Source organism: Pongo abelii, chromosome 1 (genome assembly GCF_028885655.2).
Source record: "Pongo abelii isolate AG06213 chromosome 1, NHGRI_mPonAbe1-v2.0_pri, whole genome shotgun sequence".
Taxonomy (NCBI): Eukaryota; Metazoa; Chordata; class Mammalia; order Primates; family Hominidae; genus Pongo; species Pongo abelii.
In genome coordinates, this window is record NC_071985.2 from 210,075,872 (window position 1) to 210,217,082 (window position 141,211).

A 141,211-nucleotide genomic window follows, 5' to 3' on the forward strand; every position below is an offset into this window, starting at 1 on the left:
TGTGAGAACTGCTGCCCTATGCTGCGGTGGGCTCCATGCTCCAGGTGCCCACACTTAGATGGGAACGACCCCCAACTGGTACATACACAAACAACTCCCGTCAAGACACATTCCATAATAGCAACAGTGGAGGGAGACTCATTCTGGGGGTTCTGAAAAGGTTTCATGGAAGAGGCAACATTTGAACCTGATCATAATCAATGGAAGGACTTTCAAGATCATAAATGGAAGAAAAGGGCTTTCAGGTAGAGTGGAAGCAAGGAAGCCAGAAAGTACCTGTTCATAAAATGGGAATATAGGTCAATTCATGACATGCTTTGCTTGCTAGGCTGAGAGATCTTGCCCTTATCCTGGAGGCAGTGGGGATCCCTGATCCCTGGTAGCTTTTTTTTTTTTTTTTTGAGACGGGGTCTCGCTCTGTTGCCCAGGCTGGAGTGCACTGGCGCAATCTGGGCTCACTGCAAGCTCCGCCTCGCAGGTTTACGCCATTCTCCTGCCTCAGCCTCCGGAGTAGCTGGGACTATAGGCGCCCGCCATCATGCCCGGCTAATTTTTTTTGTATTTTTAGTAGAGATGGGGTTTCACCGTGTTAGCCAGGATGGTCTCGATCTCCTGACCTCATGATCCGCCCACCTCGGCCTCCCAAAGTGCTGAGATTACAGGCGTGAGCCACCGCGCCTGGTCCCCTGGTAGCTTTTTGAGCACAGGTGTACTCATAGCTCAAAGTCCCTATATGTCATTGCCCAACAACAGTGTTTTTTTATCGTTTTGTTTTTTTGTTTTTTTGAGACTGAGTCTCGCTCTGTTGTCTAGGCTGGAGTGCAGTGGCACGATCTCAGCTCACTGCAACTTCTGCCTCCTGGCTTCAAGCAATTCTCTGCCTCAGCCTCCTGAGTAGCTGGAATTACAGGTGCCTGTCATCACGCTTGGCTAATTTTTTTGTATTTTTAATAGAGACAGGTCTTCACCATCTTGGCCAGGCTGGTCTTGAACTCCTGACCTGGTGATCCACCCGCCTCAGCCTCCCGAAGTGCTGGGATTACAGGCATGAGCCACTGCACCTGGCCAACAGTGTTTTCTTACTTACCCATCATAGTAGGCAGAATAATGCCCCACTCCCAAAAGATATCCAATGTCCTAATCCCCCGAACCTGTGAATATGTGATATTACATGGCAAGGGAAAATTAAGATTACAGGTGATAAGATTGCTAATCAGCTGACCCTGAGATGGGTGATTATCTTGGATTATCTAGGTAGACCTAACATAATCATAGTCCTGACTGGTCACAGTGACTCATGCCTGTAATCTTAGCATTTTGGGAGGCTGAGGCAGGCGGATCATCTGAGGCTAGGAGTTCGAGACCAGCCTGACCAACATGGCGAAACCCGGTCCCTACTAAAAATGCAAAAAAATTTAGCCGAGCATGGTGGTGTGCACCTGTAATTCCAGCCACTCAGGAGGCTGAGGCAAGAGAATTGCGTCAGCCTGGGAGGTGGAGGTTGCAGTGAGCCAAGATCACACCACTGCACTCCAGCCTGGGTGACAATTTGAGACTCTATCTCAAATAATAATAATAATAATAGTCTTTTTGTTTTTTGAGACAGGATCTCATTCTGTCGCCCAGGCTGGAGTGCAGTGGTGCGGTCACAGTTCATTGCAGCCTCAACCTGCCTTGGCCCAGGTGATCCTCCTGCCTCAGCCTCCCGAGTAGTTGGGACTACAGGTGTGTGCCACCACACCCAGCAATTTTTTTATAGAGATGGAGTTTTGCCACGTTGCCCAGGCTGATCTTGAACTTCTGGGCTCAGGTGATTTGCCTGCCTCAGCATCCCAAAGTTCTGGGATTACAGGCGTGAGCTACCACACCTGGCTGATCGCAGTTTAAATTGGGTGGTCAGGATAAGCCTCCCTGAGATGGTGGCATTTGGGCTAAGACTTGGCAGAAAGAAGTGAGAACATTGGCCATGTGGATATCTGTGGGAGGAGCATGCCAGGCAGGAGGAGCAGCCAGTACAAAGGTCCTGGGCACAAGTATGCCAAGTGTATTCAAGGAACACTAAGGAAGTCAATGTGACTGGAGCAGGGGAGGAGAGGGAGAGTGAGAAGGGATGAGGTCAGAGGAAGGCAGATTAGGTAAGACCTTCAGGCCATGCAAGGCTTGGCTTTTGGCTTGAGTGAGAGGCATTAGAGGGTTTTGCAGAGTGCAATGACATGATGTGGTATCAGAGTCACCTGCTGCTCAGTTGAGAATAGGCTGTAGGCCGGGCATGGTGGCTCACACCTGTAATCCTAGCACTCTGAGAGGCCAAGATGGGTGGATCACTTGAGGTCAGGAGTTCAAGACCAGCCTGGCCAACATGGTGAAGCCCCATCTCTGCTAAAAATACAAAAATTAGCTGGGCATGGTGGCACATGCCTGTAATTCCAGCTATTTGGGAGGATGAGGCATGAGAATTGCTTGAAGCTGGGAGGTTGCAGTGAGCCAAGATTGTGCCATTGCACTCCAACTTGGGCAACAGAGCGAGACCCTCTCTCTCTCAAAAAAAAAAAAAAAAAAAAAAAAAAGAATAGGCTGTAGAGCAGCCAGGGTGGAATCAGAGAGCACAATGAAGACTCCTGCAGTGATCCAGGCAAGAGATCACGATGGCTTGGACCAGGCCACTAGCGGTGGAATGATGAGGAGTGGGGTTCTAGATATATTTTAGGGCTGGAGCCAATGGATTTCATGATGTGGGGTGTGAGAGAAAGAGAAGAGTCAAGAATGTTCATCCTGAACGCTAGAAAATGGAAGTTGCGGGCCGGGCGCAGTGGCTCACACCTGTAATCCCAGCACTTTGGGAGGCCGAGGCTGGCGGATCATGAAGTCAGAAGTTCAAGACCAGCATGACCAACATGGTGAAACCCTGTCTCTACTAAAAAATACAAAGATTAGCTGGGCATGGTGGTGCACACCTGTAATCCCAGCTACTCAGGAGGCTGAGGCAGGAGAATCGCTTGAACCCAGGAGGCAGAGGTTGCAGTGAGCCGAGATTATGCCATTGCACTCCAGCATGGGCAACAAGAGCGAGACTCCATCTCAAAAAAAAAAAAAAAAGAAGAAAATGGAAGTTGCCACCAGTTTAGATGAGGAAGAGGTGTGTGCATGTGCACGTGTGTGCATGTGTGTGTGTGTGCATGTGTGTGTGCATAGGTACTTTGGGTAGGGAAGCCAGGAATTCAGCTTTGCATAGGTTAAGTTCAAGATGGCCCCCTAGACTTCTAGGCAGACGTGTCTGGAGGCAGTTGGATATAGTAATCTGCAGGTCAAGGGAGAGGGTCCAGGCTGGAGTTACAAGTTGGGAATCATCAGGATCTAGATGATATTTAAAGCCATGGGACAGGAGAGTGGAGAGGAGTCCTCAGTGCTGAGAAATCAGAAAAAAGAGGAGGAACAAATCAAGGAGTTCAAGAAGGAGCCACCAGTAAGAGGGGAAGAAAATCAAAGCAGTGTGGTGTCTTGAGGCCAAGTAAAGAAATGGGGGAGACATTAGGCAGCTGCTGGAGGGGCTGCAGGATGAGGACTGAGCACTGACCTCTGGGTTCAGCGGGTGGAGGGTCACTGGTGGCCTTGATGAGAGCAGTTCAGTGGCTGGTGGGCGCAAAATTCTGATCAGGTGGAGTTTAAGAGAATATCGCAAGGCCAGGCATGGTGGCAAGCACCTGTAGTCGCAATGACTCTGGAGGTTGAGGCAGGAGGATCGGTCAAGGTTACAGAGCCATGATCATGCCACTGTGCTCCAGCCTGGGTGACAGAGTGAGACCCTGTCTCCAACCAGTGGCGTGATCAAAGCTGTGTATAGCCTCACACTCCTGGGCTCAAGCAATCCTCCCACCTCAGCCTCCCGAGTAGCAGAATGTAGCAGGACTACAGACACATGCCATCACACCTGACTACTTTTTAAATTTTTTGTAGAAGTGACGTCTCACTATGTTGCCCAGGTTGGTCTGAAACTCCTGGGCTCAAGTGAGCCTTACACCTCAGCCTCCCAAAGGCATGAGCCATTGTGCCCAACCCCTTGATGGTTTGATTTTATCTGGAAAAAAACTTGCTCCAGAGAGCAAGCATCCCAGGACCTCTCTGAGCTCATTTCTTACCCTCCCCACTGCTTCACCCCAGAGGACTCTCCTCTTGGCACGTGGCAGTTTGCCAGTGAACCAAAATCAAGCACAAGAATCTAATAATACCATCAGAGGTGTTTAAACTCGAGTGACTCCATCTTGAATAGGGTCTGGGTAAAATAAGGCTGAGACCTACTGGCTTGCATTCCCAGAAAGCTGGGCATTCTAAGTCACAGGATGAGATACAGGTCACAAAGACGTTGCTGATAAAACAGGCTGCGGTAAAAAAGCCAGCCAAAATCCACCAAAACCAAGATAGCTGCAAAGTGACCTCTGGTCATCCTCACTGCTCATTATATGCTAATGATAATACAGTAGCATGCTAAGAGACACTCCCACCAGTGCCATGACAGTTTACAAAAGCCATGGCAACATCAGGAAGTTACCCTATAGGGTCTAAAAAGGGGAGGAACCCCCAGTTCTGAGCACCCCTTTCCGGGAAAACTCATGAATAATTCACCCCTTGTTTAGCATATAATCAAGAAATGACCATAAAAATGTGCAACCAGCAGCCCGTGGGGACAGCTTTGCCTATAGGTTATCCATTCTGTATTCCTTTACTTTCCTAATAAACTTGCTTTCACTTTATGGACTTTGTGCGAGATCCAAGAACCCTCTCTTGGGGTCTGGACCCCTTTCTGGTAACGGTACCAGCAGAAGACTGTTCAAGCAGTTGCTCTTGACTCTGTATTTATTGATTGTATGCAGAAATGAGGAGAAGCTATCTTGAGAGGTTCTATTTTAAAAATTATGGCACTGAAAGTACAGTATTTGCATTAGGTACATCAAACACTTGGAATCCTTACAGTTTTCTCTCCTTCTCTATTTTGATCCAATATAAACATAGTCGGGCATGACATAATATCAAACACCTGTAGATTACTTAAAGATTACCCTAAACCTGGAGGTTCAGAAAAAATTTCACTGTAATTGAATTGTTCACATAATATTTAAGTAAAAACAAAAAGTTATTTTACTTAAAAAGAGAGACAGAGAGAATGGCCAGGCTCAGTGGCTTAGACCTATAATTCCAGCACTTTGGGAGGCTGAGGAAGGAGGATCGCTTGAGCTCAAGAGTTCGAGACCAGCCTGGGCAAAGTGAGACCCCTGCCCCCTGACCTCTATATAAAAATTAAAAAGTGGCCGGGCGCAGTGGCTCACGCCTGTAATCTCAACACTTTGGGAGGCCAAGGCGGGCGGATCACGAGGTCAGGAGATCAAGACCATCCTGGCTAACAGGGTGAAACCCCGTCTCTACTAAAAATACAAAAAATTAGCTGGGCGTGGTGGTGGGCGCCTGTAGTCCCAGCAACTCGGGAGGCTGAGGCAGGAGAATGATGTGAACCCGGGAGGCGGAGCTTGCAGTGAGCCGAGATTGAGCCACTGCACTCCAGCCTGGGTGACAGAGCAAGACTCCATCTCAAAAAAAAAAAAAAAAAAATTAAAAGTTAGCCCAGTGTGGTGGCACACATCTGTGGTCCCAGGTACTTGGGAGGCTGAGATGGGAGGATCCCTTGAGCCCAGGAGGTATAGACTATAGTGAGCCATGATCATGCCACTGCACTCCAGCCCGGGTGAAAAAGTGAGACCCTGTCTCAAAATAATAACAATAAAACAAAACAAAGAAGGCTTTAAAGTCATGTAGACCTGGGTTGGAATCCTGGTTATATTACTTGTTCATTCTGAATTTATACAAATTAATCTCTCTGAGCTTTAATTTCAGTGAGATGGGAAGCATAACGTCACGTACCTCATAGGGTTGCTGTGAGTATTGAATGGGTATTGAGTGAGCTATTGCTTGTATAGCCGGGCCTGTGACTGTACATAGTAAATAAATAAATAGGTGGGCCAGAGCCCCAGACCAGAAAACAGATTATTATAGTCCACAGTGGTAATTGCTGTGGTGGGGGATACTGGGTCCCGTAGGAGTCCAGAGTAAGTACATCAAGGAAGGGTTCTTGGAGGAATTGACATCTAAGTTGGCCGGCTGAAAGGACGCGGGAGAGCATTACAGACAGAGGGGAGAACAGTGAAGGGGCTCAATCACAGTGGGGACAGAGAGGCGAGAGATCAGCCTGTGAATGGCAGGAGCAGCAAGACCATGCAGGGCTAGACATTCATGAAAAGAAGTTTGGCTTTTATTCAGAGAGCAATGCAGGGGGCACTGAAGAGTTCTAAGTAGAGGAGCAACGGAACAGATATGCAAGATTAGGGGCAGGGGGACCAGCGAGGAAGTGAGAGGTGGCAGTGGTCTGGACTGGGGTTGGCCTGCAGATGGAGAAGATGGTCTCATTGGTGAGACTAGTGACAAGACTTGTTTGAGGGGAGGTTGGTAGAAGAAGGGAGGAGAGGATGACTCTGAGGTGGTGCATGGTAATGCCTTCCATCAAGACAGGGACAGAAAACAATCTGGTGTAAGAGGTGGGCATACGAGATGGTGAGTTCAGTTTTGGACCTGTAGAGTTTAAGGTGTCTGTCTGTGAGACAGTGAAATGAAACTGTCTCATAGGTGGCTGGATACATAGATCTTGAACTAGAGAAGAGTCCAGGCTGGAAACACAGCCTTGGAAGATGTGATTGGCTCAGTAATGGCTCCCAAAGATATACAGGTCCTAATCCATGGAACCTGTAAATGGCACTTATATAGCAAAAGAGATTTTGCAGGTGTGATTAAATTAAGGATTTTGAGATGGGGAGATTATCCTGGATTATCTGGATAGGCCCTAAATGTAATCACAAATGTCCTTATAAGAGGGAGGCTGAGCACTTTGAGAGGTCCAGGTGGGCGGACCACTTGAGGTCAGGAGTTCGAGACCAGTCTGGCCAACATGATGAAACCCTGTCTGTACTAAAAATACAAAAAATAAAAATATAAATAAATAAAAAATAAAAATAAAAAATTAGCCAGGTGTGGTGGCATGGGCCTGTAATTCCAGCTACTCAGGAGGCTGAGGCACAAAAATCCCTTGAACCTGCAAAGCAGAGGTTGCAGTGAGCTGAGATCACACTACTGCACTCCAGCCTGGGCGACAGAGAGGCATCATGTCTCAAAAAAAAAAAAAAAAAAGAGAGAGAGGTTGAACTAGCCGGGTGTGGTGTCATGCACCTGCAGTCCCAGCTACTTGGGAGGCTGAGGTGGGAGGATCGCAAAAGCCCGGGAGGTTGAGACTTCAGGGAGCTGTGATCACTCCACTGCTTGGAGTGACAGAATGAGACCCTTCCTCAAAAAAAAAAAAAAAAAAAAAAAAAAGAGGGGGCCGGGCGCCGTGGCTCATGCCTGTAATCCCAGAACTTTGGGAGGCTGAGGCGGGTGGATCTCCCAAGGTCAGGAGTTCGAGGACCAACATTGAGAAACCCCATCTCTACTAAACATACAAAATTAGCTGGGCATAGTGGCGCATGCCTGTAATTCCAGCTACTCTGGAGGCTGAGGCAGGAGAATCACTGGAACCCGGGAGGCGGAGGTTGTGGTGAGCTGAGATCGCACCATTGCACTTTAACCTGGGCAACAAGAGAGAAACTCCGTCTCAAAAAAAAAAGAAGAGGGGCGGGGAGGCTGGGAGAAATTTGACCACAGGGAAGAAGGCAAGTAAGATGCTTGAAGATGCTGCTGCCCTTGAAGGTGGAAGGTGCCCTAAGCCAAAGAATGCAAAAACTACAGCTCTCAAAGCTGCAAAAGCAAGAAAACAGATGCTCCCTTATAGCATCCAGAGGAAGTACAGCCCCACTGATACCTTGATTTTAGCCCAGTGAAAGTTATTGCAGACTTGTGACCTCCAGACATGTAAAAGAATAAATGTGGCCAGGCGCGGTGGCTCATGCCTGTAATCCCAGCACTCTGGGAGGCCGAGGTGGGCAGATCACCCGAGGTCAGAAGTTCAAGACCAGCCTGGCCAACAGGCCGAAACCCCATCTCTACTAAAAAATACAAAAATTAGCTGGGTGTGGCGGCACATGCCTGTAATCCCAGCTACTTGGGAGGCTGAGGGAAGTTATTGGTGATTTGTTATAGCAGCAACAGGAAACTAGTACAGAAGACATCAACATTACCGTTGGGATTGGATGAAGAAATCCAGGAAGGCTGATAGAGTGAGACATGCAGAGGATTTAGCAGAGAGCTCCCAACGACTCCAGCATTTAAGATCCCTGTGGAGGAAGTGCATCTCAGAAAAGGCTCTTGGAGCAGCCAGAGGGAGGAGGGCCACCAAGGAAAATAGTTCTCCTAGGATTCAGGGGCAAGGGTGTTTCAAGGAGAAGGGGGTGGTTAACATTGTCAGATGCTCCTAGAAGTCAAGCAAGAAAAGTGCCTAAGCTCAGGAGTTTGAGGCTGCCCTAAGCTATGATGATTGCACTGCACTTCAGCCTGGGCAACAGCGTGAGACCTCGTCTCTAAAAATAAATAACAAGAAAAGTGCCTATTTGGTTTCAAGAGGAGAAGCTGACCTTGAAAGAACTCTTGGAATAGTTGTCTTCTCTATCAGATGGTACACATTTTTTTCAACTTTTAATTCTTTTTTCTTTTTCTTTCTTTCCTGTTTTTTTTTTTTTTTTTTTTGAAACAGGGTCTCACTTTGTCACCCAGGCTGGAGTGCAATGGCAGGATCTCAGCTCACTGCAAACTTGACCTCCCAGGTTTAAGCCATTTTCCTGCCTCAGCCCACCAAGCAGATGGGACTACAGGTAAGAGCCACCACGCCGGGCTAATTTTTGTGTATTTTGTAGAGACAAGTTTTCGCCATGTTGCTCAGGTTGGCCTTGAACTCCTGAACGATCCGCTCACCTCGGCTTCCCAAAGTGCTAAGATTACAGGCATGAGCCATCGCGCCCGTCAACTTTTAATTCTATTACACAGTAGTATATGGTCATTGTATAAAAGTTAGGATATACAGATTCACCAAAGGAAAAGAAAATTACTCATAATGTCTTCAGCTAGTAACATTTTAGTGCATATCTTTCCGGGTTTTTTTTTTTTCTTTTCTTTTCTGTGCGAGAAAAGAAAAGATTCTCTCAATCGCCGCCCTGTGGGGTAAAATACCATGAGGCCATTTTAAGAGGGGAAAATTCAGGCTTAGAGAAGCAAGCAATTTATCCAAAGTAACCAAGATTGGAATCTAGGTTCCTCTGACTCCAAAACCAATGTTCCTTGCCGCGGTACTTTCCTAGCTTTTTACTTGGAGAACTTTTCCCCAGAGGACCTCAGGCTTCAGAACTAAACCTAAGTGGATTTCTATCCTGAACCCCATCCCTCATCCGCCCCAAAGGATGGTGAGCCAGATTAAGGGGTGAAAGGCAGAAGCAGGAAGAGTAAAGGCGTGGGTGCGATCTATGGTCGGATAAGAGGGAACTAGTACACGCACGTGTTCGGATCTTCGCAACTTCAAAATCAAGTGGGCATCAGGCTTCCCACTGCACAGATAAGGAAACTGAGGTTCCAGGAAGAGAAGTAATTTTCCCCAAGTCACACAGCTAGCCAGGGGCTCCGAGCCACACATCCCCGGGGCGGGGGGGGGTTATCAGGAGGGAGTCCCCGGATGCCTGCAGAGCTGAGGTTGAGAGCTGGGCGTACGCAGAAAGGGAGGGGTGGGGCGATTCGGGGCGGAGCGAGGCAAGGAGATTGGGCGGGACTGGGGAGAGAGGAGTGAAGGGTGGCGGGGGGGTGGTAGGGCAGAAGGGGCGAGGTCATGGGGAACTCGGAACGAATCAGCAGAGGAGGGAGGAAGAGGCAGGGGGCTCTAAGACTGGGCGCGGAGATAGAGCAGCCTGGGCCGTGCAAGGGAAGAGGATTTGGAAGACCCAGAGCGGGATGAAACGGGACAGAGCCCTGGAGGGGCAGGGATGGGGCAAGGCGGAGGAGTTTCGACTGAGGCCAGGGGCGGGGCATCGAGCCAGGGGGCGGGGTCTGAGGCGGTGAGGGGGCTGGGGGCGTGGCCGAGGGGGCCGGCGAGGGGCCGGGGAAGCGGCCTGAGGCGGCGCGGGGCCGGGACCGGGGCCGGAGCGTGGACCGTGGTGGTGGTGGACGGCGAGGAGCCGGGGGCGGGGCCGTCCCAGCTGAGGAGCGGAGAGCGGCTGGAGGGTCGGGGGCGGGGCGTGCGGAGGGGCGGGGCGTGCGGAAGCCGGGACGGCGCCCCCGGCCGGCGGTGAGGCCGGCTCAGCGCGGAGCAGCTCAGTGCCCCCCGCGCCCCGCTCCGGCAGCCCCACGCTCGCGCCCGCCATGCCGGAGCAGTTCAGCGTAGCCGAGTTCCTGGCCGTCACCGCGGAGGACCTCAGCTCCCCGGCTGGGGCCGCCGCCTTCGCCGCCAAGATGCCCCGGTACCGGGGGGCGGCGCTGGCGCGGGAGGAGGTGAGGGGGCCGAGGCGGGAGGGGTCGGGGGTCGGCGCCGGGCCTGGCCTTGACCTCCACAGGCGTGTCGCACCCGAGCTGCGACGGCCCTTCACCGCGCCCCGAAACCTGCCCCCTCCCTAGGTCTGGGAGGACCGAGCGCATCTCCCACAGCTGCGTCCTCACCGTCCAAGCGGGGGGAGGCCCGAGGGACCGTTCTGGGGGGCCTCGAGGTCACTTCGATGACAAATTCCACAGGTCGGGGGACGTACCCCAAGTGCCCCGCGTGACCGCGTCATCACATATGTGTTTGCCTAGCGCCTTCCAGCCTCAGTTTGCGTTTTCATCTTCGGAGCCCCACAAGTGTGCCCCCGCGAGTCACTCCCCTTCTGAGAGGCAGGCTTCCCGCCTCAGTCCTGAACTTTCTTCCCCCCGGCTGCAGAGAGGCCCCCCCTCCCCCTTGCGGCTGGTTCGGAGATTTGGCCCGCGTTTGTGGAATGAATGCGGATGGGAAGGCGCCAGGAGCCGGGGTTCACCTTGGCTAGGCTGTTGGCAAGTTTATCGTCTCCTTTCCCCTCCCCTCTCCTCTTTGTCTTTCCCAGCAAAGCGTCCCAGGCCTTTTCTTTCGGTCTTGCAGTCTGCCCCACCCCATTCCCATGCTCTTCGGAGTTCCTTCCATTCCTCTTCTCCGAACCTGCTGCAGCTTTCCCCAGCTCCTCTGCAAGGAATATTCTAGGACAGACACCCCGTGGCCTTGGTCCAACGGAGAATAATGTGTTTTTGCAGCTCCCCATCCAAAGAATGCCCTCAATTTGGGTGGCATTTTGGACCTCAGCAACGGCTCTAGCTTTCCACCCTTCACCCTAAGTGTACTAGGCACCCACTGCGCGGCAGATACAAAGCTCAGTAGTTTATAACACCCTGCGCCAGTGTCAGGAAATCTCTCCTTCTCTCTTGGCAGGCTGACCCTCCATCTCGGAGTCTGTTTGTATCACTTTGTAAGGGTGATAGAGGATTGTGGAAGGAGTATCGACTTTGGGGAAGGCAGACCTTTTTTCTTTCTTTCTTTTTTTTTTTTTTTTTTTTGAGACGGAGTCTCGCTGTGTCGCCCAGGCTGGAGTGCAGTGGCGTGATCTTGGCTCAATGCAAACTCCGCCTCCCAGGTTCACACCATTCTCCTGCCTTAGCCTCCCGAGTAGCTGGGACTACAGGCGTCCCCCACCACGCCCGGCTAATTTTTTTTTTTTTTTTTTTTTGTATTTTTAGTAGAGACGGGGTTTCACCGTGTTAGCCAGGATGGTCTGGATCTCCTGACCTCCTGATCCGCCCGTCTCGGCCTCCCAAAGTGCTGGGATTACAGGCGTGAGCCACCGTGCCCGGCCAAGGCAGACCTTTTTCAAACGCTGGCTCTGCAGTTTGTCATTTGGGTGAACGTGGGCATGTGACCTGTTCTGTCATCTGTGGAATGGGGGTAATAATGTGTACCTCACATGAGACAATGCATATAAAGCATGCATCTTTTTTTTGGAGACAAGAGTCTTGCTCTGTCTCCCAGGCTGGAGTACAGTGGTGTGATCTCCGCTGACTGCAATCTCTGCCTCCCGGGTTCAAGCAATTCTCATTCCTCAGCCTCCCAAGCAGCTGGAATTACAGGCATGGGCCACCACATCCGGCTAATATTCGTATTTTTAGTAGAGACAGGGTTTCACCATGTTGGTCAGGCTGTTCTTGAACTCCTGAGCTCAGGCAATCTATCCGCCTTGGCCTCTCAAAGTGCTAGGATTATAGGCGTGAGCCGCTGCGCTGGCCCATGCCTCTTGATAAATGGAATGATTATCATCAGGTTAATCGGCAGCTCTCTTTAGACAGTGATTGGGTCTCTTTTGTCTTCATTTGTCTCACAGAGCCTCGCCTTGTATCATTTGTCTCACAGAGCCTAGCCTACTACTTTGCACATAGTAGGGGTACATGTTTTATTAAAATAAGAAGCAGCTGGTCAGGTTTGGCTTCCTTCCTTGGGCAGAACCAGTAGCTTGGAGTCCACTGCCTGTGGATGTGGGTTATATTTTACTGTGGGGCTCACAGGGAAACACTGCTGTCCAGCCCATCCTTTGGAGAGCTTCCTGAGATTTGTCTTCATAGCCTTACATTTCATGACCCAGAATAGCTCAGTGCCATCCACAGTCTTAGGGATTTCATGGTTCATCCTCCTCCCCAGGTTGTTCGTTAGAATCTTAGAGCAGGAGAAGGGGCTCCAATATGCACCTTATCCATGGACAGAAATGCCCATTTATGCCCATACATCTGGCCTTGCCTGGCTGTGTAAGTGTAAGCACTGTGTGTTGGGGGAGGGGCCCTTAGAATGGGTCTGGAGGCCGCAGCAGGCTCTGTTCAGGGCTCAGCTTTGCCCCAGTTCAGGCAAGACAAAACCCATCCTCCTTTGCCTTCAGATTTTTGGTTTGGTGCATGTAGAGGTTCATTGTTACAACAGAAATGCTCGTGGCACCCAAACACAGCTTTTCTCTTCAGCATTTCAGGGCCCAAAAAGTTAGAGTCTGAATTTTGGATTAGACTTCCCTGAGGTTTCCTGTTTGGTTTTGCATTTGCATTTATATTTTGCGATTACATTGTGTTTACATGTAGTTTGATGCTGCAATTTTTTCCCCCAGCTCTGGGCTTGACTAACCCACCCCCAGGCTTGTAGCTCTATTTGACTGAATCAAAATGCAACTGATTCTTAAGTCAAGTCTTCCAGTTCTGACTGGTTTCCTGGAAGTAACTAGGGACCCTGTCCTGGGACTCGCAGCCCTTTTGTACAGTCCTGCTGGGAAGGACCCTGGGCAGATCACAGGAAACTAGAATGTCAGGGCTGAGGGACCCTTTTAAGATAGAGACCAGCTAGAAACTCTCTCAGATAAGATGGAGAAACTGATGTCCAGAGAGGCCAAGAGACTTGTCCAAGCTCCTGCGGCTGGATAGTGGGAAAGTTAGCATTTCTACCCACGTGTTCTACCCCTGGTCCTGTTCTCTTTCCTTTTAAAGTCCATCTGTCTGTCCTCCCTACGTAATTTCTCTGAACTTCGTTATTTTATCCTTAAAATGGATCTCTTAATCACTCCCTGCTTACCCTACTGGGTTGTTAAAGTTTTTTGTGTTCAATTATGAAGTACCATGCAAATGTGAGGGAGTATATTAAGATAGTCATTACGTCAACCAGCCTCTTCCTGTCTTGGGCCCCTTTGTGCCCATCATCTCATTGATATTCACAACAACAGGTGAAACTGGGCCTAGGGCAGTGGAGGCAGCTGCCATGTGTCACATAGTGGGTCTCTCTGACTCTGCTGTGCTCTGCCTGGGCTCTGTCCAGCTCTCTGTGCCATCTCTATGGACATAAAGGACGCTAAGGACATAAAGATGCTACTTTGATTTGCTGACTGACTAGGGAGAAGTAGGCTGTTACAGGGAGATCAGTAAGAACCCCAGGAGTTTGTCCTGAGTCCCCAGAGAAAGGTACAGTCAATGCCATAAGAGGCAAGTGGAGCAGGAGAAGGAGAGAGCAGTAAGGACTGGTGCAATGAGGGAGAAGTTCCTGGAGGAGGTGACACTTCCAGGTGGAAGGATAGATGAACCCCATTTATCGGAGAGGACAAGGGAGTCAATTCAGAGACTCGTGGGAAGAGAGCATATTGGGAACCAAGTAAGCCATTTTGACCAGAGCCAAGAATTCACACTATATTGTGTGCCTCAAACTGCTAGTGGACACACCCCCTCCAGTAGGTCTCAGATGAAGCAGTCTGCCACAAATAGGAGGTCTCCAAAGGCTTGTTTTGTATATATTTTTGAAATTTTAAAAGAAAGTTTTAATTGGACAAGTGGCATAATTTATTATTATTTTATTTTTTGAGACAGGATCTCACTCTGTCACCCAGGCTAGAGTACAGTGGCACAATCATGGCTCACCACAGCCTCAACCTCCTGGGCTCAGGTGATTTTCCCACCTCAGCCTCCTGAGTAGCTAGGATTACTGGTGCCAGGTTAATTTTTGTATTTTTTGTAGGGTTGGGGTTTCACTATGTTGCCCGGCTGGTCTTGAACTCCTGGGCTCAAGTGATCTGCCCACCTCATCCTCCAAAAATGTTAGGATTACAGGCGTGAGCCACTATGCTCGGCCGGGGCATAATTTGTAATAAGTAATTTAAAACATAACAGAAAAGGCCTGTGAACAACTATCTCAATCCCTGTATTCTCCCCAGAGGTAATTGCTTTGGAAATGTACATGCTTCCCAATGTATGTCCTCACGGAAAATATATTATCAGTGGGGTAATGGGAGTGGCTGGGGGAATGTTTACCTGAATTGGTATCAGGTCTTATAATGCACAGTTTAAATTGTTTTGGAGTTACATTTTTCTTTTCCTTTGTGACTTTTGCTTTTTTGAATCTTGTTTTAGAAAGGATTTCCTTCTTGATTTTTAATATTCTTGTGAATTTTACAGTTTGCTTTGTAAAATGTATTTTAGTGTTAAAATTGTGTAATCTTAGAGATTGTTTGCAAGAAACATAAACCCTGTCAAGCTTGTTTCTGTTGGAGGGAAATTTGTTTGTTTGTTTTTTGATCGTCAGAGAAGAAGATTGAGGGAAATTGGCTTTAAAGAATTAGAGGTGCCTCATGGGACTGAAGAGCCGGAGGTAAAAGTACACCTCTCCAGGGCCTGGAACTGGAGGCTGGGAAGTTGTCAGGAACTAAGGCAGCTGCTTCGTCATTCTTGTTCTCTCCTGCCTCTGCTTCTCTCTGCACATCTGATCAGTGCTTTCGCTCATTCATCATCACACACGCCCCAAAGCACAGCCCCCATGCTCACGTGACCTCACTGGGCCAGTGTCTAAAGGTAACCGGACACAAGATTGAGCCAGTCTCATGTCCCACTTCCAAGTTCCTGGCAGAGGTTGACAGCCCGGCCCAGCTTCTGGACTGGTTCCAGTAGCTGGGTCTCCACCCCTGGTTTCATCAGCAGAGGTCATGGAGGGAAAGTAACAGGCAGGGTAAACATGGCCATTGAGACCTATGGTGTGGGAGGGGGCGCTTCTCAGAGAAGAGGGGCAGGGCCTGGAAAATCCCCTCAGAAGTATCTATGGCGATTCCTCTTTGTTTCACACAGTCCAGGTTCCAGGGAGAGGTGCTGTGCCCATCCTGTTCTGTACCTCCCTGGTTTAGATCATTTATGCATACTCTCAGGTATAGAAGAACCCGTTTAGAAAACTCAGGTATAGGAGTTTTTTTATTTTTTATTTTTTAATTTTTTTTTGAGACAGAGTCTTGCTCTGTCATGCAGGCTGGAGTGCAGTGGCACGATCTCAGCTCACTGTGACCTCCACCTCCTGGGTTCACGCCATTCTTCTGCCTCAATTTCCCGAGTAGCTGGGACTACAGGTGCCCACCATCACGCCCGGATAATTTTTTGTATTTCTAGTAGAGACAGGGTTTCACCGTGTTAGCCAGGATGGTCTTGTTCTCCTGACCTCGTGATCCGCCTGCCTCGTCCTCTCAAAGTGCTGGCATTACAGGCGTGAGCCATTGCACCTGGCTGGATTTTTTTTTTTTTCTTTTTTAAGATGGAGTTTCACTCTTGTCACCCAGGCTGGAGTGCAACGGCACGATCTGGGCTCACTGCAACCTCCACCTCCCAGGTTCAAGCGATTCTCCTTCCTCAGCCTCCTGAGTAGCTGGGATTACAGGCGCCCGCCACCATGCCTGGCTAATTTTTGTATTTTCAGTAGAGACGGGGTTTTGCCATGTTGGCCGGGCTTGTCTCAAACTCCTGACCTCAGGTGATCCGCCCACCTCGGCCTCCCAAAGTGCTGGGATTACAGGTGTGAGCCACTGCGCCCAGCCAGTTATAAGAGTTTAAAAGATTTAAAAGATGAGATTAGAATGCTAAGGGGGTGCAGCAAGACTTGGAGGGTTTTGAATGCCAATTGAGCATTCTGACTTTTTGTTGGGCAGTGTGGACCAGTGGACCCAATCATGTTGCTCAAGGAATGGATGAGGTTGGCCCTGCCAGCATAGTGCCTGGGGGACTGCCCCATGCCAGGCCCTGTATGAGGCACTGGGCAGATGCATCGCTCAGTTAGAGATGCAGTCCCTGCCCTGTGGAGCTTACAGTCTTCTGGCAAAGCCCAACAGTAAGCAGGTAAACAAATAAGTCACAGCCGGGTGCAGTGGCTTATGCCTGTAATGTCAGCACTTTGGGAGGCCGAGGTGAGAGGATCACTTGAGCCCGGAGGTTGAGGCTGCAGTGAACTCTGATGGTGCCACTGCATGCTAGCCTAGGTGATAGAGCAAGACCCTGTCTCCAAAACAAAACAAAACAAACAGAAAGAACAAATAAGTCAGAAGTTGCTCATTGTACTAAGTGGCACAAAGACTCATCCTTCTTGTCAAGGCCTTCTTTGAGGTTTGTTCTGGGTCCTCATCTCTTCAGGGAATCTTGTCCACACGTGTGGCCTTAGTTACCTCCCATCTCCAGGTGACTCACATATTTGTACCTGTAGCCTAGATCCTCATGTCCCAGTGCATACTTGACCACACTCCTAACTTCCCCCAGGCTCCCTTCCAGAGCTGTTTTCACAATGAGTGGTGCGACCTCTCACCTCCACGTGTGCCCCTCATCACCAAGGATCATCATCTTTTTTTTTTTTTTTTTGAGATGGAGTCTCGCTCTGTTGCCCAGGCTGGAGTGCAGTAGTGTGATCTCGGCTCACTGCAACCTCCGTCTCCTGGGTTCAAGTGATTCTCCTGCCTCAGCCTCCCAGAGGCAGATTGATCACCGGAGGTCAGGAGTTCGAGACCAGCCTGGCCAACATGGTGAAACCTTGTCTGTCCTAAAAATACAAAAATTAGCCGGGTGTGGTGGCACGTGCCTGTAATCCCAGCTACTCAGGAGGCTGAGGCACGAGAATTGCTTGAACCCAGGAGGTGGAGGTTGCAGTGAGCCCAGGTCACGCCATTGTACTCCAGCCTGGGCGACAGAGCAAGACTCTGTCCCACTGACAAAATATTATTTTATTAATTAGATTAATTTTATTAATCTAATTTGTCAATAGATTTCGACTTCTATGAGAATAGAAACTAATCTCACTGTTGTGTCTCTAGTATTTACCATAGAACTGTTTTCAGAAAATATTGGTTGAATAACAAATAAATGAAAGAAAAAAAAAACTAAAAAAGAGCATTCATAGAGAATAACGGTATGGGGATGCTCCAGATGGAGGGGACATCTTAGGCAAAGGCCCTGAGGCAGTAAAGAAGCTGAAGTATATGTGACCCTGAAAGGGGGCCCAAGGGGCAAAAGCACTGAGATGGGCAAAGGGGGAAGAGTGGCACCTGCTGAGTTCGGGTGGTGGTGGCGAGGCCATATTCAAGTTTGATGGCCCTGGTAGTGAGTTTAAGTTTTATTTAGTATACAGGCAAGCAACATAATCCAGTTTATATTTTAGAAAGATCATATCAGTTGCTGTGTGGAAACTAGATTGGAAGGGTCAGGAGAGGACCCAAGGAGGCCATGCTGTTATTTAGGGAAGAGATGATGGTGGTGTGGATAGGGTTGTGGTTGGTGGAGGAGGACAGAAGTGCACATATTGTAGAAGTGTTTTATAAGCAGTCAAGATTTGTTGATGGAGTACATGTGGGCAGTGCTCAAGATTGGGTCCCACATTTCTTTTTCTTTTTTTTTTTTTTTTTTGTTTGATTGGGATGGAGTCTTACTGTATTGCCCAGGCTGGAGTTCAGTGGCACCATCTCAGCTTACTGCAACCTCTACCTCCCGGGTTCAAGTGATTCTCATGCCTCAGCCTCCCAAGTACCTGGGGCTACAGGCGCCCGCTACCACACCCAGCTAATTTTTGTATTTTTAATAGACATGAGGTTTCACCATGTTGGCCAGGCTGTTCTCAGACTCTCCTGACCTCAAATGATCTGCCCGCCTCAGCTTCCCAAAGTGCTGAGATTACAAGTGTGAGCCACTGTGCCCGGCCTTAAATTTCTGATGGAAGGGTGCCATATACCGAGAAGGGGAAATCTGGCAGGGGAACAGGTTTGGGGAGAAATCAAGAATTCTAATTTTTTTTTTAAATTTTTTGTTTTTTAGAGACAGGGTCTCCTTCTTTTGCCCAGGCTGGAATGCAGTGGTGCAATCATAGCCCACCACAGCCTTGAATTCCTGGGCTTAAGCAATCCTCCTGCTTCCACAGTCACATGCCACCACATCCATGCTAATTTGTTTCTTCTTTTGGTAAAGATGAGGTCTTACTGTGTTGCCTAGGCTGGTCTCAAACTCTTGGGCTTAAGTGATCCTCTTGCCTTGGCCTCCCAAAGTGTTAGGGTTACGAGCTTGAGCAACTTGCGCCTGGCCAGGAATTCTATCTGTATATGTTTATAGGTCTTGAGACATCCAAGTGGAGATGTCAAGAAGGCAGTATGTGAGTTTGGAATTCAAAGGAGCGGGCTGGAGATACACATTTGAGAGCTGTCAGCATCAAGACAGTGGGTTTCAAACCTTTATCTGTGTCAGAATCACCTGGCATCATTCCCAGAGAGTATGATTCATTGGAGGTATCTTAGGCTTTTTATGGCAAGCAAGAGAAACCATCCTGAGCTGATTTAAGCAGAAAAGGGCTGCACTGAAAGGGAATGTTCAGTAGCTCACAGAATTTCTGGGAAGTTGGAAAACTGGGGCTGGGCAGCAGGCAGGATCTCAGCCAAAATCATGCCACCGAGCCAGTTTGGCAGGACACTGCTGCCACACACTAAATGCCATTGCTGTGTCACTGTCCCCTGGACACTAGACACCACTGCAGTGGTTGCCACCAGCATTGGAATGGATCTTCCACTGTGCTCCTGATTCAAAGTCTGTAGTGAGGGCTTCTGATTGGTTGAGCTTAGGTGTAAGGGAGGCTGGAAAAGCAAGAATTTGTTGTTTTCAGCTTTCATAGGAGGTGAACTCTGCCAAGACTTGTACAGTGAGGAAGTCCCCAGACATAGGAAGGAGGTCAGGTGCCAGACTGGCACACAATGACAGATGTACTTGACAGCAGGTTTGCCAGCTTGTGGGAGTGTCTGGGAATCTGCATTTAAACCAGCACCCTGGAAATTCCCATGCAGGTGCTGCCTGAACCACATTTGCATCCATTGCTTGAACTGGTACTTAAAGCTGTGGGAGCTGGGCACGGTGGCCCACATCCGTAATCCCAGCACTTTGGGAGGCTGAGGCAGGGGGACCACTTGAGGTCAGGAGTTTGAGACTAGCCTGGCCAACATGGCAAAACCCTGTCTCACTAAAAATGCAAAAAATTAGCCGGGCGTGGTGGCATGCACCTGTAATCCCAGCTATTCGGAGGCTGAGGCAGGAGAATCGCTTGAAGCCGGGAGGTGGAGGTTGCAGTGAACTGAGATTGCGCCACTGCACTCCAGCCTGGGTGAAAGGGCAAAACTGTGTCTCAAAAAAATAAAAAAAAATTAAATAAAGCTGTGGAATGGACAAGATCACCTAGAGAGAGGAATGAAGAAGGCCCAGGCCCAAGCCCTGGGGACCCTCGGTATCAAAAGATTGGGATAGGAGGAGGAATTAATAAAGGAGACCAAGAACGGGCTGTCAGTGGGGAAGGAAGAAAATAAGACAGTGTTGTGCCTCAGAAGCCAGGAGAGAAGTGTTCCGAGGAGAAAGGGTGCTCGGCTCTGTTAGATGCTGCCCAGATGCCCAGAGGTAAAATAAGACAATGACAGAGACACAGCCTCTGGCTTTGGCAACATGGAGGTCATTGGGAACCTTAAGAACAGATTTATGGCTCACGCCTGTAATCCCAGCACTCTGGGGGACTGAGGCGGGTGGATCACCTGAGGTCAGGAGTTCCAGACCAGCCTGGCCAACATGGCAAAACCCCATCTCTACTAAAAATACAAAAATTAGCCAGGCATGCTGGCGGGCACCTGTAATCCCAGCTACTCAGGAGGCTGAGGCAGGAGAATTGCTTGAACCCGGGAGATGGATGTTTCAGCGAGCCGAGATTGTGCTACTGCAGACACAGCAAGGCTCCATCTCAAAAAAAAAAAAAAAAAAGAAAGAGTAGACTTAATGCCATTTTCGCCTCCACACCATCCTGGACTGATTTGAGGAGGGAGCAGATGAGAAGTTCTCCCTAGAAGGTGAGCAGAGACATAGGTTGTGGCTAGGGCCCTGGGATCAACAGGGTTTTCTAGGATGGACTGGGGACCCAACTCCACTGAACCGCCTCCTCCCTACCAACAGCCTCTGCACAGGGGGCCGAGGGTCTTCCCAGAGTTGTCAACCTTGAGCCTGTCTCTCAAAGTCTCCTTCTCTCCCCAAATTTGTCTTTTTTTGTGCTCACTTCCTTGCCTAGTGTTCAGCTGTTTCTGGCCACTGAGGTGCAAGGAGACAGATGACTCAGGCAGATTTGGAGGCAGAAACTAACTTTAGGTCAGATCAGAAGGAACATGCTCTCCCTGAAGGCAATTTGATCATATCATTCTCAGACAAGATGCTGCTAGAAGGTCCCTTCGATGGGCCTAGAACTTGTGCCCAGGGCAGATGAGGGAGTGAGACCCACAGGGGCACAGTGAGTGGCTTCTGTGACTCTAGGGCAGGGCCCTGGGAAAACTGATTCCACCTCACCAACGTCACAGGAGGTGCTTTGGAGGGCATGGGAGGCTGAGCTGGGAACAGCTGCTGAAGGTTCTCTAACTTGACTGGTTTTAGACCTTGAAAGAGCTTTTAAGAATCTCAGCTGCTGCGGGCTACACCCAGACCCACTGAATCAGAATCTCCCGGGGGCGAGGCCTGGGCAAGTGTGCAGTTCAGAAGTTCCCAGGTAACTGATGAGCAGTCGGGGTGAAAACTGTTGTGGTAAGCTATTGCATGCCCACTGAAGGTTAATAATCCATTAAGCCATATTTACTGAACGCCTGTGGTGTACAAAGGCAGGCTCTGAGGGCGTGGAGAGAACTAGACAAGGTCTCCTTCTGGGTGGGAGGACTCTGCCAATGAAAAGTTGATTGACAACCTGTAGCATACAGGGATGTGGCTGAGGTCTGTGGCGAGAGTCCAGTAACTAAAGTCAGACAGGCTTGGGTTTGAATTCCTACTGGCTGTATGACTTTGGGCAAATGACTTAACCTTTCTGAATCTCGGTTTTCTGATCTGTGAATTAGGGATGATGATAACTGTCTTATGGGTTTGTTTGAGGGGATAACATAAAAAATCTAGCAAGCATAAACCTAGCACGTGACAGGTACTTAGTAATTTTTTAAAATTCCCTCTTACTGTAAACACAAGTACACCTGCACACGGGGTAGTTAAAAAGATCAGGAAACATACAGAGAAAAGAGAAAAGTAATTGCAATAGGGATGAGGTAATTACCATGAGTGAGTGTTGAGATTATCTGTGCGGTCCTGGCACCAGAGCAAAAAGGGAAACCTTGTGTACCTTGGAGGTTTTGGGGAATGAACAGCTAAGCCTGATTTTGGACAAGGCAGGGTCTTCCCTCAGCTCTGCCCTTTGCTCTCTGCCTCCTGTTCATTTCTTTGTCAAACATTTGCTGAGGCCAGTGTGGTGGCTCATACCCATAATCCCAGCACCGTGGGACGCCAAGGTGGGAGGATCACTTGAAGCCAGGAGTTTGAGACCACCCTGGAATCAAACAACAAAGCAAGACCCTGTCTCTACGAAAACAAAACAAAACATTTGATGAGAGGCTGCCTAGCAGTTCTCAGTCCTGGCTGCACCCTACAATCCCTTAGGTTGCTTTTAGGTAGATTTCTTCTCATTCAGGTAAAATTCACATAACATAAAACTCACCATTTTAAAATGTACAATTCAGTGGCCTTAAGTATATTCACAGTGTTGTGTAGTCATCACCACTATGTAATTCCAGAACATTTCCATTATCCCAAAAAGAAACCCTGTATTGATTAGTAGTTACTCTCCACTCCTTTTCCCGGCCCCCGACAACTTTCCATCTCTATGGCTTTACCTATTCTGGACAGTTCATGTGAATGAAATCCTACTACATGTGGCCTTTTGTGTCTGATCTCATTCAGTTGCATAATGTTTTCAAGGTTCATCCATGTTGTCTGGGTTGTGTTAAAAAGCAATAAAAATAGGAAAAACAAACACACCAGGCAGTGTTGTAAGCATTTTTCAGATATTAGCACATCATAACACAGGGCTTGTCCAGTTATTTGGATACAGAGAAGGTGTCTGCTGGGCAGGAATAGCTACCGTGAAGCCCTTTCTGTGTGTATTATGCTGGGCCATGTGCTTAAATGCCTGACTGAGTTCAGTCTGATTAGATAGATGCTGTTATTATGCCATTTGACAGATGGGGAACATCTATCAGAGAAGCTGTGTCACTTGCCTCAACTAAGAGGACTGGAACCAGAATTTGGACTTTAGGACAGTATGACTTGAAAGCTGGAGTCCTTAACCCTTGCTCTCTTTTCTGTATTGCCACTGGGTCTTGCTAATATGTATTCATACATTTAATCATTCATTCATTCATTCATTCATTCCACACATGCTTATTAACACCTCCATCCTGAGCCTTGTGTTGAGTGCTGCAGATACAAAGGTAAATGAGCCATTCCCTGCCTTTCTGGAGTTTTCAGCCCCGTAGAGATCAGACATGTATGGCAAATAAGGGCCAGGATGCTCTAATGAAAGCCTGTAGCGGGCCCAGGATGGAATACAGGTAGGCAGGATCAGTTCTGTTGTGGTGGGGAGGGGGTGACCTGTAAGTTGAGTCGGGAAAGATGAAGTGTTTACTAGGCAGAATGGGGCAAGGCCCTCCAGGCAGAGGGAGCAGCATGAGCAAAGGTCTGATGGCTGGAAACAGTTTGGCATATTGAGGAAATTGCCAAGAGTTCGATAGGGATGGTTTTAAGGGACCAGTGATGGATAGCAAGCCCAAGTGGGGGGCAGGGAGGGATTCATCCTGGCCAACAAGGGAACCCAGAAGGTGGGAAGTACTGTTTGCTGCTCTGTCCAAGAGGGCAGGCCAGGTTCTTCCCCAGTGTTGGGTGGAATTCAGGGCTTGAGGCCAGGGGTCGGGTAGGAACCTTCGGCGGTTAGTCCAGCAAAGTTCTTGTTCTCTTAGCTCATCACCGCCAAGCAATCTCCTGAGGAAAATCCCAGCCAGGAAACTTGGGGTTTGCAGAGGCCTCAGCATACATCGAGGGTGTGGCTCCCTTCTTGCAACCCCTCTTCCTCCCTGCTTCCCACCACCCCACAAGGGACAGCCGGTACGGCTGAGCTGGTGAGGCTGGACAAGTGCCCAGGCTGGGAAGACGTCTGCAGAGGCCTGACCAAGGGGTGCACAGCCAGTCACAGGCTCCAGCAGTGCAGGAAGGAAAACAGCAAGAGGCCAGAGGATCCTGAAATAATAAATGTCAGAGCAGACAGGAGCCTTCCCTGTCACCACCCAAACCCTTCATTCCAGAAGAGGAGTCAGAGGCTCAGGGTGGGAAGGAGACTGGCCAGGTCACACCACAGGACAGGGGCAGGGCTGAGGCTGGCCCTGGGTCCTGGCTCCCAGGCCTTGCAGTGTAGCCACCGCAGGGGCTGTAGGGTGGCAAGCAGGGCCAAGGGCCACCTTGGTATGGATGAGGCAGAGGGATAGCTGGGAAGAGCACTGCCCTCCTCTGGCACCCCCTTCTGCCCCAGCCTGGACTCTCAGGTGCTGGGGGTGGGGGCTGATCCAAAGGAAAACCATTTGGAGTCTTTCCCTCGCTCCTGCTGGTGGCTGAGGTTGGAGCAGCCTTGTAGGGTATGACTAACCTCAACTGTGTCCTAGCGCTTTGGCCTGGAAGGGGATTTAGAGCTCACGTCTGTTAGCTCAAAAATGGACAGATGAGGAAACTGAGGCATAGAAGGAGGAAGGAACTTACTGAGAGGCACACCGAGGGCTTAATGGCAGGAACAACCCTAAAATTCAGCACTTTCCAGTTCAGGGCTCTTGGTCTCATGGCCTTGTTCTATATGCAGTAGAAGGCCATTCTCTCAGAATGTTTCTGCGGTGCCTCTGAAGATGCCTGGCATCCACCATTAGAAAAAATGTTACCTCAATTTCTTTTCACAGCAATCCTTACAGAGATAACTGGGGCTCAGAGAGAGAGGATTTAGCTCATAGTCTGCTTTAGTGTGATAGCAAGAAAGGGCTCTGGAGGCAGAGGTCTCTGCGCTTCTTAGAACTTCCTACATGACCTTGAGCAAACTGCCTAACCTACCCCAGCCTCAGTTTCTTCATCTGTAAGATGGGGAGGATAATAACTACCTCACAGAGTTGTTGGGAGGAATAGGCCAGGTAACAAACATAAAGTGCCTGCCCCAAAGTGAGCAGTCAGTTAGTGGGGCAGTAGGTAGTTGAATTCATGCTAATAATAGACTCAAGCTGGGAGCTTGGAATGGGAGTCCTTCCTGTTGGGTGATCTGCTCCGGGTCAGGGCCTGGCTGTGTTCCCATCACCCTGTCATGCCTGGGGGACAAGGCTGAACTCTCTTTGTCCCGCTTGAACATGGATCTGCAGCTGAGCCCTGGAGTTAAACTTTTTATGTTGAGAATTACCAAGTAACTGCCCTGTTCAGAACCCTTCAGGAGCACCCCATCATTTATAGAATAAAACCTAGAGGTTTGGTTAAAAGCATGGACTCTGGAACCCAATTGCCTGGGTTTGAGTTTATTTTATTTATTTATTATTATTATTATTATTTTTGAGATAGAGTCTCGCTCTGTTGCTCAGGCTGGAGTGCAGTGGTGCAATCAGAGCTCACTGCAGCCTTGACCTCCTGGGCTCAAGTGATACCCTACCTTAGCTTCCCAAGTGGCTGGGACTACAGGTGTGTGCCACCACACCTGGCAAATTGTTTTGTATTTTTTGTAGAGACAGTGTTTCGCCATGTTGCCCAGGCTGGTCTCAAACTCCTGGGCTCAAGCAGTCCGCCCACTTGGGCCTCCCAAAGTGCTGGGATTACAGGCAGGAGCCACAACACCTGACCTGCATTTTCTGTAAATTGGTAATTGGATCTAGAAGTGAGAAGCCCTGGGTTTTTTTTTTTCTTTTTCTTTTTTTTTTTTTGTACTTTATCATTTTGTTAAATATTTTAAGTGTAACTTGGTTTGCTCATTAAGGTATTGTATTTTTTTTTTTTTTTTTTTTGAGATGGAGTCTCACTCCGTCACCCAGGCTGGAGTACAGTGGTGTGATCTCGACTCACTACAACCTCCACCTCCCTGTTTCAAGCGATTCTCCTGCCTCAGCCTCCCGAGTCGCTGGGACTACAAAAATTAGCCACCACACCTGGCTAATTTTTGTATTTTTAGTAGAGACAGGGTTCCACCATGTTGGCTAGGATGGTCTCAAACTCCTGACCTCGTGATCCGCCCGCCTCAGCCTCCCAAAGTGCTGGGATTACAGGCGTGAGCCACTGCACCCAGCCAAACGTTATATTTTTAGGATCATGTTTAATATGTAGTACATATAATTTAATCATCTTTGTGGACACTGGAGTCAAAGACCAAAGAGCCAGGATTCAGCCACCCCACAAGAAAACTCCTTTTTAGCGTTGGAGTTTCATTGATCTTCCCACATCACTTACATTGTTAGTATTGATTGATTGAAAAATACGGGAAAGAACAAATGAATTCAAGAATGCTTTTAAAGAGTTCTGTGTCTTATTGATCATAGAGTTGCACATATTTGGAATGTGGTCAGACTAATTTGTGAAACATTTTTATACTCGTCAGTAGTGCTTATGATAAGTGTGGCTTCACAGGGTCCTGCTAGTAACACCACGGACCTCCAGGGTCTGGGTCCATTGCCTGGAAATGAACAAGGGAGTTAGAGTCTTAACAGTTCAGTTCCCAGGTCCACATTTTGGCTGTGTGAGCTCAGGCAATGATCTTCACTGTTCTGTGCCTCGCTGACTCATCAGCTAGATGGGAACAAAAACGATGACTGCCCCATTAAGATGCTGTGTGTCTGAAATGGTGGGTGTCAAACTCCCTTACAAACTGTAAAGCTCTATACAAGTTTTAGGTTGTATTTTTTCCCCCTTTTTTTTTTTTTTTTTTTTGAGACGGAGTGTCACTCTGTCACCCAGGCTGGAGTGCAGTGGTGTGATCTCGGCTCACTGCAACCTCTGCCTTCTGGGTTTAAGCAATTCTCTGCCTCAGCCTCCTGAGTAGCCGGGACTACAGGCACCTGCCACCACACTCAGCTATTTTTTTTGTATTTTTAGTAGAGACGGAGTTTCACCATCTTGACCAGGGTGGTCTTGAACTCCTGACCTTGTGATCCACCTGCCTCTGCCTCCCAAAGTGCTGGTATTACAGGCATGAGCCACCATGCTGGCCTAGTTTGTATTTGTTTCTTAGTTTGTTTGCATTTCCAGTGAAACCTGGGGCAAGAAACTCACCTGAACCTTTATTTTGCAGTCTGTAAAATGAGGAGGTAATGTTAGATAATCTCTAATATTCTGTGACTTCGTCTCTTGAGGAACAACACCATAGTCCAAAGCAAATATAGAAAATGTTTTTCATCTCCTGTACCAACTCTAGTTTAATTGGTAGAGGCTACCATCATATCTTAACAGAATGATGAACCAAACCCACAGTTAGTGGGGAAAACACTGTTATCTATTAATAATGGCTATAATGGGCCAGGCGCGGTGGCTCACGCCTGTAATCCCAGCACTTTGGGAGGCTGAGGTGGGCGGATCACGAGGTCAGGAGATCGAGACCATCCTGGCTAACATGGTGAAACCCCATCTCTACTAAAAATACAAAAAAAATTAACCAGGCGTGGTGGTGGGCACCTGTAGTCCCAGCTACTTGGGAGGCTGAGGCAGGAGAATGGCATGAACCCGGGAGGCGGAGCTTGCAGTGAGCTTGCACGCCACTGCACTTCAGCCTGGGCGACAGAGCAAGACTCCATCTCAAAAACAGTAATAATAATAATAATAATAATAATAATAATGGCTGTAATGGGCCGGGTGAGGTGGCTCACACATGTAGTCCTAGCACTTTGGGAGGCCGAGGCGGGCGGATTACCTGAGGTCAGGAGTTCAAGACCAGCCTGGCCAACATGGTGAAACCCCCGTCTCTACTACAGAAAATTAGCCGGGTGCAGTGGTGCACGCCTGTAATCCCAGCTACTCTGGAGGCTGAGGTAGGATAATTGCTTGAACCTGGGAGGTGGAGGTTGTGGTGAACTGAGATCACGCCACTGCACTCCAGCCTGGGCTACAGAGCGAGATTTCATCTCAAAATAATAATAATAATAATAATAATAATAATAATGGCTGTAATGGTCATGGGATGACACAGAAGTGATACCTATGCACTATATTATAATGGTCCAAAGGAATGAATGTCTAATGGTGAAATGTAATCTATATCTCCCAAGGCCTTAGCTCTAGCAGCTTTGCCCCCTTGGCTGAGTTGCCTTGGTAACCACAGCTGGCTCTGAGAAACCATGGGAATGAAGAATGGGTCCTATTGATGAATCCTGACCCAGGAGGGGCATGCAGAAGGCCCTTCTAGGCAGGGCAGCTGGGCATGGCCTAGTGCTGCCATCTGTGGTCTTTTGCCTGCAGAAAACACAAACCAGAGAGCCAGAGCATGGTGTGTATTTGTGTGTGTTGGGATCAGGGTAGGGGACACAAAAGGCAGTGCCAGCAGCTGGAATTTAGGCCTTGTCTAGGGCCAGCCAGGGTAGGCTGCCCAAAGGACTCCAGTGGGCTTTCCAAGCTCAGACATGTTTCTTAAACTAAGCCGTGTTTCAGCCACCTTTGCCCAGTGCCTGCCAGGCTCTTGCATGGATCCATTGACTCTTAGCTTTGAATGAAATCTAAATAGCTCTCCATTCTAATCCAAAATCCGGTGTCTGAATCACTCTCTAGCACCTAAAGTATTTGAATGCTTCAAGTGACAGGGAGCTCACTGCCTTCAGGGGTGGCCTATTCTTCCTTAGGAAAGTCCCCTGTTTGAGCTGAAATCTGTTTCTGCCTCCCTAACTTCCACCGCTCAGTCCTGGGAATCCTCTCTGAGGCCAGCCTGAACAAATCCATTTTCTTTTCAGTAAGACGTCCTTTACATTGTTTGTATTCGGGGCCTCACCATTGCTGTCAACCTTGTTTTCCTTGGACAGATCTCCCTCTGTGCCCTGCCTTCTCCCTCTCCTAAGCCTGAGGGAATGGTGAGGGAATATGGTAGAGGTGGTGGAATTGGGATTTAGGTGTGGAGGCAGATCCAGTCCCAGGATCAAATAAGCTGTGCCCCCTAACCTTTGTGGGGCAGCTTAGAGCTGGGGAAAGAACATTGGCCCTGGATTTGGATAGTCCTGTGTTTAAATTATAACTCTGGGCCAGGTGCGGTGGCTCATGCCTGTAATCCCAGCACTTTGGGAGGCCGAGGTGGGCAGATTATCTGAGATCGGGAGTTTGAGACCAGCCTGGCCAAGATGGTGAAACCCTGTCTCTACTAAAAATACAAAAATTAGCTGGGCATGGTGGCACACGCCTGTAAACCCAGCTACTCAGGAGGCTGAGGCAGGAGGATCGCTTGAACCCAGGAGGCAGAGGTGGCAGTGAGCTGAGATCATGTGTCTGCAGTCTAGCCTGGGCGAGAGTGAGACTCTATCTCAAAAAAAAAAAAAAAAGAAAAAAGAAAAAAAAGAAAAGAAAAAGTTACAGCTCTGCCACTGTTCATCACTGTGTGACTTGGACATGTTCCTCCTCCTGACAGCTTCATCTTTAAAATGGGAATGGCAATGCCTTCCTCAAAGAGTGGCCAGGATAGTGACAAGTAATGAGGCTGCACAGAGCAGGCGCTCAGGACATGCTGCTTGCACTCTCCCTGCCCAGCGGCAGGGGTCTGCTGTGGTCCCTCTCCACCTGTGCTTCCCCACAGCTTGCTGACGAGGATCAACGTGGAGTTGGGGGTGTGGGGAGATATGTTTAATTAATTCAATGAAAGTTGAGAAATTCCTAAATCAAATTCAATTTAATTTTGAAGTAGATAACATTTTTAGTTATCAAATAGTGGACAGTATTCTAAGCACTTTACCTATAGAATTTACTTAATCTCCCCAATAACCTTATGTGGTATGCAATATTATCATCTTCATTTTGTGAATGGGGAAATTGAGGGACTGAGAGGTCACATCAGGTACCTGGTGGAGCTGGAATTGAAATCCAGGTAGTTTGGGGACAGTCCCATACTTTTAGCAATGATGATGTACTGCATCTCTGAAGAGAATTAGAACAGTAATTCCCAAACTTTAGCATGCATTAGAATCACCTGGAGGGCTTGTTAAACCACAGATTGCTGGACCTCACCCCCAGATTTTCTGATTCAGCTGGAGAATTTGCTTTTCTAACAAGTTCCTGGATGATGCCTGCTGCTGGTTGAGGGCCCCCACCTTGAGAATCTCTGACTATCAGGGATTAAATGGGCCCACCTGAACCCAGAGGCTGATTTTTTTTTTTTTTTTTTTTTTTTTTTTTTTAAAGACAGGGTCTCATTCTGTCACTCAGGCTGGAGTGCAGTGGCATGATTATAGCTTACTGCACCCTCAAACTCCTGGGCTCAAGGGATCCTCTCACCCCAGCCTCCCAAATAGCTGGGACTACAGGTGTGTGTCACAGCACTTGGCTAATTTTTTTTTTTTAATTTTTTGTAGATGGTCGGGTGCAGTGCCTCATGCCTGTAATCCCAGCACTTTGGGAGGCCAAGACAGGAGGATCACTTGAGGTCAGGAGTTTGAAACCAGCTTGGCCAACATGGCGAAACCCCATCTCTACTAAAAATACTAAAATTAGCTGGGCATGGTGGCGGGCACCTGTAGTCCCAACTACTTAGGAGGCTGAGGCAGTAGTATCGATTGAACCTGGGAAGTGGAGGTTGCAGTGAGCTGAGATCACACCACTGCACTCCAACCTGGGCAACAGAGAGAGACTCTGCCTCAAAAAAAAAAAATTTTTTTTTTTTTGGTATAGATGGGGGTCTCACTTTGTTGCTGAGGCTGGTCTTGAACTCCTGGGCTCAAGCGATCCTCTCACCTTGGCCTCCCAAAGTGCTGGGATGATAGGAGGGAGCCGCCACACCTGGCTTTTCCTTAATCTATCCAGTTTCATGGGGAATGAGGGCTGATCTCACACAGAGGCAGAAAACAAACCACAGTAAGAACCATACTCATGTTTTCCAAATGCCTCAAACCTTGCCACATGCTGCCATGTTTGTGATCTCATTAAGCCTCACAGTAATTCTGTGAGTTAAGCAGAGAATGGATTTTTCTGCCTGTAATCCCAGCACTTTGGGAGGCCTAGGCAGGCGGATCACGAGGTCAGGAGTTTGAGACCAGCCTGGCCAACATGGTGAAACCCCGTCTCTACTAAAGATACAAAAAATTAGCCGGGCATGGTGGTGGGCACCTGTAATCCTAGCTACTCGGGAGGCTGAGGCAGGAGAATCATTTGAACCTGGGAGGCGGAGGTTGCAGTGAGCCGAGATTGCGCCATTGCACTCCAGGCTGGGCAACAGGGCGAGATTCCGTCTCAAAAATAAAAAAATAAAAATCTATTTTAAAGGAGAGGAAGTTTAGAAAACTAGCTGGGCCAGTATCACCCAAGGAGATAATTTTGGAGATGCTGGGGCTAGAATCTTAGCTACTGACTCATCACAGCATTCTGGAAACCTCTCTGCCTTTCCCCAAAATACCTTCCTTTCCCCAGGCTACTATGAGAATTGTCTCCTTAAAACTAAATTTTTTTATCAGTGTATGGATGAGTGGATTAAAAAAAAAAAACCTGCATTCCTTTGGCTTAAATCTTTGAGCCCTATTATACCATGGGATAGATGTTATCAGTCATTTATACCCCAGTGTGAATGATTTTCAGATATTTTCTTGAGAAAGGAGTAATTAGAACTTTTCCCTTTTCATGCTCTCTTTGGGCACTTGCATGTTCTTAAGTCTGTGGGTCTCTTGAAGGAAGGGGCCATGTCTTATGTGTCCCCACCATCTGGCACCATGCCTGGCTGAAACAGTCACCAAGAAATGCTTGTTGAAATGAATGAATGAATGGAGAACTATGTTCCTGTCCTTGTCCATTATTCCCAGAGCACGCCTCCCTTCCTGGCAGTCCTACCATTTATACCAAGCGTTCCCTCACCTCTACCTCATAGTGCAGTCTCTTTAGTCTCTTTTCTGTTTGTCCAGGTGCCAGAGTTAAGCAACACAGCTTAAGGGACGCCTTCCCCATTCCTTCAAAGTAGACATGGCTCTGTTTTCCCTGGACTCCCAGGAACCTTCCATCATAGCCCTCATCACATTGCATAAGTGTCTGCTTATAATGGCTTTTTCTTCCCTTCAGTGATGATGTCCTTGAAAGCTGAGATTGTGTCTTTTTTGTTTGTTTGTTTTTTGAGACGGAGTCTCGCACTGCCCCCTGGCTGGGGTGCAATGGCGCGATCTTGGCTCACTGCAGCCTCCGCCTCCCAGGTTCAAGCGATTCTCCTGCCTCCGCCTCCCGAGTAGCTGGGACTACAGGCACATGCCACCATGCCTGGCTAATTTTTTGTATTTTTAGTAGAGACGTGTTAGCCAGGATGGTCTCGATCTCTTGACTTCGTGATCTGCCAGCCTCAGCCTCCCAAAGTGCTGGGATTACAGGCTTGAGCCACCGTGCCCGGCTGAGATTGTGTCTTTTTTACACAGGGTGTAGTGGGCACTGAATAACTAGTTGAATGAATAAACAGCCATGTGAACTTGGCTGCCAAGAGCAGTAGGGACGGGAATGGTGTCTGGCTGGGAGGCCGTTTCCTGATAGATGTCTGACAAAGGCATCAAAAAACAGTCTGTGGCTGGGCACGGTGGCTCATGCCTGTAATCCCAGCACTTTGGGAGGCCGAGGCAGGCGGATCATGAGGTCAGGAGATCGAGACCATCCTGGCTAACACGGTGAAACCCCGTCTCTACTAAAAAATACAAAAAATCAGCCGGGCGTGGTGGCGGGCACCTATAGTCCCAGCTACTCGGGAGGCTGAGTCAGGAGAATGGCGTGAACCCAGGAGGCGGAGCTTGCAGTGAGCCGAGATCGTGCCACTGCACTCCAGCCTGGGCAACAAAGTGAGACTCCATCTCAAAAAAAAAAAAAAGAAAAGAAAAACAGTCTGTGAGTGATTCGGGTGACTTGTCTCCCTTTACCAGTTAGAGCTAGTTTCAGCCACAAGTGGCAGAATACCCAGTATAACAGTGGCTCAAATAAGAGATTTCTCTTTCATATTAAAGAAGTCCACAGATAAGTAGACTGGGGCTGCTAGGGTAGTTTCCTAATCACTAGGGACAAGGCTGATATCTTGTTGCTCCGCCATCCATAACAAATGGCTTCTACTTCATGGTCCAGGATTGCTGCCTGAGCTCTAGACATTGCAAGCACATTGTAGCCAGAAGAAAGGGGTGACAGAGGGTACCCTTGCATTCCTCTTTCTTCTTTTGGTTTTTTTTTGGGGGGGGGGTTGAGACAGGGTCTTGCTCTGTTGCCCAGGCTGGAATGCAGTGGCATGATCACAGCTCACTGTAGCCTCAACTTCCTGGGGTCAAACAGTCCTCCCACCTCAGCCTCCTGAGTAGCTGGAATTATAGGCCCATGCCCCATGCCTGGTTTTTAATTTTTTGTAGACACAGAATCTCACTATGTTGCCCAGGCTGGCCTTGAACTCCTAGGCTCAAGCGATCCTCCCGCCCCAGCTTCCCAAAATGTGGGATTATAGCCATGAGCCACCACACCCCAGCCCCTTTTTTTCTTAATTAAAAAAAAATTGACTTTATTTTTTAGAGCAGTTTTAGGTTCATAGCAAAATTGGGCAGGAAGTACATAGAGTTCCCATATACACACAGCCTCCCCCTCTGTCAACAGCTCTTACTGGAGTGTTACATTTGTTTCAATGACCATACATTGACATATCATCACCAAAAATCCATAGTTTACATTAGGGTTCACTCTTAGTGTTGTGCATTCTGTGGGATTGGACAAGTGTATAATTCCATGTATCCACCATTATAGCATCATACAGAAATGTTTCCCTGCCCTAAAAACCCTCTGTGCTTCACCTGTTCCTCCTCTCTACTCCCATCCCTGGCCACCACTGATCTTTTTACTGTCTCCATAGTTTTGCCTTTTCCAGAATATCATATAGTTGAAATCACATAGTAGCCTTTTCAAATTGGCTTCTTTCACATAGTGATATGCATATAACTTTCCTCTGCATCTTTTCATGGTTTGATAGCTCATTTCTTTTCAGTGCTGAATAATATTTCACTCTCTAGATGTATGACAATTTCTTTATCCATTCACCTACTGAAGGACATCTTGGTTGTTTCCAAATTTTGGTAATTATGAATAAAGCTGATGTAAACATCCTTGTGCAGGTATGCATACGTTTTCAACTTATTGAGAAAATATGAAGGAGTATGATTGCTGACTCAGTTGGCAGGAGTACGTTTAGTTAAGAAACTGTCAAACTGTCTTCCAAAGTGGCTGTGCCATTTTGCATTCCCACCAACAATGAGAGTTTCTGTTGCTCCACATCTTTGCCAGTATTTGTGTTTTCGGGTTATTTATTTATTTATTTGTGTGTCTGTGTGTGTGTGTGTGTGTGTGTGTGTGTTTTGAGATGGAGTATTGCTCTGTCACCCGGGCTGGAGTGCAGTGGCACTATCTCGGCTGACTGCAACCTCTGCCTCCCAGGTTCAAGTGATTCTCCTGCCTTAGCCTCCCGAGTAGCTGAAACTACAGGGATGAGCCACCACACCTGGCTAATTTTTGTATTTTTAGTAGAGACAGGGTTTCACCATGTTTGCCAGGCTGGTCTCGAACTCCTGGCCTCAAGTGATCCACCAGCCTCAGCCTCCCAAAGTGCTGGGATTATAGGCGTGAGCCACCGTGCCTGGCCTCCCTTGCCAGTATTTGGTGTTGTCAGTGTTTTGGATTTTGGCCATTCTAACAGGTGTGTAGTCCCTCCCTTCCTTTTTATTTTTTATTTTTTTAAAGCCACTTTATTGAGGTAGGATTGATATGTAAAAAGCTGTACATAGTCAGTGTATACAACTTGATGAGTTTGGGGGTTATCTCCCTTCTTTGTAAGATACTTTTTGGAAGTTAGCAATTAAAATATTGCATTCCATGCCCAGGACTTAGCCCCATGACCACAGATAGCTGCAAGGTAGGGAATGTAGTCTTTATTCTAGGTCGCCAAGTGGCCATCTGAAAAGTCAGGTTTCTTTTGAAGGAAGAAGAGAGAACGGACACTGGGAGCCACCCAGTGATCTCTGCCACACTACAGGGAAGGGAGATCTTCTCAAACTTGCTTAAAGGAACTTCGTTGGGTGGGTTCAGTGATATTTCGTGGAATTTCACCAAAGACATAATGTGTGGAGGTTGCCTCTGAAGAGGCAGCTTCTGGAAAGTTGCCAGAAACCAGCACTTCTTCCTCTTCTGCCTTGCTGTGGCAGTATGGGGCTTGTTCATTTCTTTCTACACATCTGCTCTGTTCTTTTCTCTCTGCACGTGGCAGGAAGGACATCCCAGCTTTAGCATTTCAGTCAGTCAACTAGCTTTCCAGTGCCCAATTCCAAAGTCCTTGGAGAGAGAATCTGATTGGTCCAGCTTGGGTCAGGTGGGAGAGAGAATCTGATTGGTTTAGCTTGAACCAGGTGTCTGTCGACTCTGGCTAGAACAAACAAGGCTGCAGGGGCCCACCTCCAGAGGAACGGAAGGCAGTTTTCAGAAAATGGGTGTTATGGGATGGGAAGACTCCTCAAAATGTATCTAGAGCATGAACATACTCCTCTCAGGTCCATGTCCCAGGACTTTGCAAACCATCATTCATTTAAGTAAACATTTATTGAGCACCTTCTGTGTGCTAGGCACATGGATCTGCCCTCTAGGGATTTTGGAAATCTTTTTGGAAATTGTTCATATCTTTTTTTTTTTTTTTTGAGATGGAGTCTCACTCCCATTGTGCAGGCTGGAGTGCAGTGGTGCGATCTCAGCTCACTGCAACCTCCACCTCTCAGGTTCAAGAGATTCTCCTTCCTCAGCCTCCTGAGTAGCTGGGATTACAGGTGTGCACCACCACGCCCAGCTAATTTTTGTATTTTTAGTAGAGACAGTGTTTCGCCATGTTGGCCAGGCTGGTCTTAAACTCCTGACCTCAGAAGATCCACTGCCTTGGCTTCCCAAAGTGCTAGGATTACAGGCGTGAGCCACTGTGCTGTCCCAATTGTTCATATCTTTAATCTGAATCATCTTTTAGAGCGAAATCATAGCTCCTTAAATTACTCACCTTTTAGCTTTCCAGATTTCAAGATGGGGATCAAGGGATTTGGTAAACATATGCTTCTGTTTCCCCATCTGGATTTTGGGGAACCATAGAGATGGCCATGTTCTCGCCTCTTTTTTTTTTTTCTTTTTCTGTTGGCCAGTTTAGAAAGAAATGTTCTCCCCTCCACCTCTTTGTCTCTTTAGTGAGAAACATTTTGGTTGTTTTTTGTTTGTTTGCTTTGTTTTTTGAGACAGGGTCTCCCTCTGTCACCCATGCTGGTGTGCAGTGGCGCAATCAGGGCTCACTGCAGCTTTGACCTCCCCAGGCTCAGGTGACCCTCCCACCTCAGCCTCCCAAGTAGCTGGGACTATAGGCGCATGCCACCACATGGAGATGGGGTTTCGCCAAGCTGCCCAGGCTGGTCTTGAACTCCTTGGCTCAAGTGATCCTCCTGCTTTGGCCTCCCCAAGTGCTGGAATTACAGGTGCACCGCACCACACCCAGCTAATTTATTTGTTTATTTTTTCTTTTCGGTAGAGACAAGGTCTCACTATATTGCCTAGGCTGGTCTTGAACTACTGGTCTCAAGTGATCCTCCTGCCTCAGCCTCCCAAAGTGCTGGGATTATAGGCATGAGCCACCATGCCCAGCCTCATGTTTTAACCAACTCAAATATGATGCCCTCTCCTTAATCTACCTGATTCTTTTGTTTTCTTTCTTCAGCCCTGGGATGGGCCTCCACGGATCTCAAATATGAAAGTGTCTCAAGTTCACACCCGAGGAGGAGAATGTTAGGTTTCTAGCCCCTGTAGGAAAAGAACCCAGAACTTGGCAGACCTTCCTAGCATCAGCAGCAGCTGATGATAATGATCACAGGCGCTGTTCATTTTGAACATACTCCATGCCCAGCACCAAGCTAAATCCTGTGTGTGCATCCTCTCATACATATAGCCTGCATACCAACCCTGAGAGGTAGGCATCTATTTCCCTGTTTTACACATGGCTAATCAGGAAGCTCAGAAAGAATAGGCAACTTGTGCCCAGGCATGGTGGCTCATGCCTGTAATCCCAGCACCTTGGGAGGCCGAGGCGGGTGGATCACTTGAGGTCAGGAGTTTGAGACCAACCTGGCCAACACAATGAAACCCCGTCTCTACTAAAAATACAAAAAATTAGCCAGGTGGTGGGCACCTGTAATCCCAGATACTCAGAAGGCTGAGGCAGGAGAATTGCTTGAACCTGGGAGGCAGAGGTTGCAGTGAGCCGAGATTGTGCAACTGCACTCCAGCCTGAGCAACAAGAGCAAAACTTGGTCTCAAAAAAAAAAAAAAAAAAAGAATAGGCAACTTGTTCAAGGTCACATAGTCCCTGAGTAGTCGAGGTGAGCTTCAAAACTAGACTCCCCTTCCTCCAGAGGCTTCCCACGTGCCACGGGCCTCTGAGAACACTCCACATTGCCTCTGAGTTCTGCCCCATGCATGTCCTCCTGTGGGTATCATTTTGAATCTTTGGCGGTACCATTTCGAATGTATTTATTAACTCTCGTCATGTAACTCTGGAAATCAGACTCTGATCCCATTTTATTTTTGTCACTGGGAAGAACAGCTGGGCTGGGGTCAGGGTGGGGCTGTGGTACATGGATGGAGCACTGTTCTGTTGCACCCGGGAAGTCCAGCTCTGCGGCTTCACCACCATGTGACTCTGGGTAAGGGCCTCCCTTCTCGGCTTCAGTTTTCTCATCTATGGGCCCCTTCCAGCTTGACATTCTGTGCTTTCCAAGTTAACTGTGCATTTCGCAAGGATTTCATGAGGTTGTCAACTTCCACGCCCCACTGAAATGGGGAGTGTTTCCCATCTAGGCTGAGCCTGCTTGGGGCATGTGAGACTTGATTCTTGCCATCACATCTCTGACCTTTCCCACATTCTGATGTTTGTTCTGCAGTCTCTGGGCTTTGGGGTTATCTGGTGTTATCTCTCCAGTTCTCCCCAGTGGTGATGGAGTGTGCTCCCTCCACCCTCTGCCATCTCCCCAGACCCAGGTAACTGAATGCCTCCAACCCCTCTGTGCTCACCCATAGCATCCTGGCTTCTTCCTCCTTGTCCTGACATAACTGTTTATTGAGCCTGGGGTTTGGTGAACAAGTGTCCCCTGCTTTGTATCTTAAGGGAACATAGAGATGTGTGTGTTCTCCCCTCTGGCCTTTTGCTCAGCATTTTGTACATATTTACAAATCATTCATCTTCTCAGCAACTCCACAAGTCCCCTAGTATCATCCGCATTTTGTAGACAAGGCACTCAAGGCTCAAAGAAGTTAACAGATTTGTCTAACGGACACACCAGCTAGTGCCAGAGGCAAGATTCAAACCCAGGCCTGGCACACCCTGTCATGCCACATACCTTTGACTCACTACATTTACGTTGCATTGGATTCAGGGAGAAAAGTCTGTGGTCTTCTTGGAGTGGTGTGACTGGTCTGTGGTTTCTGTGTGGTTTTTTATGTTTGGTGGGGTAAACAGGAAGACCCTAGGGATAAGTTCCAGAGGACAGCAAAACTCAATGTATTTGTTTGGAGGGCGGTGGGGGGATGGAAATCATAGAGACAGGGTTCCTGAAGGAAGCACCCTCTTCCAGCTTGGCATCCCTGAACCTCTGTCCACATTTGCTTCCAGATCTTGGAAGGAGACCAAGCCATCCTGCAGAGAATAAAGAAGGCTGTGCGGGCAATCCATAGCTCCGGCCTTGGTAAGTGAGCCTGCTGGGTGCCCTGCCTGGTCAGGAAGCCCCTCTCCCAGCCCCAGCCTGGAGCTAACTCCAAGCTCCCGTCTGTACCTCCACAGGCCATGTGGAGAATGAAGAGCAGTACCGAGAGGCCGTGGAATCCTTAGGCAACAGCCACCTGTCCCAGAACAGCCATGAGCTGTCCACAGGCTTCCTAAACTTGGCCGTGTTTACCCGCGAGGTTGCTGCACTCTTCAAGAACCTGGTGAGGCCCCTGTCTCTTCCTTGCCCAGACTCAGGGTAAATCTAGAGGTCTTAAGAACTTGACTGGGAAAGGGTCCGTTTCCTTCCTTCTCCCAATTTGCCCTTGACCTCTGACCTGAGGTCAGACCTGAGGTCCCTTTCCAGCCCTGACCCTTCTTTTGGATAATCCTCCTTTTTCTCTGGCTTCTTACCCAGCTAACTCTTCTCTCTGTTCTCCTTCTCTTCACCCAGGAGCAGAGGGGGTCTCACAGCAGGGAAGAGCTCCATGCAAGGGAGGGTTCCCTGGAGGAGCTTTGGGATAAAGGAGAAACAGGCTCGGGGGTTCCTACCTTTATACCGCTACTGCTGCCACTGCCACTGCCACCACCACCGCTGCCACTGCCTCCTCCTCTCCTCACTCCCTCTTTGTCCTCTGCTTTCCTAATCCACGTCTGCTTTGTACTTTAATCCCAGGACCTGTCCCTGCCTCCACAAGCCTCTCAGCCACTGTACATGGCCCAGTGGCCTCGGGTTGCTTCCTGATGGTCTCCTTGGTGACTGCCTCCTCTCTGGTCCTTCAAGTCCTCTCCTCAAGGCCACCCTGTGACAGCAGCTCTTCCCATGTGCAGGCACAGTTCTCACTAGTTCATGTGTTCACTCATTCAATCCAGGTGCACAGCTCTGTGGGGCTGGTGTGACTGTTGTCACCACCTTACAGGCTAGGAAACTAGGACCTTGAGGTTAAGCAGCTTGCCCAAGGTCACACGGTTCGGTTTGAACCCAGGTTGTCTGGCTCCAGAGTCCAGGCATAAGCCTGGCTACACTGCCTCCCAGGAAAGCCTCTTGTCTCCCTCCAGGCTCCATGGCACTGGACCAGCTCTTGTGGCTCCAGTCCTACCCAGCATCCTCCCTGGTTGGCAGGGGCCACATCATCCTTGAGAGGCAGTGTGCTCAGTGGTTAAGCACCCAACCTTGGACCTAGACTCCAGCTTGGAATCCCCACTCTGCTGCTTACTAGGTCAAGTCACTCAGTCTGCCCAAGCCCCAGGTCTCTCATCTGTGAAACTGGGATAATAATACTACCTACCTCACAGAGCAGTAATGAGGATTAAGCAAGTTAATGCCTACTTTATGGTAACCGCTCAGTAAATGTTGGCTAATATTATATTAATGGCAAAACAGCAATTACTTTTGCACCAACCTAATAAAATCTGTCATTGTTATAGCTCTTGGCATAGCTGTGCCTCGTACACTGTCCTGCATGTAAAAGCCTTTAACAGTGTTTGAGGCTGGGTGCAACGTTTCATACCTTAATCCCAGTGCTTTGGGAGCCTGAGGTGTGTGGATCGCTTGAGCCCAGAAGCTCTAGACCAGCCTGGGCAATGTAGTGAGACCCTGACTCTACAAAATATATGAAAATTGCCGGGTGCGGTGGCTCACGCCTGTAATCCCAGCACTTTGGGAGGCCAAGGTGGGCGGATCACTTGAGGTCAGGGATTCGAGACCAGCCTGGCCAATATGGTGAAACTGTCTTTGCTAAAAAATAAAAAATTAGTTGGGTGTGGTAGCAGGCGCCTGTAATCCCAGCTACTCAGGAGGCTGAGGCAGGAGAATCACTTGAACCCAGGAGGCGGAGGTGGCAGTGAGCTTAGATCATGCCACTGCACTCCAGCCTGGGTGACAGAGTGAGACTCCATCTCAAAAAGAAAAGAAAAAAAATGCCAGATGTGATGGTGTACGCCTGTGGTCCCAGCTACTCGGGAGGCTGAAGTAGGAAGATAGTTGAGCCTGGGGGAAGTGGAGGCTGTAGTGAGTGTAATCACACCACTGTGCTCCAGCCTGGGTGACAAAGCAAGACCCTGTCTCAAAAAAAAAAAAAAAATAGTATTTGAGTTCAATTGAATTAGTGTCCTTCTTTGTCTTCACCTCTTCTCTCCTTGTTTCAGTCAAACTAGTGTTTCCTGGGGGTCTGCTGTCTAGTGAACATTGTACCAGGGGTTGGTGACACAGGAAAGTGTCAGACTGCCTCAGAGAGCCACAGTCTAGCGGGGGAGAGAAAAACTAGGGTGTGGACTAGTATCAAGAAATATCAGCAGCGTGGCACAAACTCAAGGACCCAGCAGCTGGTGTCAGAGGCCTAGTGCTACCATGGTTCAGAAAAGGGGCGATCAGCGCAGACCAGGTGGGGGGAGTAGCCAGGAGAGGGTTCCTGAAAGAGAAGAGACCCAAGCTGTACCTTGGAAGCTGGTTGAAGTATTAGGCCTCTTTAGGTTGCGAAATCACAGAAACCCAACTCAAACTAGGTTAAATTTTTAAAAGGGAATTCATTAGCCCCTGTAATGAGAAGTCCAGGGGCACAGCTGGCTTAGGCTCTATCCTTTCCTCTTAAGATAGTTTCTCTGTCTCTGCTCAGTGGGCAGGATAGCCCAGCAGGCCCAGATGCCCATCTTACCAGAATAAAGATGGTCTTTCTCCCACAACTTAGGCAGAAAAATCCCAGCGAGGATTGTGATTGGCTGGCTTGGGTTGCGTGCCTGTTCCCTATCCAGTCCCTCTATCCTGGGGCTGGAGTGCCCTGCTCAGATCTGACTTCTGCGTTTACCCCATCTGACCACAGAGGAGGAGTTCCCTACAGGAAAGGGGGTTCTATGACCATTAGTAGGGGAGGCTCTGAAGTGTTAGCCAGCCCAGAACAACAGACGTGCACTACAGGTCAACTTGAGAGAGTCAGAGAGGAGAAGGGAGGCTGCTCCTGGCGAGGAACAGGGGAGAGACTGACCGTGGGATGCTGCTGGAGCAGTGCAGCGATGAGGCTGGAGCCATCAGGGGAGGGGCTCACTCTGACACACCTCGGCCTCCCCTCCTGCCCCCTTTCACACAGGAAGCCTGGCGGGCAGCAGGTCAGCCATCCTAAGCTGACCCCAGAGCTGGGTCCTCTAGTCCTCCCCAGGCTCAGCACTCCTGCCATGATGGCCCCCCTTACTTGGCTGTCATCTCTTTGATAACATCTTTTCCTCTCCCCTGCTTCCCTTCCCCGCTGCTCTCTTTGCCAAGTGATGCTTCACTGTACCCCAAATCCCTAGGGGCTGGATGCCAGTCACCTGAGGCAGGAATGGGCGTCTCTGTTTTTTCCAGATTCAGAACCTGAACAACATTGTCTCTTTCCCCCTGGACAGTCTGATGAAGGGGCAGCTGAGGGACGGTCGACAGGTGAGTCTCCATGCTGGGAGTGGTGGTGGGACAGAGTAAAAGAGGGTGGGCAGGAGACTGTTGGGGGGCAGGGCTGGACTGAGGGTGGAGGCCACAGGTGAAGGGGCTGTCTTAGCGGGAGTGATGAGCCTGGGGAGGTCTGGAGGACCTGGCTCGGGTCAGCCTAGGATGGCTGACCTGTTGTCTGCCAGGCACCTTGTGTGAAACATCTCATGTAAATCTTACAACCATCCTATGAAGTAGGCTTTGTGGGTACGCTCATCCCCATTTTGCAGTTGAAATTCGAGGCCCAGGGAGTTAGGTAACCTGCTGATGGTTTACATAACTAGGGAGTAGAGAGCCCATGTGGGAATCCAGGGATCCTGAATCCCATACTCTCTCTGTGCCTGGCAGCCCTTGGCTGGATGCAGAGTGGAGCTCAAAGAAGGTGACAGAATAATCTCCCTGGGCAATCTGCCCCAGACGGCCCAGGGGAGGAGCTGTGCTCCCCCAAGAGGGTTCCCTCCCTGCCCTAGGCTGCCAGCCTGGCACCAGCCTGCTAACCACACAAACCAGACAGGCAGCTTTTTCACCTTGGGAGTCTCAGGGTTGTTCAGAAGGGTGTGAGCAGCCTGGCTGGATGAGGCTTAGGCAAGCTAGGCAGGGGGAGTTAGGTCTCCCTGGTTTGCTGTATGGCCTGGAGTAGACTTCTCAACCTCTCTGTGCATGTTCCTTGACCTGTACCCTTGCTCTAAGAGGATGATCTAGCACCAGGCAGGAGAAAATGCTGGGCTAAAGTTAGGCGGGGGGAGTTTGGCCTTCATCCTCCCATCCTCGTGGTCATGACTGATCTCTCTTCTGAGCAAGAGGACTCAGGGTAGAGCCCAAAGATCTCTTCACACCCCAAGCCATGGCCCACCAAACCTGACTGATTCTTGGCATCTCTGGGGAGGAGAAGGTCTGCTGGGAGGAGGGCCTCAGCCCTGAGAAATGGGGTCAGCTGAGCCTGTTTGGTGGGGGCAGGTTTGCAGCAGGACTGTGGGGGCAGGGGCTGGTTAGAGAAGGGCTCTGAGCAGCTCAGGGGAGCACACTAGCAGGTCCTCCTACAGACAGCAGAGCATACTGTTTATTCCAGTGCTCCAGCTTCCCTCTGGGCAAATTGTCCTTTTTTAACCCACAGGATTCCAAAAAGCAGCTGGAGAAGGCGTGGAAGGACTATGAAGCCAAAATGTAAGTGGCCACAGCCAGGGTCATTTGTCCGGGAGAGTAGCGCTTAAACTGCAGCAGGGGGCTGGATAGGGAAGAACCTAAATGCTGCCAAGACATGTCATCCAGAAGTGGGTGGCATCTGGCTCTGTAGAGGCATTTACAGGGGATTGTTTATACCCAGACCTGACTGGATTTTGGGGACTGGGCCACGAGACCACCAAAGGAGCTATTGTGAAGGGACCTCGGGATGCTGCTCTCAGAGCCCCATCTGCTCAGTGGTGCCAGACATGGGCAGGGATGGGAAGGAGCTAGCACTGACCAAACACCTCCGCGTGCTGGGCATTTAATTTTCACAGTCACCCTGTCATGTGAGAGAGAGGTATTAATATCACAATTACCACAGCAGGACTCAGAGAGGTTAAGTCACTTGCCCAAGGCCCCACAGGTTGGCAGAGGCAGAACTGGGGTTTATGCCCCTTGCTCCTCGTTCCTCAATGTCAGGTGGTATATCTAGAGAAGGAAATGGCTTCCTGTGTCCTGTGCACACCACACGATACTCCAGATCTCTCACCAGCTACTGGGACATCATGAGGAAAGAAGAAGCCTCAGGCAACCAGTGGCCAGTTCCTCCTAGGCAGAGATTCCTTGGGCTCTGTCTTCTGAGGAGTCTGTCCAGATCCCAGCCTTTGCCCTCTGCCCAGCCAGGCCCATACTGTAGAGCATTGTTTGTGCTTTTTTGTAAAATTTTGTTTTCTCTTGCATTTTGCCAAAGCAATTTATGCTTATTATGAGTAATTTTGAAAATATGGAGAAGTAAAAGAAGAAAAAAAATTAATCATCCTTAGCAGAGGATTAGGGTCATGGCAGGGGGATAATACTCTCTGTTGTTTGAATTTTTTTTTTACAAGGTCTGGGTAACATTGCAATTTTCATCATTAAAAAAAGGTGAGATGGGGAGAAACTACCCAAAAATAGGAGAAAAATTCTTAATTTTCAAGCCTAAAATATTAACATTTTAACATTTATTTTTCTATGTACGAAGAAATGTTTTTATAAAAATGAGATCATAACAACATACTGTTTTGTAATCTGCTTTTTTCATTCAAAAAATACATTGTGGCCATCTTTGTACACCATTACATATTCTTCCACAACATCAATCAAACGGGTGTGCCAAAACCTGCATAAACCATTGTGTATTTAATCTGTTCCTGTCATTGGAGAAGCATCCTTGGATTTAAATATTTGCCCCTATTCATAATTATTTCTGCAGGATCCATTTCAAGAAGTAGATCCTGGAGCTTTTTATTGTTCCTTCAGCTCCCAGAGCCATGGCACCGCTCCAAGTCTGAAGCAAGGTCACATCTTGTCCCTGCACAAGCATCTCCAGCCCCAGCTGTGGGTATAGATCCTGTGATGAAGGGTGTAGGCACTGTGTGGCCATCCCTGTGGGGCCCCATCCCTGCCTGTGGTGGGGCACGGCTGTCTGCTCTCACTGGAGGCGCAGGGACGGGTAGTGAGGGCACAGGCTGACCTTGTCTTCATGATTTGCTGTGGGGCCACATGGCCCTCTTCTTCCTGAGTTACCTTGACTAAGCCCTTAGACTTTCGGGGATCGTCTACCAAATGGAAATAATAAGCTCTACTCTGCTGACCTTCCCAAAGCAGGTCTGCTTTTCCTAGGTTTCTATATTGAGCCTTCCTGTAGGATTTCATTTACAGGCCAGACTCCATTTAGTTGATGGGAAAGGGGGCTTGGCTGAGGTTATTCGGTGAGTTATCGACAGGACCTGGACTAGAACCCAGGGCTTCTGAGTCTAGTGCTATTTCTGCCACGTGGTCTCCTGGCTCCCACCATGGAGCCACATAGTTTGAGCTAATGTCTTGGCACGGGTGACTGTACATTCCTTTTCATACGGGCTCCAGGTGTAGCCAGATATGCGTGAGCCGTAAGTTCCTAGGTAATTCCACCACATTCTTACCAAACAAGTCTGAGCAGCAGCTGGAAGGGCCCAGGGCCCTGATAGCATCTGTCAAATACCACTGGGAGCTTCACCCCTGGCTGTTCATATAGGAGGAGGATTACCTCTCCACGTGGGGCTGCTGAGAAAGGCACCCCGGGCCCTGTACAGAGGCCAAATTTATCTAGGCAGTTCCATGTACAGGTCCGTTTCCTCATCTGTACAATAGGGACAGTAATACCTTGCAGGGTCAATGTGGCGATGAATAAGCACGGTGCATATAAAGCACTCAGCACTTCAGTTCAGCAAGTATTTATTGACCACCTCTGAGCCAGAACTAGGACTAGAATAACACAGGAAGAGATTGAGAGGCAGAAACCCACACATCTGCTGGTAGCATTTACCCTAGCCAGCTTTTAATCTTGTGCAAGCCATTTTCCTTCTTTGGATCTCAGCTTCATCATCTGTAAAATGGTCCCTGTTCTGAGAGAGACTGTTATCTCTCAGAAAATCAACAGTGTGACTGTCAGCAGCTCGCAGGAATGAGGCAGGGAAGGAGGAATGGAACAAACCTGAGTCACAGTGTTGGTTGCTAGGGCTGCCCCTAAGGCTCAGGCACCAGCCAGTCCTGGGTTCAACTCCTGGCCCCACCACTTAACAGCTGTGTGACTTGGACAAGTGACTTATCTCAGCCACAGGCTCCTCTTCTATAAAATGGGATAATGATCCTGCCTTATGGGGCTCTCATTTTAGCATGTGAAGGGCCTAGCAGAGTGCCTGGGCCTAAAAATTATAATTAGGAGCCTGTAATCCTAGCACTTTGGAAAGCCAAGACAGGAGGATCACTTGGGCTCAGGAGTTCGAAACCAGCCTGGGCAACATAGTGAGACCTTGCCTCTATTTAAAAAATTGATAATAATAATACATATATAATAAATATAATACATATATTTAGAAGCCACACATGGTGGCTAATGCCTGTAATCTCAGCTACTTGGGAGGCTGAGGCAGGAGGATTGCTTAAGGCCAGGAAATTTGAGACCAGCTTGGGAGACAGAGCTAGACCTTGTCTCTAAAAAAGAATAATAATAATAATTAGTAATAATAGCAGCTTCTACTTATTTAGAGTTTCCTTTGTGCCAGGCACTGGAGTAAGGTCTTTGCATCTATTACCAAATTTATTCTCCCTGGCAGGGAAAGCTGCTATTGTTATTCCCAATTTATAGATAAGTAGTGAGGAATCCCTGCCACCTAAGCGTGGCTCAAGGTTTCAAGGTTGGTGGGTGTGTGGTATTTAAATACTTTACTGCCTGCACCAGGAGTACCTGTACCCATCCCATGAATAACACTGGACTGTTGCTGTAGTCTCCTTCTGCAATGATCTCGGTCTTAGTAACTAGCATTTAAGTACTTTCACCCACTATTTCATTTCATTCCTTCTACTGCAATTCCACTCATAAGACAGAAAAATGTTTCTAACATTTGAAATGTTTTAAAAATGTTAGTGATCCTTTGAGGATAGGGAAGGAATGGGACTTGTTATTTTATAGGGGAAGAAAAGCACTCCCCAGCTATTAGGTCATCTCAGAATGACTATGTCAGACTTTGTAGGGAAAATCTCTATGAATTATCTTAGCTGAGGCTGAGGGACAGAACTGTGATAATTGACAAAGCCATTTTGTCAAAGCTGTGTACATTTTGTCAAAGCTGAAGTAATTGACAAAGTTGTGTACCTCACGGCTTATCTACACCCTGAGTTAAGTAGCATCTTTTAATCTCTACTAGCATTTAAAAAATAAAAGAAAGAAGAAAGTACCATATGCTGAAAAAAATTATCTAAAAGGGATCACCAGTATTTACTACTCTGTCATCATTGCCATCACTAGAATCATCATAATCCTGCCATTCACTGAGGGCTTGCCATATGCCAGGAACTGTACTGTTTCCTATGCATTATATTATCCAAGGACTAGGTGTCATTACAGTGGTTCCCCCTTATCCTTGGGGGATACGTTCCAAGACCCCCAGTGGATGCTTGAAACTGAAGATGATACTGAACCTTACATTAGGTTGGTGCAAAAGTAATTCCGGCAGTTTTTGGCATTAAAACATAATCTATGCTTTTTCCTATATATACGTACCTATGATAAAAATTAAGCACAGTAAGAGATGAATAACAATAGTAATAAAATAGAACATAGTAGCATCACTACTCTTGCACTCTGGGGCCATTATGAAGTAAACTAAGGGTTACTTGAACACAAGCACTGCAATAGTGAAACAGCTAATCTGATAACCAAGAAGGCTACTGAATGACTAATGGTAGGTGGTATAGACCAGGGATCCTCAACCCCTGGGCCATGGACTGGTACGGGTTCAAGGCCTGTTAGGAACCTGGACTGAACAGCAGGAGGTGAGCATTGGCAGGCGAGCGAGCATTACCACCTGAGCTCCGCCTCCTGTCAGATCAGCATGGCATTAGATTTTTATAGAAGCACGAACCCTACTGTGAGCTTCACATGCCAGGGATCTAGGTTGCATGCTCCTTATGAGAATCTAAGCCTGATGATCTGAGCTGGAACAGTTTCATCCCAAAACCACCCTCCCCCACCCTGCTATCTGTGGAAATATTGTCTTCCACGAAACCAGTTCCTGGTGCCAAGATGTTGGGGACTGCTGGATAGACAGTGTAAATACACTGGACAAAAGGATGATTCATGTTCCAGGCAGGATGGAGCAGAAGGATGCAGGATTTCACATGCCACTCATAATGATGCATAATTTAAAACTTACAAATTGGGCTGGGCATGGTGGCTCATGCCTGTAATTCCAGCACTTTGGGAGGCCGAGGCGGGCAGATCACCTGAGGTCAGGAGTTCGAGACCAGCCTGAAACACATTGTGAAACCCCAGCTCTACTAAAAATACGAAAATTAGCTGGGTGTGGTTGTGGGCGCCTGTAATCCCAGCTACTTGGGAGGCTGAGGCAGGAGAATCGCTTGAACCCGGGAGGTGGAGGTTGCAGTGAGCTGAGATGGTGCCATGGCACTCCAGCCTGGGTGACAAGCAAAACTCCATCTCAGAAAAAAAAAAAGACAAAAAAACTTATGAATTGTTTATTTCTGGAATTTTCCATTTAATATTTTTGGACAGGGGTTGACCATGAATAACTGAAACCACAGAAAGCAAAACTACAGAGAAGGGGGGACTACAGTATTATTCTGATTTTCCAAATGGGGAAACAAGCTCAGAAAGTTTTATAAAGGTTAAGTAAGTGAAGGAGCTGCCATTCAAATCCAGAATCTACATTTCTAACCACTGTACTATATTGTGGTTTGCTTTTTTTCCATGTACTCTGGAGCAGATATCTTTCCATGTCAGTACAGTCATCCCTCAGTATGCATGAGGGATTGGTTCCAGGACCCCCACAGATACCAAAATCTGAGGATGCTAAAGCCCCTTAGTCAGCTGCCTATATCCTCAGGCTTTACACCCACAGATATGGAGGGCCAACCGCATGTACAGATATTCCTTCTTTTTTTTTTTTCTTGAGACAGCGTCTACTCTGTTGCCCAGGCTGGGGTGCAGTGGTGCAATCATGGCTCACTGCAGCCTTGAACTCCTGGGCTCAAGTGATCCTCCTACCTCAGCCTCCCATGTCGCTGGGACTTACAGGACCGTGCTACCATGCCTGGATAATGGTTTAAAATTTTGTTTTAAAGTAGAAACGGGGTCTTGCTATGTTGCCCAGGCTGGTCTTGAACTCCTGGCCTCAAATGATCCTCCCACCTCAGCCTCCCAAAGCACTTGGATTACAGGCATGAGCCACTGCACCTGGCCAGTCTTCATTTTAACAGCTGCATGATATTTCTGTATATCGCCATACTATTATTTGTCTAACTACTTCCTACTGATGGACATTTAGCTTATTTTCCATTTTTGACTTGAAAGATATGGTAACAGTGTACACTGGGAGACTCCCCCTACCCCTGCCCACCTGATGTCACCTGGTCTCCCTCATTCCTTTTTTTTTTTTGGAGAGACAGGGTCTTGCTCTGTCACCCAGGCTGGGGTGCAGTGGCATAATCACAGCTCACTGCAGCCTTGACTTCTTGGGCTCAGGGGATCGTCCTACCTCAACCTTTTGAGTAGCTGGGACTATAGGCACACACCACCATGCCTGGATCATTTTTAAATTTTTTTGTAGAGACAGGGTTTCACCATGATGCCCGAGCTGGTTTCGAACTTCTGGGCTCAAGCAATCCTCTCACCTTGGCCTCACAAAGTGCTGGGATTGCAAGCATGAGCTGCCACGCCCAGCCCTCCCCAATTCCGTAGCAAGCTGCCAGGCACTGCTGCTGAGATGCTGCTGAGATGCTGCAGGCCCAGCCGTCACCTCCCCTCTCTGCTGCTTTTTTTCAGATTCACAAAAAAGGTCTGTCCTGACCCTCAGGCCTGGTTCACAGGATCAGTTCCCACCCTACTTCTAGCACCCTTTACAAACTCTTGCTTGGGGTATCAGAAAGCTTAGGGAAATAAAAAATAACCCCCTCTTTAAAATTAAAAAAAAAAAAAAGGCCTACAGAGCCTGCAATGTCTGGAGACATTTCTGGTTGTCACAGCTGGGGGGATGCTACTGGCAGCTAGTGGGTGGAGGTCAGGGAGGCTGCTAAACATACAAACCACCAGGCAGTCTCCCATAACGAAGAATCATCTGGCCAAAAATGTTATCAGTTCCATGGTTGAGAAACTGCTCTACAGGTCCCCAGGGACAGATTCTGCATATGAACACTATCCCAGAGGTCTTACCTACTCAGGAGGGCCCAGAACTTTAGAGTCAGAAGGGACCTGAGAACTTACCGTAGACCATTGCTTCCTCCATTTACAGATGGGAAAACAGAGGCCTTGAGGGGCCTACAGTAAAAGCTGCCATGTGTCTTCTATGTGCTGAGTCTTTTGCATGCTGTGCCTCATCTGGGTACAGATAAGAATCTCCATTTTCCAGATGAGGAGACCGAGGCTCAGAGAGGGGAATAAATGCAGCTAGCAAGCAGCAGAGCTTGTATTAATCCCACTCTGTCTTTGTCTTCTCTGCTCCCACTTGAGAGCAGAACTATTAAGCAAGCCCTTTCCTTTACATGGGATTTGGAGTCACATGCACCCAGCCTGAGATGTGGAAATACTCTCCTGGCTGTGAGTGGGTAGTCTGCTGGGCGTGGGATTTCCAGGAAACCATTTACACACAGATCCACCCATCCCCAAAGAGGGAAAACAGCCAACCTCTGAGGGGGAAGGCCCCAGTTACTCTTAGCTACAAGGATGGGAAGCGCTTTCTGTCTCCACTTAAAAAGAGAAGAGCACGGTGGGGCGTGGTGGCTCATGCCTGTAATTTCAGCACTTTGAGAGGCTGAGGTGGATGGATCACTTGAGGCTCGAGTTCAAAGACCAGCCTGGCCAACATGGTGAAACTCCGTCTCTACTAAAAATACAAAAGTTAGCTGGGCGTCGGCCCGGCACAGTGGCTCACGCCTGTAATCCCAGCACTTTGGGAGGCTGAGGTGGGTGGATCACCTGAGGTCAGGAGATCGAGACCATCCTGGCTAACATGGTGAAACCCCATCTCTACTAAAAATACAAAAAAATTAGCCAGGCATGGTGACACCCACCTGTACTCCAGCTACTCGGGAGGCTGAGGCAGGAGAATCGCTTGAACCCAGGAGGTCGAGGTTGCAGTGAGCCGAGATCGTACCACTGCACTCCAGCCTGGGCAACAGAGTGAGACTCTGTCTAAAAAAAAAAGAATAAAAGATTAGCTGGGCATGGTGGTGGGCACCTGTAATCCCAGCTACTCAGGAGGCTGAGGCATGAGAATGGCTTGATCCTGGGAGGTGGAGGTTGCAGTGAGCTGAGATCGCACCACTGCACTAAAAAAAAAAGAAAAAAGAAAGAAAAAGAAAATAAAAGAAAAGCTCCATGGGCTCAGAAGAATGAAAGCACTTTGAAATAACTCAGAAACAGAAAGTCAAACACTGCATGTTCTTTCTCCCTTATAAATGGGGGGTAAGCAATGGGTACATGTGGACAGACAGAGCAGAATAGTAGACATTGGAGACTTCAAAAGGTGGGAGGATAGGTGAGGGATGAAAAATTACCTATTGGGTACCATGTACACTATTCGGGTGATGCGTACTCTAAAAGCCCAGGCTTCACCACTGCACAATATATCCACGAAACAAAACTGCACTTGTACCCCCTGAATCTATAAAATTAATACAAATAAAAAAGATCGAAGGCACCTGTGCTCTTAAATCCTTTCCAGGAAAATCAGAACTGTTTGCCCCAAATCTCACTTGGCCCTTGTTTGAGTCCTTCATCCCCCTGAATAAAAACCTTCAAATCTTTCCCATTACTCTTGGGATAAAGACCAAGAATATATTAACATGGTGTGAATTAGACCCTGCATGGTCTGGCACCTCCTCACCTCAGCTGGCACCAGCCCTCTCCATCTTGGCACTATCGCTCCTGCCTTGGGGCTGTCAGATGGTCCAGCCCTCTTGCCCAGCAGTAGCTTCCTCCAAGCTTCTCAGGCTTCAGATCCCAGCTCAGACATCCCTTCCCGAGTAGCCCCAACGAGGTTGGATCCCCATTTTCTCTCCCATAGTTCTCTGCATGGCTGTGATTTGATTCATGTCTTTCTCCCCCACCACTCTGTGGATTACCTAAACTGTCTTGTTCATTGTACCCAGCCCCACCACACAGCTGGCACAGGAGGGCCTCCTGCACCATGTGGCCCCTTTGCTCATGCATCCCTGGCAGAAGAGGATATAGGGGCTGGTGAGACTTGTTCAGGCTTCTCTTTCCTTGGGGTCTAGGGCCAAGCTGGAGAAGGAGCGCGATCGGGCCAGGGTGACAGGAGGGATCCCTGGGGAGGTGGCGCAGGACATACAGAGAGAGCGGCGCATCTTCCAGCTGCACATGTGTGAGGTAAGGGGTGCTCTGGATGAGGGAGGGGGGCATGGGATGTGTCTTCCTGTCTGCCTCTCCAGGGGACCAGTCACAGCCTCAGCTTAGGTCCTGGCCACATGGCCCTGTGGGATGTCACCAAGGCCCAGTTGCAGCCAGGAGGATTAGCCTGGGATGGGGACTGCAGCCCCTCGTTCCCAGGATTCTGCTTCAGCTCACATCATGTATCTTGCCCTGCCCCCTCCTAGTATCTGCTCAAAGCCGGGGAGAGCCAGATGAAGCAAGGTCCTGACTTCCTTCAGAGCCTCATCAAGTTCTTCCACGCCCAGCACAAGTAGGTATCTCCCCACATCCCTGCCACTAACTCTTCCAGTGTCACAGAACAAGGCCCCTCTCAGGGTGTGATAGACCTGCAAGTCTCTTGGGAGGCCTGCATCTTTTTGGCAGAACTTTCATAGCTCCTCACTGAGTGCTCACCGGGTGTCAGGCACGAGTACTTTACAAATATCAATTCACTCAATCCCCCAACACTTCTGGGAGCAGGTACTATATTATCCCCATTTTATAGATGAGAAAACTGAGGCTCATTTTCCAAGATTACATAGCTAGTAAGTGGGATTTGAACCTAGTCAAGAGAGACTCTTGTCTATGGAGTGTCTGTTCTTGACCGTCAGACTACAATGCCCTGAGGTGCCCTATGATCCTTACAGCAGCTTCTCCCACACTTCTGGCTTCATCTCTCATTTCCATCTTTATCTGGACCCTTGTTTGGCCTCTGACACCTCTTAGCTTTTTCCAAGATGGCTGGAAGGCTGCCCAGAGCCTGTTCCCCTTCATCGAGAAGCTGGCGGCCTCAGTACATGCAGTAAGTTGGGTCTCACCCTTGGGCATGTGATCAAGCCCCCTGTCCTTCCAGGAAAATCTGTGGGTGTGGAAGAGCTGGCTTCTGCCCACAGAGTGAGGCTACTGCTCTGCTCTTCTGGGTCTGGGCTCTGTGCCTGACATATTTGTTGGCTAGTGATGGGATCCCATCCTCTGTCCCATAGCTCCATCAGGCCCAGGAGGAGGAGCTACAGAAGCTGACCCAGCTCCGGGACTCCCTCCGAGGGACACTGCAGCTTGAGAGCAGAGAGGTCAGCCCCTGAACTATCCCAAAAGGAATGCCCTCCCCCAAGGCCCACCATGGAGGGAGGGAGAGAAGGAAGACCCACAGGGTCCCCTGGAGAAGTCTCCCTGAGTGAGCCCCCGCAGAATGGGGCTCTTCCCACTGAGATGCCCTGAGGTCTCCTTTGCATGTCCGAGGGACAGGAACACCTGAGCCGGAAGAACTCAGGATGTGGCTACAGCATCCACCAGCACCAAGGCAACAAGCAGTTTGGGACGGAGAAAGTGGGCTTTCTATACAAGAAAAGTGACGGGTAAGTGATTCAGAGCTTACATAATTTGCCCAATGTCACACTGCAAGTAAATGACAGGGTTGGGGAAGCTGCCCAAAGGAACTGTTCTAATCATTTGTGTAGACACCGAGGGTTGCAATGTAAAATCCTCAATTCCTGGGTTGTCCAGGACACCTGGGCATGTGAACTTCTGCTAAAGGTAACTGGTTATTTTAAGTTAAAGAAGAAGAATAGCAGTAGCTAACCCTTTTTTTTTTTTTTTTGAGATAGAGTCTCGTTCTGTCGCCCAGGCTGGAGTGCAGTTGTGCGATCTCGGCTCACTGCAAGCTCCGCCTCCCGGGTTCATGCCATTCTCCTGCCTCAGCCTCTCGAGTAGCTGGGACTACAGGCACCTGCCACCACACTCAGCTAATTTTTTTGTATTTTTTGTAGAGATGGGGTTTCACCATGTTAGCCAGGATGGTCTCGATCTCCTGACCTTGTGATCCGCCCACCTCGGCCTCCCAGAGTTCTGGGATTACAGGCGTGAGCCACTGCACCCAGCCTATGCCCTAATTATTAACTTCTACAATATACTGAATATGCCTAGAAATGAAAGTATTGGCTGTGCTTTGCTCCCTACTGTAAAAAAAAAAAAAAAATCAGTCTGTGGGCCAGGTGCAGTGGCTCACACCTGTAATCCCAGCACTTTGGGAGGTCGAGGCAGGCGGATCACTTGAGGCCAGGAGTTCAAGACCAGCCCAGCCAACATAGTGAAACCCCATCTCTACTAAAAATACAAAAAATTAGCCAGGTATGGTGGCATGAGCCTGTAGTCCCAGCTGCTTGGGAGGCTGAGGCATGAGAATTGCTTGAACCTGGGAGGCAGGGATTGCAATGAGCCGAGATCGTGCCACTGTATTCCAGCCTGGGCGACAGAGAAAGATCCTGTCTCAAAACAAAACAAAACAAAACAACAAAAAAACAAAACTGCTGTGAAATGCAAAGGCCCTTGTGGGATATATTCATGTTTCTACCTACCAATCAGTTTAATCAGAGAAGAATAACTTTGAAGAAGAAACCAATGATTATTTACCTGTTACAGGAGAAGGGTTACGTAGTTTTGGATCATGGACTTGCTAATTTTATTTTGGGGATATTAATATTGATCTTGCCTAAGGCATAGATCTTGCCTTAGGCATAATATTGATTATGCCTAAATTGAACCATAATTTACTTGTTGTGGTCAAGAGCCTGTGCCTCTCAGACTAGGAGCTCCCTAATGATAAAAGCTGTGTCTCCCCCATCAGACTGGGAGCTCTCAGAGGGCCAAAGTCACATCATCCCCTTAGAATAAGGATTCCCAGGGAGTGAGGCTATGTTTCTCCATCGGACTGGCATCTTCCTAAGAGCAGAACTGTGTCTCCTCCATCAGAAGGGAGCCCCAGAGAGTCAGGGGTCGGGGGGTGGGGGTGTAGGGTTAGGAGAAGAAAGAGGTAAAGGGATGTGGCTAGAGATCATACAGGTGGGGGCAAATTTCTGTTCTCTGACACCAGGGAACTAGGTGTGAGCCTTGGGTCACTGTCCTTCTATCCCTCTGGGCTTTAGAATTCGAAGAGTCTGGCAGAAAAGGAAGTGTGGAGTCAAGTATGGCTGCCTGACCATCTCACACAGCACGGTGAGGCCTAGAGGTGGTGGGAGTCTCAGGGCACGATAGACCCTCTTCTTCTGGTGTTCTGAGCAAATAATGTCAAGCCCTCCCTCCAAGACTGGCCCCCAAACCTAGGTCCAGGGAGCTGGAGACCCGTGTGGGAGGACAGATGGGACCCAAAGGCCCCAATCTAGTCTTAGTCTACACACCACATCCTTGAGGTGTTGCTGGGTGAGGAGAAACACAAATGGAACAGAATGATTATGCCCATTTAACAGAGTGGGAAATGGAGGCCTAAAGAGTGTGGAGGGCCAGAGGTAACGCATACATCCTCCACCCCTAAATTCCCACAGATAAACCGGCCCCCAGTGAAGCTGACCCTGCTGACGTGCCAAGTGAGGCCAAACCCTGAGGAGAAAAAATGCTTCGACCTGGTGACCCGTGAGTGGTCCCTGTGCCTCTCCCCCACCCACAGCTGCTCAGGGCTTCTCTAAGACACCTGTCAGCTCCCGGGGGGCTTCAGTGGGGGGTCTGTGTCCAGTTCCACACATGGCATCGAATTGCTGCTACTGCAGACATAAGAATCCTTAGGTCCAGGACACCCACATCACATTAAACGTCAAAATGCACCCACTTTCCATAATAAATGTGACTATTTATATAGAGCATATTTGAGTGGATTTGGGTCATCTGGGTTTTGAAATTATTTCTTTTTTTAAAATTTTACCTTTTTTTCCCAAATACCCAGACTTGAAGGAGATGAAATTATTGTTTCTTTACATTTTCTACTTTTCGTTCTTGAGAGCCTTTGGTGCAGGCTTTGTGTGAGAGCAGACACAGGCTGAGAAAGACCTAGATCTTGTCCTCAGGAAGCTCTCTGGCAGGGGTGTGGGGTGGGTACCCAGGACTGTAAGATGAGGGGGCTGTCCAGAAGATGGGTGCAGATACAGCCCCGTAGAAGATTAGGGAGCAGGAAGGCCTGCACTACTGTGGGGAATCAGGAAAGGCTCCTGGAGGAGACAGTATTTGAGTTTAGCCTTGAAGGACATGTAGAATGAAGAGTTTGTGGGGTGGGGGCTTTTGAGGAGACAGGATTAGCATGATGAAAGGCATGGAAGCAGGAGAGTGGGTCTGGCCAGTTTGGCCAGAGTGGAGGGTTCATGTAGCAGAGTGAGAGATGAGGCCTGGAAATCCCTAAGTTTGGACCTTATTTCCTGGCAATAGGGAGCCATGGGAGATCTTGGGGCAGGGCAGTGGTGTAGTTAGAGCAGAGCCTTGGGCACAACAGTTGGGAACTGGTACAGGCTGGGGGAAAGGGGAAATGGGAAGCAGGGAGACCAGACAGGAGGCCTGGTTGACCAGGAGGAAACCAGGAAGGGCCCAGTGGGGTGGTGACAATTGGTTCAGAGGATGCCCTGCTTCTGAGCTGGGTTCTCTGGGGTTTCAAGCCCTTTGAGACCTCGTCTGAGCCTGGAACCAGGGCTTCACACAGAGAGAGCTTTGTTGGGATCCTACTTCGGAGGCCACTTCTGAGAAACTGCCCCTGCTGCTGGCCACTGTCATTCCGCTCCCTCCCCACTCCTAGCTTGAGAGTCCGACTTGTCAGGGACACATCTCCATGTGGCCCCAGCGGCTTTGGTGGGGGCTCCCTGGGCTCCGGGAAGGCCAGCAGTGTTTCTGTGGGTCAGAAGCCCCCTTCTCTCCCGACAGACAACCGGACGTACCACTTCCAGGCAGAGGACGAGCACGAGTGTGAGGCGTGAGTGCCCCCTCTGCCAGCCCGGCCAGCCTTGTGGGTGGGGGCCTGCGGCCCTCTCTTCCCACCTGACATCCCCATCCCACCCCGTTCAATCTCCGCAGGTGGGTGTCAGTGCTGCAGAACAGCAAGGACGAAGCCCTGAGCAGCGCCTTCCTCGGGGAGCCCAGCGGTGGCCCGGGGTCCTGGGGGGCCGCCGGGCATGACGGGGAGCCGCACGACCTCACAAAGCTGCTCATCGCGGAGGTGAAGAGCAGGCCTGGGAATAGCCAGTGCTGCGACTGCGGGGCTGCAGGTCGGTCCCCGGGGCGGGGCCAGGAGGGAGGCTTAAGTGGAGGGGAGGGGCTGCACCTCCAGGCTCCAGCTGCTTTCCTCTGCAGACCCCACGTGGCTCAGCACCAACCTGGGCGTGCTCACCTGCATCCAGTGCTCGGGCGTCCACCGCGAACTGGGCGTGCGCTTTTCGCGCATGCAGTCACTCACCTTGGACCTGCTGGGCCCCTCCGAGTTGTTGGTGAGGGCGGGGCGGGGCCTGGAAGGGGCCAGAAGCGGAGTTAGGGGTGTAGTTTCATCCGGGGGCGGGGCTTGCAGTTTGTGGGTGGGACCTGGCCGAGGTGGACTGGGTCAAGCCAGGTAGCTGGTGGTCAGGGGCGGGGCCTGAACCGGGAGGGCGGCCGAGGGGCGGGACTCTGGGGGCTCGGAGCTCCACCCTATGCAGGCCTAACCGCCCGGTCTTACTCCGCCCCACGCCTGTTTTCCTACAACTCCAGCTGGCCTTGAACATGGGAAACACGAGCTTCAATGAGGTCATGGAGGCCCAGCTACCCTCACACGGCGGCCCTAAACCCTCAGCTGAGAGTGACATGTAAGGGGGTTCTCAGAGAGAGAGGCACCCTGCCTAGGGGATTCTGCCTCCGCAGTGTCCAGGGTCGCAGAAAGGTCTTGGATCAGAAGTCTGGGGAGGCTGGGCGCAGTGGCTCACGCCTGTAATCTAAGCACTTTGGGAGGCCAAGGCGGGCGGATCACTTGAAGTCAGGAATTTGAGACCAGCCCGGCTAACATGGCAAAACCCCACCTGTACTCAAAATACAAGAATTAGCTGGGCGTGGTGGCACACGCCTGTAGTTCCAGCTACTCTGGAGGTTGAGGCACGAGAATTGCTTGAACCCTGGAGGCAGAGGTTGTAGTGAAACGAGATTACGCCACTGCACTCCCGCCTGGGCGATAGAGTGAGACTGTCTAAAAAAAAAAAAGCCTGGGGAGAGGGGAGCCTCAGATCTAGTCTTCAGGACATGGTTCTGGAGAAAAAGAGAGCTGTATCTCCTGTGGGAGGGCCCCAGGGATCAGCTGGGCAGACAAGGTCCATGCTCTGAGATCCTGTGGTTATCTTTGGTAGGAGCACCCGCAGGGACTACATCATGGCCAAGTATGTGGAGCATAGGTTTGCACGCCGGTGCACACCTGAGCCTCAGAGACTCTGGACAGCCATTTGCAACAGGGACCTCCTGTCGGTACTGGAGGCCTTTGCCAATGGGCAGGACTTTGGACAGCCGCTGCCAGGGCCTGATGCACAGGTGAGAACCCCCTCCAAGGGCCACTTATAACCCACCTGTCTCACATATTCCCCAGTTCTCCAGAACCAGCTGTTACTCCCCTCCACCCCCCCTCTGACATCTGCTCAGATCTCACCCATCAGAGTGGTAAGTGGGAAAGAGCACAGCTTCAGTCAGGCAGACCTGGGTGGGAATCCTGGCTCTGTTTTTTCCTAGCTGTGTGATCTAGGGCAGGTTACTTCTCTGAGTCTCATTTCCTCATCTATAAAAGGGGTTAATAATAGCACCCACGGTGATGAAGTGAGAAGTCATGTATATAAAGGGCTTAGTGTACAATGGGTATGCAATAAATGTTAATATCTTTTTCTTTCACCTAAATAGCCCTGAAATATAAGGGCAGCCCAGTTTAGAGCCAGGAAGGCCACATTGCTTTGGCTATTCCGAGAACAAACACAAGAGCACGGAGAAAGGATATCAGAGACATTTGAAAAGTAAATCAATAGGAGTTGCTGACTGATTGGACATCAAAAATTGGATGTTGGCTGGGTGCGGTGGCTCACGCCTGTAATCCCAACACTTTGGGAGGCCAAAGTGAAAGGATCACTTGAGCCCAAGAGTTCAGAATCAGCTTGGGCAAAATAAGGAAACCCCCATCTCTACAACAACAATAACTAAAATTAGCTGGGTATGGTGGCACACACCTGTGGTCCCAGCTACTCAGAAGGCTGAGGTGGGAGGGTGGCTTGAGCCCAGGAGGTTGAGGCTACAGAGAGCTGTGATTGCACCACTGCCCTCCAGCTTGGGTAACAAAGCGAGACCCTGTCTCAGAAAAACTAAAAACGGGTATCTTTGAACTGTCTGTCTGACATCTTGGTGGGCTATCCAATGGGCAGTGCAGCACTTAGGTGAGGTAAGAATTTGGAACAGCCTGCACATGTGTGATAGTTGAAAATGTGAGGTTGCTGAGGTCTTGGTGGGGAAGTGCGATCAGAGGGAGGAGCCCAGAGCCGAGAAAGAAGTTTGGGAAACACTTGTTGGGGGCAGAGGAGGAAGAGCCATGAAAGGGAACAATGAGAGAATGGCCCTTCACCTTCCTCCCAGACATGAGGCTCTGCCCTTGCAGTCTCATCTCTCCAGGGTTCTGGCAGCTTCCTATGGGGGGGATAAGGGGTTAGCAAGAGTTCAAGAGGGAAATCCTGGGTTGGAGGCAGGTGCCCTGGGGGGGAAACTCAGAGGTGTGGATGTGTTTTCAGGCACCTGAAGAGCTCGCCCTGCACTTGGCTGTCAAAGTCGCCAACCAGGCCTCCCTGCCTCTGGTGGATTTCATCATCCAGAATGGGTGAGAGCCTCCTTGCCTGTCTGTCTGGCTCCTCACACTCCCTCTCCTTTCCTTCCTCTTCTCCCATTCTCTTCCCTCCTTTCCCCTCCCACTTTTTCCCCTGACCTTGATCCCCTCATTGATCTGTTCCCCTTCCTTTCTCCCTGAACCCTCCTCTCCCCAGTGGTCACCTGGATGCCAAGGCTGCTGACGGGAACACGGCTCTGCACTACGCAGCGCTCTACAACCAGCCCGACTGCCTCAAGCTGCTGCTGAAGGGGAGAGCTTTGGTTGGCACAGGTGGGGCTTGAATACCTCCTCCGTCAGACTCCTATTCCTGACTACCCCTTATGTGGACTTCCGATGGTCTTGGGCTCTAATCCTGGCTTGCTTCTGACCACCTCTGTGATCTTAGGGGTTTGTCATTCATCTCTTGAATTTCAGCTTCCTTATCTGTAAAATGGGAATAATACCACTGACCTAGCAGGACTGCTAAAGAGAAAAGAAAATAATATTTCTGGGAGTACTTAGGCAAATAAATATTAGCTAGATCTGAATGATAATGATTGTAATAGCTAATATGTATTGTTTAACATATGCCTGGCAATGGGGCAAGTGCTTTACGTGTGTTAATTAATCGAATCCTCACAACCACTTTATCAGGTAGTTCCAAGTATTATACTCATTTCATAAACAATTTTGTCCCAAAAGGTTTTATAACTTGCCTATGGTCACATAGCCAGAAAATGGCAGAGCCAGGATTCAAACCCAGACATTCTGATTCCAGAGGCCGGTCTTAATCTCTAAGCTGTAATGTTTCTTTGACTACGACCATGACCCCTGACTTTACCCGCTCACAGTAAATGAAGCAGGCGAGACAGCTCTGGACATAGCCAGGAAGAAGCACCACAAGGAGTGTGAGGAGCTGGTGAGGACTCGGGGAGGCCAGGGGCCCCTGACCCTTTCTCTCTCCCTGCTGAGCCCCCAACCCTCTGAACCACCAAGCTTTTGTTTTTGGCAGCTGGAGCAGGCCCAGGCGGGGACCCTTGCCTTCCCTCTACATGTGGACTACTCCTGGGTAATTTCCACAGAGCCTGGCTCTGACAGTGAGGAGGATGAGGAAGAGAAGGTGGGTCCCAGCCCTGTCCCTCAGGCCTCTGGATGGCAGAAGGAAAGAGCCAGATTGGGCCTGGTGTGTGTTGGCGGGGGCGGTGAGGCGGGGGGACACCAGAGGAACCAGGCTGTCCTCATCCTCACTCTTTTGCTCTGGCAGCGCTGCTTGCTGAAGCTCCCGGCCCAGGCTCACTGGGGCAGTGGGAGGCTGGACATCAGCAACAAGACCTATGAGACTGTCGCCAGCCTGGGAGCAGCCACCCCTCAGGGCGAGAGTGAGGACTGTCCCCCACCCTTGCCAGTCAAAAACTCTTCTCGGACTTTGGTCCAAGGGTGTGCAAGACGTGCCAGTGGAGGTACAGTTGGATGCCCAGATAAATGCTCACCATGCCATTCACAGAGGGCCTGTATATGCTGGGGCATTGAGCTGAGTGCATATGTTAGTCCGTAGCATCCTTACGATGACCTCCCAGGAAGGGGTTCTCATCTTCCCCTTACAGATAAAAGAACAGAGGTGTTAAGTCACATGCTTAAGATCCCACAGCTAATAAGTCTCTGATGTAGTATTCAAATCTCAGCCCATCTTATTCCAAATTCCTCAATGCTCCACTTAACAAGAGAGAAAAGAGTTTATTGAGCATCTCCTTCATCCTGAGTCCTTTGAGGGCTACCAAGACACAGTCTAGTAGGGGAGATAAAAACTGGAATGCAATTCATTATAATACAAGGCACAATGTGATGTAGAATGTAAATCTCAAAACGACAAGGACTTTGAGTGTTTCGTTGAATACTATTTGTCCAGCGCCTAGCGCAGAGCCTGGCTGTTCTCAAGAACTATTTGTCGAATGAAGGAACAGACTTTTCTGGGAGGTCGGGGTGGTTGGGGAGGGAGCATGTCCTGCTAGGATTGGGGGTTGGTTTAGGAAGGCTTCCTGGTGAGGATAGCATATGAGTGAACCTGAGGGATGAGCCGGAGAATCCAAACTGGGACAGGGTATGAGCACAAGCAAAAAAAAAGAGTCAGCATGGCCCTGGCCACTGCGAACAAAGGCTTCATCAGTTGAAGGAGAATACTGGACAGGTAGATGGGGAATGGACTATTGGCAGAGAACCAGAAGAGATCCTAGGCCGGACGCAGTGGCTCATGCCTGTAATCCCTGCATTTTGGGAGGCCGAGGCAGGCGGATCACCCCAGGTAAGGATTTCGAGACCAGCCTAGCCAACATGGTGAAACCCCATCTCTACTAAAAATGCAAAAATTAGCCAGGCATGGTAGCATGCACCTATAATCCCAGCTACTCTGGAGGCTGAGGCAGGAGAATCTCTTGAACCTGGGAGGCAGAGGTTGCAGTGAGCCGAGATTGCACCACTGCACTCCAGCCTGGGTGACAGAGTGAGACTCTGTCTCAAAAAAAAAAAAAAAAAAAAGATCCTAGAGGCCAGAGACTGCTTTGAGGTTGGGCACAGAGCAAGTGATAAAGAAAAGCTTTATCATTTCTGATTTTTCTGATTCCAGATCGTTCTGAAGTCTCCAGCCTGAGTTCAGAGGCCCCTGAGACCCCTGAGAGCCTGGGCAGTCCAGCCTCCTCCTCCAGTCTCATGAGCCCCTTGGAACCTGGGGGTCCCAGCCAAGCCCCACCCAACTCTGAAGAGGGCCTCCGAGAGCCCCCAGGCACCTCTAGACCCAGCCTGACATCCGGGACCACCCCTTCAGAGATGTACCTCCCCGTCAGGTTCAGGTTGGTGAGGGCCCAGCTGTGCAACCAGGGCAAATCCTCTGACTTCTCTGAGCACCCATTGATTTCCACACCTCTAAGTAGTACCTGCCTAAAGACTGGGTCACACTCCATCTCTGGGCCCATCACTTATGCAGAAATGCTGAACCCTGGGACCCCTTCCCCCTTCACCCACTTGCTCCCAAATCCTGCATGGAGAGCTGAGGAGGAGCCAGGGATCCTGCCTCCTGACGTTGGAGTAAAGGAGGCTTAGCCCCCTGTGTGGCTTATTCTAGAGGCTCTCAGTGGGGTCTTCACTCTGTCCCCACCTCCATCCCAGGATCCAGTCTTCTCCCTTCCATACAAACCCATTCAGTCTGGAGTTTGGGGAGAAGTAGACCTGCAGATATCCACAGAGTCTTCTGGAGGTCAGTTCCACCCTTCTTGGGCCTGTGATGGACCTGGCCTGGGGGCCTTGTGGACTCTACCCACCCATCCTAAGCCCCCAGACTGGCTCTGTTCCTGAGCCTTTTCTCCCCACTCTGAGGGGCTCTCTGGACATGAGGGTCACGTTGGCCTTTCCCTGCCTTCCAGCTCCGAGAGCACTCGCTCCTATCGGCGGGGGGCGCGGAGCCCTGAAGATGGTCCCTCAGCCAGGCAGCCTCTGCCCAGAAGGAACGTGCCGGTAGGAACTCTGGGACCATGGTTTGAGGGGCAGTGGCAGGGTGCCTGGGAGGCAGAGTTAGTCAAGAGTAGGCGTATTGGGGTGGGAGACCTCCCCATGGTTGGGGTACAAATGGGCCCAGGCAGCCACAGTTTGGACAGTCCCTGTCCTGGTGCCCAGGCGGCCACGGTTTGGCCAGTTCCTGTCCTGGTGCCTAGGTGCCCACAGTTTGATCAGTCCCTGTCCTGGTGCCCAGGCAGCCACGGTTTGGCCAATCCCTCTCCTGGTGCCCAGGCAGCCACGGTTTGACCAGTCCCTGTCCTGGTGCCCAGGTGGGCATGGTTTGGCCAGTCCCTCTCCTGGTGCCCAGGCAGCCGTGGTTTGACCAGTCCCTGTCCTGGTGCCCAGGTGGCCACGGTTTGGCTAGTCCCTGTCCTGGTGCCCAGGTGGTCGTGGTTTGGCCAGTCCCTGTCGTGGTGCCCAGGTGGCTGCAGTTTGGCCAGTCCCTGTCCTGGTGCTCCTCTTTCCCTGCTCCAACCCAGGGCTGGGTGAAGCTGAGGAGAGCCCAGGCCTTGAGGGATGGCAGCGATGATGAGGCCCAAGCTCTGGCTTCTCCCCAGGGGAGGATGAGGAAAGTTGTGTTAGCCAGGCCAGTCACTCAGAGAAGGCATCACTTCCCTGCAGAAGAGGCAGGATTAGGTGGCCGTGTACCAGCCCTTGTTTGCCTAACTCTCCCCTTGTTCATGAGTCTCCTGGAATCCACAGGGACTTTCAGATCCCAGGCATAGAGGGATGTGACAGGGACAGGGCAAGAGCTGTCATCCTTAATCCAGCTTCTCCCTGCTGAATCACCAAGGCTCCAACAATGGCATATATTAGTTGAACCTAGGAGTGGGCACAGATCAGAGCCAGTTGTGTTGGGAAGGAAGCCTCTTCTGTCCCTTGTTCCTCTGGGAATTCCTCAGAATGGCATTGGTTGTGTTGGGAGTCAGGATGGCAGGGGCAAAAACTGGTTCTGTCTGGGGAATCATCATCTTTAGTCCACCAGAGTTAGTCACCAGACACAAATCTATGTCCATATCCTGGTTCTACTATTGCCCTGAAAACCAAGTATCCATCAGATGGCATTTAACTGATGCCTGTGATTGTGGTGTGTATGATAGCAAGAGCTTGGGCTTTAGAGTAAGGAGACTTTGGACAATTGGCTTCACTTTGTCAAGTTTCTTTGTCTGTAAAATGAGAATAATTTAATCTGTCTACAGTAGGACAGATGTGAAACTGAGTGAGATGAACACCTGGTATGTTACAGGTGCTTCGAAAATGTCAGTTTCATCCTTCTTTCTGCAGGTTGGCATCACTGAAGGAGATGGCTCAAGGACTGGGAGTCTCCCAGCAAGTTCTGTGCAACTTTTGCAAGACTAGCTCCTTGCTGGCCCCCACATGCCCCATGCTGGCCCCAATGTTCAGAGCTGGGACTTGAGCTCACAAAACTGGGGAGCTGAGACATTTGTTCTCTTGGATCTCGCTCTCTCTGTCCCTTGTGCCTCTCTGGCTGGCCTTCTTCCTGCCACGGGCCATGCCACTACCAAGAACACATGGCCTTTCCCTGTTAGGGCTGATGGCAGTTCTTCCTATCTCATTACCCGCTAGGGGCCTGGGAGCCCTGTGGCTGGATCTGAGTGCTCCTGAGCTGGCTTCAGCTGCAGAACTCTCAGTCCCTCATCAGATCGAGACTCTATTTCCCCCATCAGTCTGGGGGCTTCACAAGGGCAGGAGAGCCCTCCATCACTGACTTCCAGATCAGGGACGCTGCCAAGTAGGGACTGTCTTCTCAGCCAGCTGTTTATTAGTCTAATATTCCTTCACTAAATTCCAACTGTATGTCTGGACCTGTGTTAGGCACTTCAGATACCACACGAGTAAGACAAGGGCCCTGCAGGGGTGGTCCTTTGGTGGAAAGCTGATCTTAGGGGTTGGGCTTGGGAATAGGCAGGGTCAGATTCCAGGGCATGGCTCTGGACTCAGCTGGTTTATACCTGTATGACCATTACAGTTGTCTACAGATCACATCCATTCTGGCTGGTCAACATGCATGCTGTACTGGCTGTTAAATAAAAATATTCTGAATGTCACTCCTTTTGAGGGACAGCACAGCCTTCCCTAGGCACTCTCCTATATTCCCCAGCCAAATAGTAGAGTCAGATACACCCACATTTGCTTGTGTTCTTGATTAGCAGGAAGGAAAGGAATGGTCTGGGTTGATGGATGCCCACTTCTCTTCTCTTTCTCTTGGTCAACTCAGGAGCCTTTTAGTCTGAGGGAATGGAGAGGCAAAGAAAGAAGGGAGAGTAATAGAATTGGGAGGGCAGAGACTTAAGGGTTCTGCTTCCCAGCACTAGAAATTCTATCATTGCTTGGCCCCAATGAGAAAGCAGATACACCTAAGCCATCATCAACCGCTAACATCTCAACTTGCCAGTTGCTGGGTGCTGGGCCCTGGCAGGAATGGGCCAAGCCAAGCAGGGGAGACTAGAGAGCACCAATGGCCAACACAGCTGCCTGGCTGGGGAGGCTGTGCTGTTTCCCCTGGAGACCTGACTGGTCTGTGGTTCCCACAGGAACAGGGTTGTCTTTTGAGCCCCCAGTGTCTGGTTTCATTCATCTCAGACTTGTTATTTCACTCATCTCTAATAAAGGATTGGGGGGTCAGTTTCCAGTGGTTTCATTTATGTGATCTAAAGAGCAACAGGGAGGGGAACGGAATCTTGGGGCTTGAAATTCTTTCTCTGGACCTGGCAAGGGAGATGGCCTGATGTGGAACAGTGGTTTGCAACCACAGTGTTTTGCCCCAGGGAACTTCTGATAAAGCAGAAAACAGTTTTGACTGTTCCCAACTGGAGGGTGCTAGTGGCATTTAGTGGACAAAGGTCAGGGATGCTACTAAACATCCTACGGTGCATAGGTCAACCCTCCATAGCAATGCATTATTCAGTCCAAAATGTTAATAGTGCCAAGGTTGAGAAACCCTGGAAAGAGCACTGGACTAGGAGTCTGGAGACCTGAAATTCTAGCTCTCTCATGGTCCTCTGCCACTGTCTCTGTTGATTGCCCCTGAGACAAGGATTTGGGAGCAAATAGCTTATCTGTGAAATGATCCCAGGAAGCAGGAAGGAATAGAGAAGTGAAACAGAAAGTCAAAGAGCAATAAAGAGCTGGGCGTGTTGGTGAGAACCTATAGTCCAGCTACTCGGGTGGGAGAATTGCTTGAGCCCAGGAGTTCAAGGCTGCAGTGAGCCATGATGGCGCCGCTGCACTCCAGCCTGAACAACAGAGCGAGACTCTGTCTCTAACTCTTGTTGGGGACCTGTGAGAAACAGTATTGACTAGAACATGCCTTCAGGTTGTCCCATTGAGAGTGAAGAAATGATGTTTTCCACCAACTCTGGTTTCTTGCTGGTTGGGGGTGTCCTTTCTGAGGGCATCAATTTCCTACCACCCCAAAGCTCCAAATCAGGGAAATGTGGGGAGCTGTCCAAGGTGTGTCCAGGAATTATCTTCTGGTGACCTGCAGAGTGGACAGGTAGGCAGAGGGGATATGATGGTATCAACAGGGTCCAACCCTGAGAGGATCATCACTCTCTTTGGGCCTCAGTCTTCCCATCTATACAATAAAGAGGTTGGACTCCATGTTTTCTTAGGGGCCTTCATACCCTGATGTTCTAGGAGTCTTAACTTTTTTTGATGTCGCACGTCTCAGGGTGGTGACTGGGTGGAAATTTGAGAAAAATCTCTTTTTTTTTTTTTTGATGGCTCTGTCTCCCACACTGGAGTACAGTGGCACAATCAGAGCTCACTGTAACCTTGAACTCCTGGGCTCAAGCAATCCTCCTGCCTCAGCCTTCTGAGTAGCTGGGACTATAGGCCCACACCACCATGCCCAGCTTTTTAAAATATTTTGTAGAGACGAGGTCTCTCTCTCTCTGTTGCCCAGGCTAGTCTTGAACTCCTGGCTTCAAGCAGTCCTCCTGCTTTGGCTTCCCAAAGTGCTAGGATTACAGGCATGAGCCACTACTCCTGGCCTTTTTTTTTTTTTTTTTTTTTTTTTCATAAGGCAATCCTAAGTAGCCTCAGGCTGCTGAGGTTGAGTCTCTTCAACCCAGAAGGGCTTGGCTGGGATTGGCCAAAAGGCCTCCCAGAATCCCAAACCATTAGACTTCCCAAATGTGACCAGCAGCGCTGCATGCTCAGGTCCCACCCACTGCCTCTCCCCACACTCCTCACCTCTGTGCTGCAGTCACACCAATTTTTCAGTTCCTCCAACACTGTCAGGCAGGCCAGGCACCCTCCCATCCCTAAGCTTTGCACATTTGGAACTCCAAGAGGAGAGGACTATTTTGTTCCTCTCTGGATGTCCAGAACAAGAACTACCTGGCACATATTAGGTGCTCTGTAAATATATGTTGAATGCCTCTTCCTTTCTTCCGTGAACACTTCCTCCTCCCCTCAACGGCCACTGTGTACTTCAGCCCAAAGTTTAAACTTCATTTCTTCAGAGAAGATGACACCCTAAATAGTGCAGGTCCCCTCGAATGTGTCCTTAAGCTATCCTCCACTGCTTCCTGCCCTTTACCCCAGCTATGATAAATGCATTAATTGACCATGTCTGTTTTTGTTTAAGGTTTCTCTTGCCCACAGACTGAGTCTCAAGCTTTCTGGGACTGGGTCTGTCTTGTTCATTGCTTGGACACTCAGTACGTATTTGTTGAATGGATTAAAAAAACCTACTCTGTCCTACCTTGATCCCAGTCACATAGCAATTAGAAGATAGGTGTCCACACCAAGCTGCCTCTGCCACCCAAGCTGGAATGGGGTTCTCTCAGGAAAATCAGGAGATTTCACTCGACACCCCAACCCCAGCTCCCACAGTCCCAACCTGCACACACTGTGGACCACTTTTCATGCCTTCCTCCAGGTTCCTGAGCCCCACCCCCATCACAGGAAGATCATTTTCTGTCCATTAAACTCACTCATTTAGCAAGAGAACTGGGTCTGCAGGAGATACTTGAAGATCATTGGAGATCATTCCACAGGAAGGCAGATCCGTGCATGGCTGGGGAAGATAGACACAATTGTGTTTCCACCTTTCCACTAAGATGACTCTTCTAAACCCAACCCCACTGAGGGGATACTGGCCTGACCTGGCAGCCTTGCACCTGGATCAGTATTTCTCAAAATTTGGTGCACTTAAGAATGAATCTCGGCGGGGCACAGTGGCTCACGCCTGTAATCCCAGCACTTTGGGAGGCTGAGGCAGGCAGATTACGGGGTCAGAAGATCGAGACCATTCTGGCTAACACGGTGAAACCCCATCTCTACTAAAAATACAAAAAAAAATTAGCCGGGCATGGTGGCGGGCGCCTGTAGTCCCAGCTACTCAGGAGGCTGAGGCAGGAGAATGGTGTGAACCCAGGAGACAGAGCTTGCAGTGAGCCAAGATCACAGCACTGCACTCCAGCCTGGGCGACAGTGCGAGACTCCGTCTCAAAAAAAAAAAAAAAGAATCTCATCTGTAATTACAGCTCTTTGGGAAGCCAAGGCAGGAGGATCACTTGAGACCAGGAGTTCCAGACCAGCCTGGGCAACATAGTAAGACCTAGTCTTTACAAAAAATTAAAAAATTAGCTGGGCATGGTGGATGTAGTCCTAGCTACTCAGGAGGCTGAGGCAGAAAGGATCACTTGAGCTGGGGAAGTCGAGGCAGTGAGCCTGATTGCTCCACTGCACTCTGGCCTCAGCCACAGAAGCAGACCCTATCTCAAAAAAATAAAGTCTCCCCGATAAGCTGTCACTACTCAGAGTGTAGAGTGTAGTTCTGGGACCAGCAGCACCCCCAGCACGTAGGAGCTTGTTAAAAATGCAAAGCCTTACTAACAAAACAGCCAGCAAACGAAGTTTTAGGTAGACAGAGGCAAACAGGAGCCTGGATACACGTGGCATGCACAGGCCGTGTGCACGATGGAGTGAGTGCAGGTTAAAGCAGTGCTGGATTTAGTGATCTACACACACACACACACACATATACACACACACACACACACACACACACACACACACACGGGATTCGAGCGCACCGAGTTGCCTCCACTTGGGCACCGAGTTGCCTCCACTTGGGCATAAGCGCGGAACTGAGTCCCCGCTTTGAGATGCAGCGGTGCAGAGACGCGGGAGCCCAGAACGCTTCCCGGGGCCCCTGGGACACCCCCAGGCGCCCTCCGCGCCGCGACCGCCGCCTGTGGCCAGGTCACAGCCTCCCAGCTCGCCAGAGAGCCCTCCTTCCCAAATCTCTCTTCGGTCCCCCGGCGCCCCTGGAAAGGCCGGAGTTGGAGGGTCCCCTCTCTCAGCCTCGTCACTCCCCTGAGGCCCGACCGGCCGGCGCGGGCAATCAGTGCCCGGGCAAGTCCTTGAAGTCTATATTTAGTGCCCGCCACCCCTCCCCCGCACAGTTGGGAGGCGGACGGTGGGGGGTGGGGGTGGGGAGAGCCCCGCCCCCGCCGGGCGTGTGTGTCGTGTGTGTTTGGGGCCCGCGCGGGTTGCGCGCCCTCCGCCTTCGCGCCTCCTGCCCCCGAGGCCCTACTGCTGCCCCTGTGCCCCTCGCCCCGCCGGGCGTCGCGGGCCAACATGGGCCAGGAAGAGGAGCTGCTGAGGATCGCCAAAAAGCTGGAGAAGATGGTGGCCAGGAAGAACACGGTGAGGCTGCAGAGTTTGGGCCACGGCTCCCGCCCCCGGGAGGCGCGGGCGAGCCCCGGATTCCGGGGTGGGGACGTACTGGCGGGGCGCCGTGGGGACGCGTACGGGACTCGGGGACCCGAGGGAGGAGCGGCTGGTGCAGGGCCCAAGGTCCCTTGGGGACCCTTGCTGAGCACCTCGAGGTGGGCGTGTGCGTGGCCCAGGACGCCAGGGGATCGTGCGGGTCTCGTAGGCGCGACTTGTGCACGTCCCTTTGGACGTGTAGGGTTCACCCTGGGCAGCTAGTGCAGGGCCCAGGAAAGCAGGCGAAGAGAGCTGGACGTGAGAAAGGACTTTGGGAGTCCCAGGACTTGGCGTGTGCAAAGCCCGGGGAGCGGCGGCGGGGCGGGGGGCAAATCCTGGTGGCCCGAGAAGTTCAGAGAAACTTGGGCTGACGGGGGTACTGAGCTGCATCCCTGCACCCCGGAGTGGGTATGCAGGAGAGAAGCAAAAGGCCGTGGATCCTGCGACCCCACCGCTTGGTGCGTCAGGAGCGGTTCTTTTGGCAATTTTCCCTTTCCTTGGCCTTGGGGTGCGGCCCGGACGGGCGGGGGCCGAACAGGTGCGGGGGCCCGCGGGGCGGGGGAAGGGGGCCGGGCTGGAGGCCTGTGCAGCGAGGGCGAGGGCGGAGGGAGGAGCGGGCTCGGCGGGAGGTTGGGAGCAGGGCTGACAGCCTTACCGAAGGGTCCTGGCCAGAGCGCAGACCCAGCTGGAAGTTAATGTTTGATTTTCCCCGTGATCTTTGCCTGGGGCTGGCGGCCGACAGGTCGCCTAGCCAGAGCAAATTTGGCCTTGGGTCCTGGAGGGCCTGGGCTCACCCTGGGAGGGAAAAAAAGGGAGCCTGGTGAGCATGCCCATCTCACCTCCCGTTCCCGTTCCAGGGTCCTCTTCCTCCCACCATCCGTAGCCATGTGCTGCAGCCACCTGCATTTCCAGGACACCTAGGAGCCTGGGAAAGGAAGAGACCCTAAGGGAAGTTTTAGAGCCAGGAAGAGTAGCCAAGGCCCAGGGAAGGGTCACTGGAACCATGAAGTGGCAGGGAGCCCTAGAGTGGACACTGGGCAGTCATGAGTTGGTGTCCATATAAAGGCCAGAGCCTCAGTTTCTTCATCTGTAAGAAAGAGATGAGATTATCTGCCTCTCGAGAAGGGATGTCACTGGATTCTTGTCTCTGCTGGCAGCGGTGAGGATTGGAGAGATGAGACAGAGATGTAAAGCCCTTAGTAGGACTCAGACCTGTGCTTGGTAAGAACTGGCGAACAAGACCTGCTTCTACACAGCCAGGTCCAACACAGAAAGATACAGCACAAACCTGCAGAGTGCTGGGAACTCCTCACCTGACACTCCCAACCTCCATGTGCTCCCGGTTCCAGACTCCTCCACAATCCTCAGTACAACTGAGCCTCAAGTCATGGGGGAGCATTTTCTCAGCTGGGGTTGGCAGAGCCTAGCCAGGGAATCTGAGCCAAATTCCAGTTCAAATAGACAGGTTATCCCAGCCCAGCTCCTTACTGACCCCCAAGTTTAGGCCAGAAAAGAAATTCTGGGCCCCTGGGTAAGAGGGGTAGGGTGAGGACGCCTAGAGACCCGGGGAGAGGCAGCCTGCTTGGGGTAGAGCTCTGGCTGAAGAGGACAGGACCTGCCCTGGCCTCCCCCTCACTCCTTTTATGGCCCTAGGCAAAAGCCACTCAACCTTCCCTCTCTGGGCCTCAAGTTTCCTCTTCTGTGAAATGGGAAGAGGAAATGGTGTCTTTTGGAGATGGATTCCTGTGGAAGTGCCCAGAGCTGTCCCCAGAAAAGATGCAAGTCTGGCCGCAGGGTCCCTGCAGCATGGAGCCAGTTTACAGCCACGTCTGCGCCTGGGCTCTTGGCAGTGTCTGGGTGGGCATGGAGCTCTGGGCGTCTGGCCGAGAAAGGTGGGGCCTGCTCTGGGAATGAAAGTGGACCCGCCCAGCGGTGGTTAGGCAGGGGAGGGCATACTTCCTGTAATAAGACGGATCCTCCACGTTGCAGCTCAGGCCTGGGGTTTACTGCCAGTTGCTGAAGTCTCAGCCACTTAAGGCTTTGTCACATCCTCTGAGCATGCACTAACAGAAGCAACTTCAAACATGCAACCAAGTGCCTACGGTCACAGCTACACACACACACATAGCTATAACATGTGGCCACAACACAGTAGTTAAACAAGCAGCTGAACCTAACTGCGTATGAGACACGGCCACTGACACCAACATGACAAGCATACTGACCCATATGACCCACACTGACCATTATAGTTACAGAATGATACACAGAGACAGCCACACACGTGTGCACGCAGCACAGCTACACCCAGACATGCAATGCTACAGACTTAGCAAACAGCCACATTTATACATTCAGATCTTATAACACAGGCATCATCCCACAAAGCCAAATAGACACAGCTGTGCCTGGAGCTGCATATTCACAGCTCCACTCTTAGACCAGAGATACTGCTGGCTACAGAACCCATTTGTGTGTTCAGAGAGATACACCCAGCAACATTTGCACAAGGCTTTGTTTACCCAGCTACAATCCAGGCTCATGGCTATTCTCCTCCAATATGACCCAGTTATACAGCTGTGACACACAAGGCATACACCCAGTAGAGAGGTGGAACTGGCTTAACACTGATTGTTGCATTTTCAGGAATTTTGCAACCTGATGGTTAAACACAGCAATTGTTTCAAAAAATTACATTATCTGCTTACAATTAAATAAATTATATTAGAAACAAAGGTAAGGAATCCTCCAAAATAATTAATTCCTGATTGTTTTACTACATTGTACTGTCATGTATGGTCAGAGGTAATTTACTTCTATTGTTATCTGTACGGTGGAAATACTATATAATGGTATGGTACTGTACATCTCCTCCCAAAACTTCCTTCAGTTCAGTGACAGCATGTTGGTAGCTTGAAACTGGCCATGGGATGAGTGTTTACACCACAGAAATTGGCAAACACTGCAGGTCAGTTTTTTTTTTTTCCTGAGAACTGGTTGTTAAACGTTGGCCAGCACACCACTACACTTACCCATGTTGATAGTCCATGACTGTGTATGTCTAGACAGATCTACGCCCACGCTAACACAATTTATATAGTGGTTAGAGCCCAAAAGGCCTGAGTTTGAATCCCAACTTGGCTCCTTATAAAGCATGTGACCTTGAGAAAATTACTTAACCTCTCTGTTTCTTGGATTGCTCTTTGGTGAACATGGGATAATAATTCTGTAAGAATGGGAATAATACACAGGACCTACCCGATAGGGTCATTGTGAAAGTTAAATGAGATAATACAGGTAAAAAACTTAGAAGAGTGCCCAGTACATAGCAAGCCTTTAATTAATGTTACACTTGGAGTTGTGCACCCCCAAGTTCACATACACAGACATCTGCAGGTCACGCTTCTGAAAACCTATGTGAACCCAAGTTCTCAGGGAGGCTAAGGACTGACAGAGGGCAGCTCTTGGGACATGGTCCAGGTCCTGTCAGGGTGGGGACTGGCAGCTGGAACCATGAACTGTGGGCCAAGGATAGGGACACACAGGACACCGTCAGCTGGTGCTCCCCAGGGAACTGATCTCAGGACAGCAGGCAGGTATGGCTTCTAGGAAGGGGCTGGGGGAAAGGAGAAGGCTGAAAGGGTTTCCAGGGCCTGGCAGTTCACAGATTTTCAAACCTAAGCCTTTTTCTGCCTCCCACCTTCTTTCTGCTTTACTCCTGCACAAGTTCATCCACTCAGGGAGCACTGGACTCTCTGCTGAGCCCTAAGTTCTCAGAGATTAGAACGGTTCTCTTTACCCGAGAGAAGTTAAAGTACATGTTCACACAAAGACTTGAAATGAATGTACCTAGAAGCTTTATTTGTAGCAGCCCCAAACTGGAACCTATCCATTAAGTCCCATCAACCGGTGAATGAATTTAAAACATTGTGGTAGACTGGGTGTGGTGGCTCACGCCTGTAATCCCAGCACTTTGGGAGGCCGAGGCAGGAGGATCACTTGAGGCCAGAAGTTTGAGACCAGCCTGGGCAACATGGCAAAACCCCTTCTCTACAAAACAATGCAAAAAATTAGCCAGATGTGGTGGTGCATACCTGTGGTCCCAGCTATTCGGGAGGCTGAGGTGGGAGGATCACCTGAGCCCGGAAGGTCGAAGCTGCAGTGAACCGTGATGGTGCCACTGCGCTCCAGCCTGGGCAACAAAGTGAGATCTTGTCTCAAAAAATGCCAAACAAACTGTGGTACATACATACAGTGGAAAACCACTCAGCAATAAAAAGCAACTACTGATCCACGAGACAACATGGATGAGTCTCAAAAATAATTATGCTGAAATAAGCCAGATAAAAAAGGGTTTTTGCCCTACATACTCTTTATATAAAATCCTTAAAGATACAAGGTCACCTATAGTAACAGAAGGCAGAATTGTGGTTGTTTAGGATTGGAGATGGGGAGGGATGGATTAGAAAGGGGACAGGAAGAAGCTTTTGGGGCTGGTGGCTGTGCTTTTATCTTGATTGTGGGGAGGGTTCCATGGGTATACACGTATGTTGAAACTTATCAAATTTTACACTGCAAAGTGTGCAGTTATTGTATGTCAATTATACCTCAAAAAAGCTGGGGTTTTGTTTTGTTTTGTTTTGTTCAAGTTGGAGTCTCACTGTCACCCAGGCTGGAGTGCAGTGGGGTGATCTTGGCTCACTGTAACCTCCATCTCCTGGGCTCAAGCAATTTTCCTGCCTCAGCCTCCTAAGTAACTGGGATTACAGGCATGTGCCACTACGCCTGGCTAATTTTTGTATTTAGTAGAGATGGGGCTTCACCATGTTGGCCAGGCTGGTCTTGAACTCCTGGCCTCAAGTGACACGCCCACCTCAGCCTCCCAAAGTGCTGGGATTATAGGTGTGAGCCACCATGCTGGCCAAGCTGTTTTGTTTTGTTTTTTAAAAAGCCCCCAGTCCTCACCCTGTGAAGTTCACAGTGGGGAGGTAAGGGAAGGACGCTACAGGGACACGAGCAACAATAAGCCAGGAAGGAATTCATTTTGGAGGAAAGATGGGGAAGGGGGAGGGCATTCCTGGGGAGAGGCACAGCAGAACCAAAGGAGGTCAGGAGCCTGGCTCAGAGGGTTTGAACCCAGCAGGTGGCTGGAGATGAAGTTAGAGCACCGTCTAGGACAGAATGTTTCTCGTCTCTCTCCTTCCTTCTGCCCCTTGCCTGTCCTTCGGCCACGTGTCTGTCTGTATCCTCCTGCTCCCTGTACCAAGGCCACACAATAGTCAGAGAAGCCTGGTCAGGACCCGGGCCCCAGTCCTCACCTTGTGGCCTCCCACAGGAAGGGGCCCTGGACCTTCTGAAGAAGCTGCACAGCTGCCAGATGTCCATCCAGCTACTACAGGTGGGGCGGGGGCGGGAAGCCTTGGGACAGTGCCTGGGGGGAGAGCTGGTGGGGGAGGGAAAGACCCCCGGTGGGGGAAGGTGGAGTCTGGGAGGAATTTCTGAGGGGGGGCCTGCGGGGAGGGGATCTTGAGGTGGAGACCTCCCAGGGAGGGACTGAGGGGGACACAGGGAAATCTCGGGGACGGAGAGGGTACATTCTAGGTGTAGGGGACCTCTGGGCCTTGGAGCAAGACTGGTTTGCTTTTCTTGAATACCCCAATTCCCAAGGCCCTGGGCCTGTGGGATCCAAGAGGCCCATGATCCAGGGAGAGGGAAAAGTCCCCCATTTAAAAATCCCTGTGTGGCCCTTAAAGTCCCCAGATTTACCAAAAGCTTCTGGCCCTGAAAAATCAGCACAGAGAGATGCAAGGTCTCATAGCCGGAGCTGCTGTCTCAGTTGAAACTGTAGCTCAAAGGCACTAGAGGGAGCTGGCCACTGTAGCTCATGCCTGTAATCCCAGCACTTTGGGAGGCCGAGGCAGGCAGATCACCTGAGGTCAGGAGTTCAAGACCAGCCTGGCCAACATGGTGAAACCCCGTTTCTACTAAAGATACAAAAATTAGCTGGGCAAGGTGACGCACACCTATAATCCCAGCTACCCGGGAGGCTGAGGCACGAGAATCGCTTGAACCTGGGAGGTGGAAGTTGCAGTGAGCTGAGATTGCACCACTGCACTCCAGCCTGGGCAACATAGCGAGACTCCATCTCAAAAAAATAGACACTAGAGGGTTGGGAATGGGAGGGGTCCTGACAGTCAGCCAAGTGCCGCCCCCAACCCTAAATGCAGGCTTTCACCAAAGCCACAGGTATCTTCCATGTCAGGCTTAGCCCTGGGCCCTCGGCCTCGTGCAGAGCAGGGCCTCAGTTACAGTAGTTGGGTTCTGACCTCAGCCAGGAGTCAGGGCTAGGACTCTGGGGGTCCAGGCTGGAAGGGGAGGTGGTGGTAGAGCTGGGGCAGGACCTGCCAATGATGGCAGCCATTCCTGTGTATCCATTCCCAGATCATGCCTTAACCCTCTCACTTTGCAGACAACCAGGATTGGAGTTGCTGTTAATGGGGTCCGCAAGCACTGCTCAGACAAGGAGGTGGTGTCCTTGGCCAAAGTCCTTATCAAAAACTGGAAGCGGCTGCTAGGTGAGAGAGGACAAGCTTGTCTTGAGCCCTGTTTTTCTCCTAGCACTTGGGACAGGACTGGGCCTGGCTCATAGCCAGCACTAAGTGTATGTTTGTTGAGTGACTTAATCAGTGACAGATGGCCTCTGGATCGGGGAGGTAGCTAGTGGGGGACTGCCAATGTTTGTGTACACAAGTGCAAGATTTGTAGACTTGTGAGTTTTGTGTACATGTGCCCCTTATGTGTTTGTGCGCTCATGCATTTGTCTATATAATACATGTCTACATACACACATTTGTCTGAATATGTGCAGAGGTGTGTTTGCCAATGTATTAATGTCCCCATGTGAGTATGTGTATTTGTACACATGTTCCTGTTGTATGTGCATTTGTGTGTAAATGTGTTTGTGTGTGTGTTGGGAGTGTGTGTGCAGCTGTCCTCGTCCCTGCCCTTTGCTCCCTCCCCACTAAAGTCATGCTGGGTTCTGCTGTGACAGAGCTTAGCTGAGGGACAATGCCACCCTTTTGTTTTCAGACTCCCCTGTACCCCCAAAAGGAGAAAAAGGAGAGGAAAGAGAAAAAGCAAAGAAGAAGGAAAAAGGGCTTGACTGTTCAGACTGGAAACCAGAAGCAGGCCTTTCTCCACCAAGGAAAAAACGAGAAGACCCCAAAACCAGGTATTCTTTTCTGGGATGGAGAGAAGGGAGCTGACACTTGTCACATCCTCTGACAGCAACTCAGTGTATATTATCTCATTTAAACCTCACATCCTGGGGAGGAAGATACTGGTATTATCTCCTGCAGTGCCCCCTCTAGGGGTCTTCTTAGGCTCAACCAGACATTAGACTCACAAGACCCAAATAGGCCATAAATGGCACTGGCTTTGCCTAGAAGGATGCAAGGACAGGTAAGAGTGTGTCTGCAGGAGGGCCTCCAGCATTTCTCTACAGAGAGTTCCCATAGGAGACCACACAGCAGTCTAGAGCTCTTCTCTGGCCCACCCAGGCAACAGCCTAGGTGCGGGGAAACAAGACCACAGCGGGTGTAAGCCTCACATCCCAAATCTTGTAACAGTCCCAAAGACAAAGTTTCCAAGATGCTAGCAAAAGCAATAGCCACTTATAAGATTCACTGCACCTGGCGCGGTGGCTCACACCTGTAATCCCAGCACTTTGGGAGGCTGAGGCGGGAGGATCACTTGAGCCCACGAGTTTGAGACAAGCCTGGGCAACATGGCAAAACTCCGCCTCTACAAAAAATACAAAAATTAGCCAGGCGTGGTGGTGTGCACCTGGAATCCTAGCTACTCTGGAGGCTGAGGTGGGAGAATCGCTTGTGCCCGGGAGATGGAGGTTGCAGTGAGCTGAGATTGCGCCACTGCACTCCAGCCTGAGCAACAGAGCAAGAACCTGTCTCAAAAACAAACAAACAAAAACCAAGACGTATATTATAAATTAAAAGGATCTCTACTTTCTGTATTATACAATAAAAATTTTAAATCTGAATTGTTGGGTTTTTTTCACAATGATCCTGTACTGCTTTTGAAACAAAAAATAATAATAGTGCTTTTAAAAACTAAACAAATACGAGTGATAAAAATCTGTTGTAGAAAATAATGGAAGGCCGGGCACGGTATCTCACCCCTGTAATCCCAGCACTTTGGGAGGCCGAGGTGGGTGGATCGCTTGAGGTCGGGAGTTCGAGACCAGCCTGACCAACATGGAGAAATCCCATCTCTACTAAAAATTCAAAATTAGCTGGGTGTGGTGGCACATGCCTGTAATCCCAGCTACTCGGGAGGCTGAGGCAGGAGAATCACTTGAACCCGGAAATCGGAGGTTGCAGTGAGCCAAGATTGCACCATTGCACTCCAGCCTGGGCAACAAGAGAGAAACTCTGTCTTAAGAAAAAAAAAAAAAAGGAAAATGTAGAAAAGTAGAAAAAAAAAATCACCCACATTCCCACCACCCAAAAACAATCACTGTTGATGAGTTAGTGTATGGCTTTTCTTTCTGTTCTCTCTTTGACTTGTTTCTATAGTCATCCCCAATTTTAATAGCCTGCTTTTTAAAAGGTAATACCTGTGAAATGGTTTTGTCACATTTTCTATGTTCTGTTCCTTTCCATTGCTCATTTTGCAAGTGTATCCTACTTGGAAAAACCCTAATTGGCATCTAACTTTTCACACGAGTGTGTATTCTTTTCCCAAAGGGGTTAGAAGTTTGGCTCGGGGATCCCTGACCATCTCCACAGTGCCTAGCACGGAGTGAACATTTACTGAATATTGCTAGCCCATTTGTAGCAGCATGGTCCCCTGCCCTGTGGATTACCTCCTGTTCATGCCCTGGCTGGTCTGGCCATGTCTGGAGCACCTGTGTGGTTATGAGAACCTTGGCAAATGAAGGACCAGGAGCAGGAGAGCTCTTATGAGATGAAGTTGAAGGACTAGAGGCTGAACTACTGGGGAGGGACCAAATGGGATTTGGGACTAATCTGTCACATGGAGAGTGTAGGCATCCAGGTAAATGTGGCAGCCTGAACACATACAGTTTTTGTTTTTGTTTGCTCCATCCCCAAGCCCCACTAAATGAACAGTAAAGAGGCTGGGCGCAGTGGCTCATGCCTGTGATCCCAGCGCTTTGGGAGGCCGAGGTGGGTGGATGACCTGAGGTCAGGAGTTTGAGACCAGCCTGGCCAAGATGGTGAAACCCCGTCTCTACTAAAAATACAAAAATTAACCAGGGGTGGTGGTGCATGCCTGTAGTCCCAGCCACTCAGGAGGCTGAGGCGGGAGAACCGCTTGAACCTGGGAGCAGAGGTTGCAGTGAGCTGAGATCCCGCCACTGCATTCAAGCGTGGACAACAGAGCGAGACTCTGTAAAAAAAAAAAAAAAAAAAAAAAAAAAAAAAAGAACAGTAAAGGGATTTCTTTTAAAGGCCTGTATGAGGACAACATATGTAGGAGAGGTAACAATGAAAAAGCAGAAAGCCAGGTTCTGGGCTGAACTTGGTCACTTATGGCCTTCGTCTCTGAGACTCAGTATTATGGCCTGAAACACAGACATCATTTTTTCAGTTCTTTCTTCTTAAAAATAAAATGTTTTATTTATAATAGTCTTTAATTATATTTTAGTTGTCTTAGTTTAGCTATTTTGTATTTTTTATAATACAGATAATTACTTGCTCATTGTAGAAAGTTTTAAAAATACAAATAAATAAGAAAATAGGCCGGGTGCAGTGTCTCATGCTTGTAATCCCAGCACTTTGGGAGGCTGAGGCAGGTGAATCATGAGGTCAGGAGTTCAAGACCAGCCTGGCCAACACAGTGAAACCCTGTCTCTACTAAAAATACAAAAATTAACTGGGCCTGGTGGCAGGCGCCCATAATCCCAGCTACTCAGGAGACTGAGGCAGGAAATCGCTTGAACCCGGGAGGCAGAGGTGGCGGTGAGCCGAGATCGCGCCACTGCACTCCAGCCTGGACAACAGCACTAGACTCCATCTTAAAAACAAAACAAAACAAAACAAAAGATAAGGGCCAGGCACGGTGGCTCACGCCTATAATCCTAGCACTTTGGGAGGCTGAGGCGGGCGGATCACGAGGTCAGGAGTTCAGGACCAGCCTGGCCAACATGGTGAAACCCCATCTCTACCAAAAATACAAAAATTAGCTGGGCATGGTGGTACGTGCCTGTAATTCCAGCTACTCAGGAGGCTGAGGAGGAGAATTGTTTGAACTGGGACCCAGGAGGCGAAGGTTTCAGTGAGCTGAGATTGCGCAACTGCACTCCAGCCTGGGCTACAGAATGAGACTCTGTCTCAAAAAACAAAATAAAATAAAGTAAAATAAAATATAATTTATTATCTAGAAACAAGCACTCACATATAATTGTGTGTATATATACATATAAAATTTATATATGTATATATACATCCTGCTAGACTATTCCTATGCATTACTACCTATAAATAGGTATAAAATACCTATTTGTTTTAATAAAATTGAATTACACTCTGTATACTATTTTGTAACCTTTTCATGTACATAAATCTATTCATTTCAGTAGCAAGGTGTGTTTAGTGTAAAAAGTTTAGAAAATCAAACACAAGAAGGAAATAACAGAAATAACCATTGTTAACATTTTGATATATATCTTTATAGTTTTTTAAGAACATACAGGCCAGGCCAGGCTCAGTGGCTCATGCCCTTAATCCCAGCACTTTGGGAGGCCAAGGCGGGCAGATCACTTGAGTTCAGGAGTTCGACACCAGCCTGGCCAACATGGTGAAACCCTGTCTCTACTAAAAATACAAATATTAGCTGGGCATGCTAGTGGGTGCCTGTAATCCCAGGTACTCGCGAAGCTGAGGCAGGAGGATCACTTGAATTTGGGAGGCTGAGGCTGCAGTGAGCCAAGATCACCCCACTGCACTCCAGCCTGGACGACAGAGCGAGATTCTGTCTTTAAAAAAATAAAAGAACATACATATGGGCCGGGAAAGGTGGCTTACGCTTGTAATCCCAGCACTTTGGGAGGTGGAGGCAGGTGGATCACTTGAGCTCAGGAGTTAGAGACCAATGGCAAAACCCTATCTCTATTAAAAGTAAAAAAAATTAGCCGGGTGTGGTGGCATGCACCTGTGTTCTCACCTACTTGGGAGGCTGAGGTGGAAGGATCACTTGAGCCTGGGAAGAGGAGGTTGCAGTGAGCCAAGATCACACTACTGCACTCCAGCCTGGGTGAGGAGTGAGACTTTGTCTAAAAAAAAAAAAAAAAAAAAAAGAACATTCATATGTACATTTATATTTATATTTTGTTAATAAAATTTGAAGTGCACTATACATTTTCCTGGGACACTAAATTGTTATGCCCACTCACTTTTCACAGCCATGGGACTCGGAAATGAAGCTATCACTGGGGCTGAGCAGAAAATGGAGAGGTATCTCCTCATTCTGCTGGGAGAAGCCAGTTGTTGGGGGTCCTATTTCAGCTCAGTTAATTAATTTCCTTTCTTTTTAGTTTTATTAATGTTAATTCATTATACAAACACTGTAACCACATTAGTGAAACTTAGAATAAACATGGGAAATATTTGTGCACATCAGACAAATTAAGCAGCTTTTATTTTTCTTCCTCTCCTTTCCCAGGCCTGGTCTAACTACATATATAATTTTTCCATTCCTTTAGGCAGAGTGTACAACTTTTTTTATTTTTTTGGGACGGAGTTTCACTCTTGTTGCCCAGGCTGGAGTGCAATGGCACGATCTCAGCTCACGGCAATCTCCGCCTCCCAGATTCAAGTGATTCTTCTGCCTCAGCCTCCCAAGTAGCTGGGATTACAGGCATGTGCCACCATGCCTGGCTAATTTTTGTATCTTTTTTTAGTAGAGACGGGGTTTCTCCATGTTGCTCAGGCTGGTCTCGAACTCCTGACTTCAGGTGATCCACCCGCCTTGGCCTCCCAAAGTGCTGGGATTATAGGCGCGAGCCACCATGCCTGGCCATTTTTTTTTTTTTTTTTTGAAACAGAGTCTCACCATGTTGCCCAGGCTGGAGTGCAGTGGTGCAATCACAGCTCACTGCAGACTGCAACTCCTAGGCTCAAGTGATCCTCTCACCTCAGCCTCCTGAGTAGCTGGGACTATGGGTGCAAATTATTTTTTTAAATATAAAACAGTATTTGAATTTTTGTCCTTAGGAACTATAAAGATTATATATGATTTGGAAATGAGACTGTAGCAAACAATGGCCAAAGAAGAATCACCCATTCTATGCCTTCTCCTTTGTCTGGTCACTCAGAAATATCCTACTATCAGCTATCATTGCAGGAAACTGAGGACCAGAGAGACCGATAGGAGAACAGGAGGATTGTTTATTTAAGGTATGCACTGGCTCAGTGGATTCATATCTAAAAAGCTGAGCATTTTAACAAAGATAGAGCGGGGTTTTTATAAGCAGGCTTACAGAAGCAAAACAAAAGCAGTTAATCATACGGTAGGTCACATGATCCATAGCATAGCACAACTTGTGGCCTTGCATAGCTGGTGGCCTTGCATAGCTGGTGGCCTTGCATAGCTGGTGGCCTTGTAGCTGCATTAAAAGAAAAACAAGAACTGGCTAAATACAGACATTGGTAAAACATAGCCATGCTTAAGAAGCCGGGGAAAGGAGTAATAGTAATTTGTCTTTCTCTCTTTTTTTCCTTCAACCTTGCTCTGGAGGGGAGGGGTGTCTGGAGCCCATTCCTTTGGCCTTGGCTTCCCAAACAGCATTGTCTTATAACTGTCCTTGAAGTGAGCTTGCTAGGCAGAGGAAAACCTGTTCTTTTCTTTTTAACCCTTGCCTTGCCTGTTACTTTTCTTGGAGTGAATGAATGCATATTTATTTTTAAATTTCTGCCTCACTATGATTGTTGTTGCTTGTTGCCTCCCATTATTTTTATCCATGTATTCACCATAGTCTACTTTTTCTTCTGCATAAATTCGAGACCCCTGGCTGGGCACAGTGACTCATGCCTGTAATCCCAGCACTTTGGGAGGCCAAGGCGGGCAGATCACTTGAGGTCAGAAGTTCGAGACCAGCCTGACCAACATGGCAAAACCCTATCTCTACTAAAAAGACAAAAATTAGCCGGGCATGATAGCGCGTGCCTGTAATCCCAGCTACTCGGGAGGCTGAGGCATGGGAATCTCTTGAACCCAGGGGATGGAGGTTGCAGTGAGCCAAGATGGTGCCACTGCACTCCAGCCTGGGTGACAGATTGAGACTCCATCTCAAAATAAATAAATAAAAATAAACATAAATTCCAGACCCCATTTTCACTGATGTGCCACATCTCCAAGGCCTGGCTAGAATGCTGATATTCTGTGCCATGTCATCTTGACAGACATCACCCATTTGGTATACTTTCCTGTCCCCTGATCACCACATCTCATTTGTTGCTAGAGAAAATATTGTGCTGGAGTATTTCCTTCCATCTGTCTCATGATAAGGTCCTAACCCACTTGTCCAAGTAACTGCATACAATTCAGGGACCTTTCAAGAACCAAACTGCTAGCTGTTTTGGACTCATGCCTTACAAACTGATGAAGTACCTGTAATACAGGTCTTTGAAACATGGCTTCTATTTTCTTTCCTTTCTTTTTTTTTTTTTTTTTTTTGAGATGGAGTCTCCCTCTATTGCCTAGGCTGGAGTGCAGTGGCACAATCTCAGCTCACTGGAACCACCATCTCCCAGGTTCAAGTGATTCCTCTGCCTCAGCCTCCGAGTAGCTGGGATTACAGGTGCATGCCACCATGCCCGGCTAATTTTTGTATTTTTAGTAGAGATGGGGTTTCACCATGTTGGCCAAGCTGGTTTCGAACTCCTGACTCAAGTGATCTGCCCACTTTGGCCTCCCAAAGTGCTGGGATTACAGGTGTGAGCCACTGCACCCAGCTGGTTTCTATTTTCTTACAGTCTAATCTTTAGACTTTTCCTGATGCTGTAGCTCTAGTATCAACTGTCACCTTTTTATTTATCTTGCTATTGTATTCTAAGCATTTTTTTAATGTTCCTGAATAGTTTTCATAACAGTCATTTGCAATAACTGTGGAGTATTTCTGATTTATCTTAAAAAGAAAAGCAATGAGGAAGAGTCAGAAAGTGGTTCTCCAGAGTGGAGTCTCGTGTCTTCTCTACCCTCTCCCACTGTAGGAATTCCGGCTTCTGGTTCCTGCTTGCATTGTCTATCCCCAAGGGGCACTAGGGAGAAACCCCACAGAAGAACTCCCAGGGCCTGTTGTGGGAGTGCAGGGGCATGTGAATGAGGACCTCTCTTCCCCTCTCCCATGTGTCTGGTGGAGGGCTGCTCCTGGGGTCATTAGTTAGTGACCAGCACTTCCAGCCAGCCTAGCTGAGGGGGAGAACTCCCTCAGACAGAGGCCCTGGGGAGCTTGCAGGAGGCAGCTCTTGGGTCCAGAGGCACTGAGAGAGTGAGCACCCAAGGGGAAGTGGGCTGAGCACAGACAATATTCACCACAGTGACCAAAACCCACCAAATGCTGCTCTTGTGGAATTTACATGGGGTGTCGGACAATAAATATAATTAAATATAAATAAGTAAATTGGCCAGGCATAGTGGCTCACACCTGTAATCCCAACACTGGGCAGATCACCTGATGTCAGGAGTTCGAGACCAGCCAGGCCAACATGGTGAAACCCCCTCTCTACTAAGAATATAAAAATTAGCTAGGCATGGTGGCACATGCCTGTAGTCCCAGCTACCCAGGAGGCTGAGGCAGGAGAATCACGTGAACCCAGGAGGTGGAGGTCGCAGTGAGCCGCTGAGATAGCACCACTGCACTCCAGCCTGGGTGACAGAGTGAGACTCTGTCTCAAAGAGAAAAAGTCAATTATGTAGTATGCTAGAAGGTGACACATGCTATGGAATTAAAAGGAAGACAGGGTAAGTGAGATGGGAAGTGGGGTTTGCAATTAACAAACAGATTGATTTTTTAAAACCAGTAAAAGGAATAACTATATTATATATCATAAAAAGAATGTAGCTGCATGCATTTTGGAAAAATTGGGAAAAAAATCACCTTTAATCCCATCACCCTAGCTGTAACAGTGGTTAGCATTTGAGTATATTTTCTTTAGATCTGCTTTTCCTCCTATGCATTGGTTTTCTTGCATGACTTTAGGCACAGTCCGCGTCTAATTTTGTCTCCTGCTTTTTTGATTGCTATTTTAACTCAGTTCTTCTATCCCCAAGGCCCATGTGTTTCTCCTCTCCTCCTCCTAAAGTGCCTGCCGGGGAGGCTGAAGCTGATCTCTCTGTTTCTCTGGTTCCAGATGAGTACAGACAACTCCAGGAATCCAGTTGCTGTGGACTCCAGTTAGCTAAGGCCTGCCTGACAGCCAGGAGGACAGGGGCCTGCTGAGAATAGTTGTTAATAATGAGCAACACAACCCATGTCACATACATGGCATGTGTTAGGCCGTTGGCAGATATCGACTTCCTTCCCTTGTATTGGTTCACTTGATGGAGGGTAGGTGAAGGTCATGACCAGCCGGCACCGCCTGGAGCTCCCTCTCCCAAGTAGCTGTGGCCCGGGTGGGCTTCCTTAGCCTCAAGCCAGCTGGCCTTTTCCCAGGATGCTTTCTCCCCACCTTCCTGTCAGTACTGATGCTAGTCCACAAAGCAGTCTCATCGCCAATTTTCTTCTTTCAGGAGAGACTCTGTGGACTCCAAGTCTTCTGCCTCCTCCTCTCCAAAAAGACCATCGATGGAAAGGTAAAGGAAACCACAGCTTTCTCCATCCCAGTGTCCTATTCAGCCTGTGTCCCCTTCTCTGTTTTTATGGAGGAAGCCCAAGGCAGGGGAAAGGAGGGAAGGAAGAAACCTCCTACGTTATGTTGCCCCCGTATTCTAAGACCCACACAGTCTTTCAGTCGTGGGGGACCCTCTGGATGTGCCTTTCATCTCTCTGTGGTCAATTCTTCAATTCATCATGTATTCATTCATTTATTCATTCATCCATCCATTTAGCAAGTGGGCCCCCAAATCAGGGATGTGGCTCCTTCCCTGGGGTGGCTGACTGGTTGCTGTTGCCCCATCACTGTCAGGGGACCAGTCTCAAGGTCCGATTGAACCCAGTGAGGACAGAGGTCTTGAAAACCGATACCTAGCCTGGGCACAGTGGCTCATGACTGTAATCCCAGCACTTTGGAAGGCCAAGGCAGGCGGATCACTTGAGGTCAGGAGTTTGAGACCAGCCTGGCCAACATGGCAAAACCCCGCCTCTACTAAAAATACAAAAATTAGCCAGGCATGGTGGTGGGCACCTGTAATCCCAGCTACTCGGGAGGCTGAGGCAGGAGAATCGCTTGAACCCAGGAGGCAGAGGTTGCAGTGAGCTGAGATCGCGCCACTGCAATCCAACCTGGGCAACAGAGTGAGACTCCGTCTCAAAAACAAAACAAACAAAACCAAACAAAAAAAAGAAAAGAAAAAGAAAGAAAGCCTATACCTGGAGTGGGCTCTCTCTGGATTTGGGCTGAACTGGCTAGGATGTCTACCCAAAAGTAGCATAAATCATCAAGTCATTTAGTCATCAAATATTTATTGAGGGCCTATTATGTGCCGAGAACTATTCTAGGTGCCAGGGATACAGATATGCACAAAAGAGACAAAAATCCCTGCAGTGATGGGGGCCTTTATTCTAAGTAGGGGGAGACAGGTAAAGTTTAGAAGGTGACAAGTCCTGTGGAAATCAAAAGAGGCTAGGGAAGAGTATCGGGGAAGGATATTCATGGAGTTGTCAGAAAAGTCCTCATCGAGGAAGTGACCATTAGGCAAAAGCTTGAAAGAGGGATTTAGCCAAGCAGATATTGGGGTCATTCCAAGCCAAGTGCCCTGAGGTGGGGGTGTGCCTGGCAGAGTCAAGGAACAGTGAGGTGGCCGAGGGCTGGAGCAGTTTAAGCGAGGGGGAGGGTTGGGGGAATGAGTAAAGCTGGAGCTATTGGAGGGTACTGAGGGCAGGAATGATGTCACTAAATTTATCAGGATGGCTCTGGCTGCTGTGCCAGGAATGAAGGAACAGCAACACCAGCCAGGAGGCTGTTGCGGTAATTCAGGCAAGATATCATGGTGGCTTGGATCAGGGAGGTAATGGTGGAAATGAGGTGAAGGGGTGGTTTCCGGATATATCTTGACAGGAAAGCTGACAGAACTTCCTGACAGATTGGATGTGGGGAATGAGAGAAACAGAGGAGTCAGGGATGAGTCCAAGATTTTTCACTTGAGCATCTGCAAGGATGGAGTTGCCATGAATTGGCGTGGGGAAGACTGTGCTTATGCAAATCAGGCTTGGGGTGGAAAATCCAGAGTTCAGGTCTCGATGTGTTGGATTTGAGGCGTGTGTTAGTCATTCAGTTGGAGAAGTCAAATATGCAGTTGGATTATATGAGACTACAACTCAGGAAGAAAGTCTCAGCTGGAAATATAAATTGCAGAGTCAAGGCCAGGTGCGGTGGCTCATGCCTGTAATCCCAGCACTTTAGGAGGCTGAGGCGGGCAGATCACTTGAAGCTGGGAGTTCGAGACCAGCCTGGCCAACATGGCAAAACCCCGTCTGTACTAAAAATACAACAGTTAGTGGGCGTGGTGGCAGGTGCCTGTAATCCCAGCTATTCAGGAGGCTGAGGCAAGAGAATCACTTGAACCTGGGAGGTGGAGGTTGCAATGAGCTGAGATTGTGCCACTGCACTCCAGCCTGGGGGACGGAACGAGACTCCATCTCAAAACAAAACAAAACAAAACAAAAATTGTAGAGTCATTAGTGTGTACTTGACATCTGAAGAACCTGGATGAGGGCACCAAGGAAAGATTGTGGATAAAGGAGTGGGTGTGAAGTGTGGTCCAAGAGAGTGGTCAGAGGTCAGAGCAGGAGAAACAGGGCCAAGGAGAGCAGGCCGGGCCAGGAAGTGGCCAAGCAGCAGATCAAGGAGAACGATTAGGGTCCATGGGCCACATTGGGTTTTGGGACACCTTGGTGGGATGATAAGGGTGTTGGCCTCTGGGAGAGTAGGTGTGGGAGCTGAAGAATTATTTTAAGCCTAACGTGTCAGTAAGATTGCCATTGGAAAGAAAAGTAGAGACACAAAAATTAGGTTGTTTAAGGTTTTATGAAGATTCAACGGGCCTAGGCTGTATTGCACACCTCCAACATGACAGCTGGCTCCAGCTGATGCGTGGAAGCTATCTGGAGTGCTGATTGGAAAGGGAGTCTGAGGCTGTAGAAAAAGTTCTGCAGTCAATTAGCAATGTCTGATGTGGGTCAGGCCTAGAAATGGTGGCTCCAGTGTCATCCTGGTTCTAGACCAGTGGATCTCAGCAGGGGTCATTTAGAAATGTGTGGAGGCGTTTTTGGCCCAAGTCACTATGACTTGGGCCAAAGTAGGGGTAAGGTGAGAAGGAGGGGGATACTCCTGACATTTCGTGGCAGGAACCAGAGATGCCAAGTGTCCCGGAGAGTGAAGGACCTTTCTGGATAATGAAGGGTCATCCTATCCCCAGATGAAACACTGGTCACTAATGACATTCTGGGTTTGATGCTGTAATCAAAACACTTGACATTCATGTAAGGACTTGAGCCTCCAGACTCCTCTCCTGACTTTGCCTTCATGGTCTTGAAACCTTCTGGCTCCCTCCCCTAATGCATTCTTTCTCTGAAGGTCAGTCAGACAGAATCTGTTTGTCCTTCCAGAAGCTGTGCCATTTCCTGCTGGTTCAGTATTGAGGGTAGGAAACCAAAAGGGACACAAGCGAGTCTCATTAATTTTTTTTTTTTTTTTTGAGATGCAGTCTCGCTCTGTTGCCAGGCTGGAGTACAGCGGCACGATCTCGGCTCAGTGCAACTTCCATCTCCCAGGTTCAAATGATTCTCCTGCCTCAGCCTCCAAAGTAGCTGGGACTACAGGCGCATGCCACCATGCCCAGCTAATTTTTTGTATTTTTAGTAGAGACGGGGTTTCACCATGTTGGCCAGGATGGTCTCGATCTCTTGACCTTGTGATCCACCCTCTTCGGCCCCGCAAAGTGCTGGGATTACAGGCGTGAGCCACCATGCCAGGCAGCAAATCTCATTAATTTGTCTCCTACCCAGACTGTTTCCTGCATGATTTACTTCTCTATTTCATTTTTCTCTTCTGTTCATTCATCCATTCATTGATTTGGCAAGCACATCTATTGAGCACTTCCTTGCAAATTCAACATTCGCCGGGGATCAAGGGCACATGCATACACTGGGTGGCTAGTGGAGATCATGGCAAACTAGAAAGTATATGCCTGTCTGAAGGGGGCAGCCGCTACCCCACCCCAGCTGATTGTTGCTTTGGGGAAATGCAGGTCCAGGGTGCCATGTTTTCCAATTTTTTAAAGAAAAGCCAGACACCTAGATTTTCATATGGAACTCCCCCACACCACCTTTTTTGAGACAGGATCTCACCCAGGCTGGAGTGCAGTGGTATAAACAGGGCTCACTGTAGCCTCAACCTCCTGGGCTCAAGCGATCCTCCTGCTCCAGCCTCCCGTGTAGCTAGGACCACAGGTGCATGCCACCACACCCGGCTAACTTAAAAAAAAATTTTTTTTGTAGAGACAGAGTCTCACTTTGTTGCCCAGGCTGGTCTCGAACTCCTGGGATCAAGCAATCCTCCTGCCTCAACCACCCAAGGTGCTGGGATTACAGGTGTGAGCCACCACGCCCAGCCAAAACTCCCGATTTTCAATATCAGCAACATATTCACATTTTTCTATGACACAGTAGGGAGACAAAACATATCTGTAGCCCACCCGTTTTTGACCTCTAAGGCCAGGCAAAGGTTGAAACTCATCACCTCTCCCTTCTTAGGGCTAACCATGAGTGCAGAGGCAGACACCAAAATGCATGTTTTTAGAAAGGGGTAGGTATAAAACACCGTGGGAACACAGGAAGCGTGTCTCAATATGACTATAAAAGTCAAAGGAGCCTTCGTGGAAGAGAAAGTATTTGAGCTGAGGATGGAAAGTCTAATAGGAGGAGTTTCGGAGGCAAGTCAGGAGAGTCATTTCAAGCAGAAAGAAATGGCACACGCAAAGGTGTGGAAGTGGGAGTGAGCACGATGCTCTGGGAACTGTAGCTGGAGTACCAGGAAGCAGACCACGAAGGATACAATAGTGACAGGGGAGAAAGTTGACTGTTCTCAGTTGTCCTTTTACCTGCCTGTCAAAATGATTTGCCATTTGCAGTGCATGCTCGCTGATGCAGTAACTGAAATGCCCTCGAGGTGGCGCACAGAAGCAGCGAGCCCGGCCTCCAGATGCCTCTCTACTTAGACCTGGGGCAGGAGGATTTTCTAAGGACTGGTGCGGGGCGGGCACATCCGGGGAGCAGAAGGAAGCTGTTGATAAATCCAACCTCCCACCCCGGCCGATGATGCCCTCTCTGCAGTTTGGCTCAGTTCCCAGGCGTGTGCATTGAAAGCAAAAGGAGTGTGGCTGCCTGAAATGCTGCCCAGACACGAATTCCAGCCAGCCAGCCAGCTCCTAACCGAGGGGGCGGGACCGGGGCTGGGTGTGCCCTGCCAGGAAGGTGGGAAGAAATGCTCCAAACAGCCTAGTCTTGCTCAGGTAGGAGGACTCTGGAAACCTCTCTTTTAAAGACACAGTTGATGTGTTGGAAAGAATTTGGAAGGGCGACAGACAGGTTGGTGGTCTGACTATACCCTTTGCTAGTTGGATGGATAACTTGGGACAGTAACTTGGATGCATAATTCAGTTCAGCTCTCTGAGCTTCAATCTATTGATCTGTAAAATGGAGACAATTATGAACTCCTCTCAAGGTCATTGTGAGGATTAAATGAGGTAATGAAATACCCAGCACTGTTCCCAAACCATGTAAATGCTCAATAAATACATAATACTTTGTAATAATACTCACATGAAACCTGGTTATCTATGTAAACTGCCTAATACTTTGTCACTTAGTTGCTTTCATCTGCCCCATAAGATGGGTACTATTGTTATTCCCATTTTACGTGTGAAAAAAACTGAGGCACCTAGGGGTTAAGGAACTCACCCAAGGTCACATAGCTACAAAGTGTTGGTATCAGGCTGTGAACCTGAGAGTTTGACTCCAGAGCCTAGGTTCTTAATAAGTAAACCAACTCAGTGCAGTCATTTCAAAAATGACCACCATTATTACTGTTATTCTTTGGGGCTCCTTCAAAGCAGCATGCTGCAGGCTCCCCTGACAGTTTTCCTGTGGTGAGTCATAGCTGTTGAGAATGTGCAATGGCACACACAGGTCGGCGAGGCACCATCCTAGCTGCAGGAGATGGCGTTGCCTGGGTTCTGGGAGTTGACAGAGGCTGGCTTTGAGAGAGATCCCTCTTGTACTCCCAGAGAGAGAGATCCCTCTCTTAGGCCCAGAGAGTGGGGCCACTGTCCTTCCAAACAGGACCTTCCTCTTTCCACATTTCAGCCCTGGGGGACCCTCTGGGTGTGCCTTTCATCTCTCTGTGGTCAATTCCTCAATTCATCATGTATTCATTCATTTATTCATTCATCCATCCATTTAGCAATGATGTATCAAGTGTCCACCTAGAGCACTGTTACAGGAGCTGGAATGCAGTGGTGAACCCATGACAAGGTCCCAATACTCTGGAGCCTGTAATCTGGAGATGGAGGCAGACGATGTTTATAAACACATAGACAAGTTAATCATACACTTGGATAAGTGCTGTAAAAGAGAGAAATCAGGTGATGTGCTAGAGAATTACAGGGCAGGGACTGTCAGCCTCGGCTGAAGTGGTGAGGGAAGGCCTCCCTCATGCAAGCTGAGACCTGGAGGAGGAAGAGCAGTCCAGGAAGGAAGACCAGCCTGTGCAAAGGCCCGGCAGTGGGAGGGATGGGTATGTTTAAGGAACAGAAAGAAGCAGTGCTGTGGAGGCCTTCTGTAAACCATGCGGAGAGCATGGCATGAGATTACATCAGAAAGCGGGTAGGGGCAGGATGTGCAGGGGCTGGGAGGCTGTGGTGAGCTTTTGGTTTTGTTTTTGTTTGTTTTTTTGGAGACACAGTCTTGCTCGGTCGCTCAGGCTGATGTGCAATGGCATGATCTCGGCTCACTACAGCCTCCACCTCCCGGGTTCAAGCGATTCTTGTGCCTCAGCCTTTTGAGTAGCTGGGATTACAGGCGTGCGCCACCATACCCAGCTAATTTTTATATGTTTAGCACAGACAGTGTTTCGCCATGTTGGCCAGGCTGGTCTTGAACTCCTGACCACAAGTGATCCTCCCACCTCGATCTGCCAAATTGCTGGGACTTTAGGCATGAGCCACTGCACCCGGCCAGGAGTTTTACTTTATGCGAAAAATAATTGGAAGCTGTTACACCACCAGTCCCCAACCTTTTTGGCACCAGGGACTGGTTTCATAGAAGACAGTTTTTCTATGGACCAGAGCTTGTAGGGGATGGTTTCAAGATGAAACTATTCCACCTCTGATCATCAGGCATTAGATTCTCGTAAGGAGCGTGCAACCTAGATCCCTGACATGCACAGTTCACAGCAGGGCCCACCTCCTGCTGTGTGGCCTGGTTCCTAACAGGCCACAGACTGGTACCAGTCCATCGCCCCAGGGGGTGGGAACCCCTGTGTTGGAGGGTTAGAAGCAGGGGAGTGACTTGATAAGCTGTGAATTTTTGAAAAGTCCCTTTGGCGGCCCTTTGGCAAATGGATTGTAGTGGGGGTAGAGGACACAGGGAAACCAGTTTTGGGGCTATTGTGACTGTTCAGGCGGGAATCCAGTGACCAGGACCAGGCTTGGGGGCAGGAACATCCATTTTGGTTGCTGACAGCCCCGCTAGTTGATGCCCTGTCCAGCCTTTCCTCACCCAAACCTCCTGCTGCAATCTGACTCCAGGAGAAATCTGCTTGGATCTCAGCTTCCCTGTCCCTCCACCATGCTGCCAGGCAACCCAGTTGTCAGGCAGGGTCGGGTAGAATCAAACTGCATTAAAAATAAATACATAAAAGCTAGGAAATTAATCCCTTTGGACAAAATTTTTAGAAATTCGAAATGTAAACCTTGTAAGAACAGAGTTTACCATCCCCAGCCCACCTCACCGGTATGCACGGAGACACCTTTGAGGAACCTCAAGTCTCTAGAGAACGCAAAAATCCCAAAGGCTCAGGGGTCTGGAGTCAAAGAGGAGATCCAAGGTCAGGCCAAACAGCAAGAGGTTGGGGACAGGGAGGTCACCAGCAGAGTCCACACTGAGCTGTGCCCAGCAGGATGTTGGATGGAATTCTCTGGTAACTCCAGGTTGTTGATCCTGAGAAGCCTGGGCTACTCAGTCAGCCTCACTCTCAGACACAACTCCCTGGGCCTGAGACTTTGTCAGAAGTCCAGAATCCCCTTCTTCCTGAAAGGAAGTAGCATGTCCACAGCCTGAAAGTGAACATGAGAAGCAGCTGTGGATCCAGGCCCCAAGGCTGCCTGGTGCAGCTGCCCAAGCTGTGCACTGTATAATTACAGGAGGTACCAAGCTACTAATGTAAATGGTGCCTCCTGGAGTGAGGAAATGCAGCAGCTCTCTGGGCGCTTCCACAAGGGCTCAGTTTGGTAAGACCCTTGAGTGGGTCTTAATTTCACTCCAGGAGGGGACCTTAATTTTTTCAACTCTGATGAGTCCACTTTTTTCTGAGCAGAGATATAGAGGCTGGCTGGCAGATTCTGACGGGTTATTGAAAAAGGAGGTGAGAAGAGCAGAGGAATGAAGACAGAGACTGCCTGACTTCCTGGCTCCTACCTTAAGAATAGTGCAAAAACATCTTGGGAGGGAGGGAGGGAGTTGTGCAACTATCACAAAGTCATGCCAGGCACAATGGCTCATGCCTGTAATCCCAGCACATTGGGAGGCCAAGGCGAATGGATCACTTGAGGCCAGGAGTTTGAGTCCAGCCTGAGCAACATATTGAGACCCCCATTTCTACAAAAAAAAAAAAAAAAAAAAAATAGCCTGGTGTGGCGGCATCTGCCTGTAGTCAGTCCTAGCTACTTGGGAGGCTGAGGCAGGAGGATTGTTTGAACCCAGGAGCTCGAGATTGCAGTGAGCTATGATTGACACTTCACTTCTTCAAGGCTCCGTTCCATCATCTGTAAAATGGGCCCGGTAATTTGTGACTTTTAGGGTTATCAAAAAGAATAAACAGCAGAGCTGTGGTAAGTGGTGGCTTTTGTTTTACCATCCTTAACAAACCCCAGAGTCTGGTTAGATCCTTTCTCTCCAACTCCCTCTCCTTCTTACAAGCTCCCTCACCCTCACACTCCAGCTGCATTGAGCCCTTTGACATTGCCCATGCAAACCTTGGCCTTCTACACTTCCATGTATTTCTGCCAAGAATGCATTTTTTGGCCGGGCACAGTAGCTCATGCCTGTAATCCTGACACTTTGGGAGGCCAAGGCGGGTGGATCACCTGAGGTCAGGGGTTCGAGACCAGCCTGGCCAACATGGCAAAACCCCATCTCTACTAAAAATACATAAATTAGCCGGGCGTGGTGGCGCACACCAGTAATCCCAGCTACTAGGGAGGCTGAGGCAGGAGAATCACTTGAATCCGGGAGGTGGAGGTTACAGTGAGCCAAGATTGTGCCACTGCACTCCAGCCTGGATGACAGAGTGACAGCCTGGATGACAGAGTAAGACTCCCTCTCAAAAAAAAAAAAAAAAAAAAGCGCTTCTCATATTGCAAAAGTAGATATATACTTTATAGAAGATTTAGCAAATAGGCATAAGCAAACGAAGAAAATGAAAATCTCCTATCATTCCATCTCAGAGAGATAATTGCTATTAACATGGTATTATGGGCTGAATGTTTGTGACCCCCTAAAATTCATACATTGAAATCCCAAACCCCATTGTGACTGTATTTGGGGATAGGGCCTTCATTAAGGTTAAATGAGGTCATAAGAATGGAGCCCTAATCCAATAGGATTAGTGTCCCTATGAGAAGAGACACCATGTGAATACAATGAGAAGATTGCCATTCACGAGCAAAGAGAGAGCCCTCACCAGAAAGCAAACTGGCCAGCAACTTGATCTTGGGCTTCCCAGCCTCCAGAACCATGAGAAATAAATTTCTGCTAGCGAAGCCTCCCAATCTGATATTTTGTTATGACAGCTTGAGCCACATAGTTAGCCTTCTAAATGTCTGTGCATATATGGATATATATATATTAAAACAAAACCTGAATGAGATAATTCTTAGATAGTACATCATAGATTATAGCATAGGTGTTGGCTGGGTGTGGTGGCTCACACCTGTAATCCCAGCACTTTGGGAGGCCAAGGCAGGTGGATTGCTTGAGTCCAGGAGTTTTAGATCAGCCTGGGCAACATGGTGAGATCCCATCTCCACAAAAAAATGTAAAAATTAGCCCGGCATGATGGTGTGCTCCTGTGGTCCCAGCTCCTTGGAGGCTAAGGTGGGAGGACTGCCTGAGCCCAAGAGGTCAAGGCTGTAGTGAGCCATGATTGCACCACCGCACTCCAGCCTGGGTGACAGAGAGAGAGACCGTGTCTCAAAAAATAAAATAAATTAATAAAAAGAGGATAGGTGTTGGAATTAGACAGATGTGGATTCAAATCGTGGTGGTGTATAGCCTTAGGCAAATCTCAGTAGTGTACCTCTCTGGGTTCATTTCCTCGTCTTTAAATGGCGATGATGAGAGTATCTACCTCCTGGGACTGCTATGAAGATTAAATTGGAAAATTCTTGTAAAGTGCCTGGCACAGTTCTGGCGTCTAGCAAAGCCAGCCCTTTTAAATGGTGGTAGATAGTCACTATTCACTAGACTGTAAGCCCCCTGAGGGAAGGAGCTTTGCTGACTTATCTGCATTATCCTTTGTTCTTGGCAAGCGCCTGGAGAATAGGTTTGTAATAAATATTTAGTGAATGAGTGAATAAACAGTTCATACATTTAGGAGAGCATAGATAGGGAGCAGCTAGCACAGTGCATAATCAATTGCATATAATTATTGGTGGTGTTACACTGTTCTATAATGAGTAAAGCACAGTGGCTGGTTAAAAGCCAACTGCCTGGGTTTGAATTCTGTTTCTACTGGTTCATCAATATGTTACCTGAGCCAAGTGCACCCTTAGATACATCTTTCTCTACCATGCACTTTAAAATGCGTCTCTCAAATGGGGATAAGAATAGTATAAACCTCATGGGGTTGTCACGAGGTTTAAATGAGATGATCCATGTCAAGTGCCTAAAATAGTACCTACCTCATGGGGTTGTTGTGTGGATTATAGGAGATCATCCATCAAGACATCTAGAATGCTGCTCAATAAATGCTTTACTCTCTTAATGTCAAATGTCTGTTACTGATTGTCATCCTCAGATCAAACAGCAGCAAATCAAAAACGGAGAGCCCCAAAACACCTAGCAGTCCCTTGACCCCCACGTTTGCCTCTTCCATCTGTCTCCTGGCCCCCTGCTATCTCACAGGGGACTCTGTCCGGGACAAGTGTGTGGAGATGCTGTCAGCAGCCCTGAAGGCGGATGGTGAGAGAGCCTGGGCTAGGGATGAGGGAGGGAAGGAGTCCCTTTTCCCAATCTCACCAAGGGCAGATGAAATTCAGTCTTTCTCAGCACCCCAAGGGATGGTACAGGAACACTCTAGTCCCAGGTACAAGCAGGCTTCACTGCGTACGTTGTGTCTGGCTGATACCTGTATTTCTCGAATCTCTTTTAGATGATTACAAGGACTATGGAGTCAACTGTGACAAGATGGCATCAGAAATCGAAGATCATATCCTTGAACCGTGCCGGGGCTGTGGGTGTCTGCACTATCTAGCAGCACCCCTCCAAGGTGCAAGCGAGCTGGGAAAGTGAGGAAGGAGAGGAAGGGCTCCGGGAATGGCCCCTGCTCTGCCCCTGAACCAGAGTTCTTAATTCTATCTAACATTCATTATTATTTTACACCTGCCAGCAAAACTTGAAAATGAGCAGTACCTCATTCAGTGTTGATAACAACCCCACAGTAGGTTCCCTGATTTATCCAGTTTCATGGGTGAAGTCACTGAGACTCAGAGAGGTCAAATCATTTCCCAAAGCCCATACAGCTAATGGTAGTAGCAGAGATGGGATCTGAACCCAGAAAGTGTGACCCTGGAACCTGGAGGCTCAGCGGCTGTGCCAGCTAGGCTGTGTAATAGCGTGCCTCAGTTGGCCAAGTCGTTACTTCCAGGAACAGACTAGACAGAGAGGTCAGCATTTCCCATGTTCAGCCTTTTCCCCTCTCCCATCCTCTGATGTTAACAGCTCCCTTTTTTTTTTTTTTTTTTTTTGAGATGGAGTTTCACTCTTGTTGCCCAGGCTGGAGTGCAATGGCGCAGTCTCGCCTCACTGCAACCTACAACTTCCAGGTTCAAGCGATTCTCCTGCCTCAGCCTCTCAAGTAGCTGGAATTACAGGCATGTACCATCATACCTGGCTAATTTTGTACTTTTAGTAGAGATGGGGTTTCACGATGTTGGTCAGGCTGGTCTCGAACTCCTGACCTCAGGTGATGCACCACCCCCCCCCCCTTTGCATCCCAAAATGCTGGGATTACAGGCGTGAGCCACCACATCCAGCACCCCGCCCTCCGTTTTTTTACTCCCAAATATATATCAAGCACTACAACGGCCAATTGACACTTCCTACCTCTGTTAGCTCTCTGACAGCATTCTCTGTGAGGCAAGGACTGTTCCCATTTTACGGACAAGGAGTCTGAGGCTCAGAACTGTCAAAGTGGGACTGGAGACTTTGTCTTTGGATTCTATGTACTGAATCCTTTCCATGTGCCCCCCACTCCCCAACTTCTCACCTGAAAGGGGCCTTGTGTAGACAGGAGAGGTGACCACCACTGGGATATATTAATAGATCTGTTGCACCAAAAGATGTTTGGCTTGGGAGAAAAAAAATCTCTCCTCACTTGGCCCCAACTGAATGAAAACATGGAACTTCTTTTACTAGCGACAAAGGTTTGCATGGTATTGGAGCGGGGAGACAAGTCAGGGGACAGGAAGTCTAAGTGTCACACCGAGGTGTGAGCGACCCTTTTGAGGGCTCCTGGGTTCTACCTGCAGAGTTCAGCAGGGTCTGTTGAGGAGAGCCAGGGGCCGATCTGCAGACGACAAATTTGCGTTTCCATCTCCTTCCTGTGGCCTATCCTAATTCCCTCCAACTCATTTTCTGGTGGTTTCTCTCTGCTCCCATTGAATGATTAATCAGCAATACCCCAACAAGTCTGGAGCCGTTCAGCACCTCCAAAAGTACATTTTCATCATTTCCCGTTAATTCAGCAAGGCAGAACACAAGGTATCAGAACTATCACGAGTTTCATCTTCGTTTTCTCCTGAACAGTCATCCCTCCAAGCAGGTCCTCTCCACCTTTAATCCCAGTTTGAAACAACAGCAGATGGTCCAGTACAAAGTTCCACTCCCAGCCTTCCCTCCATCCACTGAAATTTCCTTTTTTTTTTTTTTTGAGATGGAATCTTGCTCTGTTGCCCAGGCTGGAGTGCAGTGGCATGATCTCAGCTCACTGCAACCGCTGCCTTCTGGGTTCAAGTGATTCTGCTGCCTCAGCCTCCCAAGTAGCTGGGATTACAGGTGCCCACCACCACACCTGGCTAATTTTGTTGTATTTTTTGTAGAGATGGGGTTTCACCATGTTGGCCAGGCTGGTCTTGAACTCCTGACCTCAGGTGATCCGCCCTCCTCAGCCTTGTAAAATGCTGGCATTACAGGCATGAGCCACCACCCCCGACCTGAATGTCCCTCTTTTAAAGGAGAGGAAATCAAAGCTGCATCAAACCCTTTAGCTCTTTGTTCTTAGCTAGCTGGAGATCAGGGGGAGGGTACATTTGGGACTTGACTGCTCTATGTCCTAAAATAGATATGTCCTCTTTGGAGTGGCCCTGTGCTAACAATGCAGCCAAAAGTTCCTCTGAGGGGCCCGTGCCCCCCCCACGCCCCCCCCCCCGCCCCCCTGCTTCTGCTCTCCGCCTCATCCCCTCCTGTGGCCTTGGGACATGGAGAGGGAGTCAGAAAGAGGCTGGTGAAAGTATCGCCAGCCCTGCTGGCTCCACATATCAACATACCCCAGGAATCCCAAGTGGTACATTTTAAAAACACATTTTTTGGCTTTCACATGCATTGTGGCATATTCTTTGCTTTTCACACTTTTATTTTACAAACAACATTAAAACAATAACAGAAAAAAGAAAGAATACCACCTCCCCTCCCACCACTTCTAGCAAGTCATCTGTTTTCATTTTTCCACATTCTCCGCAGTCTCTTTCTTGTATATGGCTTTTCCCAGCAACAGCTTTGTCTTCCTGATCTTCTTTGGCTCAGGAGACCAAGAAAATGAGACTGTGTTCCCTGAGCTCCTCCAGAGGGTGGAGGGAGTGGGAGGCTCGGAAGCCTGCCTAGGATGCAGTGTTTGGACAGAAACTCTGTGTTTGGTGGCCAGGGATGACTTCCTGCCGGGTGAGTGGAGAGAGTGTTACCGTCAGGAGGGGTCTGGCTTCTAGCCCTGTCTCTGCTGGGAATTTGCCCGGTGGCCTTGAGCAAGGTCCTGCACCCTTTCTAAGCCCCAGCTGCCTCATCTATTAATGGGAGAAGTAACTCTGACCAGCAATTCCCAGCGTGGGTTCCATGGGATGGTAACAGGTCTTGTAGGGGAAAGGACGCAGGGGAAGGGGACTCTATAATCAAATGTATTGGGAACACCAGATTAAACAAAACTCAGTGGTTTCTTTTTTGCAATACTTAGAGCCTTAAACATGTGGCTCTTAATCTTTTCCTCTGACAGCTGGACTCACAACCTCCAGGGGCCCTTCCAAACTAGAAGTTATCCGCATCCTTGTCATCATCTTAGCAGCCCATACATGTTGAGCATTTGATATGTCCCAGACACCACACTAGTGCATCATGTGGCTTAGCTCACAGAATCCTTGTATTTTATACATAAGGAAACTCAGGTGTGTAGAGGTTGTGTGACTCACCTGAGGTCACACAAGAGGCTCAGACAAATCCAGGGTCCTGGTGTCCCTGACACTATAGTGCTTGCTATGATTTGAGCTTACCCCAGAAGCTATTTTCTTTCTCTGCTACTTGGCTGACCACAAATGCCCGAGAGACATCCTCACTTGGAGAGTCAGAGGTCACAAAAGAGGGGCCCAACTCCTGTAGAAGTCCAAGGAGAGGAAGAAAGGGTTCTGGAGCTCTCAGGCATCAGGGCCAGGCCTGCACCCTTCTGTGCCCCTCCATGAATGGCTGGCCGGCCCTTGACTGTGTCACATATCTACCAAGAGCTCAAGAGCACGGACATGAAGTACCGGAACCGCGTGCGCAGCCGCATTAGCAACCTCAAGGACCCCAGGAACCCCGGTCTGCGGCGGAACGTGCTCAGTGGGGCCATCTCCGCAGGGCTTATAGCCAAGATGACGGCAGAGGTGAGAGCAGGGCGTCTGCATGGTGAGGCAGGAAGCCAGGTCCCCCTAGCCCTGCCTAGTGCAGAGGGTCAGTGGCTCGTGACTCATCAGCAATGAGCCAGGGAGCTTTTCCAACCAGCCTCATCTCAGCCTCCCCACCGGGCTCTGGACTAGCAGGATACTGAACACAGCTAATAGGTTCTAAGTGCTGTGCTAAGTGTGTTCAGCGAATTGGCCAAGTTTGTGTTCACACCAACTGAGATAGAAAGGTGTATTATCCCCATTCTACAGATGAGGATCCTGAGGCTCAGAGGAGTGAACGGATTTGCCCATGCACACAGCTAGAAAGAGTTGAAGTCAGGAGGCAAGCTGTCTGGCCCCAGAGCTAGATTGTGCAGTATGTGTGGGGGCTGTACGTGTGGAGTGCATGTCTGTGTGGTATGTATGATGTGTGAGGTGTGTAGTGGATATATGTGGGGTGTGTGTGTGGTGTGTGTATGTGGAGTGTGTGTGTGGTATGTATGTGTGTGTATGTATGGAGCATGTGTGTATGGTATATATTAGGGATCCCTAACCCTCGGGCCACCAGCTGGTACCTGTTGGGAACCAGGACACACAACAGGAGGTGAGCAGTGGGCGAGTGAGCAAAGCTTCATCTGTATTTACAGCCTTTCCCCATTACTAGCATTACCGCCTGAGCTCCGCCTCCTGTCAGATCAGTGGCGGCATTAGATTCTCACAGGAGCGCGAACCCTATTGTGAACTGTGCATGTGAGGAATCCAGGTTGCACGCTCCTTATGAGAATCTAATGCCTGATGATCTGTCACTGTCTCCCAGCACCCCAAGTGGGAACCATCTAGTTGCAGGAAAACAAGGGATCTCAGGGCTCCCACTAATTCTACATTATGGTGAGTTGGATAATTATTTCATTATATATATCACAGTGTAATAATAATAGAAATAAAGTGCATAATAAATGTAATGTACTTGAATCATCCTGAAACCATCTCCCACCCCATCTGTGGAAAAACTGTCTTCCAGGAAACCAGTCCCTGGTGCCAAAAAGGTTGGGGACCACTGGTATATATAATGTGTGGAGTGTGGGGGCTGTGTATGTGTGGAGTGGGTGTGTGTGTGGTGTGTATGATGTGTGAGGTGTGTTTGGTGTTTAGTATACGTGTGTGGTATGTATGATGTGTGGAGTGTGTGTGTGTGATGTGTGGAGTGTGTGTGGTGTGTATGATGTGTGGAGTGTGTGTGTGTGATGTGCGGAGTGTGTGTGGTGTGTATGATGCGTGGAGTGTGTGTGTATGGTGTGTGGAGTGTGTGTGTCTGATGTGTGGAGTGTGTGTGGTGTGTATGATGTGTGGAATGTGTGTGTATGATGTGTGGAGTGTGTGTGTATGATGTGTGGAGTGTGTGTGTCTGATGTGTGGAGTGTGTGTGGTGTGTATGATGTGTGGAGTGTGTGTGGTGTGTATGATGTGTGGAGTGTGTGTGTATTGCGTGTGATGTGTGGAGTGTGTGAGTATTGTGTATGATGTGTGGAGTGTGTGTGTATGATGTGTGGAGTGTGTGTGTATGACGTATGGAGTATGTGCATGATGTGTGGAGTGTGTGTATGTGTGTATGATGTGTGGAGTGCATGTGTGTGTATGATGTGTGGAGTGTGTGTGTGTATGTGTGGAGTGTGTGTGCATGATGTGTGGAGTGTGTGCGGTGTGTATGATGTGTGGAGTGCGTGTGCACTGTGTATGATGTGTGGAGTATGTGTGTATTGTGTTTGATGTGTGGAGTGTGTGTGTATGATGTGTGGAGAGTGTGTGTATGATTTGTGGAGTGTGTGTGTGTGATGTGTGGAGTATGTGTGGTGTGTATACCGTATGGAGTGTGTGTATGATGTGTGGAGTGTGTGTATGTGTGTATGATGTGTGGAGTGTGTGTGCACTGTGTATGATGTGTGGAGTATGCGTGTATTGTGTATGATGTGTGGAGTGTGTGTGTATGATGTGTGGAGTGTGTGTATCTGATGTGTGGAGTGTTTGTGTTGTGTATGATGTGTGGAGTGTGTGTATGTGTGTATGATGTGTGGAGTGTGTGTGTTTTGTGTATGATGTGTGGAGTGTGTGTATCTGATGTGTGAAGTGTTTGTGTTGTGTATGATGTGTGGAGTGTGTGTATGTGTGTATGATGTGTGGAGTGTGTGTGTTTTGTGTATGATGTGTGGAGTGTGTGATGTGTGGAGTGTGTATGATGTATGGAGTGTGTGATGTGTGGAGTGTGTGTATGTGTGTATGATGTATGGAGTGTGTGTATGATGTGTGGAGTGTGTGTGGTGTGTATGATGTGTGGAGTGTGTGTGGTGTGTATGATGTGTGGAGTGCGTGTGTATGATGTGTGGAGTGTGTGTGGTGGTGTGTATGATGTGTGGAGTGTGTGTGCAGTGTGTATGATGTGTGGAGTATGTGTGTATTGTGTATGATGTGTGGAGTGTGTGTGTATGATGTGTGGAGTGTGTGTGTATGATGTGTGGAGTATGTGTGTGTGTATGATGTGTGGAGTGTGTGTGTATGATATGTGGAGTATGTGTGGTGTGTATGATGTGTGGAATGTGTGTATGGTGTGTATAATGTGTGGAATGTGTGTATGGTGTGTATAATGTGTGGAGTGTGTGTGTGTATGATGTGTGGAGTGTGTGTGTGTATGATGTGTGGAGTGTGTGTATGTGTGTATGATGTGTGGCGTGTGTGTGGTATCTATGATGTGTGGAGTGTGTGTGTATGATGTGTGGAGTGTGTGTGTATGATGTGTGGAGTGTGTTTTGTGTATGATGTGTGGAGTGTGTGTGTTTGTATGGTGGAGTGTGTGTGTGTGTATGATGTGTGGAGTGTGTGTGGTGTGTATGATGTGTGGAGTGTGTTTTGTGTATGATGTGTGGAGTGTGTTTTGTGTACAATGTGTGGAGTGTGTGTGGTGTGTGTGATCTGTGGAGTGTGTGTTGTGTGTATGATGTGTGGAGTGTGTGCACTGTGTATGATGTGTGGAGTGTGTGTGTATGATGTGTGGAGTATGTGTGTATGATGTGTCATGTGAAGTATGTGTGTGGTGTGTGATTAGCGTATGTGGGGCATGTGTGGTTTGTGTATGTAAGGCATGTGGAAGTGTGTGTCTGTGTTATGTAGTGTGTGTATGTACATTCTTCTGAGGAGAGGGTTCACTGCTTTCCTCAAACACCCAAAACAAACAGCAAAGAGCCTTGGCTTTAGGATGAAATGGGGAACTTGGCACAGGTAGACCAGGGTTATCTTTCTGCCTAATTTAAAATATCTGATCTTTTTGGGTAAATAGCAACATATGCCTGGAGTTATAAATTGCAACTTGGCTTTACAGTATGTCTTTCGTCAGTTCAGACTGCTATAACGAACATCGCCTGGGTGGTTTATCAACAACAGGCATTTATTCCTCACATTTCTTTTTTTTGTTTGCTTGTTTTTTTGAGATGGAGTCCGCTCTTTTGCCCAGGCTGGAGTGTAGTGGCACAATCTGGGCTCACTGCAGCCTCCACCTCCCAGGTTCAAGTGATTCTCCTGCCTCAGCCTCCCGAGTAGCTGGGATGACAGAGGTGTGCCACCATGCCCGGCTAATTTTTGTAGTTTTAGTAGAGATGGGATTTCACCATGTTGGCCAGGCTGGTCTCAAACTCTTGACCTCAGGTAATCCACCCGCCTCAGCCTCCCAAAGTAATGGGATTACAGGCGTGAACCACCACACCTGGCCTAGTTCTCACATTTCTAGAGATTGGACAGTCCAACATCAGGGCAGCAGCAGATTCAGTGTCTAGTGAGGGCCTGCTTCCTTATAGACAGCCATCTTCTCACTGTAACCTCACGTGGTGGAGGGGTCTTTCTCAGGCCCCTATTAGAGGGGCACTAATCCCCTGCACTCAGAGCTCTGCCCTTGAGAGCTAATCACCTCCCAAAGACCCCCTAATAACCATTGCCTTGGGGTTAGCATTTCAACAGGCCAGGTGATGTGGCTCATGCCTGTAATCCCAGCACTTTGGGAGGCCGAGGTGGGCAGAACTCCTGAGCTCAGGAGTTCAAGATGGCAAAACCCTGTCTCTACTAAAAATACAAAAATTAGCTGGGTGTGGTGGCGCACACCTGTAGTCCCAGCTACTCGGGAGGCTGAGGCAGGAGAATTGCTTGAACCCAGGAGGCAGAGGTTGCAGTGAGCTGAGATCCTGCCACTGCACTCCCAGCCTGGGCAACAGAGTGAGACTCCATCTCAAAAAAAAAAAAAAAAAAAAAGAAAAAAAGAAAGAAAAAAGAAAAATCATAGCTTGGGCTTGGGCTGCCTGCTGTGTGGGGAAGCGCCCATCAGGACCCATGTGGACGGTGTCTCTCTCAGCACTCCCTTCCCTGGCTCCCTTTTTATGCCTCTTTCCTTGTTTACCTGACTCCCTCATTCTTCCTTCTTCTCTTTTCTTCCCTACCCAGACATAGCAAAGAATGGAGTAGGCTCTGAGATACCCATGAGCGCTGCTGAGTGGACATACCATCCTCTCAGTCCCCTGAGAACCGGCATTCACAGTCCACCCAGCACTGACAACAGTGTCTGGTACATCACAGGGCTCAACAAATAGGGATCGAATTGTGGTCTCTGACTCTCATTTCCTTCATTTTCTACCTTATTTTCTACAATGTTGTACTTATTCTCCGTGTCTCTGATGCTGCCTCATTCTAATGAGGCAGGGCAGAGAAGTCAATGAATTGGTGTGTGGCTGGATAGATCTTTCTGTTCTCTATTTCCTAGCTGGCACACAAGAACTTCCTTCCACAATCTGACCTCCAGCCACATCTCCCACACTTGACTTGAAGCTACCCCAAATACTTTTCCCCAAACATGCCATTCTTGTCCTCTGATCTTTTGTGCCTGCTGTTTTTTGTTTTTTTGTTTTTTCTTTTGAGATGGAGTCTGGCTGTCACCCAGGCTGGAGTGCAATGGCACAATCTCAGCTCACTGCAACCTCCACCTCCCAGGTTCAAGAGATTCTCCTGCTTCAGCCTCCCAAGTAGTTGGGACTACAGGCATGCACCTGTAACCATGTAACCATGTAACCATGCCTGGCTAATTTTTCTATTTTTAGTAGAGACGAAGTTTCGCCATCTTGGCCAGGTTGGTCTCAAACTCCTGACCTCAGGTGATCCGCCCACCTCGGCTTCCCAAAGTGCTGGGATTACATGTGTGAGCCACTGCGCCCGGCCCTGCTGTTTTATTTGTCTGGAATGTGCCACTACCCACCCCAGGAACTCCTATCTTTCAAGACTGGTTAAAGTACTAGCTTCTTCATGACCCACCAGACCCCAAACAGTTAACCACCATACCCTGTTGCTTTCCCCTGCACCTTATATACCTTCACTTTAGTACTTCCTTCCCTCTCTTGCAATCCCGTGTAAATACTTGGTTACCCGATCAGATTAGCACTAATTGGGAGGAGGAACCAGATCTTCTTTTCTGAATCTGTTGGACTCAGAGGCAGTAGCATGCTTGAACTAGCTCCTGCCAGCTCAAGGGAGCTGGTGATGTGTAGCTCTTCCCAACTCTGCGTTCAGTTATATCACATTAGCAGCTTGAAATTGGCCATGGAATTTTGTCCCATTGACCATAGCATTTTTTCCCATGGAAGCTGACAAACGCTACAAATCAAGGTATCCCCACAACCAAAGCTGGTTTACCCGCAAACTGATACAGTTAAAGGCATTCAGTAAATTGGCATCCAGTAGATTTTGATTTCATTTTTTGAGATGGAGTCTCACTCTGTCACCCAGGCTGGAGTGCAGTGACGCGATCTCAGCTCACTGCACCCTCCACCTCCCAGGTTCAAGCAATTCTCCTGCCTCAGCCTCCTAAATAGCTGAGATTACAGGCATGCACCACCACGCCTGGCTTTTTTTTTTTTTTTTTTTTTTTTTTTTTTTGACGGAGTCTCGCTCTCGTTGCCCAGGCGGGAGTGCAATGGTGCGGTCTCAGCTCACTGCAACCTACACCTCCCAGGTTCAAGCAATTGTCCTGCTTTGGCCTTCCGAGTAGCTGGGATTACAGGTGCCTACCACCATGCCCAGCTAATTTTTTGTATTTTTAGTACAGATGGGGTTTCACCATGTTGGCCTGGCTGGTCTCGAACTCCTGACCTCAGGTGATCCACCTGTCTCAGCCTCCCAAAGTCCTGAGATTACAGGCGTAAGCCACTGCGCCCGGCCACATCCAATAAATTTTGAATGGGCAAATGCTTTATGCTCTGGAAAATCCCCCCAAATTAAAGTCAGCTACTTTTTACTCATATGGGTAAATGACTTTCATTGACTTGTTTTTCTATATTCTCCTGCCATTGGTTAGGGCCTAGCCTTTGAATTTAACACACTAGGACTTAAACATTAATACGTACCAGAATAACTTGAGGACACTAGTGAAAATGCATATTCTGGCCAGGCGCAGTGGCTCACACCTGTAATCCCGGCACTTCAGAAGTCCAAAGTAGGCAGATCACTTGAGCTCAGGAGACCAGCCTAGGCAACATGGGGAAACCCTATCTCTACAAAAATATACAAAAAAAAATTAACCAGGTTTGGTGGTGCATGCTGGGTGTAGTCCCAGCTACTTGGGAGCCTGAGGTGGGAGAATCGCTTGAGCCTGGGGAGGTTGAGGCTGCCGTGAGTCACGATCACACCACTGCACTCCAGCCTAGGTGACAGCAAGACCCTGTCCCAAAAATAAACAAATAAATAAATAACTTTTAAAATGCATATTCCTGGGCCTGCCCTTAGCAATTCAGATTCATAGCCATCTGCATTTTATCAAGAAGCCTAAGTGGTTATAATGAAAGGTGAGCACACTAAAATGCTTTGACCTTTATGCCAGCTTTCTTCTCCGTGGTTTAAGGAATCAGGACAGACAGCAACAATTAAAATGTTTAGGCCAGGCGTGGTGGTTCACACCTGTAATCCCAGCACTTTGGAAGGAGGAGGCGGGCAGATCACAAGGTCAGGAGATCGAGACCATCCTGGCTAACATGGTGAAACCCTGTCTCTACAAAAATTAGCTGGGCATGGTGGCATGAGCCTGTAGTCCCAGCTACTCGGGAGGCTGAGGCAGGAGAATCGCTTGAACCTGGGAGGAGGTTGCAGTGAGCCAAGATCGCACCACTGCACTCCAGCCTGGTGACAGAGCGAGACTCCATCTTGAAAAAAAAAAAAAAAAAAAGAAAGTTTAAAATCCTCATTTTGACATTCGCATCAGTCACCCTCCTTCCCCTTCCACCAACCCTTAACTGGAGCTCCCTCTCTGCTGTCCTCTGGCAGAGGCTTAAGGGGAGACAAGTGGCCAGGGAGATGGACAGAGAAAGCAAAGGTGTGAGTGATGCAGACCTGGAGTGTCTCCTGTGAGCTGGTGGGAGACTGGAGACTCTTCTGTAGAAACTCTCAGAAAAAGATGATCTGGGGTGCATGCTCATCAGATAAACAGTTAGTTGTGTGAGCCCAGGAGCTTCAGGGTGGGGGTAGCAGCAGCAAGTCATGGGTAGTTGCGCCAAGATTCCCACTAAGCAGAACAGCAGGGCAGTGATCACAGTGTAAAAGAGCACTGGGTCAAGTCTATAGAGGAAGGCTAAGGGGAACATCATAGACCAGGTGGCAGTGATCAAGTCAGCTCAAGCAGGAAGGTTCAGGCCAAGGCCAAGGTCCTGGCAGACAGGATGAGCCCCAGATCTGAAGAAATGTACACAGGAGTGCCCGTCCTTGGGCAGAGGCTGTTTGCCTGCTGCTCACCTGAACATGCCTTATGACCTTCCAGCCGTGGGCGGCATGGGGACTCTGCAGGGACAGCTTTCTCCCACTGGGGCAGGACCTGGAATCCAGGCCTCCCTCCAGCTCCTTGCAGTCAATAAATCATGTTACCTCCTCTTCTGTTCAGACTTTCTAGAAACCGGGTGCGGGGCAGGGCCCCTGCAACTCCTCAGCCCTGAAGGGCAGACTCTTTTTTCTCTAGGAAATGGCCAGTGATGAACTGAGGGAGTTGAGGAATGCCATGACCCAGGAGGCCATCCGTGAGCACCAGATGGCCAAGACCGGCGGCACTACCACTGACCTCTTCCAGTGCAGCAAATGCAAGAAGAAGAACTGCACCTATAACCAGGTATGGACAGTGAGGGGATGGGCCGGAGGTGCAGGAGGCCACAGGAGCATAGAGGTGGAAAATCAGAGAGAAGCTTAGGGAAGAGCCAGAGGGGAGAAAGGGTTAAAACTCTCTAGGCTTTGCCGGGTGTGGTGGCTCACGTCTGCAATCCCAGCACTTTGGGAGACCAAGGTGAGTGGATCACCTGAAGCCAGGAGTTTGAGACCAGCCTGGCCAACATGGTGAAACCCCATCTCTACTAAAAATACAAAAATGCCGGGCACGGTGGCTCACGCCTATAATCCCAGCACTTTGGGAGGCCAAGACGAGCGGATCACGAGGTCAGGAGATTGAGACCACCCTGGCTAACACGGTGAAACCCTGTCTGTGCTAAAAATACAAAAAAATTAGCCGGGCGTGGTGGCGGGCACCTGTAGTCCCAGCTACTGTGGAGGCTGAGGCAGGAGAATGGTGTGAACCCAGGAGGCGGAGCTTGCAGTGAACCAAGGTCGCGCCACTGCACTCCAGCTTGGGCGACAGAGTGAGACTCCATCTGAAAGAAAAAAAAAAATTAGCCAGGCATGGTGGCACGTGCCTGTAATCCCAGCTACCCTGGAGGCTGAGGCAGGAGAATCACTGGAACCTGGGAGGTGGAGGCTGCAGTGAGTCGAGATTGCACCACTGTACTCCAGCCTGGGCGACAGAGAGAGACTCTGTCTCAAACCAAACAAACAACAACAACAAAAAAACCTCTCTAGGCTGGGCCAGCTCAGTGGCTCACGCCTGTAATCCCAGCACTTTGGGAGGCCGAGGCAGGCAGATGGCTTGAGCCTAGGAGTTTGAGAGCAGCCTGGGCAACGTGGTGAAACGTCATCTCTACTAAAAATACAAAATTTAGCCAGGCTTGATGGTGTGTGCCTGTAGTCCCAGCTACTGGATGCAGGGGAAATGGGTGGCTATGAGGCAGGAGAATCACTGGAGCCCAGGAGGTTGAGGTGACAGTGAATTGAGGCTGCAGTGAGCCATGATTGCACCACTGCATTCCAGCCTGGGTGACAGAATGAGACCCTGCCTCAACAAAACAAAGAAAACCTTAAAAACTCTCCAGGCTGCAGAGAGAAGGGTAAGCCTTGGTACACTAATGTGGTGCACCTGTGGCTTCTAGACAATGTTCTCCTGAGTTTAGAATCATCCCGCTATGTGTCTACGAGGCTTGGTCAGTGTGTTCTTGTCTGCCCTGATGTGACAATAAGAAGAATCAGACTCACGGCGGCTGAAGAGTCATAGACAGTTGGAAGGGAACTTGGCAATGTGAAACCCAGCTCCCTCATTACACACCCAGGGAAACTGAGGCCCACACAGGCCACAGATGGGCTTTTTAGCCTTGCCCAAGAAAGGAGGCCAATGTCAGAGATAGTAATAAACCAGATCCAGACCTTTCTGCCTGCAATCCAGCTAACTTGGTCAATAAAGCCTAACGGCTTTAGCTCTGAGTCCTAAAGCTGAAGACCATTGCCCTGGCATGGGGAACTTGGGAAGGCTGTGGAGGCCCCTTCTCTTAAAACCAGAGAATGGCCTCCTCTTTCTGGGTTGCACATGGTATGCCCTTAGAGCACAAATATCCTTGGATTCTAACTGGTGTCTAGTCATTCTAGAACTCGATTCAGAGTTCTCTGTCTGTTCGGCACACATCATTTATCAAGAGCACGTTGCCTGCGGCATTCTGTGGCCAGGGCAGAAATGCAGTCAGCCTTGCCATTCCAGAGGAGTCCCTTGGAGCATTCCAGTTCTGGAATTCGGAGATATTTGTGCAAGCTTCTGCTCTCTCCCAAGCACCTTTCCATGTGGAGTGATGCGCTTCCTGTGCCTCACTTCTTTCTAGAAGTAAACTGCCCACTAGCAAAGTTTTCTCTCTGCTTTTCACTGCTTTCCAGTGACCAGGCTGTGCTAAGCTTTGTCCGCCTGGCAGACTGCTGGGCTGCTGGAGCTCACTCAAGGAGGGTGGCGGGCATAACTCGTCCCACACCACAGATTCCCAGCTGACATCATTCGTAGCTGATTGTCAGCAAAGTAATGACCTGCTACATGTCATGGCCAGCCAAGGACAGCCTTAGAAAACCAGAACAGGAGCTGTCAAATCTGGAAATGCCAGGGCTTTACTGTGGGATACCCGGTTCCTGCACCTGAATGATGAGGCTAAGAGGATAAGAAAACGTAACATTAAATAGTCCTGATGATATTTAGGACTTTTCCTCTCTGGGCCTCAGGTCTTCCACCAGTAAAATAAGGAAGATGAACTAGACCACTAAACCTGCTTGCAGCTTACTCCAGTGAGCTTGTCCAGTAGGGTGTGTTCAGGGGTGAGTCAGGGAATACTTCCTGTAGGAGATAAGTCTTGAGGCAAGAGAAGAGAGATCTGTTACAAAAGATCAACAAGAGTGACCAACAAGAGTGAAAGTCCAAATTAGCCGGGCATGGTGGCGGGTGCCTGTAATCCCAGCTATTCAGGAGGCTGAGGCAGGAGAATCGCTTGAACCCAGGAGGTAGAGGTTGCAGTGAGCCGAGATTGCACCACTGCACTCCAGTCTGGGCAACAGACCGAGACTCCAGTGTCAAAAAAAAAAAAAAAAAAAAGCGAAAGTGCAAAAGGCCAGGTTAAACCAGTAAAATACTGGGAGTGAGCTGATGGACTGCCTGCCAGAGGAGAGGAAAGCATAATACTAATATTATGGAGTTGTCAGTGATAAGGAAATTGCTGACGTGGGGTGGGAATCTCAGTGCCAACCTCTGGGATTTGGACCTACTCCTAAAGACAGTGGGAGCCATGGCAGGTCCTAAAACAGGGGCGTGACTTCATGAGTGGTTCTTCTCTCTCTCAGGTGCAGACACGCAGTGCTGATGAGCCCATGACTACCTTTGTCTTGTGCAATGAATGTGGCAATCGCTGGAAGGTCTGTATGTTTATATATTTCCCTCTTCCCTGTCATCCACATATCTCGCCCGCATAAGGCGTAGTATACCCACAACCCAGAAGGGGTCTTGTGCATGGCAGCGCTTGCCAGCCTGCACAGAGTAGGCCTGCAGAGCCAGAGATAGTGGCGGATTGCTGTTGGGGAGGTGGGGAGAGAACACACATGCATGTTTTCATTTTAGAAGGGCACCAAGCTGGGGTGGGGGCAGCAGCCCACATTTTATCACAGGATGAGCAAGTCTGTCATTTGAGCACAGATGGAATCGGCTTCCTGAGATCCACAGAGGAGAGGAAAAACATTCTGCACTTGGACCACGCCTCTTTGGAAAGTGCTTCCACAGATGGTATTTCCTTTGAACCTGGCCACAGCCAGGGATGGGAAACAGGAAGGCTGAGCCCTGTCAGAAAGGAGTTGACCCTAAATGCCACCAGGTCATCCTTCCCTCCTAAGGAAGCTCTGGAAGTCTTACATTACCCAAGTCTGTAACTCAGACTGCCCCAGCTCCTGCAAAGGCAGAAGTTTTGTTTTCATGCATGGGAGCCAAGCAAAGACTCCTCCCAGAGTGCTCCTTCCTGCCAAGTCTCCTGAAGGAACAGAGTGCGGTCACGTGACTAATGTCAGTTTCCAACTGCTATCTGACTTGCACCAGCACCATGTGATGTCTGGGTCACCAGGCAGGCTGCAGGTGCTCCAAAAGTTCTAAGATACTTAGCAAGAAGTACAAGACAAATCAGGATCCCTGGTTTCAGGTCCCATTCTGCCCTACTCACTCTGAGCATGTTACTCACTTCGTTGAGCAAGAGTAATAATAATGCCTTTCTCCCAGGGTTGGTGATGTGAGGATCATTTTGATATGAGGGTTATCACGTATGCATAAACACTTTGCAAACCACTACAAGAATTGTTCCTTTATAATGTTATTCTTACTTTCAGACAAGGAAATTGAAATACAGAAATAGTTCATAAGCATAAAGCCACAGTTTGGAGCACTGAAAGCCGATGCTCCGACTTCCTGATCAATTCTTCTACTTTTTTTTTTTTTTTTTTTGAGATGGAGTCTCGCTCTGTCGCCCAGGCTGGAGTGCAGCGGCGCGTTCTCCACTCACTACAAGCTCCATCCCCCGGGTTCACGCCATTCTCCTGCCTCAGCCTCCCGAGTAGCTGGGACTACAGGCACCGGCCACCAGGCCCGGCTAATTTTTTTGTATTTTTAGTAGAGACGGGGTTTCACCGTGTTAGCCAGGATGGTCTTGATCTCCTGACCTCGTGATCCGCCCGCCTCAGCCTCCCAAAGTGCTGGGATTACAGGCGTGAGCCACCGCACCCAGCCTCCAATTATTTTTCTTACTAAGGACCTCAGTAGCCCTTACTGGGGCCTCATTAGAACTGCCATATTTTTTAAGGTGAAAACCAGATGATTATGTATTTTTTCCTTTTTTCACTTATTGAGCACTTAGGGATGGGGCCAGTACAGTGGCCTACTGGTTTAGAGCATGGGCTTTGGCATCAGGCTCAAATCCTAGCTTTATCCCTCACCAAGTGACTTAACTCAGTGACCTGAACTCATTAAGCCTGTATTTCCTCATCTATAAAATGAGGGTATTCATATCTAGCCCACAGAGCTGTTTTGAGGAGTAGAGAAGGTAACACACGTAAAGCATTAACAGAGACTTTGAGAGCTCATATGGCATCTTTGTCAAATTAGGAAAAGGTGTCCCTTCCTCCAGGCGACACAGCCTCATGCCAGGGTACAGAGCAAACAGAGCAGGGGCTACGTTTCAGCCTCACCTTGCCCCTTTGGCCAGGCTCTTTTGTGCAGTCAACAAATTATACAACCATACAAAAAACGCCCTGAGCACAGACATGCCTGGTACATAAAACCACTATTCTTACTATTTTGGGTATGTCATCTACTAGTATTATGGGAGTTTGGGCAAGTCACTTATACTCTCTGATCTGCTTCCTTACCTGTAAAAATAGGAGTGATAGGCCAGGCGCAGTGGCTCGTGCCTGTAATCCCAGCACTTTGGGAGGCTGGTGGATCACCTGAGGTCGGGAGTTTGAGACCAGCCTGACCAACATGGAGAAACCCCGTCTCCACTAAAAATACAAAATTAGCCAGGCGTGGTGACACATGCCTGTAATCCCAGCTACTCGGGAGGCTGAGGCAGGAGAATCGCTTGAACTCGGGAGGCAGAGGTTGCGGTGAGCCAAGATCACACCATTGCACTCCAGCTTGGGTGACAAGTGAAACTCCGTCTCAAAAAAAAAAAAATTGGGAGTGATATTAGTGCCTACCTCAGAGTGATTGTAAGGGTGAAATGAGTTAATACATGTTAATACTGCCTAGCACAGAATAGATGCTCAATAAATGTAGCTCTTGTGATTTTGTTACTGTTAGAGAAAGGATATTCTGAATGCTTTAAATCCAGCTCCTCCTCCTTGACTCTTACTAGTTGGAGGGACAGGATCCACTAGAGGTAACAACTACAGACTTCTGAACACATTTTCAGTTGGTCTCCGTTGCCATGTGGGAGACCGAAAGTCTAACCAAGTGATTAGTAGCCATCCCAGTGATGTTCTTGACCATAAATTGAGAGCTCAGCACATTCCTGGCACCGAATTGCCATTCATTTATTACCTGATATCATTCTCACATTCACAAGCATTATGAGCTCATTTTACAGGTGAGTGATTTGTTCAAGATCACACAGCTAATAATGGCAGAGCTGGGCTTTGGACTGGTCTGCGTGGCTCCAGACACCACCTTCTTTTTCATATTCCCCCACAGCCTCCTTGGAGAATGCTGAGAAACCTTTCAAATTTTGTTGCCTTTCTGGTTTTGTAGTTCTGCTGATGGAACAGCTAGCCATGAACAAGGTGAAGAAGAAGAGGAAGCGCTGAACTGTCTGAACTGGAGAAGCAATAAAAATTAAAATGAAGGAAAATACTGAACTCTGAGTGGGGTGGTATGAGTTGGAGGAAGAATTGTCTTGCAAATTAATAATCGGTCATTAGAAACAATTGGTTAATGGGGGAGCCTAATTGGAGAATGATGCTGAGAATCTGCATTGATGAACCTTTTAGAAACTGCAGAGGGCTGGGCACGGTGGCTCATGGCTGTAATCTGCAAACTCTGGGAGGCTGAGGTGGGACAATCGCTTGACACCAGAAGTTTGAGTCCAGCCCAGGCAACATAGCAAGACCCCATCTCTATAAAAATAAAAGAAAAAGAAAAAATAAAGAAACTGCAGCGCCTTAGTCCTGAGGTGTCATATCTTTTGACAGTGGGCTGGCAGACCTTTGCTTTAAGTTCCTTCTCTCCCATCTGGATCTCCCAGCCTTTTCCGAATTGAAAAATGCCAGATCAACACAAACCTCACCCCACCCCCACCTCAGAGTCACACGTGCAGAACAGTTGCTACACCATTTGGCTTCAGCAGATATTACTTCCATACTATGTATTAGGTTGCTACAAAAGTAATTGTGGTTTTTGCAATTACTTTTGCAGTGGCCTAATAGAAATATTTCTTCCCTACTCTTTCCTCATCTCTTCCCAAACTCTCTGCTATTCCCTGTTCACAGCTGGCTGTGGGGGCCTTTGAGGACTCCAGATCATATCCCTCTAGGCAGGTAACAGATCCTCTTGAGCTGGGCTTTCTGAGCGGGCTTTCTTGAGTGGGCTTTCTGAAGATTACAGCAGCACTCTGACTTCCATGGCCCCTTGAAAGTCCTGAGCCTCAGAACCTGCCCAGGCCTTAGCAATGTGTCCCTCACAGCTCCATCTGTGACCTGAGCTTCAGAACACATCTGCAGAGCACAGAGACCTTGCCATGCTTCTCCCATGATAATTATTGGCTTGCTTTTTTTGTTTTCGTTTTTTTTTTTTAGAGGCTGGAATACAGTGGTGTGATCTTGGCTCGCTGCAATTTCCACCTCCCAGGTTCAAGCAATTTTCCTGCCTCAGCCTCCTGAGTAGCTGGGACTACAGGCATGAGCCACCAAACCCAGCTAATTTTTTGTATTTTTAGTAGAGATGGGTTTTCGCCCTGTTGGCCAGGCTAGTCTCGAATTCCTGGGCTCAAGTCATCCACCCTCCTTGGCCTCCCAAAGTGCTGGGATTATAGGTGTGAGCCACCGCGCCTGGCCTCAGCTTGCTTTTGATGCTGACAGGAACTTTCGGCAAAGCTGGAAACTTCTAGAAAAGCCTTGGGGAAGCTGTTGGGGCAACTATAACCCAAGTTCCTCATATACCCTGGACATCATTTACTCTAGAATTGGTTACTGTCTTCTTCCTTCCATCCATAAGTGCCTTCTCCTGTAGATGAAGCCCAGAAATAAACTAGGTACAGGAGTCTTCCACCGTCTTTGACTTTTATTTATTTTTATTTATTTATTTATTTTTGAGACAGGGTCTCTCTCTGTCACCCAGACTGGAGTGCAGTGGTGCGATCTTCCTCACCGCAACCTCTGCCTCCTAGGCTCAAGCGATTCTCCTGCCTCAGCCTCTTGAGTAGCTGGGATTACAGGCACGCACCACTACCACCTGGCTAGTTTTTGTATTTTTATTAGAGACAGGGTTTCACCATGTTGGCCAGGCTAGTCTTGAATTCCTGACCTCAAATGATCCGCCCACTTCGGCCTCCCAAAGTGCTGGGATTACAAGCGTAAGCCACTGTGCCCGACCCCATCTTTGACTTTTTTTTTTTTTTCTGAGACAGAGTTTCACTCTTGTTGCCCAGGCTGGAGTGAAATGGCACGATTTTGGCTCACTGCAACCTCCACCTCCTGAGTTCAAGAGATTCTCCTGCCTCAGCCTCCCGAGTAGCTGGGATTACAGGTGCCCACCACCACAGCCGGCTAATTTTTTTTGTATTTTTAGTAGAGATAGGGTTTCACCATGTTGCCCAGGCTGGTCTGGAACTCCTGACCTCAGGTGATCCACCCACCTTGGCCTCCCAAAGTGATGGGATTACAGGCGTGAGCCACCACGCCTGGCCTGTCTCTGACTTTTAAACAGTTAGATTTGGGGTGAATCCCTCCCTTGGAAAGATCGAAAATCCTCTCACAGATGATACAACACAAAGAACTCATAAATGGCAGAGCCAGGACAGAAACCCAGGTCTTCTGCTTCCTGTCATTGTGCTATAAGAGATCCAGAGCTATACACAGGGCTCAGCCCCTACCTTCCAGGAAGTCACAGCCTGGCAGGGAAAGAAACCATAGGCACAGATTTCCACACCAGTTGGGATGCGATAAATGCCACATACATCTGAGGGACCAATATTATCCACAAACGTGCAGGGGGATGTTGCTTAGAAACCCAGATGTTTCTTAAACTTTAATACAGGTGAGAATTCACTGGGCATTGTGCTGAAACGCAGATTCCAATTCAATGGGTCTGGGGTGGGCCTTGAGATTGTTCATTTCTTTCTTTCTTTTTTTCTTTTTCTTTTTTTTTTTTTAAGACAGGGTCTCACTCTGTTACCCAGACTGGAGTGCAGTAATGCCATCATGGCTCACTGCAGACTTGACCTTCTAGGCTCAGGTGATCCACCTCAGCCGCTGGAGTAGCTGGGACTATAGGCATGCACCACCACGCCTGGCTAATTTTTTATTTTTTATAAAGATGGGGTCTCCCTGTGTAGTCGAGGCTGGTCTCAAACTCCTGGGCTCAAGCAATCCTCCTGTCTCAGCCTCCCAAAGCGCTGGGATTATAGGCATGAGCCACGGCACCCAGCTGATTTTTCATTTCTAACCCCAATGCAGCTGGTCCACAGACCACACTTTGAGTAGGAAGGCCTTAGATGTCCAGATTTTTCTCTGTATTATGTAATCCTCCATCCAAATGTCTAGAAACCAAAAGCAGAACAAAAAGCAACCACTGTCAATTTAATAAGGCCAATAAAGGTTACTTTTGGGTGAGTTTTTTGTTTGGTTTGGTTTTGTTTTGAGACAGAGTCTTGCTCTGTCGCCCAGGCTGGCACGATCTCGGCTCACTGCAACCTCCACCTCCCGGGTTCAAGACATTCTCCTGCCTCAGCCTCCCAAGTACTAGAACCCCGGTACTGGAACCACCACACCCGGCTAATTTTTGTACTTTTAAAAGAGATGGGGTTTCACTATGTTGGCCAGGCTGGTCTCAAACTCCTGACCTCAGGTGATCCGCCCGTCTCAGCCTCCCAAAGTGCTAGGATTACAGGTGTGAACCACCACGCCTGGCCTTGAGTGAGGTTTTTTTTTTTTGGTTTTTTTTTTTTTTTTTGAGACAGAGTCTTGCACTGTCGCCCAGGCTGGAGTACAGCGGCGCGATCTCGGCTCACTGTAACCTCCACCTCCCGGGTTCAAGCCATTCTCTTGCCTCAGCCTCCCGGGTAGCTGAGATTACAGGCATCTGCCACCACGCCTGGCTAATTTTGTTGTTGTTGTTTTGTATTTTTAGTAGAGACGGGGTTTCACCATGTTGGTCAGGCTGGTCTCGAACTCCTGACCTCATGATCCACCCACCTTAGCCTCCCAAAGTGCTGGGATTACAGGCGTGAGCCACTGCGTCCGGCCAACCTTGGGTGAGTTTTTTAAACGCGGCACCTTGGGGCGATTTTCAGTAGTCACGATCTAAATAACTGTTGTGTTTCCTGTGTCATAGCATAGGGATTTAGAGCATAGAATAAAAAAAAAGAAAACTAATCTTCACCCTCAATAACCTTACTGTTTACAAAGGAGATGAGTCAGATTAAACAGCAAAAGAACAAGTCAGCTCAAGTCCACACATCTATACAGTATACATCCACATTCACAAAAGGACACAAAAGAGTATGAATAGGCCACAGACTGCCATCAGCAGGCGGCAAAACCCTCACTGCGGGCCTTCCCGTGTCCACTCCGGATCCAACTGACCAGAACAGGCTTTTCCACATTGTAAAACTGATCCTTAGAATCCTCCACTCTACACCCCCATTTAAAACCTTTCTTTCTTCCTTTTCCCCCTACTGCTCTTGGCAAGGTCTACAAGGCCCTGCAGGGCGGGCCTGTGCCTCACCCCCGCACTTTGTGCTGCAATCACACTGGCCTTCTCTCAGTTCTTCACGACATGCTGTGCTCCTCCTTGTCACAGAGTCTTTCCACACGCTGTTGGCTGGAACACGTGGTTTAACCCCATCTCCTTCATAACGAAAGATGAAGAAGGTGCAAGCTACAAGGAGTTAGCATTCACTTCTGCCACCCAGGAGGGCTTCCTAGGGGAGGGGAGGTGGTTACCATACGGGAGGAAAAAGACAAGGTCAAGTGAGGTAAAACAGGCAACACGCTTGGAATGAAAGAGCTCACCAGAATGTTATGGCCAAAAGAACATGAAAATAGGCTGGTTGCAGTGGCTCACGCCTGTAATCCCAGCACTTTAGGAGGCGAAGGTGGGCGGATCACTTGACGTCAGGAGTTCGAGACCAGCCTGGCCAACATGGTGAAACCCCATCCCTATTAAAAATACAAAAAAAAAAAAAAATAGCTGGGCATGGTGGCACATGCCTGTAATCCCAGCTACTCCGGAGGCTGAGGCAGGAGAATCACTTGAACCCAGAAAGCAGAGGTTGCAGTGAGCCGAGATTGCCACTGCACTCCAGCCTGGGCGACAAGAGCGAGACTCCACCTCAAAAAAAAAACAAAAAACAAAAAACAAACTTGAAAATGGAAGAATGGAGGGTCGTTGAAGATCCTATGGCCAATTTGGGTGTTTTCAAAAGGTTCCAGGAACCTAAAATACTGTATAGGATGAGAAGTCTTTCTTAGTATTTTCATCCAGACTACCAAATCTCTTATTAGCCCCGGTTTTTCTTTAGCTCAAGACTTACATTGCCAAGTGCCTATTTGGATATCTCCTTGCAAGCACCCCACTGACCTTCTCAATACTATAATACTGTTAATCTGAAATTGAACTCACATCTCTGTTTTTTAATTTAAAAAATTTTTTTTGAGATAGGGTCTCATCCTGTCACCCAGCCTGGAAAGCAGTGGTGCAATCACAGCTCACCGAAGCCTTGATGTTTCAGGATCAAGTGATCCTCCTGCCTTTGCCTCCCGAGTAGCTAGAACCACAGGTGTGCACCACCACCCCTGCTAATTTTTTTTATTTGTAGAGATGAGATCTCGCTGTGTTTTCCAGGCTGGTCTTGAACTCCTGTGCTCAAGTGATCCTCCCACCTCAGCCTCCCAAAGTGCTGAGATTACAGGTGTGAGCCACCATACCCCGACATTGTTTGTTTGTTTGTTTGTTTTTTGAGAGACAGGGTCTCACTCTGTTGCCTGGGCTAGAGTGCAGTGGTGTGATCATAGCTCACTGCAGTCTTGAACTCCTAGGCTTAAGTGAGCCTCCCACCTCAGCTTCCTGAGTAGCTGGGACTACAGGCACATGCCCCCACATCTGGCTAATTTTTTTGTTTTTTGTCGGGTGCAGTGGCTCATGCCTGTAATCCCAGCACTTTGGGAGGCCGAGGCGGGCAGATCACCTGAGGTCAGGAGTTCGAGACTAACCTGGCCAACATGTACTAAACAGCTACTAAAAATACAAAAATTACCCAGATGCAGTGGCGCATGCCTGTAAATCCCAGCTACTCAGAAGGCTGAGGCACAAGAATCGCCTGAACCCGGGAGGTGGAGGTTGCAGTACAGTGCCACTGCACTCCAATCTGGGTGACAGAGCGAGACTCCGTCTCAAAAAAAAAAAAAAAAATTTTGTAGAGATGGGCATGCGAGGGGGGTCGCCCTGTGTTACCAAAGCCTGGTCTCCAACTCCTGACCTCAAGCAATCCTCCCACCTGGGCCTCCCAAAGTGTTGAGATTACAGGCGTGAGCCACTGCACCCCATGCATCTTTTCTTTCTTTGGTCCCCTCTTCTGTCTTTCCTATTTGTCAGCTAATTCATTCCTTAAAACCATCTGTGACCCTTTCCCCTTGTCCTCTTCTCTTATTTCCCAATTCTATAGTCTGTCCCTTGACCAGCCCTTATCTCCATTCCCATCACTGTCAACATGGCCTTTCAGGTTTCCTTTTCTCTTTTTCTTTTTTTTTTTTTTGAGATGGAGTCTCTCTCTGTCATCCAGGCTGGAGGGCAGTGGCACAATCTCGGCTCACTGCAAGCTCTGCCTCCCGGGCTCATGCCATTCTCCTGCCTCAGCCTCCTGAGTAGCTGGGACTACAGGCGCCCTCCACCACGCCCAGCTAATTTTTTTGTATTTTTAGTAGAGACGGGGTTTCACCGTGTTAGCCAGGATGGTCTTGATCTCCTGACCTCGTGATCCGCCTGCCTCGGCCTTCCAAAGTGCTGGGATTACAGGCGTGAGCCACTGCGCCCGGCCCAGGTTTTCTTTTTTCTAGGACTGGTGCAAAGGTCTTCTACTGATCCTCCAACTCAGAGCACTATCTTCCCTGCATCTACCCTGCCTGACTCTGAGTGTCATTCCTTCAGCAGTTTCCACCAGCTATCAAAATTCAACTATTTGGTTTGATTTTCAAAGCTCTATCTGCCTTCTGCCTTTTTTGGGGGTGGCGGGGGGGCCTAGAGACTTTTATGTCTGACTGTGCTGATGGGCCCTGTCACGCACGTCCGTGTGAAGAGACCACCAAACAGGCTTTGTGTGAGCACCAAGTCTGTTTATTTCACCTGGGTGCAGGCAGGCTGAGTCCGAAAAGAGAGTCAGTGAAGGGAGATAGGGGTGGGGCCGTTGTATAGGATTTGGGTAGGTAATGGAAAATTACAGTCAAAGGGGGTTGTTCTCTGGAGGGCACAGGCGGGGGACACAAGGTGCTCAGTTGGGGAGCTTCTGAGCCAGGAGAAGGAATTTCACAAGGTAATGTCATTAGTTAAGGCAGTAACCGGCCATTTTCACTTCTTTTGTGATTCTTCAGTTACTTGAGGCCATCTGCATGTATACGTGCAGGCTTGGGCTCAGAGGCCTGACAGGCCCTTGCCCTCTGCTTGGCTTTGGTGGTTCATCGTCCACCTCTGCTGTCCCTTATGCTCCAGGCTAAAGGAGATATTTGCCCTGTGTTTGAATACCCAATGGGCCTTCCCATTTGTGAATGCCTATACTACTTCCTTCTCCCTAGCCAGATCCAAATCTTATCCATTCTTCAAGGCTCACCTCAGATGCACATCTTCTTATGAGGTCTCTGATCCCCTAGCAACATGAAATGGTTCCTCAGAACTCCATAGCATCGTGAAATTCTCTTAACACACATTGCATTCAACCTTCATGATGATGATGATTCCTTTAAAATTTCGTTGTATGACAGCGTCAGTAATATCTATTAATCATTGAGCATTTACTAGCTGGATATCTTGGGCACATTATACGACTTCTGCATGCTTCTGGTTTCATTGGTTAAACAGTGGTAATAATAGCTCCTAGCTCAAAGCATTGTTGTGAGGATTCATTTAGTTAATACAAAGAGAGCAGCAGAATCAGGCCTGACACATACTGACTGATTAGTAAATATTAGCTATTGTTACTATGAGTGCAGGGTAGCACATTACATTGATTGCCTCAATGAGCCCTCTGACCTCATGAACTAGGTTACTATTATTATACTGTTTTTTAAAAATTGTAGTAAACTACACATAACATAAACCATCTTAGCAGTTTTTTAAAAATCTATTTTGAGACAGTCTCTCTCTGTTGCCCAGACTGGAGAGCAGTGGTGCGATCTTGGCTCATTACAATCTCTGCCTCCTGGGTTCAAGTGATTCTCGTGCCTTAGCCTTCTAAGCAGCTGAGATTACAGGTGCACACCACCAGACCTAGCTAACTTTCGTATTTTTAGTAGAGACGGGGTTTCAACACGTTGGCCAGGCTGGTCTGGAACTCCTGGCTTCACGTGACCCACCCACCTCAGCCTCCCAAAGTGCTCGGATTATAGGCAGGAGCCACTGCACCCAGCCCATCTTAATAATGTTTAAGTATATAGTTCAGTAAGGTTAAGTACATTCATACTGTTGTACAACCAGTCTCTAGAACTCTTCATCTTGCAAACTGAACCTTTATACTCCTTAAATAACTCATTTCCTCCTTCCCTCAAGCCCTGGAAAGCACTGTTCTACTTTCTATGAATTTGTATTATTATAGTCTTTGCTGACTGAGAAAACCAAGGTTCTGAGAGTGATTTTTTTTTTTTTTTTTTTGAGACAGAATCTCACTCTGTCGTCCAGGCTGGGGTGCGTGGCACAATCTTGGCTCATTGCAACCTCTGCCTCCCAGGTTCAAGCAATTCTGCCTCAGCCTCCTGAGTAGCTGGGATTACAGGCCCATGCCACCATACTAAGCTAATTTTTGTATTTTTAGTAGATACGGGTTTCACCATGTTGATCAGGCTTGTCTCGAACTCCCGACTTCATGATCCGCCCCCCTCAGCCTCCCAAAGTGCTAGGATTACAGGCGTGAGCCAAGTAATTTGTTTTTAGAGAAAGAACGTGGGTTTGAATCCAGAGCCCAGGTCATGCTCTGAGCCACTTTGCAATACGTTAACCTCACAGAACATCTGTGATGTATTTTCTCTCCCCCCATAATAGTGATGGCCATGGTATGCCAAGGCCCTCCTAGGTACCATTCTCACATTTAATCCACGCAGCAGCCCTGCAGTCGTTGTGAGGGGTGGTGTCCTATTTCCCAGCTCAGCAGCTGGTACAGAATAGGGTTCAGTGAGTATGGGTCTGTTTGACGTCTTTAAGTAGGCCAAATAATACTAAATAAGTTTGTGTTGCATTTTTAATGCAATTGTCTACATTTTTAGAAAATATTGATTCTTTTTGGAGAAAACCAGCTGATATGCATGAAGTCATAAGAGCTTCCCAATCATCTATCTCCACTTCCCCCTCCTCTGCAGAGTCAATCTGCTCTCCTCACGCGGTCAGTCCCTGGGCAGCCAGTCCCTGGGCAGCCAGTCCCTGGGCAGCCCTGCATCTTTACCTCATCACTAGCATTGCGATTCACAGCCAAAGGCAGAGACAAACAGGCAGACAGGCAAGGGGACATAGGAGACTCTCCGTGCTCTGCTTCCTCCCCCTGCTGCTCCACCCCCACACTATTCCCTCTAGCCATAACCAATCCTGACTAGCCTGGAATATGCACTGGCCTTTCACGCCTCCGTGCCTTCGCACATGCTGTTCTTGAAGACTGGAATGCTTTCCCTCCCACCTTCTCCACCTCCAAACTCCTACAGTCTTACCAGCTCAGATGTCACCTCCTCTGTGAAGCCTCCCCCCTCCCCGCCAGCTAGGAGTCCACCCCCTCCTGGGTGCAGACGAGCTCACCCCTTATTATAGCACTTGGACTGCAATGACTGTTTGCAAGTCACTGTGTCCCCCATGTCCCCAACTCCTCGTGCAGTGATGAGCCTTTATCACCCCTCCTAGCAGGGGCTCACGAGAAGCCCAGATCATTTTGATTTTTTGAGGTGCCCCATCTGTTTGAAGAGATGACAAAACAGGTTTACACACATCAAGGCATGTTTTAAAATGTTTAACAAATGAATGTTTTTGATACAAAAAACTATGACAACTGTGCTGCTCACAAGATAATTATAAAATTTATTAAAAGGTAGGAACTTACAGTGCTCCACAGGCACAGTGGCCTGGTAATAGAGTACAGGTTTAAGGATATACAAGGAGGGTCTTTGATCCCATCAGCCAGTGGAGCCGACGTAATGTATAACCTTATTTAGAGATAATGTTGAAAGCCTAAATTGGAGACCCTGGCCAAATGGCTCTTCTGGCCTCTTTCCCAGTGATGACAGGCTGTCCTGCTGCTTCTGCACACAGTAGGTACTCATTGTTTGCTGAATCATGGGAACAAATATAGCTTTCCAAGTTGGTTACTGAAAATCCACATACAGTAAGTATTCCCAAGAAACACTGCAGTCCAGAACAATGGGGCAGGAAGCCACCTCCTCCTCCAGTGATCCCAACCCTGAGTCCAGCTGAAGGCTGCAACAGGAAGCCCCTCAGCCACTGTCCTTCCACTCCCTCTTCCCCACTCCCCCCAGGGGCTCCAGATGCAGTCATGCTTTCCATCCGCTCCCAGCCTCTCTTCTCTTTCCAACCTCTAGAGGGTCCCAGGTGAAGAAAAAAAAAAACACTTACAGAAGGAGGCAGGCAGCCAAGCTGAGCCCGGAGAGTCGTCCTGGGCGCCACCCCGCCCCCGCCCCGCAGGCCTGAGGAATAAAAGAAACAGCAAGAAGACAAAGAAGGGCTTAAAGCACTGGGGCAAAGGGGTGGGGGGAAGGCCTAAGAAAGTTTACAAAGCAATCTGTCAGAGAAGGGATGAAAAGGGACCCCCGCTGGGTTGAGGGGCTCAAGCCCTCAGCTCACCTTAGGCCCAGTTAGAAACCTGCAATTACTTCAGCTAGTCAGAAAGGCTCCCCTCCTCCTCGCTCCAAGGAGCGTGGTTATTAACCTCTGACCCAGAAGTTTCCCTGAGCGTGAAGCCTCAACTTGCTGGGGTTTTGGCAACCCCAAGTACCTATGCTCTACTAGGCTCAACACACTGCTCACTGGAACCCACCAAACTGGCCCAACCTCTGTTGCGTCTGAATTTCTGGAAGAAACACAATGTGAGGATAAGGTCACCCACAGTTCCTCACAGCTATTGAGCCACTGTGATTTCCCAGATTTTCTGAGCTATCCAATATACCCACAAGCATTTCTGGTAGTTTCCCTTACCACCAAAGCCAGGGTTAATAAAAAGTAACGGCTATCACCCAAGAGCGCACTCTCTGGAACGCTTTAATCATCTCACTCACGCCTCACATCCTTAGGTATGATGACCCTCATTTTAGAGAAAAGGAAATGGGCCTGGATTCAATGACTTTCCAAAGGATACATAGCCTGGATTCCAAACCAGGTTTGTCTGACCTTGAAGCCCACGCTCTTTCCACTGGGGATACTGCCTCTAGGGGACCCTCCAGGATTCCATTTTATATGGTGCTCAGATCAACTTTATTTTTATAGCCAAATTTAGCAGTGGGGGGTTGTATACTAACTTTAGAGATATTAATGTTACTAAGTTCTGGTAACCCGCTACCATCGGACCAGCCTCGGATCGATTTTAGATGAGGTAGGATGGTATAATTCTGTGACATCTGAAGAATTCTTAGCCCCACAGTTGCGGGTGGTAAGAGAAGGAATGGGAAAGTCTGCATTATGGCTGGGTCGGGTTCTTCTAGTTCTTTTTAGACACTTGAGTAATTTAATCATAAATAATCGGGCACTGGGAACAGGACACTCACTAATAAAAGCAAGGCCTGGAGTTATGTTTGAAAAAAAAATTTCAAGTTCCTCAGTGGGTGGATCTATCTGCAAAACAAAGGCCCCTTTCCCAGCCCAGGCAGAGAAGTCTCCTGTACAGTTAGAGACAACAGGCTTCCGGGCACGTAGCCAAGGTTCTGGGGATATTTATAACTTGAAGAGGGTGGGAGTCCCTAATAAGCTGCTATATTCTTTTTCCATCACTTCCCTCTCCAAGGCTACAGCGAGCTCGGAGCTCTTCCCCACGCAGAATGCCTGCTTTCCTCAGTGCTCGACTTCCATTGTCTAATTCCCTCATCCTGGCTGGGGAAAGGGAGAGCTGCGAGTACTCCCGTTCCGAGGAACTCCAGCTGAATGCAGCTTAGTTGCTGGTGGTTTCTTGGCCAGCCTCTGTGGTCTCAGGGATCTGTCTATGAGCCTGTGGTTTCTCTGAGCTGCCTGCGAGTCTGAGGCCTCGGGAATCTGAGTCTTTAGGATCAGCCTACGATATCTGGGCTTCGCCTGCAAGTCTACTGATTCGGGATCTACCTGCGGGTCTGAGACCTCCGGGACCTCCCCGTGCTCTCTAGAATCTTTCTGAACGCCAGGTCTGAGACAACGCTGCGGCTCTGGAATCCGTTCGCGGTCTCTCAGGTTTTGGAGACGACGATCTAGTGGATCTTTTGCGGGACAGGAGGTAAGTCTGTTCGTCCCCCACTCGGGTTTTCGGCTTCCTACCTTCAACCGGACGGGGACTGCTAACATCCTGAAGGCCCGCCCGGATCAGGGCCTCAGACGCCCAGAGTCCCTTCGGTGCGGGAGGCCGCTGGGAGCCCCTGTAGCAGACAAGCCCTCTGGGACGATAAGGAGGGCCCGCCCCCGCCCAGGGCCCTGGCTATCTCCTTCTTACACGCCCTACACCGCCACCCGCTTCTGAGTCCCCCAGGGTTTTCGCCTCCCCGCCGCTGGACGCCACTCAGCCCGCCGCTCGAGGGGCGCCCTCTTGAGAAGGACGCAGTCGCACGCCCCTACAGAGTTAAAGCGCCGAAGCCGAAACACCGCCAGGCTCTACTGCCGACCGCACTCCGGAGTCGCCCCGGCGCCGCGGGGCCTCTCGGGAGTTGTATTCTGTACAGAGCAGCGCGGCCGCAGGCGCTGCTGGGAGATGTAGTGCGTGGGCGGGGCTCAAAGTTCCAGCGCGGCCTCCGAGTCTCCCCTGGGGAGTGGGCGGCTGCCGCTTTCCTCTCCGGCCTGTGCTGTCAAGCAGGGGCTAATTCTAGCCCAGCTCAACACAGGCCAGCGCCTAAATTAGGCCTGACTTCGCAGATAGTAAGGGCCGACTCAAGAGAAGCTTCTAGGGACGTGAGGCGAAGCAGGGCAGCCTCTAGCTTAATCGTGCTGCAGTCTCCATAAGAAAAAAGCGAGAATACTCCGCCCTGACTGGGAGGACGCGCTTACTTCTTCACCCTTTTGTTCTTTTCCCTCTTTGGCTTTTGGCCTCTGGCTAGCTTTTGTACGCGGGAGTGGAACTCTAACTCCCGGCAGGCCATGGGGGCTGGCACAGGCGCACTAGAGGCTCTTGGCCGGGCTGTGGGAGGCGGCCCTAGTGTTCCGCCTCTGATTGGCAGAGTGGTTCACGAACTTCGCTCGCTGATTGGTTGAGGCAGCTGCCGGAAAGGACCCGGCCTCGAGATGGCAGAGCGGAGGCGTTCCCTGGGCTGGGCTGAGCGCCTCCTCCCTGAGACAGCATCGGTCTAACCCCCGGCGCGGGAGGGACCCAGCCAGGGGGCTGTCCTAGTAGATTCCGGCATTGCCTCCACCCCGCTGTGGCGGAGACACAGAGGGCGGGTCGCGCTCGAGGGTCAGGGAGGAGAGTGACCCGGCCCTGGTTCAGGGCCCTCCCTGCCCGCCTTGGGGCCAGAGCTCCAGCCCTGGGGAGTGGGCAGGGCCTGTTTTCCGTGCCTCACGCCCTGCTTTTCGCCTCCTTCAGCGCTGTCTGCTAGCTGCTTTTCCTGCTCTCTCTCCCTGGAGGCGAACCCTTGTGCTCGAGATGGCAGCCACCCTGCTCATGGCTGGGTCCCAGGTAAGCCGGGGGTGGCTTCTCAGACCTTGTCTCTGCTTACCCACCTCGTCCGGCGTTTCTCTGCTCTGCAAGTCCCTGTGGGAAATTCCCTGGGATTAGTAATTCGCTGGCTTCGATATTCTGTCTCCAGGGGCCTAGTACCAGGCCAGTATAGTCACAAACAAGCATATATCGAACACCTGCTGTATGCCTTTAAATACAGGGGAGATAAAAGATGGACGAGATGGGCGCTACCTTCTAGCTCACAGCTCACAGTTCACAATCTGTAGGGAGAAAGACGCATCCACTTAAGCGTGGCACAATGTAATAAGTGCTCTATTTGCTGTAGGAACAAAGTGCTGTAGTGTGGGAATCACTTCCAAGAAGTGGGCGTGATTAAGTCTATCTGGGGCATCCAAGGGGAGTGGAGCAGTGCAGAGGGGTAGGGGGCATTGAAGAACAGTTGGTACTGCAGCGGGACCTTAAAGAGTAGTAGAATTTCGCTAGTGTGAGAAGGATATTCCAGGAAAAGAGGAACATGATGAGTAAAGGTATGGAGCGATGCAAGTGCCAGATATGTCCTGAGAAAGTCGCAGCCAGAGGATAAAGTTCATGAGTGGGGCAGGGATAGCTGGCCATGGGACCAGAGCAATCAGCTCATAAGTTGCTGCCTTCTTTACCACGTCTCTTTTTTGCTTATTTCTTATTTGGACTCTATAGGTCACATTTAATATCTTTTTCCTCCTGAGTGTTTCTAATCATGTTTCTAATTTCAAGAAGTCCTAAATACATTATAGTAGGGAAGTATCGTGTGATTTCAGGCACCTGTGACGTTTGAAGATATGGCCATGTATCTCACCCGGGAAGAATGGAGACCTCTGGACGCTGCACAAAGGGACCTTTACCGGGATGTTATGCAGGAGAATTATGGAAATGTTGTCTCACTAGGTAAGTAAGGATTCTACCTTTCTTCGCCTCCACGTTTTTGAGATCGTGTCAAAATGACTTAGTTCTTTCAACACAGCCTAGGGGTTTGATTTTTTAAAGCACTTAATTGTATATTGGCTTGACTTGAGTCCTCAGGCAGATCTTTGAACATGGGAACATCCAGGTCATATTGTCTAAAAAGAAAAAAACTGCTGCACGTTTTAGAAACGTTCAGATTTCTTGTGCCCTGAGTCATTTTCCAATCTCCAGCCTGTTTGTACAGATCACTGACCAAAAAGGTCTGGCATAATAGTGCTTGCCAGAATATAAATGCCCCCGTAACTAGTGCTTTTACTCTAGGGTGCTAAAAGATGAAGGGATTCTAACCCAGGTTCACGGGAGGGCGAAAGCCACCTTTTTGTGTTTGTTTTGGCTTCAGAGCCCTAGCTTTGCCTCAAGTTCCTTAGCTGAGTAGGTTCTCATCTAGACATGTTTCAGTGTTGATGATGATAGATTTGTAGTGTGTCAAATGCTGTTCCGGAAGAATGCTGAAATAGATCACAAATTCTGAGAGGGCAGCTGATTTTCTTTTTTCCATGGTCTGCAAGCCTGTCTTCTCTCTTTGCTGTATTTTGGTCTGGGTGTAACTAGAATAAAGAGTATATTCTTGAGCTGAACGGTCTTTTGACTCACTTTGCCTCCTGTCAAGACTTGACAGACATTAGCAAGCGTGTATGGGTCACTAGGTCATCTGCCATTCATTAGGACTAATCCTTTTTTTGAAATCTTTATTCCCATAGCCTTTTTCAGAACAAAAGGCAACTCTGAGAGCTTTCCTTTTTAACTTGAGCTTTCTCTGATGTCCCTAGTTTCTTGAATCCTTTCTTTATAAAAGTAACCATAAATAGTTATCTATCCAGATCTATTGCAGTCTGTAACCCAAATATTCCACTTAATCCAACAAAAGCAAAAAATGACAGTCTTTAAAAAATGTGAATTTACAATTCTACAGTTTAGCCCCAAAAGCACTTGTTAGAAGGATGGAAGCACCAAAAAACTAGTTTCTTGCCCAAATAAGTTTGGGAATGGGAATGGGTTTTAAAATGATTACAAGGCTTTTTTTTTTTTTTTTTTTTTTTTTTAGACAGGATCTTGTTCTGTTGCCCAGGCTGGAGTGCAGTGGCACGATCACAACTCATTGCAGCCTTGACTTCCCAGGCCCAGGTCATCCTCCCATCTCAGCTTCCTGAGTAGCTGGGATCACAGATGCCTACCACCTTGCCCGGCTAATTCTTTTTATTTAAAAAAAATTTTTAAATTAATTAATTTATTTTTTTGAGACAGAGTCTTACTCTGTTGCCCAGACTGGAGTGCAGTGGCCCAATCTTGGCTCACTGCAACCTCTGCCTCCTGAGTTCAAGCAATTCTCCTGCCTCAGCCTCCCGAGTAGCTGTGATTACAGGTGCATGCCACCACGCTCAGCTGATTTTTGTATTTTTAGTGGAGACGGGGTTTCACCATGTTGGTCAGGCTGGTCTTGAACTCCTGACCTCAAGTGATCTGTCCACCTCGGCCTCCCAAAGTGCTAGGAATACAGGCGTGAGCCACCATGCTCAGCTTCTTTTTATTTTTTTATTATTTTGTGTATGTGTGTGAGATGGAGTCTTGCTCTGTTGCCCAGGCTGGAGTGCAGTGGTGCGATCTCAGCTCACTGCAAGCTCTGCCTCCCAGGTTCACGCCATTCTCATGCCTTGGCCTCCTGAGTAGCTGGGACTACAGGCACCCGCCACCACACTTGGCTAATTTTTGCATTTTTTTTTTTTAGAGACGGGGTTTCACTGTGTTAGCCAGGATGGTCTCGATCTCCTGACCTCGTGATCTGCCCACCTCGGCCTCCCAAAGTGCCGGGATTACAGGCATGAGCCACCGCACCCGGCCTACCTCTTTTTATTTTTAATAGAAGCGAGACCTCCCTATGTTCCACAGGCTGGTCTCAAACTCCTAGGCTCAAGTGATCCTCCTGCATCAGCCTCCCAAAGTGCTGGGATTAGAGGCCTGAGCTACTGCATCTGGCCTTATAAAGCCTTTTTACCTCAGGATTCCTTAGAACCTTTAATGTGTTATTAGGCATTGTGAATTTTGAAGGAAACGATATTGTATGTACCATTTACCAACCCAGTTTATCCGTGAACCCTTTTCTCCCAAAATACATACTTTCTTTCTGAAGAGTGTACTAAGAAACCCAATTTGGAGAATGCAGTGTCTGGTATATAACTCCTTGTAGACAGTGGTTGTGTATTTTGATTTTCATTTGAAGACTGCATGTGAAATATACTTAGACAATGCCAAGAATGTTCTCAGCCAGACATCTTTTTTGCCTTCTTCAACTTTCCCACTCCTATTTTCATTAAAAGGTCACTGAAAAGTAGGAAGTGACATTTGTCAGTCACTTTTCTGTCAACTATGACATAGGTAAAGATTCATTTTTCTCCATATTAACATAGTTGGTTCTGGCCGGGCACGGTGGCTCATGCCTGTAATCCCAGCAGTTTGGGAGGCTGAGGCGGGCAGATCACCTGAGATCAGGAGTTCAAGACCAGCCTGGCCAACATGGTGAAACCTGTCTCTACTAAAAATACAAGAAAATAGCTGGATGTGGTGGCGGGCACCTGTAATCCCAGCTACTCGGGAAGATGAGGCAGGAGAATCGCTTGAACCCAGGAGGCGGAGGTTGCAGTGAGCGGAGATTGCGTCATTGCACTCCGGCCTGAGCAACAAGAGTGAAACTCCATCTCAAAAAATAAAACAAAACAAACAAACAAACAAAAAACCATAGTGGCTACTTAGTAAATATTTTATGATGCTACTAATGATGAAGGCTTGGCAAGTTAAAAAATACATACTCACAAAATACCTAGAATCTTGCCTTTTAGATATTCTAATTTAGAGTCTCATATTTTCTGCTTCCAGTATTCTTTCAAAACACGAATATATATAGTTTTTTTTTTAAGAGACAGGGTCTCGTTCTGTCACCCATATTGGTGTGCAGTGGCACAATCACAGCTTATTGCAGCCTTGAACTCCTGGGCTCAAGTGATCCTCTTACCTCAGCCTCCTGAGTAGCTGGGACTACAGTTGCATGCCACCACATCCACCTAATTTTTTAAATTTTTTTGTAGAGATGGGGGTCTCCCTATATTGCCCAGCCTGGTCTTGAACTCCTGGCCTTAAGTGATCCTCCTGACTTGGCCTCCTAAGGTGTTAGGATTACATGCATGAGCCACGGCACTTGGCCTGTATAGTTTTCTTAATGAATCATTAATTACAGTGATACAGAACGTGAATTTTGACAGACCTGAGTTTGAATACTGGCTCTACCATTTACTATGGTCTTGAGCAAGTCAATTCACTTGTCTGGGTCTTGGATTTCTCATTAATGAAGTGGAAATAATCACAATTCCTGACTCTCAGAATAGCTGTGATAAAGAATATATGTGATGAAGAATGTAAATAACTTAGGCTGGGCACAGTGGCTCAGCCTGACCAATATGGTGAAACCCTGTGTCTACTAAAAATAAAAAAATTAGCTGGGTGTAGTGGCATACACCTGTAGTCCCAGCTACTCAGGAGGCTGAGACAGGAGAATTGCTTGAACCCGGGAGGCAGAGGTTGCAGTGAGCCAAGATCACATCACTGCACTCCAGCCAAGGCAACAGAGCGAGACTCTGTCTCAAAAAAAAAAAAAATTTAGTATAGTGCCTGGCACACAATAGGTAATTTTTGTACTTACTAGTCTTATTGTTTACTTTTTATTACAGATTTTGAGATCAGGAGTGAGAACGAGGTAAATCCCAAGCAAGAGATTAGTGAAGATGTACAATTTGGGACTACATCTGAAAGACCTGCTGAGAATGCTGAGGAAAATCCTGAAAGTGAAGAGGGCTTTGAAAGCGGAGATAGGTCAGAAAGACAATGGGGAGATTTAACAGCAGAAGAGTGGGTAAGCTATCCTCTCCAACAAGTCACTGATCTGCTTGTCCACAAAGAAGTCCACACAGGCATCCGCTATCATATATGTTCTCATTGTGGAAAGGCCTTCAGTCAGATCTCAGACCTTAATCGACATCAGAAGACCCACACTGGAGACAGACCCTATAAATGTTATGAATGTGGAAAAGGCTTCAGTCGCAGCTCACACCTTATTCAGCATCAAAGAACACATACGGGGGAGAGGCCTTATGACTGTAATGAGTGTGGGAAAAGTTTTGGAAGAAGTTCTCACCTGATTCAGCATCAGACAATCCACACTGGAGAGAAGCCTCACAAATGTAACGAGTGTGGAAAAAGTTTCTGCCGTCTCTCTCACCTAATCCAACACCAAAGGACCCACAGTGGGGAGAAACCCTATGAGTGTGAGGAGTGTGGGAAAAGCTTCAGCCGGAGCTCTCACCTAGCTCAGCACCAGAGGACCCACACAGGCGAGAAACCTTATGAGTGTAACGAATGTGGCCGAGGCTTCAGTGAGAGATCTGATCTCATCAAACACTATCGAGTCCACACGGGGGAGAGGCCCTACAAGTGTGATGAGTGTGGGAAGAATTTCAGTCAGAACTCCGACCTTGTGCGTCATCGCAGAGCCCACACGGGAGAGAAGCCATACCACTGTAACGAATGTGGGGAAAATTTCAGCCGCATCTCACACTTGGTTCAGCACCAGAGAACTCACACTGGAGAGAAGCCATATGAATGCAACGCTTGTGGGAAAAGCTTCAGCCGGAGCTCTCATCTCATCACACACCAGAAAATTCACACTGGAGAGAAGCCTTATGAGTGTAATGAGTGTTGGCGAAGCTTTGGTGAAAGGTCAGATCTAATTAAACATCAGAGAACGCACACAGGGGAGAAGCCCTACGAGTGTGTGCAATGTGGGAAAGGTTTCACCCAGAGTTCCAACCTCATCACACATCAAAGAGTTCACACGGGAGAGAAACCTTATGAATGTACCGAATGTGAGAAGAGTTTCAGCAGGAGCTCAGCTCTTATTAAACATAAGAGAGTTCATACGGACTAAGTCCTGTAATTATGATGGCTGAGGAATGATTCATTTGAAGATACAATTTTATTTGATATCAATGAACGCCCTCAAGACTGAGCTGCTTTTATCATACTCTCCTAGTTGTGGGCCACGATTTAAACCATCAGAGATGACAAGCCATTTGAAATTCTGACCCTCAGCTTTGGGAATGTTATCTCCTCCAAAATGGTGATTTTTATTCACTCAATGGGTTACTTCATTAAAATCAGCCCCACAAGTAACTGGAAATCTGAAGACCAGGGGACAAATGCTGGTGAATGCCCAGGACTGGAAATGGAGTAAATCTTTCAATGTTATTTTCTCCCATCCTTGGCCCAAGGAACTATGCTAAGTGAAACGTGGGACTGTAATAGGGTGGTCATGGCTGCTTTGGAAAAAGGCAAATAGAGACTCTGCCTGAATTGCCACACCTATTCACACACCATAGTAGTTGGGCACACACATCTTCCCCTCCAAAGGGCTTTTTCCTTGAGTTGCTCATGCATTTGTATCTTTTCCATCTTCCTGAGGGCAAGATTTTGTACGATGAAGGCAATGATTGTCACTTTTCTCCTTCTCATTGTTTCTAATTAGCTCCTTTAAAGCTTGCATCTTTGTGAAAGCTAACTGAAGATACAGTTGAAAAGGAAAAATGAGACACAGGTTTGGGGACCAAGGACCCATCAATGATGGTGACTTTAGCAGAAGATGCCCACAGTTATTACTGCCATTAATCAGATTTATGAATTTTCTTTGGGGATCACTATAGGGAATATTGTATAGAAAATATCTTCAAGAAAAGATAGGACTATCAGTGACAGTTCAGTGTAAGGAGCAAGTGGAATTGACTCCTTCAGGGAAGGAACCACAGAGTCCCTTCCCAAGGAATGTAGGTCGTTTCTGTATTCTTTCCCCTCTAATCTTGATAAGATCAACTCTTCCTATCCTGCTAACTCTAAGATTTGATAAGGGCCACATCCCAGTGTTTATCTTAGCTTGCATCAGGGCATGCGTATGTACAGTAATGTGTATTCCTGTGGTTTTTCTAATAGCAGAAACTGAATTTACAGAGACTTAGCATGTTCTTGGGTGATATGAGTCATGTGACAGAAGTATAGACATAACTCCAATGTGAGAAATGTCCTTCTTTCATTATGGAAAATAATTTAAACACTAGTGCTTTAGTGTGCACTCTCCTGTAAGGTCTGTCTTTGTACAGAGCTAAGCACTTGTTTGTATGTGTTTGTCAATTGTGGAAGATAATGACCGGACAAATAGGTCGACTGTCCTATTCTCAGAATGAATTATCTTCTATGGCAATGAAGAACTCTTTGGCTTAGTCAGAAGGAATTAAACCTCGGTAGGAATGTATTTCCATCCTCCCACCCTACAGATATAAGTGGTTAAAATAACAGTTCGCCCAATTTAAGCCCAGTAGTGTCAGTTTTCCTAATCTTAGTCCAGGTAGGAATTAAGAAATATCTCAAGTGTTGATGCTATCCAAGCATGTTGGGGTGGAAGGGAATTGGTGCCCAGAAAATGGGACTGGAGTGAGGAATATCTTTTCTTTTGAGAGTACCCCCAGTTTCTTTCTACTGTGCTTTATTGCTACTGTTCTTTATTGTGAATGTTGTTAACATTTTAAAAATGTTTTTGCCATAGCTTTTTGGGACTTGGTGTTAAAGGAGCCAGTGGTCTCTCTCGGGTAGGGTACTATAATGAATTATTGTGACCCACAGCTGTGTGGGACCACATCACTTGTTAATAACACAACCTTTAAAGTAACCCATCTTCCAGGGGGGTTCCTTCATGTTGCCACTCCTTTTTAAGGACAAACTCAGGCAAAGAGCATGTTTTTTTGTTATTTACAAAATCTAGCAGACTGTGGGTATTCATATTTTAATTGTCGGGTGACACATGTTCTTGGTAACTAAACTCAAATACGTCTTTTCCCATATATGTTGCTGATGGTTTTAATAAATGTCAAAGTTCTCCTGTTGCTTCTGTGAGCCACTATGGGTATCAGCTTAGGAGTGGCCATAGATGACCGCATTTCCATGACCTAACTGTATTTCACCTCCTTTTCCTTCCCTACTGTTCTTGCCCCACCCCAACCAGTTCCTGCTGCTGCTTTTGGCTTTTTAGAGGTGAAGGGCTCAAAACAAGGCTTCTAAGCACCCAGCTATCTCCGTACATGAACAATCTAGCTGGGAAACTTAAAGGACGAGGGCCACACCAGCTGTCTCCTCTTTCTGCCAGTTGTTGCCCGTTTGCTGTGTTGAACTTTGTGTAGAACATATGCATCAGACTCCCTTCACTAATGCTTTTTGCATGCCTTCTGCTCCCAAGTCCTTGGCTGCCTCTGCACATCCCGTGAACACTTTGTGCCTGTTTTCTATGGTTGTGGAGAGTGAATGAACAAATCAATATGTAGAACAGTTTTCCTTATGGTATTGGTCACAGTTATCCTAGTGTTTGTATTATTCTAACAATATTCTATAATTAAAAGTATAATTTTTAAAGTCAGCAAACCTGAGAATTATTTCAGTAACCCAGCACTGATTCATTTAATGGCTTTTCATCAGAGTCATTAAAATTGGGCATGATTGTCTTTACACTGATGCATTCCATACAGATGTACAGATATTTTACACAGCTGTTCTGTAGGAATTTAGGAGTACAGTATCTTGAGCCCTTTGGTTATTGCCATATCTTGGGAAGATGAAAAAACCTGAGTAGTTTTCTATGAAGGTTATGCTGGTGACAGAAGCCACATAGGAATATTTGGTATGGGTGACTCATTAGCTTTGGGGAAGGAAAAAAAAATCCAAAAAGAAAAATGAGAGAAGGCCTTGTTGCTTTAAGGAGATATTTTGGAGTGTTCATTAAGAATACTAAGTCTCGGTGTGGTGGCTCACGCCTGTAATCCCAGCACTTTGGGAGGCCAATGTGGGTGGATCACCTAAGGTCTGGATTTCGAGACCAGTGTGGCCAATATGGTGAAACCATATCTCCAGTAAAAATACAAAAATTAGCTGGGTGTGGTGGCATGCGCCTGTAATCCCCATTACTCGGGAGGCTGAGGCAGGAGAGTCGCTTGAACTTGGGAGGCAGAGGTTGCAGTGAGCTGAGATTGCACCACTGTACTCCAGCCTGGGCAACAGAGCGAGACTCTGTCAAAAAACAAACAAAAAAAACAAACAAAAATACAACTAAAACAGTTTCTACCACACTAGGATTGGGTTCCTAGAACAGATACTTCTTACAAACAAAGGTTCTCTATTTGTGACACAGTTGTACAGTCTGCCTAAGGCTATAATTAGGTATTACCAGGGTGTGGCCACAATTTTCGAATTACTTACAAGTAATTTTCTCTCAATGAAATCTTTTTTTAAATGGACAGCCAGCCTAGGCAAAGGTAGGGATGGAAGTGCTTTATATTGGGGGAAAATATAAATATCAAAGAAACGTTTTTAATTTTGTAGCCAAGACTTGCAAAGAAGAGAAACTTTATAAAAAAAAAAAAAAACCACACTTTTTTTTGCGGGGGCGGGGGGGAGGCGTTGGGGGACAGAGTTTCGCTCTGTCACCCAGGCTGGAATGCAGTGCCATGATCACAGCTCATTGTAGCTTGGACCTCCCCAGGCCCAAGGGATCCTCCCCACCTCAGCCTCCTGAGTAGCTGGGACCACAGGTGTGTGCCACTACACCCAGCTAATTCTTTTTATTATTTTTTTAGAGATGGGGTCTCCATATTTTGCCGAGGCTGGTCTCAAACTCTGTGGCTCAAGTGCTCCGAGTCAGCCTCCTAAAGTGATGGCTTGTAGATGTGAGCCACCAGGCCTGGCCCCAGAATATCATTTAGGCTACTCTAGGCCACTCTGCCTATGGGTGAACCCTACTCTGTCTATAGAGCAGCCAAAAGTATATATACATGTAAACTCTTAGCCGGGCGTGGTAGCAAGTGCCTGTAGTCCCAACTACTTGGGAGGCTGAGGCTGAGTTCAAGCCTGCAGAGCAAGACCTCATCCCTTAAAAACAAAAGCAAAAAAACAAACAAAAAACAAAAAAACAAACAAAAAACTCTTCTTACTGCATGTTGAGCATTTTTCATTGCTGGGAAGGAAAGTTAAGGGAAGATGCTAATTCACCTGGAGAAGTGTAGCTCAAGAGCCTGCCTCTAAGAGTATTTGATATGTTAATATATTGACATTGTTATTATTATTGAGCAAATTTCCTTCTGTGTGAACTGTTCTCTAAGACCCTAGAGGTAGCCTAGGACTGTGTTTCCAGGCCATTAGGATATCACTGAGTGCACTGAAATGATAATTTGTTAAGTGGTTCCCTGGTGTTTTAGAAGTTAGTGTAGCTCCCAAAGGAGTTCCCAAGCCCTGGGAGAAATTGACTCTTTGGAAGCAGTTGTTAGATACCCACCTCTGCAGTAGAGTAGCAGATGTAGGCCCTGCTTATCAATAGGAGGCTTCAAGAACTGAAAGACTGTTAAGATCATTAGTGAAAAACAGCTGAATTAATGGGAGACAATTACCCTGTAGTGACCTAAAATGGGTCTGTGGGAAATCCCATTGCATGATCTGTTTTTCTAAATGCTTCATTCCCAAAGTTTATATCATTTTCAGCTTCTCTAAAAGTGGTTTTGTTTTATTTTTCCTTTTGGGAAAGATTGAGGCTGATGACACCAAAATCTGGCAGAGTTTCACACCAGCCCCTGCAGCTGCTTTCTGGACAGCTCTGCTTGGAAATTATCCATCAAAGCATGAACAAAATAACAAAACTAAGTTAAAAAATTATAATAGGAAATTACCCAGACATCTTGAAATCAAACCCTGAACTCAACTTGCCACATTTTCCCCTACTCCCTGCCTGCTTCTCCTATTCCTAACTCAGTCATTGCCCACTTATCCAAGCTAGAAACTTGCATATCATACTTAACTCCCATTCCTTTAGCCACCCTCCCCAAATCAGTAACAAATATTGTATAACTATGTAGCCAGTCATGCCCATACCACCTCCTAAATAGTTCCCAGATCCTTCTGCCTTGCTCTCTCTACTGCCACCACTTACCATGTGACTTTGGGCAATTATTTAGCTTTTCTGTTCCTTGGATTCCCCCTCCGCAAATGGGAGTAATTATGTCTACCTCATAGAGTTGCAAAGATTAAATGAGATCACGGGGCTCAAAATATTAGTAGCAATTATTCAGACCATCACTGGGCCATATCTCACTTACTGAAACGACCTCCTAATGAGTCTCCTCTTTTCTATTTTGATTCCCGTCAGTCTTTTCTCCCTTTCTGCTAGAACAATCTTTCTGAAAGGCAAATCCTTTCATGCCACTCTTCTGTGTAAAGCCCTGTCATGCTTCCCATTGCCAGCAGCAAACAGTGAACCTCCTTTGGTGTGATTTCTGAGGAGGTCATTCATGATCTGGCCTCTGCCACTCTCCCCAGCTCTGGTTCCCTCCTCTTTTCCTGCACTTGCTCTTTCCTGCACACTCCAAGCTGCATCTCTCTCTCCACTCTTCTGGCCAACTCCTACTCAGCCTTCAGGTCTAATACCTAACTTGCTCTAGGAAACCTTTCCCCATCCCCTAAGACTGGATCAGGTGTTCCTTTTCTGTTTTCCCTGGGTTTATCCCAATCAAAGCACTTTATCCCTGTTTTGTAATTGCCTGCTTACTTTTTTGTCTCCTCCATTAAACTTTGATATCTTTGAAGAAGTCACTGTCTTGCTCACTGTTGTGTCTTCAACCCCCAGCAAATGTTTGGCGTAGAATAAGCAGGCAACAATAAAATAAGGAGAATATACATAAACTTTATTCCCTTCATATTTCTGATTGTCACCACACCAAGCTACTCTTTTTTGGGAGACAGAGTCTCACTGTGTCACCCAGGGTGGAGTGCAGTGGTGTGATCTCGGCTCACTGCAACTTCCACCTCCCAGGTTCAAGCTGATTCTTGTGCCTCAGCCTCCCGAGTAACTGGGATTACAAGTGCCTGCCGTCACACCCAGCTGTTTCAGTATTTTTAGTAGAAACAGGGTTTCGCCATGTTGGCCAGGCTGGTCTCGAACTCCTGGCCTCAAGTGATCAGCTCACCTCGGGAGCTGATCACTTTGGGAGGCTGAGGCAGGTGGATCACCTGAAGTCAGGAGTTCGAGACCAGCCTGGCCATCATGGTGAAACCCCATCTCTACTAAAAATACAAAATTTTGTAAAAATACAAAAATTAGCTGGGCGCAGTGGTGGGCATCTATAATCCCAGCTACTTGGGAGGCTGAGGCCGGAGAATCGCTTGAACCTGGGGGGCGGAGGTTGCAGTGAGCCAAGATCGGGCCACTGCACTCCAGCCTGGGTGACAGGGCGAGACTCCGTCTCAAAAAAAAAAAAAAAAAAAAAAAAAAAAAAAAAAATGCCGGGCACAGTGGCTCATGCCTGTAATCCCAGCACTTTGAGAGGCCAAGGTGGGCGAATCACGAGGTCAGGAGTTTGGGACAAGCCTGACAAACATGGTGAAAACCCATCTCTACTAAAACTACAAAAAAAGCGGGCGTGGTGGCACATGCCTGTAGTCCCAGCTACTCGGGAGGCTGAGGTGGGAAGGTCACTTGAACCCGGGAGGTGGAGGTTGCAGTGAGCCGAGATCGCACCACTGCCCTCCAGCCTGGGCGACAGAGCAAGACTCCATCTCAAAAAAATAAAAATAAAATAATAATAATAATAATAATAAAATAAAATTCATTGAGCGCCAACTTATGTGCCTGGTATAAAACTGAATGAGACAAAGATTCTGCCCTTGTTGAATTTCTATTTTCTGGGGAGAGGGACAATAAACAAAGACATATATAATGTTAGCTGGTAACAAGTGTAATGAAGACAAATAAAAGAGACTGCTTTTAGAGGAAGTGGTCACGGAAAACCTCTCTAAAGAGGTGGCATTTGAGCATATCTCTGACTAAGACATCAGGATGTCTGGGGTAAGTGTTCTAACTACTCAGTTTATTGAAGAGCAAATGTGAAGATGC

The 141,211-nt window shown here is 48.6% G+C and overlaps 4 protein-coding genes and 1 pseudogene across 7 annotated transcripts; 3 read left to right on the forward strand and 2 right to left on the reverse strand.

The window, feature by feature from the left end:
• The first annotated feature begins 10,248 nt into the window (after nt 1-10,248).
• Nucleotides 10,249-66,010, forward strand: ASAP3 (ArfGAP with SH3 domain, ankyrin repeat and PH domain 3). Of its 2 annotated transcripts, none has more exons than XM_024234134.3 (25): nt 10,249-10,500; nt 38,540-38,612; nt 38,708-38,853; nt 41,967-42,041; nt 43,201-43,250; nt 52,062-52,173; nt 52,401-52,486; nt 52,942-53,017; nt 53,199-53,285; nt 53,461-53,570; nt 55,137-55,206; nt 55,533-55,620; nt 56,890-56,938; nt 57,040-57,230; nt 57,316-57,449; nt 57,706-57,800; nt 58,332-58,509; nt 59,742-59,827; nt 59,991-60,106; nt 60,667-60,734; nt 60,828-60,935; nt 61,080-61,275; nt 62,436-62,658; nt 63,229-63,319; nt 64,646-66,010. In XM_024234134.3, the coding sequence occupies exons 1-25, from the start codon at nt 10,372-10,374 to the stop codon at nt 64,718-64,720; spliced, it is 2,712 nt and encodes a 903-aa protein (XP_024089902.2). In that variant the 5' UTR covers nt 10,249-10,371; the 3' UTR covers nt 64,721-66,010. The 2 variants fall into 2 exon arrangements, with proteins under 2 accessions (XP_024089902.2, XP_024089898.2); XM_024234130.3 differs by having other exon boundaries at nt 10,253-10,500; nt 53,455-53,570.
• Nucleotides 66,011-67,431: 1,421 nt separating this feature from the next.
• TCEA3 (transcription elongation factor A3) lies at nt 67,432-115,087 on the forward strand. 2 transcript variants are annotated; one of them, XM_054540323.2, is made up of 11 exons: nt 67,432-70,045; nt 75,444-75,506; nt 76,578-76,683; nt 77,198-77,339; nt 85,880-85,942; nt 96,604-96,767; nt 96,958-97,013; nt 100,556-100,711; nt 108,738-108,884; nt 111,743-111,814; nt 114,684-115,087. In XM_054540323.2, the coding sequence occupies exons 1-11, from the start codon at nt 69,977-69,979 to the stop codon at nt 114,690-114,692; spliced, it is 1,047 nt and encodes a 348-aa protein (XP_054396298.1). In that variant the 5' UTR covers nt 67,432-69,976; the 3' UTR covers nt 114,693-115,087. The 2 variants fall into 2 exon arrangements, with proteins under 2 accessions (XP_054396298.1, XP_054396304.1); XM_054540329.2 differs by lacking the exon at nt 75,444-75,506.
• LOC103888863 (single-stranded DNA-binding protein, mitochondrial-like) lies at nt 82,434-83,782 on the reverse strand (annotated as a pseudogene).
• Nucleotides 115,088-124,333: 9,246 nt separating the features above from the next.
• Nucleotides 124,334-127,234, reverse strand: LOC103888892 (putative uncharacterized protein ZNF436-AS1). 2 transcript variants are annotated; one of them, XM_054540351.1, is made up of 3 exons: nt 126,657-127,234; nt 124,965-125,035; nt 124,334-124,808 (listed from the first exon to the last, which is right to left on the reverse strand). In XM_054540351.1, exons 1-3 carry the CDS (start codon nt 126,870-126,872, stop codon nt 124,697-124,699), a joined length of 399 nt encoding a protein of 132 aa, XP_054396326.1. In that variant the 5' UTR covers nt 126,873-127,234; the 3' UTR covers nt 124,334-124,696. The 2 variants fall into 2 exon arrangements, with proteins under 2 accessions (XP_054396326.1, XP_054396329.1); XM_054540354.2 differs by having other exon boundaries at nt 124,334-124,660; nt 126,657-127,231.
• Nucleotides 127,235-127,949: 715 nt separating this feature from the next.
• On the forward strand, nt 127,950-136,692 carry ZNF436 (zinc finger protein 436; the record flags this gene model as incomplete). Its single annotated transcript, NM_001133181.1, is given in 3 exon segments — nt 127,950-128,190; nt 128,991-129,117; nt 132,915-136,692. Coding segments are annotated over 3 exon segments (1,413 nt in total). The 3' UTR covers nt 134,168-136,692.
• Nucleotides 136,693-141,211: the final 4,519 nt, after the last annotated feature.

Bases quoted from the DNA above. Each gene is read 5' to 3' on its own strand.
- ASAP3 (XM_024234130.3), top strand. From the start codon at position 10,372: ATGCCGGAGCAGTTCAGCGTAGCCGAGTTCCTGGCCGTCACCGCGGAG. The intron at 55,621-56,889 runs GTGAGTGGTCCC...CTCTCCCGACAG, and splicing joins ATGCTTCGACCTGGTGACCC to ACAACCGGACGTACCACTTC. The intron at 57,450-57,705 runs GTGAGGGCGGGG...CTACAACTCCAG, and splicing joins TGGGCCCCTCCGAGTTGTTG to CTGGCCTTGAACATGGGAAA.
- TCEA3 (XM_054540323.2), top strand. From the start codon at position 69,977: ATGGGCCAGGAAGAGGAGCTGCTGAGGATCGCCAAAAAGCTGGAGAAG. The intron at 97,014-100,555 runs CATATCCTTGAA...TTGACTGTGTCA, and splicing joins TGGCATCAGAAATCGAAGAT to CATATCTACCAAGAGCTCAA. The intron at 100,712-108,737 runs GTGAGAGCAGGG...TTTTTTCTCTAG, and splicing joins TAGCCAAGATGACGGCAGAG to GAAATGGCCAGTGATGAACT.
- LOC103888892 (XM_054540351.1), bottom strand. From the start codon at position 126,872: ATGTTAGCAGTCCCCGTCCGGTTGAAGGTAGGAAGCCGAAAACCCGAG. The intron at 125,036-126,656 runs GTAGATCCCGAA...TTTATTCCTCAG, and splicing joins CGGAGGTCTCAGACCCGCAG to GCCTGCGGGGCGGGGGCGGG. The intron at 124,809-124,964 runs GTAAGTGTTTTT...TTCCTGTTGCAG, and splicing joins TTGGCTGCCTGCCTCCTTCT to CCTTCAGCTGGACTCAGGGT.